The sequence below is a fragment of the Populus trichocarpa genome, chromosome 7 (genome assembly GCF_000002775.5).
Source record: "Populus trichocarpa isolate Nisqually-1 chromosome 7, P.trichocarpa_v4.1, whole genome shotgun sequence".
Lineage (NCBI taxonomy): Eukaryota > Viridiplantae > Streptophyta > Magnoliopsida > Malpighiales > Salicaceae > Populus > Populus trichocarpa.
Genome location: NC_037291.2, coordinates 1,468,632 through 1,587,401, shown reverse-complemented (window position 1 = coordinate 1,587,401; position 118,770 = coordinate 1,468,632). Strand labels below are relative to the sequence as shown.

Here is a 118,770-nt window from a genome sequence, read left to right as displayed (position 1 = left end):
TTCTTAGGGAAAGAGGACCAAATTAAAGGTCAAGTTCTTTTTCTCTTGTCCGAAACACACACACACACACACACCGTTCTAGTGCTATCACCATGGCAGCTTTTGCTCTAGAATATGCTAAGATGCTGCCTTCGACAACCTCTTTACTGTCATGGTATGTATCCTTCTCCACATTCATAGTGCTACTAAGAAACACCAAAATTGTGCCGGAGTGGATTCAGTGTTGAAAATAAACTAGGTTTCTGATTTATTTAAGAAACAGAGAAATCAGTTGGTCAGTTAATTTTTTATTTGTTTAGGATTTTAAATCTATAAATAAAATTAAAATTAGAAGCATAATACAAGAGGGAAGGGAATAGAAGAGAAAAACACTTAATAACCAATATCTTCCTCTCAAATTCCATCATTACTGTCTATAACATGCTACTGCATTAATTTTCTTCCAGCATTCAACCATATATAGTCTCAATAATATATATTTTTTCTCGTAAGAAACATGATCCATCCTATGTAACTTTGATCATTGATGACTACTCAATGGGATAGCTTTGGTGACAATGAACTTGTCAAAGCTGTGGAATATTACCTTTCCTCCAGAATTGGGCCGGAAGACAGAGTAGTTATAGTGGCCAAGTTTGATTAAGATGAAGGTTTAGTAGCCGACAGCCAGATCTTTGACGTATTTGAAGACAGAGGTTAATGGAAATATGTCTGTTCTAAAAAACGGACGGTGAAACCATCGGCTATTGCAACAGTTATTATGAATTGAAGTTTGAGGATACATGGAAATAATTTTGTACAAGTATTTGTTAGAATTGGTTTTATAAAACATGAAATAGGTTTTTTAAGGTGAAATTAAATGTGAGGTGAAGATAAAATCATGTTAGGCTTTACATTCTAACATGAGTATTTTATATATATATATATATATATCAAGAAAATTCATATTTATTTCTACCAAAACATCTATTTATAAGATTTAAGAGCTAAAACATTAATTTTTCATAATTCATGAATCTTTATAATTCATTAATGTTTATTAAATTTGATGAATATTTATAATTCATGGATGTTCATAGTTCATAAATTATTTATAATTTATGAATATTCATTAATATATTTATTTCTATCACATAATTATTGTATTGATTAATATATTAATATATTTTAAAGATTATTGATCAATCAGTGACTGATAGAAAATATTTTTTATTAATAAAATTCAAGCACAAACTTATGAGCCCGTAAATCTTATCCAAATATTCTTTGATATTAATTTTTTATTCAATTTTAGTTGGTTTTTAAAAACACATTTATACTTTATATTAAAGTACTCGTATCGGATTAGAAAGTCCAGCATAATTTTATCTCCAAATACGAGAGGATCTCACATTTAATTTAGTTCAAGAAAAGCAAAGGTTTTTATGCTTAGAGACGTTGGCAGGGCTTGGGAGCCTACCCTCCATGAACTCAGAAATCAAGCTTAATTATAAGTTATGGTGACACTTCTGGGCTTTTCAAGAACTAGAATACAATTCTAAACTGTCGACACTGTTTTATTTGATTTGTTCTGAAATTTAATAATTCATAAATCCTGACTTGAAAAAAAAAACCAGCCGTTTATATACCTAGCCTATATATAACTAAAAAAATAATTAAAATCCAAAAATAATTGGGAAAATAATTAAAAATGCTAAAACATCATCTTTTAAATTTAATTTAAAAACCTTCTCAACTTTGACTAGTCATAACTAGCCCACCTTTATAGAACTGTGGGCTGTAAAATCTATTAACTGAATTTAAACCTGTTCCAGCACTCATATTTAAAGTTAGGATTGCTTTTTTCAAACTAGTTGTTTATCACATCATGTTAATTCCCTTTTTTTTTTTTTTTTACGTGGTGATCGGGCTAACTTGTGTGTAACTCGACTAATTTCACAGGTTCTAAAGTTAACGACCATGTAAGCTTCCAGTGACCATCATATTAACAACCACATGGCTCGAATCTGAAACCATAAGAAAAGCAAATTTCTTGATCATAAACTTTTACTATTGGGTCTACTAGATAGTTGCCTTTTCTATTTAATCTATAAATATACGGGACATTCCACATCCCATGAACAATTTCTTAGGTTTGATATAAATTATTTGTGACTTGAAAGCCTAAATTCTGACAGCGATCTAAAAGATGCATTATTGTATACAGATGATAGGAACCATGATTGTCAGTGAGGACATCGATTGCAATTCAGAGGATCATAGCGATCAAATTCAAAACCCAAAAACTCCTTTCAGATTTCTGTAGTTGACCACATTTATTTTAAGTTATACATATAGTCTCGGATCAACTCAATAAAATAATAAAAATAAAAAATGATTATATTTAAGATTTTAATATTTTATTTAGAAAAGTTTCAATAAAATAAAATAAAATAAATTATATTTAAGATTTTAATATTCTATTTAGAAAAGTTTTTAAATAATATATGTGTATATAGGCTATAAAGAAAAATATGAGGTATTAAATATAATATAGTTATTTCATATTAAAAAGTTAAAAACAACTCATGTTTATATACATTATAAAAAAAAGAATAAAGTATAGCATAGTTATCCCACATCTAAAACTTAAAAAACAATTATGTAGGCTATATATGGTTATCCTACAACAAAAAGTTAAGAAACAATTAATATGGAAGTATACTATATATATACTTATCCCACATAAAAAAAAAATTAAGAAACAATCTGTATGGATGTGAGCTATAAAAATAAAATGTGAGGCATGGAGTATAATATAGTTATCTCATATTGAAATGTTGAATGAGTGGATATATATATATATAAAATCAGGTCTCATCCCGGGTTACACTAGATCACTCGGGCTTTGGAGTGACTCGGCAGATCACCCAAGTTTGACCGGGTCAATTGCACCTTCAGGTCTTTGTGATTTGAGATCTAACCAAGGTCCTAGGTCGTCTGGATTATGAGTCAACCTAGTAGGTCAGGCTAAGCTGGGTTTCATAACTATGCCTATTGCTCAGTCCCTATAACATGGTTTATGGATTCACTAGTTATGTGATACGTTCTCTATCGCGGGTCAGATATTTTTATTTCCTATAAAAAAAATTATATATGCAGGTTTTTTCAACGTCTTTTTGCAATTTAAAAAATCTAAGTTCAAATAAATTTTTTTTTTGCATACATGTGACAAAATAAATTAAGAACTATGTGTACAAATACATAAATAAAAAGTCATTAATGATACCTAGAAATAAAACTTGAAAAATCAAGAGATGAGTATAGATCAAGATATTAAATCTCAAAAGATGAGACATTCACCCTGTTGTATTTGCTAAATTTTTTTATTAAAATAATTTTTTTATTAAGAAAATGATAATAAAAATAGAGACACAAATTAAATTGATCGAATAAAATAAAAGGGAAAAAAACAGCATACAAGGTTGCATATATTAAAAATATTATCTGAAAATAATTTTTTTCATTTTCAAAAATAAAGTTCATCCATACAAAAGATAAAAAAAAATGTAGATGAATCAGAAAAACTTTTCAAATTTAAATGTATAACTATGAAAATAATCATCATTTAAAAGAGGCTCTTCAAACAAAATAAAAGAGAGAAGGGGTACTAATTTAAATATAAATTAAAAAATAGAGAAAAAAACCATAAAAAAATAATCATTAATTTTAAAAAGAATTAGAAAATAAAGAAGCAAAAGCTGGGTGTTGATGGGCCTGACCCATCTTGTCAAGACCCGCGTGATTGGGCCCTTAATTATTATTTTTTGCAACATGTCGTCCACCCCAAAATTTGTTTGGAAAAAAAAATCCAGACGATATTGCGTCGTCTGATTTGCCCAGATTTTAACTATTATGGTAGCTGAAAAATCGAGGCTTAAGTTTTTTTTACCAAAAAACATGTTTTCAATCCTTTTTTTTTTTTACTCAAAACATCTTTAAAACATCGTAAGAACCATGATAAATCTATCTATGACCAAAAAAACAAAACCGCCCCAAAAAACAAAATCAACCCGAATTCAAAAATTAACTCGAGCTCAGATTTATTTTTTTACAAACTTTAAAGATAAAAAAAAAAACCTAATATAAATTGTCCTCATCAAATAGAACCATTTGACACAAATATCATCCGTTTTGGTGATCTAAATCGATCTCAACGACTTTTTTTTCTCTTTACTGCTGGAATCTGGCGACTTCTCTCTCTTTTCTCTCAACTAGGGATTAAAAAATAACAAAAATAAACTTTTGTACCAAATTGAATTGGAAAAATATTGAGGTACTAAAATTGTATAATTTGTATAATTTTTAAAGTTCAAGGACCAAAGTGTATCTTTTGCAAGACTTATAGCATGACATCCATGTTTGACGCCTTTTTCATTTCAATCTCTCTTCTTTCAATCCCTCCTTTTTATAAAAAATCGAAATTAATTTGTCTTCAATTAAGACTAAATCACTAGGAAAACAAGTTTAAGAATCAAATTGAAAAAACACAAAATTTTGCACAACTCATCCAGAGTAATGTATAAAAGGATGAATAGTGGAGTCTTTCACGGTGAAAAAACCCACACCTTTTAGAGTAATAATTAATAATTCTAGTTTATCAAATTAAATCTTTGCATTTCTGTTGCCTGTTTTCATTATGTTCTATTCATGTTCTAATAATTGGAGGGCATGGTTTCAGATCTTGAACAATTTTAACTATTAATTAGTGCACGCTGGCTTGACTTTTTATTCAACTTTTTTTACAGTTCACACTCTGCTCTCTACTTTTCTTTTTTTCAGTTCACACTCTCCTCTCTACTTGCATTGACGGATTGTGGACGAGTTATGGACAGGAACGAATAATAGTTTTCACCACCAATCGAAAAGAAGTACTTAATCCTGGAACAAATCCTCACCCTGCTACAACCAACATCTTGAACAAATAATATTTTATTATAAATATCATGCTATCTTCACTTAATAAATCAAGATATAAAAATTATTAAAAACATAACTCATCCTTACCCTGCTACAACCAACATCTTGAACCTATCTTTGACTGTAATGTTACCGAGTGCCGGTAATCAACACACAGTTGCCAACAAGCCCTTTGGTCCTATGCAACTCCGCCATTTCTACCTCCCACCAAAACTGCATCCACAGCTCATTGATTCCTAGATAATTGGACCCAATATATTTAGCCATTGAGTTCCAAAGACAATACCACATCCTTCCACAGGTAAAAGAAAAAAGTCCACGTGGAACTAAACCTTTTGCACTGAAAAATAAAGATCTTCACACAATCCTTTGCTCTTCATTTTGTTGCATCTAAATTAATTCACCCTTTTTGTGGGATAAAATCCCATTTTTGTAGCTAAATTCGAATTCAAAAGGTTATGGGTAGCACCGGAATCCACCAATATTATAACCACAAAATCCTCGCATCCTCCTTTCGTGTAACTCGACCGAGCTCAACCTCTTGATGATGGAGGTACGGGCTCAGGCAAAAGATGTAGTTGAGGGTAAGGGTGGTTGTCTCGTGATTGATGGGGCTTTCCGAGGTTCCACCCACCCTCCCCTACGTTCGTTATGTATATCAGACTCATAGAGTCGTGCAATAACAAATGTGTTAGACAAGGAATTTGGATTATATGTTTGGACGTCAGCTAGTATTGTGTCCTTTAACCCACTCACGAAGCACACAACTTGTTCTTTAGATAAATGGCCACCTCGATGTAATCATGGATGCTCTATGGTTGTTTAAGATTTGTGAGATCCCCAAAAAAACATTTGGTATCTCGAAGGCCCGTAACTCGTACGTGAAAACTTCTTAATTGACACCCTCCCGACGATGTTTGAGATGTTGATATCATAATTGGACATCACCATCCAAGTTCTAACTGGCCATGGGAAGTTTCTCCGTCTCTTTCGCGCGTTGGAACTCGAAAAATTACTCCACCTAACAAATCCACCTGGTTTGATCTTCCATGCCATCATAGCGTGGAAAGTTCATTGTCTCGATGATGAAATTGAAGGGCTAGTGGAGACTGGAGAGTACTAACGTAAGCAGAGGAACTAATGGCAAGTGAAAATACTGATGTTGACCTTGAAGGACTTGTTAACTTCCTTAAGCGGAAGCATAATGAAGCTAATGAAGTTAAGAGTGAAGAGAATGGTAAAGTTGAAGATGGAGAAGCAAAGAAACTGAAAGCTGATGATGATGAAAAGAAAATAGTTAATAAGTTTATTAATAGGAATAGAATTCTTAGAGCAACAAGAGGTGCAAAAAGAAGTAATCGTGGGCGAAGAATGATTCCCGCAAAAATGTTCGTTGTATCAACCTTTTCTGTTTGTTGAAAATTTTTCTTCTTGTAACAATGTTCTGAAATTGATTAATTAGCCCCTTTGAAAATATTTATCCTCTTAATTTCCCCTTCAAAGGGTACTATTACTATCCATAGCAGTTGAAATGAAATCCTTGATTTGGGTCTTCAATCTCCATAATTCCTCTATTGTCCATAAAATGGCGAAGTGGAATCATTAACAATGCTTAATATGATTTATAATATTGAGGAAGAGGAAGCCCTCCTTATCGTTTATATGTGCAGTTCTTTATGAAATGTCTAGTTTACGGGCTATTAAATATTGGGTTTCTCGAAACACATACACATGAAAAAAATAATAAATTTAAATTTTTTTAGAGAGTTTTAAGATCCTCTTAGATAAATATAGAGTTTGTTAAGGTTTATACAAAGATTATCTAAAGATGAAATGTTTTTTTCAGCTTTGAATAATTGTTTCAAAACTGAGTTGTCGCAAACCACAAGTAGTTGATAAGTGCAAAATATACATATGTTTTTTTTTCTTTTACACTAATATTTTTAATGTATTTTGAGCTTATTTGAGTTTATTGGAAGTTATTTTTATGAGTTTGGCATGCCTAAAAGACCTTGTGAATTAATCGCTAAAGATAAGAAATTCTGTATTTTATGCTTTGGACCTGGCTTCTTGCGACAAGTTTTTTTCCAAGTTAGAGTTCCCAAATGAGAACATGGGCTTAATCTAAGTTGAAGTACACATGTCAAGGTTTCTAGGAAGGTATTATGGACAAAAATATGATCTCATTTGGATCTCTAATCAGATCTACAAACTCGGGTCAGAATCCTACTAGCAGTAGGATTCTCTGCTTTCACACTAGATATTCAAATGGAAATATCTTAAGCTTTAGATATTGAAATCATGCAATTTAAAAGCTCAAATTCATCTAAATACAACTTTCATGAAGGACTCCAAGTCAGATAAAGTCTTTTTGAAAGCCAAACTCCGGACACAATCTGAAGGGTGAGATGGGTCTCCTAATCTAATAAAGAAACTAATGATATCAAGCATTCCACTACGACTGAGAGTTTAACATAAAAACGATTGGTCTTAGGACCCAAAAAAGTTGCAAATCGAACCTTTAACATGCCATGAATGAATTAATACAGCTGTGATGGTCGGATATTGCAAGAAACCAAGTCAGTAACAAAGTCTAATTTGCAGCAAAGTTGGAATTACAACAAAGTGTGATAGCATGAGAGTAAGTTTTCAACACAAATTATGAGATATTTATCTAACCTTAAGGACCAGATAAAGAAGGAAAAAATTATGTATCATGAAGACTTATAATTTTCCTAATAATCTTGAAGAAATTCTGTAGCCAAGGGAGAGGATAAATAGAGCAGAACATAACTGAAACATGGTCGAAATCTTCTCTGTTTTTGTCAATTTTCTAGTAACTATGAACTAAACTCCTGAATTCGATTTAAGAGGGATATACACCATCTTCATTAGCACGTTGTGAGAAGTAACGTTATCATTTTAATTCTTTCAGATTCAAGTATTTATTTTTTCTTGTTCAGAATTATATTATTGATTGACATTTAAATTTATTGAATTGTTTTGAGATAACATGTATAATTTCTAGTTTCTTTTAATATATAATTATTGTTAGAGATTAGAATAAAAAGAAAAAAAATTAATTTGATTGCTATATCTCTTGATTTATTAGTGTAAGTTTAAGGGAGAGCAACAGTTACAACCACCATTAAAGTGAAATAACTAATTGGCCTTGCCAAGTTCATCTTCATCCTCGCCTCTTTTTTTTTAAAAAAATAATTATTCATTTACCAATGCACTGATATCAATGTAAATTTCACAGGTGCACGTTTGACTCACCGCCCTTGCCTTTCGTTACACTTATAGTTTCTTTATCTAACCCTGTTTTCTTCTTATCGCTCTCCCTCCCTGTGTTTTGTTGTTTTGTGTTTGTTATCTTTCCTTTTCAGGTCATCCTGTTTCTCATCAGTTCACAATGGCTGGGCCTGCACATAACTATTACTTTCCTGGGGCTGAGGACGATCTCGCAAGGCAGTTGGCTGAGACCCTGGAGCCCTTGCGCTCCAGTTACTTTCCCATTGATGGGTGGACACAGCAGTCATTGTTGGATTCTTTCCTCTCCGTCAAGAGCTTCATCAGTTGTGTGAAGATCGTCTGCGCCATTACTGAACAAGCTGCTAGGGATGATATCTTCGCCCTTGGGGTTAGACGCTTCTTCTGGAATCAGAATTATAATTGCACCTTGGTTCAGCTCTTCAAGTTCTGTGGCTGGCTGAGGACCCCGGAGGGGGCAGAGCAGCTCGGAACCATTCAGAAGCAGGCAACTCTGAGGAAGAGGGCTAGGCCCGGGCAGGAAGTTGGGACTGTCGCTCTGGTCCACATTCTCAGTCAACAACTTTCTGATTTTTTGGAGGAGAAGAAAGGAAGGAGGTTTGAGTTAGAGGATTAGATAACAGAGTTGAGGCTTCAGATCGCCATGAAGCAGGCGGAGTTGGCGCGTGACATCAGTAGGCTTGATACTGAGTTCAGGCCTGCATCAGAGTATAAGCAGATGGATGAACAGGACCTTACCAGATTGTGTTTCGAGAAGTATGAGGAAGAGTGCCGGCGGGATGAGAAGGAGGCCGCCCCCCTGTCCGAGTCATTACTGGAGATGGTGCGTACCAGGTACGCCAACGAAGTGAGGGAATCCCACATGTATGAGTTTTGCCGAGTAGATGGCCGTAAGGAGCTCCTCCTTGATTATGCTCATCAGAAGATAGCCTTCGCGGTTCAGGTGGCTGAGCCGAGGGTGGGGAATTCCTTTCGTCGCTACTTGGCAGCGGCAGGTGGAGAAATGGTTGTTGAAGTTCGAGAGGAGGTTGAGGTCCGACCTCCTATCCCTCGTGCTGGTAGGGGTCGAGGCAGAGCAGGTCGGGGGGCCGGCCAATACGCCGCTGGCGTCATTACTCGACACCGAGCGCGTACTGGTCAAGCAAGTGGTGGGGAGGAAGCCGCCCCAACCACTCAGGCAGAAGGTCGAAATGATGGCCAGGAACGTGGGATTGCTATTCGGGAACCTGAGGCTGGAGTTCTGAGGCCGGTCAGGGAGCAGCCGGGGGGGTCGATCCCCCACGCCCGTAGTAAGTTTGAGGCCAAGACGCGGCGGGTGATCGGGGGGAGAGATGGCTAGCTGGTCCTTGGATAGTATTAAGTATAGGGGCGGTGGAAATTTTTCAGATGCAATAAGATTGCTTGCGGATGCTTCAGAAAAGCCGCCTGGAAGCCTTTTGAGGAGGCAATTCACCGTTCCTACAGCTAGAGAGGCTCCCCTACTACCCGCCGGTCTGAGGAGCCATTTCACCGTTCCTATATGAAGAATTTTAATAATGATGCTACAGCTGGCCCAGTCCTCCGGGCTTTTGGTATCAGGAGGAAGATGGGTCTGAAAGGGGCCATCGAAGATTATGTATGGAGGTGCAATGACTCAGCGGGCAACGGCGTCCCTCCGGAGGAGGTTCTTCACCACTGCGAGAGTTGGGTATCGGACCAAGCTCCTTCCCCCTTGATGAGGCATGGGAGAAACTGACCTCTGAGAAGCCTCTCGGGAGATACGTGATGATGCTGGATGCCTACGAGCAGGCTTTCTCCTCTCCACTCTACAACATTCTCTCCCACCATACTAATGAGCAGCGGCATGATGAGAGATCTGGCTTCCGGAATACAATTGTTAGGGCCTCCTCAGATTGGGGGAAAGCTTTGGGAGGAGGTGAAGAGGGCAAAGTGTGTAGTTGAGTTGAATTGGAAGAAATTTGACAGGGAGAGGCCAGCAGAGGACATCAACTTTATCTGCCAAGTGATCATTTCCTGCTTCACTCCATCGAATGAAAGGGAAGAAAGGTTGTTGAGGACTTACGGGATCATGCTGAGAAGAGCACTCATTGAGAGACTGTTCATCACTTGATCATTATGGAATTCTTTAAGAGGATGGGAGACCGAAATGTCTCGGTGAAATGAGAATTTGTTTTCTTGTTTAGTATTAATTATTTTAGTGTTATTTTAATTATTAAAATAAAAATATATTTTATAGTATGAATATTTTTATGAATTTTATCAAGTTAATTTATGGTGAGCATAGTTATAAAACCTGGTCCGGTAGTTAACCTTGTAAAATGACCGGGTCATGGGTTTAGTGGGTCAACTCGGGTCAAGAACCAAGACACACATTAATATAGTTGTTTTGACATAAAATATCACATTAACATATATGCTAGCATAATTAATTAGCATTAATAGATTAAAATGTGTATTTATCTTCAAATAAACAAGCATTTAATATAATTTAAAAATATTAAAAATAAAAATAATAAAATAACTAGCTGTTCTAAAAATAAATAATTTAACATGATATATCATGTGACAACATCAAACTCTGAATGAGAATCCATAAAACAAATTAAAACCTTGGTGATGGGTGAGATATTCATTCCTTGCTGTGAATAAGTGTACTTATCACAATAATATATCAACCAGCATCCATTTCTTAATGCTTTTTTTATTTGAAAATAATAGACATCTTTAGATGGGTTGTTAGATGAATAATGTTTTTGAAAAGAGAAGGTAGTTCCAAGCACAAAGTGACCTTCCACATTTTCTCCATGTAGCTGCATCAAATCTCCCATTCACAGAACAAAAAACAGAGAGTTCTCTCTCATTTATTTCACTACTATCTTCACACATGAAGAGGACAATCAATTCGTCTAGCTTTCTCATTTTCGGTCAAACAATAAATGCCCATTCCTCCTCATCCCATACATATGGTTTCTCTCCATCTCAGTTCCACCATCAACACCACTCGCACAAGGCCATCTTTTACACCAACACCTACCATCAACAGCCCCCGTCCATCGATATTCCCAGCAACACCGTTTCATCTCCTCATCAACAATAGCCGTTGATTACTCCTCCACCGACAACTCTCAAGCTCAGCAAAGAAAGAAATTAGGGCAGAAACTTTTAACTTTACTTTTGTTGTTATTGTTAGTAAAGTTAATATATATATATATATATATATATATATATATATATATATATATATATCGGGTCTCACCCGGGTTTGCCCGGGTCGACCCGCCGGGTTGATCGGGTTTTGCCGGGTTTTTGCATTGACCGTTCTTTTGCCTAACCGGACCGGTCTAGCTACCGGGTCCCTAGTCGACCCGCCGGGTCGATCTGGGTTTACTAACTATGATAATGAGTTATGTTTTTATATATAAATTTAAAAGAAACTGTTATTTCATTTAATTTAGTAATGGTGTGAAACAGTTATAATTGTTTATACCTAACCTGCTAACCAACATCCTAGAAGCGTAGTTATTTACAATATATATAGTCTATATTCACATGAATTATTTCTTAATTTTTTCATATTAAATATTAAAATTTCAAATGTATTTTTTTAATTTTTTCGAGTTAACTTAGATTGACTCATGTCAAGGTGCGCGCAAATTAGCCCAGGCATCCACTTTAATAAATAAATAAATAAGTTCGATAACTATTTCCATAAATAAACAAAGATGGGATGCGATCATACATCGCCATTTCAGCATTGACCAATAAAAAAAAAAAGACTTTTATTATTATTTCAGATGCCGCAAACATTAGCACGCAGCCCCTTTTCTCTTTTTGTTTTTTTTTTTTCTTACCAACCTTTTCTTTTGACATTAAAGATTAAACATTAAAGAAGCCTGTAGGTATATTTATTGAACTGAGATTTGGGATTCAATTTGGTACAAGACCGGGTCAAATGTTACGAATCAATTAAAAAACAATTAAAAAGAAAAAATATATATAAATTTTAACAAAATCAATCAAATCATGAATTAATCAAATCAACTCTAAATTAATATTTTAAGCATTACTAGTATTTTAGGCATTACCTACCCACTGGATCGTGCTTGTAAGCTGTAAAAGAAAGAACAAGAAGAAGAAGAAGAAGCTAAAAGGGATTTTGATATGATTATTGAACTGAGTATATTACAAAGCAACCAAAATATGATTATTAAGCACGTCAACTTCATTAGTGGAGTTTCACATACGCTCTAAACTCTTTCCACATATAAAATATATTGATATAGACTTTATTTAATTCGATTTTTCGATACCACCAAACGTTTTTGTCTGCTATGGTGCTCGAATTCATCTCTTGTCTCCCTTCTCTCTGTGAGCTTGTGAGGTGGTATCCCTAGTTTTCTTTCACCTTCACGTGCGACTATTTAGAATTACAGTAGCGGTTATGATTTAAAATGTTTTTTTTGTTTAGAAATAAATTAAAATAATATTTTTTTTATTTTTAAAAAATTATTTTTAAGATCAGCACATCAAAACAATCCAAAAATATAAAAAAATTATTTTTTAATAAATAAAAAAATTTAAATTTTAAGAGAACGCGATTTCAACAGCATTCCCAAATATTTTTTTTTATCAATAAAATAAAGGATCGTGCGATAGAGAGAGAGGGGGGAAACTCCATGATCAGACCCTCAAATATAATCAAGGTTTCAACTCTATACTCCACATATAAAAAAGTCTCAAAATCACGTAATTAAGCACATCCAATGCAATTTAAGGCTTTTGTACACTATAATCAAAATTTTCCATCAAATAACCTCCAAAAAGTTTAATTAACACACAATCTAGATGTACATCAAGAAAGAAGCATAAGAAAAGGAAATTCAAGATACTACTATTGAAAATCATAGATTATTTGACTAAGGCTACACTAATGACATCCTTTCAAGCTAAAAATCACTTGAGTTGTTTCTTTTTGTTTTTGAATACCCGTAAAGTGAAGCAGTAAGAGAATGACACTGAATTGAATGGTTAGTTTGACAAATTATTTTGAGAAAATGTAAAACATACATGAAATTCTGAAAATTTTTATAAAAAAGATTATCAATAAGTATGCGCATATTTATTGAAAATAACTTTTATTGATAGATGAAGGATGATAAAATTTCCATAAATTTAAAAGATCTATACCAATAGAGGAATTTAATGGGAAAAAAAGAACTACTAATGAAAAGAAAAGATATTATTCCAATAAGATTTAAATTCAATCAGACTTAACCAATTAATAATATCATTTAAGATTGTAATAACTTTATTGATTGAGAGGAGTGCTATTATTATCCACTTAAGATCAAATCCCACCAAGTGGATTAATTGAAATCTAAGTCGGGTCGAGTTTTTAAAAAAATAAAAAAAAATTAATCTAATATGACTTAAAAAAAACTTAGGTTCACCTATTATCCATTCAGCTTGGAAAAAAAAAACTTCGCTTAAGCCTATTGATTTTTTTTCTTTTTATTTTTTTTATTTTTTTATAAAATAAAGAATATTGGATTGATAAATTCACATAACTCGTGATTCAAGGCAATATCATTTTCCATAGATGAAAAGTTAAGATTGGATGTATCATTATAACTTAATAGTTGCCCTAGACTTTTTGTAGATGAATGACCTAATTGTAACCTCAATGATAGTTAAAGAGTGTATATGTAGTTTGGCCAAACATTTGGCATCCCTATCCATCTAAACTTACCATGAGGACTAATCCCTCTTAACACCTCTCATTTCATTGAATATTTGCTGTCCTAATTATGCAAGACTCTGCCTTTAATGGGTAAGCTAGCTGATCACATGCTCCTATTAGCAACCGGCTCACATTTCCTTGCTGAAGAAGGATACGAAGAATAGACCATCACGATAGCTTCCTTCACTAGCCTATAAATTCGTACTCCAAGGCTCATATATCTCACCAACCAGACACCATTAGCCCTCTCTGAATCTCAAAAAGGTCCCCTAGTTTCACGATCTTTGCAACCATCACCATGTTTTCTCCAACGAACATGCCTCAATCAGTATCCACATTATTCTCTGCTTATGCCGCTTTTGCAGGATCAGTGATGCTTATCCGTTCCATGGCAAACGAACTAATCCCTTATGAGCTTCGCTCTTATTTATCCACTGCTATTCGCTACCTCTTCACTCCTCTCTCCCCTAACATCACCCTTGTCATTGATGAGCATTGTGGCATGTCTCGCAACCAAGTTTATGATGCAGCAGAAATCTATCTCAAAACCAAAATTAGCCCATCAACAGAGAGACTCAAAATCGGCAAGACACCAAGACAAAGGACCTTCTCTGTCGCAATCGAAAAAGGTGAGGTAGTTACAGATGTGTACGAGAATATCAAGTTGAAGTGGGCTTTTGTGTGTACAGAACCACAAAACAACAGTCACTCCGGAGAAAAAAAGCGTTTTGAATTGTCCTTTAACAAGAAGTACAAAGAGAAAGTTATGGATCGTTACTTGCCTCATGTTTTGAAGAGGGGTAAAGAGATAAAAGATGAAGAGAAGGTTGTTAAGCTTTATAATCGTGAGTGTCCTTTCAATGATGAGGATGGGGGTGATCATGGTGGCATGTGGGGGTCCATAAATCTTGAACATCCCTCTACTTTTGATACTTTAGCTTTGGATCCAGAGTTGAAGAAGATGATAGTTGATGATTTGAAGAGGTTTTTGGGAAGAAAAGACTTTTATAAGAAAGTGGGCAAGGCTTGGAAACGTGGGTACCTGCTGTATGGACCACCTGGGACTGGAAAATCAAGCTTGATTGCTGCCATGGCTAACTATCTCAAGTTCGATATCTATGATTTGGAGCTAACTAGTATATATTCTAATTCCGATCTGAGGAGGGTTCTTCTGTCCACCACGAATCGGTCAATCTTGGTGATTGAGGATATCGACTGTAATATGGAAATGCGGGATCGGCAACAAGGAGAGGATCAGTATGATGGTTCTAACTCCAGGGTTAGTAATCATTTCCCTTCAAGCTTAAAATTTTATAATCTGCAATTTATATTGTTTGTTCACAAAATGGCCTGATTTGTTAATTTGATTCTGTTCTTGTGTCTTTTTTGCAGTTGACACTATCTGGATTGCTGAATTTCATTGACGGATTGTGGTCAAGTTGCGGTGATGAGCGAATCATTGTGTTCACTACCAATCATAAGGACAGGCTAGACTCTGCTCTGCTGCGTCCTGGTAGAATGGATGTGCATATTAACATGTCTTACTGCACACCTCAAGCATTCAGTATTCTGGCTTCTAATTACCTTGGCATTCGCGACAAGAACCATTATCTCTATGACGAAATTGAAGGGCTAATGGAGAGTACTAACGTAACCCCAGCAGAGGTAGCAGAGGAACTAATGGCAAGTGAAAATGCTGATGTTGCCCTTGAAGGACTTGTTAACTTCCTTAAGCGGAAGTATAGTGAAGCTAATGAAGTTAAGAGTGAAGAGAATGGCAAAGTTGGAGATGAAGAAGCAAAGAAACTGAAAACTGATGTTGATGAAAAGAAAATAGTTAATAAGTTTATTAATAGGAATAGAATTCTTCGAGCTGCAAGAGGTGTAAGAAGAAGAAATTGTGGGCGAAGAATGGTTCCCCAAAATTTTTTCGGTATCTGAACCTTTTCTGGATGTTGAAAATTTTGCTTCTTGTAAAAATGTTCTGAGATTGATTAATTAGCCCCTTTGAAAATCTTCATCCTCTTAATTGCCCCTTTAAAAGTACTATTACTATCCATGGCAGTTGAAATTGAAATCCTTGATTTGGGTCTTCAATCTCCATAATTCCTCTATTATTCATAAAATGGCGAAGTGGAATCGTTAACAAAGGCTAATATGATTTATAATGAGGAGGCTTTCCTCATCTTTATATGTGCAATTCTTTATGAAATGTCTAGTTTGCTAGCTACTAGATGAAATGCTCTCTCCTGTCATTGAGTGTAGAAAAATGAGAAATTTCTCTAGCAGCAATAATGCAAAGGAAATTTGGTTGTCAGAGGAAAACAACAAGAAATAGCATTGAACCTGGCTTGGATGGAAATGGAAACCTTTTGTGTTCTTGCATAACCGCGTGGAAATATAACCCACAAATGGTCTAGAATTTTGCGAAAACTTGGTCATGGAAACTGTTAATGGAGTAACAAAAAAGTTCAAAGCAATTGCATAGAGTAGATGCTTGTTAAGTTTAGCTAAAAGGCCTTTCACTTTGGCGTTGACATCATATATCACTTTAGTACCATTTTCTTGTGTGCTTATCATATAATAGAGGATGCTTCAGTGCATTAGTTTTTTTGCATCTTTGCCTTCTCCACTTATTTAACTCTGGATTTCCAGATTCCTACGAAAAGAGTTGTTCCTGCTTCCCATTGTAAGTCCAATCTTTTGGGAATTTTTATTCTTGTCTCTTTCAACCTGTTAAAATAATAGGTTCCTTGCCTTCAATTTGATTCGAATTTTGTGCTGCAGGACAAGTGATTTGTTTCAGAAACATCATCTGGTCATCTGTTGTATAGGGGAGAGTGTTAACAGTGAGCAAAGTCAACTACAAGTGTCAGGTTCCTGACTCAAAAGACTTGTTATTTATTATTATTTTTTCTTTTATTGAGGAATGAACTTGTTCTCCGTTTGGTTTGTGTCTGCTTTCTTGCTTCCTGCCATAGTGTAGCTCTCTTTCTTGTTTCTAGTTTGAATACGATAGTTACTAGGATCGGAAAAGTGGGTTTGCAGCCAATATTGTTGGCATTGTTTCTTTCTGTTTGTATGCGTGGGTTCTGGGTTGCAATTATAATGTGGATGCTGATTAATGCCAGTGTTTCTGTTTGGTAAATTATCAGCCCCAGAGAGTATCTGGGCTTGACATAAATGGCTCAATTCAACAAAGCCAAATTGCATTTTAGCTCATAATATTAAAAAAATGAGCTGTTGAGGAGTTAACTTTCTCTATATAACAGCTAAACGAGTACTCTTTTCTGTTCAGAATCATGATGGGTTTATGCAGAAGTTCTGAAATTGAAGGCAGTACTTGATTGTTTATGCAACAGACACCAGTTCCTATGTTCTTAGCGAATGCATCATTACTTGATAGTTCAAGTAGAAGTCCTGTTTTGTCCCTAAAATTGCATTTTTAGCTCATCCTGATGGCAAACTTGATAAAAGCTACATGAGCTCTGTCTCCAGTTTTATCCAGGTAAGTTAAATACTACCTGGATCAATCCCATTTCACTTCATGTGCTAAGATATCTCTCGATATCTTCTGGAAATCTTGCTATGACGCATGAAACCCTTATTAGAGAGAACAACAGTGTGTGGAAAATTGAGCGATTGATGATGGAATCTCTCTCAGATTTAGAAATGGAGTGGAAAATGGTGCAATAATTGATGCCATCTACGAAAATTGTAAATGCAAGTTGGGGTCCGAATTTGGTGTCTTTCCCGGTGGAAGATGGTTGGTTTAGAGGGGTGTTCGGACACAGGGAGAATACAGGAGATAATGTAAAACCAATGTAGCTGTAAGTCTCCTATTTTGCTTTTGTTTCTTGCCTGTGACAGGTATGCTATCAGCTATCAACGAGAGTACTGCTGTGATTTTTTGCACTGCACTTACAGATTTTCAGCTATTAATTCCTGCTATTTGTTTAGATTCTTGGACTATCTTATCTCTACATTTTTTGTACTGGACTATTGTTTTGGTTCCTATCTCTCATCTGTTTCGTTGATTCTCAAGCTACTATTTCAATGTTGCCATTCATAGTAAATAGGATTTCAATCTCGCTCGCAGCTTTCTGCTACTCTTGCTAATGTCCTCACAGGTCTCGGGAATTGCTGGATTATGCTTTTGGCTGCCTGTACAATCATGTTTTTTTCTCCCATTTCCCCTCCACTGTGTACTTGGTGTAAATTTGTTTTTCAATTGAAAATGCTTTAAAACAATGTTTTTTAGTTATGTTTTTTTTTTAATTTCTGACATTATCACATCAAAACTGTTAAAAAACATAGTTTGATGTTTTGTTTATGCAGAAAACAATTTTAAAAGCAAGTTTAATCACGAAAATAAACACTCCCTGTAATTGTGTTGTCATTTCAGCTAACCGTATCCTGGTATTGTTGCACAATCTCTGCCGGTGAGAGTTTTTTTGTGTTGGTGTTGTGGTACTTTGTGTGGGAGGTTTTCCAGCTCAGGAATTGGCTTACACACTCAGACTGCTGTAAAAACTGACGTGCTTATTCTTGTTTCAATTCAAGTATTGTTTCGGCCTATACCCCTGTTAGGTTGCTGATTGAGGCCAAGCACTTGGCTGCCATTGTATCTTCTCCTGCCTTTTAGGCATCTCCAGAGGGATTAGCCAAAACAAAAGTCAAAAAATCTTCCTGTTAATTTAGCATATTATGTTCTGTTTTAGCAGCTCTATCAGGGTAGCCAAAACAAAAACCAGAAGCATGGAGGAAGAAGATTATAGTCGTGGGCTAACAAAAATTTGTCTTTTTCATCTTGTCTCTCGCTTTCCTTTTCTAAAATCGAATAATAACACCAAGCTTTCACTTCAATTGTCATATTTAAATGAGTTGTTAAAATATTTTTTTTAAGTTGAAAAACACAAAAAAATAAATTATATTTGCACTATTTAAATAACTATATTAATAATTTGGTTATTTTAAATGACTTTTGTCATTAAAAATACTCTTAGCTTTTTTGGCTCCTTATATTCCTGTATTCTAGATTGTTCAAAGAATTCATTCTCGTCCTTGAAGAGTGAAATTACGACTCCTATTTGTTTGTTGGAAAGTAGTTTTTTTTAGAAAATATTTTTTTTAAATAAATTCCTAAAAAGTAAATTATTTTTCGATATTTGATAGTATCATAGAAAATAAGTTGAAAAACACTTTCCAGTGTTTGGCTGTGTCATGGAAAATGAGTTGTAAAATAAATTATTAATATTTTTTCAAGTTTATTAAAATAATAAGGAACAAATTTTACAAATTAAAAAGTTGAATGAGAAAAAAATTTTAAAAAAAATCTAATTTTATAAATTATCTCAAATAAAATAAATAACAATCAAAATAATAGAAATCAAATCTAACAGATAAAAAAGTTGAAAGATGATGAAATTAAAAAAAAATCATAATTTCATAAATTATTTTAAATAATTAAAATAAATAACAATCAAAAGAATGAGGATCAAATTTGATACATAAAAAAATTCAATTAAGAAAATAATAAGAGAAAAGCAAATAACAATTATAAAAATAAAGATCAAAATTGATATAAAAATCAAATTAAATCAAATTCTAAAAGATAAAATTGAAAAAAAAAAGATTCAAAACAAAATATATAGCAATTAAAAGTTTAAGGACCAAATTGATATAATCAGCAAATAACATGACATTTTAAAAATTTTCATAACTTCTAAAAAGTGTTTTTCGTCTAAAATAAAAGGAAAATACTTTTCTAGAAACCAAATCAAATTTATTTTTGACTAGAAAGTTTTTTTATTGACAAATATTTTTAATAATAAATAAATATAAAAAATATAAAAAATTATTTTTCATGAAGCAAAGGGATTATGTGATCTCTGCTAGGCCTAACTTCTTCAAAGACTGGCGCCTTATTAATGTCTAAGTCGTCAATGTACTCCAACACTTGGCAACATGAAACTACATCAATATGTCATTGACAATATCATCGTTAGCTATATTTGGAAGTCTCAATGATGAATTTCTTAATTCTAGCATAATGATTAAATTATTTTTAATTAATTTGAAATTAAATTTATTTCAAATTAAATCATATAATAAATAAATCCAATCTCATGGATTAACTATGCGAGTTGTTGATCTATTCATAACCCAAATCAAATTTTAAATGATATTAAATGAAAATTAACTTGATAAAATCAAATCAACTCGATAGATCAACTCATGATCTAATAAACCGAGTCAAGACCCTATCAAATCTACTTCACATAGCAACTGACCTGCCGGTAACTTAACTCATGAGAAAAGCAAAAAGATAGCAATTAAACGATGTCTCACGCACTCAAAACTAACTATGGGATGGTGCTAATGACATGTCCCTTGCTTTTGTGGGTGAGTTAATTAAAATAGCCCCAGCATTGCACCAGCCCCCTTCACCGCCCTTAATTTTCTTCCTCTTTCATTGTTTCAGATCGAACTTTGCTAAGGTTCCAATTCCAACGTGTAATACTACTGTAAAAAAATCTAAAGATTATTTATAAAACTATGACGACGTGAATTTTTTCATAAATACATATGATTTTTTTATATGAAATTTTCATGTGGATCAGTTTAGTGTACATGTCATATAATAAGCACCCACATATTAGTTTCAGGTATTTTTTATACCTTAATTTATAAGAACAATTGCTTCATTTCTTAAAAGGAAAAATATAATATGCATCAGTCTCAATAACTCTAATTAATATCCAGTCTTAATAGAGCATTGACGAGGAAACATTTAGAAACAATGTTTTATTACAATAAAATTTCATAATTATAACGACTTTATAATTACATCAGCAAAATATTGTTTTTCAAAGATTTTATTTTTACACAAGATTCATTAATCAAATATTAAATTCATCAATTAAATATTTAATATTTATTAAAAATAAATATATTTATATGAACAAAATAAATACAACATGTAACCGTCCAATTAGCTATAGGATATATACATTAACACTAGATGCAATGTTCTTTTTGATCATTGAGTGTAGAAAAATGAGAAATTTCTCTAGTAGCAATAATGCAAAGGAAACTTGGTAGTCAAAGGAAAGCATCAAGAAAAAGCATTGACCCTGACTTGGATGGAAACCGCGTGGAAATAAAACCCAAAAATGGTCTAGAATTTGTGAAAAGTTGGTCATGGAAATTGTTGATGGGGGTAACAAGAAAGTTCAAAGCAATTGCATGGAGTAGAATTTTGCTTATGCTTGTAAAGTTTAATTGCAAAAGGCTTTCACATTGGTGTTGACATCATATATTATTTTACTACCTTTATCTTGTGCTTTATCAAAAAATTAAATTTTTAACACTAACTAAATATAAAAATATATCATTTTAATATTTTATATTATTAAAAAATGTTGGTATATTAAATAAAAAAAACACATTAATTATTTATGTCTTTTTTATTTGAAAATAGTAAAAAAAACCTATGAAAAAACACATTAATTATTTATGTCTTTTTTATTTGAAAATAGTAAAAAAAACCTATGAAAAAACTCTTTTATATATATATATACATTCACTTTTATCAACAATGTTTTGATTTAATCATTATAGCATGAAATGTATCTACTCTATTAAATCATGTTTGTCCTCAACACCATAGTCATTAAATCTTTAAATAAGATTTAAAACTCTTTTCGAATATCATTGCATCTTGTGCAAGGATTTACTATCAATACTATTTGAAAACATATAGAACACTTTCTATAATTCATTTAGAGTGATAAGTTCTCTATTGATTACTCAAATAACTTTATGTAATTCATGCTATACCAAATATGTGTCCATTTATTACACTTGATTAAGACAACGTGTAACAAGATCAAAGCATAACATTCTCTATATAAGATAACTTAGTGATATCAAATCTAAAGATCACTTGTACAATTGTCACGTAAACTTTTCCATAAACACATGTGATCTTTTCATATGGAATTCTCATGTGGATCAGTTTAGTGTACATGTCATCTAACAAGCACCTACATATTAGTTCTAGGTACCCCTCATACCTCAGTTTATGAAATTAGTTGTTTCCTTTCATAAAAAGAATATTATAATATGTATCAGTCTCAACAACTTTAATTAATGTTCAGTCTTAATTTACGAACAATATTTTGATACAATATGAATCTCATAATTATAACGACTTTATAATTTTATTTGTAAAATATTTTTGTTCTAAAGACTTTATATTTACTCTAAGTTCAATAATAAAACATTTAATGAATATTATAGATAAATAAAACTTTCATTAAAAATAAATATATTTACATGAATAAAATAAATACAATATTTAATCAATCAACCAATTAGCTATATGATATATACTCTAACACTACAATGTACTTTCTAATAATTGAGAGTAGAAAAATAAGAAATTTCCCTATTAGCAATAATGCAAAGGGAACTTGATTGTCAAAAGAAAACATCAAAAAGGAGTAAGAAGAAAGTTCAAAGCAATTGCAGAGTAGAATTTTGCTTATTCTTGTAAAGTTTAACTGCAAAAGGTTTTCACATTCACATTGACGACATTGACATCATATATTACTTTATTACCCTTATCTTTTGCTTTATTAAAAAAATTAAATTTCTAACACTAATTAAATATAAAAACATATAATTTTAATATTTTACATTATTAAAAAATAGATTGAGAACTATGTAAGAGATTGAGAAGCATCCGAGGTTACCCCAAAATAACATTACAAAACAACGACACGCACTGCAACTTAAATGGAATCTCCTTGCTTTTATGAACTGTAAATAACAAATACACACACCATCATCCTTCGAGAGAGGGATATCTCACACTCATCCGTAGAAGTGAACCAGATTGGATGCGATCTATTAAACTATTGTCAGATGTTCCGAATCTATTAAAAAAAAGAGAGAAAATTAATATTGTTTTGAAGTTTTCATTTTCTAAAAAGAAATTAATTAGATTTAATGAAATATATCGAAACACGGGTTAATCGAATCTAATCAAACCAATTCTAAATTAATTATTTTTTTAGACTTGACTGACCCACTGGGCCGTACATTGCTTGTAAGTTGTAAAACAAAAAAGATTAAAGGTGAAAAGGTAATGAGTATAACATAAAGCAACCAAAGTGTCATTATTGAGCATGCTAAATTCATTAGAGGAGCTTAATTAAATCCAATTTAAGGCTTTTGTACACTATATAATCAAATTTTTCCATAAAATGGCCACGTATCAGTAACCTCCAAAAAGTTTAATTAACACAATCTAATAGATGTATATTAAGAAAAAAGCATAAAAAAGGCAAAATAAAAAAAATAATTCTTTAATTGATACTATTATTGAAAATCATAGATTATTTGACTAAGGCTATGCTAATGACATCCTTTCAAGCTAAAATCACTTGAGTTGTTTCTTTTTGTTTTTCAATACCCATAAAGTGAAGCTGTAAAAGAATGACACATAAATTGAATGGTTATTTTGACAAATTATTATGAGAAAATGTAAAATATACATGAAATTTTGAAAAAAATATAACTATAAGTATTATTTTTTTAAATATTATTTTTTCCATTGCATATTGAAATAATATAAAATATATAAAAAATTAAGTTCAAATAAAAAAAATATTTAAAAAATCATAAACCGGGTTGCGGTACAGCCCCAAAAAAAAAAAAGACCACCACGATAGCTTCCATGGCTCGTCTATAAATTAGACCTCAATGGCTCATATTTCTCACCAGTCACAAACAATTAGCCCTCTCAGAATCTTTGCAACCATAGGTCCATAACCATGTTTTCTCCAACGAACATGCCTCGATCAGTATCCACATTATTCTCTGCTTATGCCTCTTTTGCAGGATCAATCATGCTTATCCGTTCCATGGAAAAGGAACTAATCCCTGATGAGCTTCGCTCTTATTTATCCACTGCCATTCCCTACCTCTTCACTCCTCTCTCCCCTAACATCACCCTTGTCATTGATGAGCATTTTGGCGTGTCTCGCAACCAAGTTTATGATGCAGCAGAAATCTATCTCAAAACTAAAATTAGCCCATCAACAGAGAGACTCAAAATCGGCAAGACACCAAGACAAAGGACCTTCTCTGTCGCAATCGAAAAAGGTGAGGTAGTTACAGATGTGTACGAGAATATCATGTTGAAGTGGGCTTATGTCTGTACAGAGCAACAAAACGACGGTTACTCCGAAGAAAAAAGGAGTTTTGAATTGTCCTTTAACAAGAAGTACAAAGAGAAAGTTATGGATTGTTACTTGCCTCATGTTTTGAAGAGGGGTAAAGAGATAGAAGATGAAGAGAAGGTTGTTAAGCTTTATAATCGTCAGGGGTCCATAAATCTTGAACATCCTTCTACTTTTGATACTTTAGCTTTGGATCCAGAGTTGAAGAAGATGATAGTTGATGATTTGAAGAGATTTTTGGGAAGAAAAGAATTTTATAAGAAAGTGGGCAAGGCTTGGAAACGTGGGTACCTGCTGTATGGACCACCTGGGACTGGAAAATCAAGCTTGATTGCTGCCATGGCTAACTATCTCAAGTTCGATATCTATGATTTGGAGCTAACTAGTTTGTCTTCTAATTCCGATCTGAGGAGGGTTCTTCTGTCCACCACGAGTCGGTCAATCTTGGTGATTGAGGATATCGATTGTAGTGTGCAAACGCGGGATCGGCAACAAGGAGGGGATCAGTATGATGGTTCTAACTCCACGGTTAGTACTCATTTCCCTTCAAGCTTAAAATTTCCTAATCTGCAACTTATATTGTTTGTGCACAAGATGGCCTAATTTGTTAATTTGATTCTGTTCGTGTCTTTTTTGCAGTTGACACTATCTGGATTGCTGAATTTCATTGACGGATTGTGGTCAAGTTGCGGTGATGAGCGAATCATTGTGTTCACGACCAATCATAAGGACAGGCTAGACCCTGCTCTGCTGCGTCCTGGTAGAATGGATGTGCATATTAACATGCCCTACTGCACACCTCAAGCATTCAGTATTCTGGCTTCTAATTACCTTGACATTCGCGACAAGAACCATTATCTCTATGACGAAATTGAAGGGCTAATGGAGAGTACTAACGTAACCCCAGCAGAGGTAGCAGAGGAACTCATGGCAAGTGAAAATGCTGATGTTGCCCTTGAAGGACTTGTTAACTTCCTTAAGCGGAAGCATAGTGAAGCTAATGAAGTTAAGAGTGAAGAGAATGGCAAAGTTGAAGAAGCAAAGATTCTGAACTGATGATGATGAAAAGAAGAGAAAATAGTTAATAAGTTCAGTAATAGGAATAGAATTCTTCGACCTGCAAGAGGTAATCGTGGGCGAAGAATGATAAAAAATGTTCGTTGTCTGAACCTTTTCTGTATGTTGAAAATTCTTCTTGTAAAAAGGTTCTGAAATCGATTAATTAGCCCCTTTGAAAATCTTCATCCTCTTAGTTGCCCCTTTAAAAGAAAAAAAAATTTAATTCTTTACTTGATACTATTATTGAAAATCATAGATCATTTGACTAAGGCTATACTAATGACATCCTTTCAAGCTAAAATCACTTGAGTTGTTTCTTTTTGTTTTTTAATACCCATAAAGTAAAGCAGTAAAAGAATGACACATAAATTGAATGGTTAGGTTCGCAAATTATTTAGAGAAAATGTAAAATATACGTTAAGGAAAAAAAATTTATAAGTAATTACTATTATAAAATCTATAATTATATATATTAAATGAATTTCATGACTTTTTGGTTTAGTCTTTTAGTTTTACATGACACTTAGGTTTTCTAGTGTTCTTTAATGTTTTTTTTTTTTATGAATAAACTACTTGTCTTGTATTTTTTGGAAAAAAAAATATATAAAAAAAATGTATGAATTTTTCTTTTATGTTTTATTCTAAATATATATGTTTTTACTTGTTCTTTGTTTTTTAACATATTATCAACACGATCACTCTAATTAATTTATATTGAAATTTTGGCATGCATGAACTCCTATGTTATGTGGCTTATATCAATTTTTAATATTATTTTTCTTTTCATTATTGTTCATACTTTATGGAATGTATGTGGTTCTGTAACTTTTTTGACAAATTTTATTTTCTTTTTATTCATCAAGATTTAAAATTTATGAAGAACTAGTATTGACACGATCCAAATCCCGGGTCCATTACCAGCAACGTAGGAGCGGTGCCAGCGAGACACCATACCTACACTAAGCCTCAGAACAGACATATCAAAAGAACAAGTTATTTAAAAATATACAGCATTTTATAATCTTCTAAAATATTATATTATTCAAAACTAATAAAACCAATAAGCATAATTTTTAACCAATCGTTAGATCAAGCTGAAAGTTTGCTAGAAATTTTCAAAGATCTTTTTTTATCTTGGTGTAAAATTTCAGGACGATATATCGGATCAAGTTGTCCAAATCTTGCTATGTATTTCCTGAGATTTATAGTTGTTTGCCATTGATAAAGGGTGCACTGAACAATAGTATAGTAAAGTATAGACATGATATCTCTAGACTTGATGATATTCTTAATTAGTTGCATAGATCTTGTGTGTTTAGTAAGATTGACTTGAAAAATAGTTATCATCAAATTAAGATGAAAGTAGGGAATGAAAGGGAAAATAACTTTAAGATTAAATGTGAATTGTCTGAATGGTTAGTCATGTTGTTTAATCTTACCATTGCATATAGTAATTTAATGAGATTGATGAATCATATATTGTGTGATTCATAAGTAGCTTTGTTGTTGATTACTTTGATGATATTCATGGTAAGCATATTAAGCATTTATAATTTTTGTTTAATATGTTATAAAAGAAATTGTTATGTGCTAAACTATTAGATTGGAAAAAATATTCACCATTTAAAATAGTATATGGTTTAACTTTTCTAGATTTGATTTCTTTATTTATTGATGAAAGAATTAGATTTGATGACAATAGAAAAGCACAAGTGATGAAAGCATTGCTTAAGAAGGTATACCAATATTTTGAGAAAAAGAATGAGAAGTACGCATTTCAAGCAAACAAAAGATGAAAAAGGGTTATCTTTGAACTAGAAAATTGGGTTTGGGTGTATATGCGTAAAGAGAGATTTCTTGGACATAAAAAATCAAAGTTGATGCTTAAAAGAGATGAAAAAGAATGAAAAGTATGCATTTCAAGCAAACAAAAGATGAAAAAGGGTTATCTTTGAACTAGAAGATTGGGTTTGGGTGTATATGCGTAGAGAAAGATTTCTTTGACATAAAAAATCAAAATTGATGCTTAAAAGAGATGGTTCATTCAGATTCCTTGAAGGATATGCCCACAAAGTGGATTTATAAGGTGAATATAATGTTAGTGATATATTCAAAGTTTTTGATCTATCTTTGTTTGATATAAGTTATGATTCGAGATCGAATCCTTTTGAAGAAAAAGATGATGAGGTGATCCAGGCTATGACATCAAAGGATCCATTAGGAGTATCCAATAGGTCTATTCTAAGATCTAAAACGAAGTGGATGCAAGAGAAGTTCAATTGGCTAAGTCAAGATGCTTGGGTTAAAAAGGTTCAATATGTTAATCAAGACCTTTGTCTACTTTCCGGGTCATATTTGAAGTTATAGAAGAAGTTTGGATGCGATTCCAATTAGGTTGAAAACTAGACTTTTGTACCTTTCCAACTATTATGGTAAATCCGCTAATTCATCCGAACAATAGAGAACGACATATTTGAAGTTGGGTCTAGAATCTTCCAGCAAAGTGCAAAAACAAAAAAGACATGGTTTCATTAAGAGTTATGGATTTCATTCACTATAAGGAGTCCTTAATGTTATTAGGAACTTGTGTGGCAGTCTTTGACTTACTTATTTTACAATAATTCCATATCAAACAAAAAAAATTAATTGGCCAAAAATTAATTCTTATTTTTACAATGCATCAGTCTTTTGTTCACCAAGGATTTTTCAACCATTATTTCTCTTGGGTATTTTTCACTGTCATATGCAGCAAATGCTGAAAAATAATCTTAGACTATTGTTTTATTTATTTATTTATGTTATTTTAAATCTTATTTTAATTAATTTGGGTTTTATTTCAATCGAGTACATGTCTAACCCATTAGTTTTAGGATTTACATATAAATACTCTTATATAAATATTTTTTTTTAGTTTTGACAATAATAACAAAATTGCTGCATGTTATGTGTGCTCTGTGTGTGGTGAGTGATTCTCATACTTTAGTTCTTGATTGAACTACTCAAACTTATCGAATGACTGACTAATCTTCATGGGGATTTCTATACTTCTCGTTCGTGTCTCGATATAGGCGTAGGGTAAGGTGGTCTTCTTTAGAGTTTTGGTTCTTCAGGAAAAGATTCCTACTGGGTCAAGCTCAAATTCAAACCAGATCTTTGCCTTCTTGAGAGGAAATCAATTTGTTTGTAGATTTACGGATCCTTGTATCCATAGTGAGTAAAGTCAATTGTGAGTGTCAAATTCCTGATTCAAAAGACTTGTTATTTATTATTCTTTTCTTTTATTGAGGAATGGACATGTTCTTAGTTTGGTTTGTGTCTGCTTTCCTATTTTATGCGATGGTTGTAGTGTAGCTCTCTTTCATGCTTCTAGTTTGAATATGATAGTTACCAGGATAGGAAAAGAGGGTTTGCAGCCAATATTGTTGCCATTGTTTCTTTATGTTTGCATGTATGGGTTCTGGGTTGCAATTATAGTATTGATGCTGATTAATGCTAGTGTTTCTGTTTGGTAAATCATCAGCCCTAGAGAGTATATGTTTCGTTGATTCTCAAGCTATTGAGATTTTCTCCTTGCGGTGGAATTTCAATGTTGCCATTCATAGTAAATAGGATTTCAATCTTGCCCGCAGCTTTCTGTTACTATTGATAATGTCTTCACAAGTCTTGGGAATTGCTGGATTATGCTTTTGGCTACCTGTACAATCATGTTTTTCTCTCATTTCCCCTCCACTGCTTCGTGTGTATTTGGTAATGTAGTGCAATTGTTTTTTAATTGAAAATGCAACAAAACAATTTTTTTTTCATATTTAATATTAGCACATCATGTCACGATATTAAATATGCAAGTCTATTTTCTTTTTCGATCACACTCATGTCGTGAATGGAGGGTTAGCCAAGTTAACTCGGGTTAGCTCAGATTTTTTTCCTTGATTTTTTATGAGTTTTGTTTTTCAATTTCATCATTTTGCATCAGATTATTTATCCTTGAGCTTTGTCATTTTTTACTTATCTTTCTGTTTGGTTATTCCAAGAGCGGGTTGGAAAAATTAACTTGGATTAGTTTAGGTTTTTTTTTACATTTTTTTTAATGAACTTGTGTTTTTTTGCTAGGTCCTTCTTTTGAAATTCTTTTTTGTATCTCGATATCATATCACGGGTTGTAAGTTCGTCAAGTTAGCTCGAGTTTACTCGGGTTTTCTTCTTTGGTGTTATATTTTTTTTTTCATCTTTGACATTAGGCTATTAGGTTTTGAACTTTACGATTTATTTTCGCTTTTCTTTATGCGTGTTGTTTTGATCTTATATTTCAAGTCATGTTTTAATAAATTTAACCCGATTTGTCTCAGATTATCGTCGCCTAAATATTTTTTTTTAGCGTTGAAAAGATTTTACACGGCCCGTGGCATAGCACGGGCTACCCATCTAGTTAATGTCTAGTCACCAATATACTCCAACACTTCTACATCAATATGTCATTAACAACATCCTTATTAGCTATATTTGAAAGTCTTAATCATTAATTTCTTAATTCTAACGGTATGAGTAGTCTATTAACTTTGTTATAATTCAAATTTTGATCTATTTGCTTTTAATTTAATTTCAGAGAGGATAAAAATTAGATATAAGATTAGGGATTGATTTCAGTTGAAGGTGTGATTTATCAACTTGTAGAAAATCAGAGACTATAATGTGGTTTTTCCCCTTTTCCCCTGATTTTCAGTTTGAAAAACATCATCAGAATATTTTCAGTTCTTTTGATTTTTAAATTTTAAACAAATTTTGAAAAAAAGATAGAGTTTGTGTTTGTTTGGGACTTCAAAACTTTTGTACAATAAATACAACCCTAAGCCACAGATAACATAGGGCATTATAAGAAACAAAAAAAACACACACACACACACAACAAAACCTAACCCTATTTTTTCAGCTACTGTGCCGTCGTCCCCCTATCTTCACCAATCTATTTATACGCATTGATCTTTCTCTTTGTTGCCAAAGCTTGACCCTTATTTTCTCCATCACAACCTCAATCTTAACTTATAGTTTACATCCCTTCCTCTCTTCACTACTAGTCCACCAAACCCAACCAGCACAACAACTTCCCCTCACTTCTCTCTTCCTTGTGGTAGCATCACCCACAGCAGCAACAACAACACTCATTGTTATTAAACCTGGACCGACCTGACAAGTCGACCCGGGACCCTGTCCGGGAAAGACAAAAATCGACCAGTGCAACAACCTGGCAAAACTCGGTTGACCCATGACCCAGGCGACCCCGATGAACCCGGACGAGACCCGATATTTTTTTTCAAATGTGGTTTTTCACCTATACCCCTCTTTTTTTATATATATTTTTAGTTGGTTATTAACACTTTTTAAAGTTCACTATATAAATACTAGAAAATTGTTTTATTTTTTCAATGTGGGATTTGAAACCCTTTAGTATATAGTATATATACTCTATGTTTCCAAGAAAAAAGTTATTTTTTCAATGTGAAATTTGAAATCCTTTTAGTATATATAGTATATATATACTTTATATTCACAAGAAAAAAGTTAAGTATTTTCAATGTGTGATAAAAAAAATTTTTGGTTTAAATATTTCAACTTAAAAGGATAACATAATATCTTTTCAATATGGGATTTAAAGGTCTTTCATATATATACTCTATGTTCATAAGAAAGAAGTTATTTTTTCAATGTGGGATTTGAAGCCCTTTAATATATATATACTTTATGTTCACAAGAAAGAAGTTATTTTTTCAATGTGGGATTTGAAACCCTTTAATACATATATTCTATGTTCATAAGAAAAAAATTGTGTTTTTTCAATGTGGAATAAATTTTGGTTTAAACACTTCAACTTAAAAGGATAATATAGTATCTTTTCAATGTAGGATAAAAAACTTTTTAAAATATTCTTTTAAACTTCATTATTTACAATATATATAGCCTATATTCATATGGATTGTTTCTTAATTTTTTTCATATAAAATATTAAAACTTCAAATATTTTTTTAATTTTTTCGGGTTAACCCAAGTTGACTTATGAAACCTGGGACCCGGCCCCTCACTCCCGATTCGAATTTGATAACTATGACAACACTAGCCTCATTTTATCCCTTAACCGTCAGTCACCACTCGTCCAATAAAAATTAAAAAGAGAGAAAAGTAATAACCATCATCTCCTCCCAAAAGCAGCCCATCTCTAGCCACAAAGCCCAGCACCGTTGATTTCTTCCCCTTCACCTCCTTCCAGCAACTGATTCTTTCACTTGTGATAGCAACAACATCCACATCGAAACCAATGTCGTCGCTACCCAACAACCAGATTAGTCACCTAAAGAAGAAGAAAAGAAAGATAAAACCGAGAGGAAGAAAGAATCACATCTAAAAAAACAGAAATAAAATTAAAATCAACTATTTGTCTGTGTCTTTTCTTTTTCAGGTGACAGTGATTCATTGCTGGCAGAGGAGATCTGAAAGAGAGAGCAAGTTGAACCTTAAGGCGGCCGGATCTCCTTCCTCGAGTAGTGGTGGGTGTCACCACCAGTGTGAGAGTGAAGAGGATACCGCGGGGCTTCACATCCAACAACCTATACGCTCCTCTAGTAGGAGTGGAACATGAATCTATGAGCCAGCAGTGGTGGTGGCCTGTGGTACACGGGCCACCACTGCTCCTTCATGTCCAGCGCATCCATACAACTTTTGACTTTTTCTGAATCTTGTTAGGAAGATGTTCTGCAAATTTTGGTTGATTTTGTGTGTTTTTATTACATGTACTATGTGTAATTGTAATTGTGTGGGAGTGAATTAGTGAAATATTTGTGTTGTATTTTATTTTATTTTATTTTTTTTGCTTTTGTTAAAACAAATAGCATAAACAATAAAAATCCCATAAATTTTGTTTTTTTAAAAAAAAAATTGCATATGGCTAGGCTAAAAAAAAAACATCTCTTTGCATAATTTAGCATACAAAATACCATGATTAGCCTAAAAAATAAAAAATAAAAATATCATTTTGTGTTTTAGCATAAAAAAATGTTTTTTTTTTCATGCATTTTTAGGCTTGATAACAAGTTTATCAAGCTTATTAAAAGCTTGGCCCAAATATAATGACTCATTGGATCTATATATAATACCAAAAACTCATCTATTTAAAAGGGTCCAAAAACCACTTCTCTCATTCTCGCATGTCAAATGACCATTGTAAAAATTCAATCCAAAAGTGTTTGAGGTAAGTAGATTCACGACAAGTATCAATCCTAGTATTCACAAACGCCAAAGTAAAAAATATCAACTCTGATATTTATTGACATTAGAATAAAAAATATCAACCCTAATATTTACTGACATCAAAGTCAAGAATATCATACCTTTTCTTCACGTAATATTTATGAACGCCAGAGTTGAAAGTATTTGTAGTTGAATATTTATTGGTGCCAAAGTTAGGAATATTATAGGCATACCATCAAAAGCTTAATACAACAAATACTTAGCAATTTAAGACAAAATCAGCAATGCAACCTATCTCAGATACAATGTTTAAAGGGTGATAGTATCTTTCATTTTGCATAATTAGTCTCATACCATAGAATCTCTATTGACCAGTTAGGGTTCATAGTGACCATAATACTAGGTGACGACTCCTTAAACCAGACATTTTTCTTTTTAAGAACAAGATGTCAAATATCTATTTTTTTTTTAATCTTAAAAGCCGTCGCAATGTCAAGTGTGACAAACTTGATTTGAAATTAGATTTATTTCAAGTTAAATCGTATAACAATTAAATCCAACCTAACAGATTAACTTTGTAATTTGTTGACTTGTTTATAACTCAAATTAAATTTTAAATTAAATTAATTAAGAGTTACTCCATATAATCAAGTCATGATAAATCACTCGGGATCTAATTAATTTACTAAAAACCCTATCAAAGGTCCGGTTTATTTTTTTTAATGGTAATAATAAATAAATAATGCAAACTCCAAAGTTTCAGGTATAAACATGGTACTTCACGTAGCAAACGAACTGCCGGTAACTTAACTCATGAAAAATGCAAAAAGGCAGCACCTAAACGTCGTCTCACACACTCAAAACTAACTAGTGGTGGTGCAAACGACATGTCCCTCGATTTTGTGGGTGGGTTAATTAAAGGAAACCCATCATGGCACCACTCCCCTCCATTGCCCTTAATTTTCTTCCTCTTTCACTGTTTCAGATCGAACTTTGCTAAGGTTCCAATTCTAGATCTGCTTCACTTTCTCTTTTTGATATTTTAATTTTCTTTTTTAAGACACTAATCTTAATTGTGTTATGATTCGTTTTTTTGCAGACAGGAAAATGGATCCTGATGCAGTTAAATCAACATTGTCAAATTTGGCATTTGGCAATGTAATAGCAGCAGCTGCTCGTGATTATAAGAAGGTTTGGTCTTTAAAGTTGTCTTCTTTTTTTTATTTTCTCAAATGGGTTTTTGTCGAAACCGTCGCATATGTCTTTGCTTACTGTTGGGTCTTTGTTTATTTGAAGGAATTTGATGTAAAGCTTGCTTTATTTTTTTTGGATTTCTTTCAACTTTAAGCCTTCAATGAAGGAAACCCACTTTGCATCCCTTAATGTTTTGTGGTTTATCAGGTTTGTTGTGTGGCTTTGAAATTTATTGGAGAAGAAATTTATTGCTTTATGAGAATGTTGATGGAAGAAAGAGGGAAGCTTTCTTGCTTCTGCTTCATAGAAAAGATTGAATTTTGGGCAAATTGATGCCTAAATAGTGTGTTGGTGATTAAAGTGGAAATTTTGAAGAACTTTTGCCAAATTAAGAAGTGATTGTAGAAATCCAGGTTTCCTGTGTGTACGTGCCCATTGGGAGATCAGTTTACTGGATCAATAGTAATTAGGGGCAAATATATGGTCCAATGATAGTTAACAGTTTGCAACAGAGATGGGGATGCATTTCAGGTTGTGTGCGAGCACATACCTTTTTTATGTACTCCTATTGCTTTTGTTGTGCTTGTTGAATTGCTAAAATATATTATGGTGTTCTCAGAGTTCTTAACTGGAAGGCTTTTGCTTCCAACAATTATAAAATACTGATTTTGATTGGGGAAACGGGTGGTCAAACTTAATTCCTGGCTGTACATATTAGCCTTTTCCATTCATGGTTGGTAAAGATATATGTGATTGAATTGATCTGACGGACTGAATACTCAAATAAAAAGGTGGCGTTGAATTTGTTATCTTTGATTTTTTTTACAGTTATTATTGACATTACATGCTTATGTTACAGGAAATTCTTGCTCAAGAGAAGTTAAAGTCGTCGAGTTCTTTCAATGAAGAAGTTGACCTTGATGAGTTGATGGATGTAAGTTTGATGTTTCATTAATATTGGTACTTGCATTTTCCATGATCTCATTTATTGAAAGTTGCTTGCATTTGTTCTGTAGGATCCAGAGCTGGAAAAATTGCATGCAGACAGGATTGCAGCTCTCAAGGTAATAAGTTCATATTCCTTATTTTACCACATGTATGTTTAGAAATGATTAAGCTTTCTGAAACTGCTAAAATTCACCATAGGATTTGTTTGAATAGAAAGAAGCCGAGAAACGAGAAGCCCTACAGAGGAAAGGCCATGGGGAATACAGGGAGATAAGCGAGGGGGATTTCCTGGGTGAAGTCACTGGGACTGAGAAAGTAATTTGCCATTTCTACCATAAGGAGTTCTATCGATGCAAGTAAAGCACTTAAATCCTCTCTTGCACGCACACGCACACGCACACATGCACGCATGCACTTGCTACTGGAATTGACACATTCTATGTGCTTTATGATCTATGATGTGTGATCATGTTAATCAACTACCCTAGGATAATGGATAAGCATTTGAAGTCTCTTGCACCAAGGCATGTTGATACCAAATTCATCAAGCTGGATGCAGAGGTCTGTACTTGAATTTTTGTTGTTTGCTTAGGCAGCTAAATTGAAATCACAGTTTTGTTTATTGCAAATGTCTGCTCTAGTGTGTAAAATGAGTTGACGTACATTGTACTTATTTCCAAATCAAATGCAGAATGCACCCTTCTTTGTTGCCAAACTTGGAGTGAAAACATTGCCTTGTGTCATGCTTTTCAGGTGAGGCCACATTCGTTGCATTTTGTTTTATTTATGCTCATCTTGAACGATAGTTTCTTGAAGTCGAGAGAAGAACATAGACATTGTATTTTGGCTTTGCTTTCATGATTCTATTTACTTGTAAACTAAGTGGTAATGGCAGACATGTAGTTGGGGGGAGAATGATTTCAACCAATCAATGCTAATGATTACTGAATGATTAGCCAAAGTGTGCTATTGTTATGCTTCAAGCTATACATATCCATCTTCTCTTCTGTGACCTTAATATTTGAGTTTTGCATCAGATATTGAAATGCAGAAGTTACATTTTTGTTTATCAGGTATTATACTAAGATATGTACTGTTCACTTTTTCAGTAAAGGGATTGCAATAGATAGACTGGTTGGCTTTCAAGATATAGGAGGAAAAGATGATTTTGCCACTAGGACTCTTGAGATTATACTGATAAAAAAAGGTAACTGTCCAACTTGCTGTGCATTTGATAGCTCCCGGCCAAGTCTCTAAACCATTGTCTTACAGGTATAATTAGTGAGAAGAAAGATAACGAAGATGATGAAGATGATGATTACCATGAAAACAGTCAAAGGACAGTAAGATCGTCTACCAATCCTGATTCCGATTCAGATTAAAAAACCGGAAACTGCAACTTTGGGCTTCAGTTATCTGTTTCTTTTGAAATTTGAGCATGTATTATTATTCTTGCTTGTTATTTCTATCAATTATACCTGTAGTTTCATTCTCCTCATTGGAAATTACTCAGGAACATTTTTTATTCTCTGAGAACTGAATTGCTGTCTGATCCTGATGGGAAATGTGGAGTTAAATGAATAGCACTTTTGTTGCAACAGCTCCGTATTTCAAACATACAGCTAGTGGCAAGTGATATCCAGTAGCAAGTGATACGAGCTTGTTTTTAAAAACCTGACTTATTCTACTCACTGAAGACATTTGATCTTTTGGTTTAGAGATTTCATCATAAAGTTAAGAGATAATTATACTTTCTTGCACAACAAACTTAAACCGGTGTCAAAATTTTCCAGCTGATAGTTACAGTTCTGCATGGCAGCTTGATGGAAATGTGACTAACCAATTGATGAGCATGACAGCTGCTCCTCAAGGGCTGGTGGTATTCCTATTAATATTCTGCAGTTTTCAAGTCGTCATTGAAATGTAAAAGCATTAAAGATGAAGATGAATATCAGGTGTCAAAAGGATTTCTAGCTCTAATTGTAAGATGGGTTAACTCAAATCGTTCTGTCCTAAAGTTTTTCGCCTGAGTGCTTCTTTAACTTCATTTTGATTTATCTGGTATTCCCTGTAATATTATGGTGTTGTTTGGCTTGCTGGCTTGCGTTCTAATTATATTTTTGAAAAGTCTTGAATATTTTTTTCTTAATTTTAAATTAATTGTGTTTTTGAATATCAAAAATATATTTTCAAAAATAAAAAATATATTTTCAAAAAAATAAAATAAAAAACAACTCTTACAGCTCTTCCCCAACAGTCACTATTACAGCTTTTATATCGAAAGGCAAAGGATGCCTCGAAGTTTCCCTAGTTGTTATAAGGGAGATCATCATTACCCAGAATATAGCAAGGCCAAATTGTGATTCAGAGAAATTTGACATGAAACATCGCGCCGTTAACATTAGGGTAAATTTCTCTGATCCAAGGACAAGAAATAGGATCAACTCAGGAGTTTGTTTATTGCCACGTAGCATAGAGACAAGTGTCGCTTAAGCTGTCTGTTCAGAAGTAGAACAATGTTTTTTTAAGGGAAATGTGACAGATAGATTGCTGTTTGGAAACCATTTTCAATTTTTCTGTCAAGGAAACAAAGTGGTGGCCTTCCACTCTCTCCCCCCATTAATCTCCCTGTCTTAGCAAAGTACACCTAGCTTAAAAAAAACAACCCACTCACTATCTATGGCTTATGAGAATTGGTCAAGAATAACAACATTAACAAGAAGAAGAAGAAGAAGATCAGCATTTATCATTAAAAATAAACATAAGAAAAAAATTGCCGATATACTTGTCTACCCTTCCCGCGTCGTGTGCGCCTCACTGTCCCTCTCCGCAAAAATCTCCACAAATTATTTGTTTTTTCTTTCTATTTGTAGCCCTTCCTCACATTTTCACTCACTCTTTGCGAAGGTACCCTCTCGCTCTCTCTCTTTCTTTCAATCTTCATTTTTTTCGTTTTGTTGAAGGAAGAAAATTGCTTGCTTGTTTGTTTTGTGTTTGTGTTTTTGTAATTTGTTTTTCTCTTTTTGGTGTTATAATGGTGAAATGCAGGCATTTGGCTAAGGCTTTTGGTTGGTTGTGGCATCGTTTTTTATGTAAAGAGCACATTTCTCACACCAATGGCAACAGCAGTTTGTGTACCTTTGTCTCCCAACCCAGGTTAGCTACCTAATTCAATCTTGCATTTCAATGTGTTTTTATCAACTAGTCACATTGAAAAGGCTATCATTTATTCATCAAGGTCACTTCTTTTCTAATTTAACAACTTCTGTTTCTTGTACATTTAGTAGTGTTAGTCATCATGTATTTTCTGATTGAGCAAATTCCTTTATGTTTGGATTTTGAGTTTATATCTCATCTTCTAGGATATATGGCTAAGGTGGATATTTTGTACGAGTTTAGGCCAATTTTATGCTTTCATATTCTGATGCGTCTTGTTAATCTTTAGTCGTGCTTGCTCTGTGTTTGCAGTGCCAGAGATGGAACATTCTGGGGATGAGAGGAAGAAAAGAATTGAATCACTGAAAAAGAAGGCCATTAGTGCCTCCAACAAATTCAGGCATTCATTAACAAGAAAGGGTCGCAGAAGCAGCAAAGTCATGTCCGTTGAAATTGAGGATGTGCACGATGTAGAGGAGCTAAAGGTTGTCGATGCTTTCCGTCAAGTGCTTATATTGGAGGAATTGCTTCCTTCAAAGCATGATGATTATCATATGATGCTCAGGTTTATTCTTCTTCTGGTTTCATGCTCAATGGTTTGATTGAATTTGTTTTTCCAGATTTGATTCTCATCCATTTTGAAATACATAAATAATCTTAAATAATCTGTATGTATACTTTATTAATCTTTAGATTTATCCTCTGATAATGTAGATTCTTGAAGGCCAGGAAATTCGATATCGAGAAAACAAAGCAAATGTGGTCTGATATGCTTCAGTGGAGGAAGGAATTTGGTGCTGACACAGTCTTGGAGGTATTGATCATACAAATGGCTTTATTAAAATATCTTTTATTATCTTGATTTAGTCCATAATCCACCTAGACAACCCCACTGAGCATTGACTGAGTCTCATGAGGTTCTTTTCCTGCTATTTTCCTATTTTTCAGGAGTTCGAATTCCAGGAACTCAGTGAAGTCTTGGAACATTATCCCCAAGGGCATCATGGAGTAGATAAAGAAGGAAGACCTGTTTACATTGAGCAATTAGGCAAAGCAGATCCTGCCAAGTTACTGCAAGTCACATCCATGGACCGCTATGTCAAATACCATGTACGAGAGTTTGAGAGAACTTTTGATGCCAAGTTTCCAGCTTGTTCACTAGCAGCAAAGAGGCACATTGATCAAAGTACAACCATCTTGGATGTGCAAGGAGTGGTATGTTTGAACCATAATGATTGATGTGGGTAAATAAAACAATTGTCATCATGTGTATTAATGTGATTTAAGATTTAGATTATCATGAATCCTTCATGTGGCTTTCAAAGGTTCAGCACAGTCAGTAGAAGGGATAGTAGTGGGGTTCTAGACGAATGTTAGGGTGACCTTCAAACATGTGTTCCTTTTCTTTCCCTTATTCTATAGACCATAATACAAATTATAATTACCTCAGAAGTAGTTATTCACTCTCACAATTAATAATTACAGGGCCTCAAAAGCTTAACTAAAGCTGCAAGGGATCTCATCTCTCGCCTTCAGAAGATTGATGGTGACAATTATCCTGAGGTACGAACCTGTGTGTTTTGTCTTAGATTCGCAAAAGCAATAACTTTTCCTTGGCAATGACATAATAATTGTGATTTGGTGTGAATTGTTGGCTTCTTGGCAGACCTTGAACCGCATGTTCATCATCAATGCGGGTTCTGGATTCAGGATGCTGTGGAATACCATTAAATCTTTCCTTGACCCTAAAACCACAGCAAAGATCCATGTAAGTGTACACATTTCAATTCTGAATTGCTAGTTTGATGTAGGAAATTATCTAATTACAATATATCATTCACCAGGTTCTTGGCAATAAGTATCAGAGCAAATTGCTTGAGATAATTGATGCCAGGTAAGTTCATAAATGGCTGTTTACACAACCATCTTTCTCGTCTCAGTTTCTAGTCTTCACAATTGTATTCACTCTTTTCTCCAAGTTATACGCTGTGTAATCACCTGTCCCCATATGCTTATATTTTCTGTTCACAAATCATGTGGCCTTTTTTTCCTAGCCTCTTTTTATTTCCTTTCTCCCTTTTGATCGCAACGGATGGCTTTTGTATCAGTGAGTTGCCAGAGTTTCTTGGAGGTACTTGCACCTGTGCTGACAAAGGAGGCTGTATGCGTTCTGATAAAGGCCCTTGGAATGACCCAGAGATTATGAAGGTGATCTGCAATTCTTAGAGCAACTTCTTCTGCTTACTACAGCTGAACTGACCATCTTATCTAGTTTCTTGTAGAATTCGATTTCTTATTCGATTCAGTGACTTGCAGATGGTTCAAGATGGCGATCACAAATGTGCAAAGAAATGCGGAACTCATTATCCTGATGAAAAAACAATCTGTGAGGATGACCTAAGCAACTCAAAGGTTTAATATTGAATATTCACTTCTCATTCTATTTCCCCTTTTGGCATATCTGAGCAGCCAAATTATTTCTTTGCTCCGAGTAGTTTGCTTTCTTCATGACGTGAGTTTTGAGCTACTCTTACTTCCTATTCGATTGACAGCTGCATGAGGCTCCTAAGGTGGAGTCAGCTCCACAGCTTCCACAGCCCTCCTTTGTTCCTGAGAAGGTACAAGTCTAACAAAGTTTCTCTGACTTTATGTTTGTCATTGCAGCACAACCGTGTTTCTGAAATTTTTTTAATTTTTTAGCTTTAAATTTTTTGGAGTGTTTTTTATTGTTTTAATATGCTGATCTCAAAAATAAAATAAAAAATATTATTTTAATATTTTCTTTATTCCCCTTTGCCTGACAGTTCAAATGCCTTTTCCTTTTACCTTTTTACTGGAAAATTCAACCTGCAGGCTTACAAGCTAGAGGACTATCAGCTTATGGTTGATAAATCTGTGGATATGAGCTGGAAAAAAGTGGTAAACAATGGTAAGTTTGCTCTTTCCAAAGGCACATTACTTGCTAATATGATTAAATTAAGTATATTACTGTGATTTCTGACTGAATTTTAATTGAACCTACAAATAGTATGAAAAATAAAAGAATGAATTATTGGTATATTTTTTTTTACTATAATTATAAGATATGATTCAAGGTCGACTCAGTAACAATGCCGTGATAGGCCACCTCCTTGGACGGTATCTTATAACTAGGTTTTTTACTATATCTTTATAAAATCTTGCCATTTAATTTAATCGTTGGAAAAAAAAAGGCACAGAAATGGATTGACAGTTCGACACTGTTACTGATGACATTTAAACAGAGAAATGGGAAAATAATTAAAAAAAAATTGGATATGCTTTCTTTTTTAAGCAATTTGCTTATCATGCTAAGATTATTTGGACGGAAGTTGGTTTGAAGAATATAGATAGTGACAGGACAATAAAAAATTCATCTGCAAAAATTTTCTTCATTTAGGAGTCTTCAAATTTCCATCTCCTGGCCATGAGCACATGTATACATGGACGGTCCGACCTTTTTAATATATAGTTTTTTTTTAATAAAGCATGAGTTTTTTTAACATATGTAGTTAAAGTAATTTCCTTATAATTGTCATATAATTTCTGTTCAAAGTAGTGATTACAATTATAAGAACTGATCATGCAGTGTAATATTTATTATTTTTGAAGTGCTTATTGTAGCTGTAGAGAAAGTTTTTCTTCAACAACAATGCATGTATAATATTGTGATTTAGCATATTATTTAGATTTAAGATATCATCTTTAATTTGGATTTTTTTTTTTGCAATCTTTTATCTTCTTTTTTTCCTAATAATATCTTGAATATTTTCGTGATATGATGATGTCATAGTTTTTGAAATTGATCCAAGGGTTTTTTTTATGTTTTGAAATTGTGATATGAGGATGTTTTATTTCTGGGTTGATGATTTAATGTATATTTTGTTTTCGATATTTTTTAGCATTGGTTTTGTACAAAGTGTTTTTGAAATTGATTTTAGATATTGTTTTATATTTCTGTGTGGTTTTCCTTCATGAAAAAAAAAATCTTTTTTTTTTATAAGATAATATTAGTTTCTCCTGAAAAGCACTATTTTCCTTCTTAAGAAATCATGACATGCAGATTATTCCAAGTTTTAATTATCATTATGTTGGTGACAAAACGATATGAGAAATTTGTCTTGCGTGAGTGAAATTCAGGGCATATATCCAGCTATGTTCAAGATGTTGATCAAAGTTTCTATAATTTTCAAAAGCAGATTGCTATACTCAGTATGATGCTTGCAAGGCTCCCCAGGCAATCAACTCACCACTCTTCACTGGTGTCATGGCTTTGGTTACGGGCATTGTCACCATGATTAAAGTGACACGCAATGTTCCCAGGAAGCTGACCGATGCCACCATCTACTCCAATCCTGACTATTGCGATGACACATCGGTGAAAGGCCGGGAACAACAGTCACCTGCCACCTCTAGTGCAGATTACATGACTGTCTTGAAGCGCATGGCTGAATTGGAAGATAAAGTGAGTGTTTTGAGTTCTAAGCCTGTTTCCATGCCACCCGAAAAGGAGGAAATGTTGAATGCTGCTATAAGCCGTGTTGAGGCCTTGGAGCAAGAGCTTATGGCAACCAAGAAGGTATTTCAACATGGAAATGAATGCGTGGTAGTGAATACAGAGTTAATAAAAACAGAAACTATAAATTAGAATTCTCATTTGTATCAATTACTCCTTGCTTATTCAGGCTCTCGAGGACTCACTTGCTCAACAAGCAGAGCTTGTCGCTTATCTTGAGAAGAAGAAGAAGAAGAAGAAGATGGTACAGTACTAATATACATCATAAGTTTGCTCAGCTTTGGAATTTTAATGGCTATATCATGTTTAATATTGTTTGGCCTGTGATGCAGTTGTTCTGGTAAAGGAAGAGAAGCTGGATGCTGAAAGGTGCTTAAAGAACTGCTGTTGTGATTTTCTGTTTTGAAGTATACTCCATTGCGTGCTCTCTTGTTCAAATTCGTGTATATAGCAATTAAAGGTTTTGTGAAGATCCAATTTGCGTTTCTAACACACATGTATCTTCAATAAATCCTGGTGTCTTACAACTCTATATAATATATATCTTGTAAAAACATCTGAACACCTATTACTTGTCTACCGAGAGTGATCAAAGGGAGAATAATATCTCTCAGTTTATACTGTACAAGTACTCTTAAATATCCTTTAAGCATTTACCCTGCTATGAAGAGCAGTCTCGTGACTCAAAAGTTAGGCAAGCATGACCTCTGAGACGTATCAGTTCCTTGAAGAATGACTTCAGATGTTCATAGATTCATCTGTCCTTAACTCACAGACAATATGAAACCAAGGCAGGCTTCCAAATAATCCCTTTCGCCTTGTTAATCTGTGGTTGTGGCCAACAGAAGAAAATGTCTTCTAATTGACTGTTATTCTGCACTAGTAAAGAAACTACTTTCTACAATTTGATGTTTGAAAGGGATGTGAATTTATGAGGTACAAACTGATAAAAGAAAGACTTGTTTATTCCAAGAATCAATTGTTGCATTACTAAAACTAAACATTTCACATAGAAAACCTATCTTTATTACAGCCTTGAGCTCATCATGAAATCTTCGAACTTCTTTCTCATATGCTATCTTCAATTCTTTCCTTGCGGATCTTTAGATGTCGCCATTGCATGTGTTGAAGAATGATACACAAGATAGAGGCACAAGGCATAACCCTCTACTTCTGAGATCTGTCTTTTGTTGTCCCTTCCCATCTTCTTCATTTGAACTCTGTTAACAATACATTGATGATCACATTAAAGAAATTAACTGAATGAAAATAAGTACAATGGTTCTCAAACTTCCCTTGGAAACAAATATATATATATATATATATATATATATATATATATATATGTAACTATGTATGTATGTATTTTTGGTACAACGGATGATCTAATGAGATACTTGTAACTATGAGGAAACTTCCCTAGAAGAATTTCTTACCACTTGCGTTGTTCTAGCTGGCTGGATGTTTGATGACTTCATATACGGCACGCTCAGTGTCTGTCAGCAACAAGGACTAAATAAAGTTAGTAAGAAGAACAAAATCCACCAGTTTATCAAGTTAAGAGTGAAGTATGTTAGTTTGATAGTATTACTATGGACAGAAAAATGGAGAGGGATAAATCACCTGCACTTGGTCATGAAGAAATTGTATATATCCAATTGCTTCTGTCAACACAGAGGCAGTGTCTGTCTGCAAGTTACAATGGACAAAAAACTAAAAATATAAGCATGGTCAAATTAATATTTTAATGCATTTCTTTAAGACATTCCTAATCAGGAGAATAATGTGCAGATTTAATTATCACCTTGCCATAAGGTGCCACCAACCTCTGAAGAGCTGCAATCCTGTCCCCTAGTTTCTCCTTCCTGACCTAGTTAGAACCCAACTCCACATTTAAACAAGAATCTATGGTATAAATTCTGACTTAATGAAGATTAAACTAATACTGCTTTAAATCATCACCTTCAAAGGGGGGCACAAGGATCGTGGTGTGGACCTGTTCTTCTTAGCTTCTGTGAGAAAGTTCTTGGACTGAAAATTACTGCTAGGTCTCTTTTTTCTCCCAGATCCATCTTCAATGGTTGATGTCTTCAAAATCAAAAGGCGCACTTTCAGTTTACAGCTTTATAAATGAGGTGTACATCATCAGAAATGCAATCGATCCAAGGTGTATAAATAGAGGCACAATTAGAATAACTATACTGAAATTAAAAGATTAAGAAACCCACTTTGCTGCAGCTTTTTGAAGGGCTATCTTTATGTTCTCGCGTGAAATGATCGAGAGTGTTTTCTGAAGACTGGCTAAAACTTGCGGCACCATCATAAGTACTAGTTGATAAAAGATCCACAGCTTGTAAGTTCAAGTCCAAAGAACTTGAAACTAATGAAGAACACAAATCTGATGTTGAAATACTGATACTTGGTAAAATATGGCTAAAATTATATCTGTTACAACCAGATAGATTCTGCAGACTTGCCGTTTTTTGAGCATTAGAGTCTGAAATATGGTGAAGAGAAGATAAGCTGTTGAGAGGCCATTGATTTTCACCTAGATCATGAGAATATTGGTGCTTGTATTTAGATGACAGAAAATATGACCCCTCGACATTAGAGCCAGTGTGCATCATTTCACCTGGCTTGAAGAAAGGATCTGGCAACTCTTCTTTGGTCTTTGCCAATAGAAATTCATTGGCCGTAGATGGTTGGTTGAAATCACTTGCATGGCAGAAACTCAACCCTGGAGTCAAGGAAGCAGGTGGCCAAGACACCCTTGAATTTGGGATGCAATCAGTTTGATAGTTGTTGTTGGTATTACTGTTAATATTCCTGCATGATCATAAATAAGAGAAACAAATGATCACGATACGAAATTTTTTAGTAACATCCACTAAAATCCTAGGTTCTGACTACTTGCGTGCTCACAGACCCTAGAAAAATAACTATAATATTAGAGAAAACGCCTTTCGAAGATTAAGTACATGAACCATTTGGCAAATAAAGTTAAGCTTGCCTAAATTACAGTGAAATAATAAAGAACTTCTTCCTTTTCCAGTCCCTATTCCAGCAACCAAAAGCTGCAGCATGGAACCTAGGAGAAAGCATTAAGTTTATATATAGAGGAAGTAGCCATGCTTTAAAAATGAATCCATCAGAAGCACTACTATATATACAGTGCACTTAAATCCTTGAACATGTATAAGCTTATATACCCGTGTTTCGTAGAGCTTCAAACCAGAAAAGACAAAGTAGAATTCTACTAAGAGAGGAGAAATACTTACAAAATGAAGCCTGTTCCTGGGTTCAAGTCACCGGTGCTGGAAACCTTATTGTAATCAGCAGATTGTGATAATAAAGAAGAATAATAACCTGTAAACTGTTCTTGAAACTGATGCTGGAGGTGGAGATTTCCAGGTTCCATCATATAATTTTTTAGACTTGAAATCCCTAGATTAGCCTAAGAAATTAACTGGGATGTTATCAGAACCTTTCACTCTCTACTGAAAGAATCACCCACAGGAACCTCTTTGTTTGCCTTTAGCGCGTTACTTTCCTCACTTATATTCTCTTTTCACCTCCTTGTCTCAGCTTTAAAGTAGCATGCATGAAAAAGAAAGCAAGATCAAAAACCATGTCCTTCTTCCCTCTCCCAGTGTCACTAGCTTGATCATCACCTTAAAGAAGAAACTTTTTTGCAGATTCACTTTGCTCTAAAACTGTGTTTGGATGGATTTTTTTGCACTCTCTGGATATATATCACTCATGAAAGACGGAACTATTGCTAGCTTGACCATATAATCGAGCCCTTGTTTTGCCTTAAGGCAAGCAAAGGTCCTAAAGGTAGAGGGAAATAATGGCAAACTTGAAACTTGAAATATTTAAACACTTGTGTAATAGCAAAACTTAGGCAAAATGGTGTATAACCTAGGGGGGAAAAACGACTTAACTAAGATTCTATAGGTTTAGCTAGTGCATGGTCTTTTGATAATTAACCTTTGTGTTAACCTAATCAATCTTTTCTTGTGTATTATGGAAGGGAACATTTATATTTATATAAAAGTTGATGAGTATGAAACCCTAATGTTCATTAATTTTATACCCTAATCATGTAGGGGGGGGGGGAGATAATTAAAGTTATAGTGCTGCTAAATATAATAATGTTTTTTAATTAACAAATAATAAGAGGCCCTTCATCAAAAAGAGGAGGTAATACAATAATCCAAGAGCATAAGAAAAGCGAGGCTCAGGGAAAAGGTGACAGGGAATGTGTGAGATTTACATTATGGGCAAGTTTGTCGCTGCCTTCCCTTCATTTCCTACACTCTTCCAGCCTGCTCCTGTCCAACCTTTTTATTCTATTTCTTTCGATCTAGTCCTCATATGTTCAAGTACAAGTTGGTGTCTCCAAAGGTTCGCCTTCTTTTCTTTTCTTTTCTTTTTTTTTGAAATAATTAATTTGGATGAGCCTTGAACATGATTTATGTATATTAGTGGCACTAGTTTTTGGTAAAGGGTTTATTCGGGTTCAAATTCCACTGCTTTCCAACCTAACCAAGAAGGGAAATCCTTGAAAAGAAAAAACCCTAGAGGGAATGATCATTTGAATCAACACATGGATTCTTTTTGTAAAGAAATAGCATAAAAATGACATTATGCAAATTCCTTCCCAATAATTGCAAGCCCATTGGGATTCCAAGATGCCTATAGTACGCTCTAAGTCAGCTGGAATTTTAAAATCTAATTGAGAGAACCTAGTCTGTCTAATCCACTTTCATATATACATAGGCAGGCACCCAATTGGAATCCACGTTGGATGCATTATGCTTTGACATTATACTAAAAAAAAGGTTCTTACACACACATAAACATACCAATTCTATGAAGGAGAAAGGAAAATGGGGGAACATCAAATATTTCTGCCATGATCTCCTAAACCTTTTTCAGCTATTGCCAGTCAACCATTCCCGAGAATTTGTTTCAACATTAGCACCATTTTGCTTTCACTTCTGCTGAATTGCCTCACCTCAGAAGGAAGGATTACTCGATTACACATATATGAGTGTATGATATTCGACAACCCTTCTCCTCTAGCTCGCTATATATGCATGGATTTCTGTATCCATACGAACGGATGTCCATAACATTTTTCAGCTAAATATTAAACTTAATTTTAGATTTCTATCTAAGCAATAACTTCAAAGAGAATAATGCATGTGATGTTGCTCAACTCCACACAAGTGAAGAAGCATATAATATATGGGAAGAAACCTGCTACTTTACTGTAAAATATTAATATTTGATTTAACCTTGCAAGGAAAAATAAAGTTAAACCAGGGAGTAACATACCGTGTAGAAGCAAAGGCCTGAAAAGGGGGCCTAAAAAAAGTCGATAGGGTTAAAGATGTTTGAGAAGAAGACAAGCCATTGGAGCCAAAGAATATATGCTTCCCTTTTTCTTCTTCTTTTTTTCCTTAGCATAGAGAAGGGAAATTAACTCGTGTAGTATTGTGGACCATAATCTTTCTGCTCCCGTGCCAAATACCATTCTTTATGTTTCTTCATTATATATCTTCCATTAGATTTCATCAGTCTTTACACAAAAGCATACCCTCACCTTGTCTGGCTTTTTAGTTCACAATAATTGGTGGTTCTGCGCTCCAAACATTGCCCATACAATACCATATACGAGCTTGTAGCTTGCATTTCATAATATTTGGTAATATTATTCACATATAAATCTATATCAACAGCATGCATAGCTTAGCTAGCACCAAGTGTAGTAGGGTTTTGACACCTTGGTGCAGTGTAATTAATTAATATATGTAGTAGCTAGCAAGTTCTGAAGCTCCACCATCTGCATCACAAAATCAAACCAATTCCTGAGCTACCACCGTCCAAATCATCAAATAAGACAAATCTACTAGCAAGGATTCATTATCCGAAGCCACCTCCTTCATAATCTAATTGTGCCTATTGAAACAATTATGATATTAGATATAAATAGGTCGATGAAGTTATATCTGATATGATCATTTAAATTTGTGAAATAATTATGATATTAATTAAGTTAAAAAGTTGTTTAAATATCCTAAAGAAAAGAGATTTTGGCTTACAACATCAACATTTATTTTATGTGTTCATCAACTTTCTTTAATATTTAAAAAAATAAAGAAAGAAATATGGGAGTGGACATGTTTAGATGAAAACTTGTTGGTTAAGTGTAGAAAAAAGCTTGCATCTTTTTTTTTTATTTTAGAGAAAGGAAATTAGAAAGAAAATCAAATTATGGGTAATTTTTTTTTACTAAATAATGGTTTCAAATAATAAAGGGCACTTTTATCAATGGTAGTACGCTATAATATTTTTACTGGTTAAACTTTCACAGTAAAGTGGCTGTAGTTTAGTGGTAAGAATTCCACGTTGTGGCCGTGGAGACCTGGGCTCGAATCCCAGCAGCCACATTTTTATTTTCTCGACTTGTTTTTGGCTGGGCTCAGACGACAATTGTACAGCCCACAATCTATGTCCCATTCCCTTAATATTCTTGCAGATCCCACACTTTAAACAATCTCTCAACTTGTTGTGTTTAGTACTGCGGTAGCTATTATCATTATGATTTGAAAAAAAATATTTTATAAAAAATATTTTTAGTTAAGGTTAGTTTAAAAAAATAGATATTTAATTAAAACTGTGGTTGAAATTAAGGTGGAAGAAAAGGAAGTTTAATATATTTGGTTAAGAATGTTTTTGAAATTGAGATTATAAAATAATATTAAAATATATATATTAATATTGATGGTTTTAAATTTAAATATTGTAAAATTAATTAATCCTATTACATCATGAAATAAAAAATACTTTATATAAAATATTTTTTATTATTTCATTAAATTATTTATAATTCCATTACGTACAAAATTCATCCGATAAGAACTACAGTTTTCATAATTTTTTAAGCGTAGATAAAATATTATCAGGTATAAAATTGATATTATAATGCCAGTGAATTTAATTCACTATATACTAGTTTTTCTAGAAAAAAAATATTATTTACATCACAGTGCGAGTGAATTTAATTCACTTTAAACTAGCATTTTTTAAAAAAAAAATGTTAAAAAATTTAACACACTGAATGAAGAAAAAAAAACCATGAACAGTGCAAGTGAATTGCACTGTTCATGCTAATTGCAGTGTTCAGTGAACAGTGCAATTAGCATGCACAGTGACGAAAAGCATGAATTCGCTGCTTTTCATTACCTGCGTTCCGAACGTAAGAAACATGTGGGATCCATAAACAGTAACTCACTTTTTTTTCATTACCAAACGGCTGCAAACTGCGTTTTAATTAAAACGCAGCCGCAGCCGCATAACCAAACGGATTCTCAAACCAAAAGAAAACCTCAATTAGGTTGTAAAATGAGTCCTGAAACAAGTTATTTCATCAATTAGGTCCCCATATTTCAAGAGAATTTTCAATTATATTCTCTATCAAATTCTTTTTTTCCCATTAAATTCCTATTATTTCATTAAATATGCACATTATATAGAGAAAAAATTAACCTACATTGATTAAAGGGTACAATTAATAAATGTCTGAAAAATTAGGTACCTGATTTATAAAATTATTTGTCTATGAACATTTTATTTTTTTGTTTTCATGGCAAAGAATATTCTAAGAATCAGCTTACACAACAACTGATATTAGCCCATGATATTGTAGCTTTTTAGAATATATATATATATATATATATTTTGCAATTTAGGATTTTTTATTTTATTTTTTCTATTTACTATTATTATTCTTTTCTAGTTTTTCTATTTTGAGGGAATAGTTTTTTATTTTTGTATTCATATTTTCTAGTATTTCATGTATAAATACTTTAAAAATAATAGAGATATATTTCCAAACACCGACGTTTAGACATTAGACACCCACCCCACCCCACCGACGGCCGCCACTTACGGAACTAAACTCTGGCTTATGATTTAGGAAGTTGTCATGTTTTTCATTTTCCCTTCCTATGAGAGCAGCCTATACTTGACAGCACTTGAGGCTATATATAGCACTACCAACCCAAAGACAGGACTCTATTTTCCCACGAAATCACAAGAGAGAGAGAAGAAAAACTATTGAATCGTTTACTATCTCATGTATTGCATCAAATATTAATAATAATAAAAAAAAACTTAGTCTATCTTGATCATATTAATAGTTATTTAAATTCAATATATTCGAGTTGATTTGGTGAATTGTCGGTGAATTGTCCAGGCTATAAGTTACCTGAATTAATAAAAAAATAATATTTTTATAAAATCAAACCCAATATTTTTTTACACTGGGTTTAAGTTACGAAGGAGATCAACTGTATTCTGGATTAACATGTGGGAACATGTCAGGTAGAACAGAGTTTAATATCAATTACAAAATGCCATTTAATGATTCTACAAATTTATAATTCGATTTGAAAACATGATACTTCCATAACTGCAAATCAACTATGTAATTATCCGGTTAAAAAAATTGGCCGGAACCGGACCCATGTTGGGAAGATGGCCCATAGGATACGCCACAAAAAGTTTGTAACAGTGATTTTGAACCCAATGAATCCAAGGCGTTAGATCGGAAGGAGGAGGGTATGCTATCGGCAAATTAAGGAAATCCAGCCAGCTCCAATAATCCTATGGCTGCTTTCCTCTTGGTGTCTAGCGACGTTTACTCGTCATGCACACACAAGATTGACTGAACTATTAGTTTCAATGGATTAAAAGCGAAGGCGAATATTATCAAACGCGTTAAAAGCATATCCTCCCCGTTCAACAAGAACATGCAAGCAGATGGAAGCCCTTTTAGCCATAAGCTATATGTTGGATTTAAGCTTGGGTTGACCTCATACTTTGTTATTTTCCACCAATTGCCTTTATCTGTTTGTGGTGCTTCTTAAATATTTCAAGTATCATTTTCAAAACGTGCTACATATTTAACTTTGACGAGTTTGAGAGTTTAATGTTGAACAATTCAAAATAATATTTAGATAATAAAGAGATGAGAATTTCAGATGAATATTTTAGATCGTTGATGAAACATTCTTAGATCTTAGCGTAAAGTTTTGATTTTTTTTTATAAAAAACCATTGCTGTAAATATATTTCTAAATTTAATAAAGAACGAACATTATCCTTCTTTATAAATGAAAATTATGCCTCGGATTCAAAACTTAAGACAAATACCACTTGAACTAAGTCTCTATTAGAAACCTTGTTTCCAATTACTTTGATAGTATGAATATTTTGTTAAGATGAAATATTGTCACACTGAAGGAAAATTATTTAGATGACACCTAAAAAATATTGATAATTGGGATATTTTGTCAAATGGAAATAAATTTAGCCGTTCCCCGTTAGGCAAAGGCACCAACCTTGTTCTTTCCGAGATGTAGTAGGAAAGACTTGAGGGAACCAAAGCCAAGCTAAACGAAAGCCCAAACTGACAAGCAAATATATATATATATGCATATTTGTTTGTGCATGAAGAGAGGTGAAGTTTCCTAAAACCCCAAGCAAATTACGTAATAGCTGTTCTTTTGTGTCACAATTTGCTGTGTTGCCTTCACGTCTTTAACCACTGCCCCCTCACCTCGCCCTCCCCTTGTTCTAATAGAGTATCCAACAAAAACCCTGTTAGACCAGATCTTTTTTTATCACTTTCACTGTATAGATAAGATCTCCGGCTCCAATTCCACTGAATTGTGGAAAGATTCTGCTTTTATTTATAGGCTTCTTATTTGAAGGCAAAATGGTTTCTGGGTTTTGAGAGTCTTGCAATTTGGCTGCGTGTAGAGGGAAAAAGAAATGATTTTTGGGCTTTGCTTAGATTGTGATGATGTGATTCTTGGCTTGAGTTGGAGGAGAATTTGGTGGGGTTTGTTTATTTGAGGGATTGAGCAAGAATTGGAGGTGAAAGTTCAGGACTTTGTTGCTTTTTGGACTTGCTTTCTTTGGTTTAGAGGAATCTGTCGAAAGTGGGAGTTCTGTTTTTCTGTGATTAAATTATTAGCAAGAAAAGCTACAGACACAGAGAATAACATTGCAAGCAAGAAGGTGATCTCAAAAGATCAAAGATTGCGGCAAGTAAGTATCAATTCCACACCTTTTCTTTATTCTTCGTATATATATTTACCATAGCTTGTTGAATCATCATCATTCATCGTGTGTGTGTGAGTTTTTTCAAAGTTGTTTACTTGATTAGATGTCATCCTTTAATTGGTGAGTAAGTGAATTGGGTTTCCTTTTATGTGAATGTTGATGAGATTTTGTAAAGCTTTAATTCTTCTCGCTCACAATTTGCAGGGAAATGGCAACTTTAGTGGAGCCTCCAAATGGAATTAGGCCAAGAGGGAAGCAATATTACTCAATGTGGGAAACTGTGTTTGAGGTTGATTCGAAGTATGTTCCGATTAAGCCTATAGGTAGAGGGGCCTATGGTGTTGTTTGCTCTTCGATTAATAGGGAAACAAACGAGAAAGTCGCCATCAAGAAAATCAATAATGTGCTTGAGAACAAGATTGATGCTTTGAGGACTCTCAGAGAGTTGAAGCTTCTTAGACATATCCGGCATGAGAATGTGATTGCTTTGAAGGATGTTATGATGCCTATTCATAGGAGAAGTTTCAAGGATGTGTATTTGGTTTATGAGCTTATGGATACAGATTTGCATCAGATTATCAAGTCCTCGCAACCACTTTCCAATGATCATTGCAAGTATTTTATATTTCAGGTAAATTTTCTCTCACTCGAGTGGTAGTAGTATAAAATATTGTTATTCTTTCTGCTTGTCTTGTGATGTCAATTTCATGCTAATGTGCATAATCTATCTGCAGAATGTGTTTTCACTAGGAACCACAGCTGCGTTTTTTTGCCTCTCTAATTATATGTTTTAAAGTCATGTTCTTCCAGGAGATGCTGGTTTATATTGTAATGATAACAGCATTAGATGGTTTACAAAGTGAAATTTAAATAAGCTTGATAGCTGTGCTTTAACATAGCATAACCAGTGATACTAATCTTGAATAATGATTAAATGTGAATCCATGCATAGCACTAGTTGCTTTTCAATCGATTTGTTTTCTTCTCAATATTGTTCTGCTAGCATCTAATCTTCATACAATATTTTAGTTGCTGCGCGGGCTGAATTATCTCCACTCTGCAAACATTCTTCATCGGGACTTGAAGCCTGGAAATCTCCTTGTCAATGCCAACTGCGATCTGAAGATATGTGATTTTGGGCTGGCACGAACTAGCAGAGGTGATGAACAGTTCATGACTGAGTATGTTGTCACCCGCTGGTATCGTGCACCTGAGCTGCTACTCTGCTGTGACAACTATGGAACCTCCATTGATGTCTGGTCTGTCGGATGTATCTTTGCTGAGATTCTTGGCCGCAGACCTATCTTCCCTGGAACAGAGTGTCTTAACCAGCTGAAGCTAATTATCAGTGTCCTTGGGAGCCAGAATGATACTGAGCTTGAGTTCATTGATAACCCAAAAGCCAGAAGGTACATCAAAACACTTCCTTATGCAAGGAGAATCCATTTTTCACATCTATACCCTCAAGCTGATCCTTTGGCCATAGACTTGTTGCTAAGGATGCTGGTGTTTGATCCTACTAAGAGAATTAGTGTGACAGAAGCACTTCTACACCCTTACATGTCAGGGCTGCACGATCCAAGACACGACCCACCAGCACGGGTTCCTATCAATCTTGACATAGATGAGAATCTTGGGGAACATATGATTAGGGAGATGATATGGGATGAGATGCTTCATTACCACCCAGAAGTTGTTTTCGCAAATAGATAGATATGTTAAGAAATATATGGTTATTTTGTTTTATTTATTAAGGGTAGAATAGTATTTTTATTTTCTTTTTAGTTTAGCCTATATATAATCTCTTTGTATTTAGGTTAAAACTATTCATTTAGATTAATGTGATCACATCATGCAATATCAATGAAACTCCGGCATCTTTATCTTTTAGTTTTGTATTTCTCTTCTTTTATTTTTTAGTGATTGTATAATTTCGATAATATATTTGTTTAGTTTCTGCAATCTGGTATTTCGTTTTCTTTTCTTTTGCACTCGGGTTCTTTGTTTGGTGATTGTGGCTATTGAAAGAAATGATTCGCTTCAGTCTGTAAGTATGAGGTTGAATGGAAAGAATTATTCATATTGGAGTTATGTGATGAGAAATTTTTTTAAGGGTAAAAAAATGTGGGGATATGTTAGTGGAACTTGCATGATACCTAGGAATATTGATGAGGGTTATGTTGCTTTAATAGATGCTTGAGAAGCAAACAATGCAAAGATCATTACTTAAATAAACGATTTTGTTGAGCATTCCATAAGTATGCAGTTGGCAAAGTATGAGACAACAAAAGAGGTTTGAAGTCATCTGTAAAGGTTATTCACACAATTAAATTTTGCAAAGCGGTATCAATTAGAGAATGACATACGAGCTATTTACCAGCAAATATGAGTATTTAGGAGTTTTATTATGTTATGAAAGATATTTGAGATCAATTGGCTCTTATATAATTAACATAATTAAAGGCATGTAGTGCCTATATTGCCCATAGAGAGCAGCAATGATTGTTACAGTTTTTAACAGCACTTCGCAGTGGTTTTGAAGGACTTCAAGGTTTAATTTTGCATTGTTCTTTACTGCCTTCTGTTGACTCAGTTGTCAGTGAGTTATTAACTGAAGAAATACGTATTTAATCTTATTCTGAAAATGAAATTATTTCTACTTCTAATTCTTTTGTGCTAACAGTACCTTCTAAGTCATTATCTAATAATCAGAATAAGCCTTACACAAACATTGCCTTCGACGAGTGCAATTTTTTTAAGCAGAAAGGTCATTGAAAAGTTTAATGTCTCAAGTTGTGACAGTGGAATCAAACTTAGAAGCCTAGCAGCTAGTCATAATCTAATATTCATAGACTACCTCAAGGCTACAAACCACCACACCACAATATTGTAGTAGTAGTTTCATCAGGTCCTTCACCAATTAATCTTATTGCTCAGGTTAAGCAATTTAAGAAGTTTCTCTCCTTACAGCTATAAGTTATGCCCGTTTCTTCTTCTGTAAGTTAGTTGCCTCATAGTTCCTCAAGTATGTCATATTCTGAATGGGTCTTGGATTTTAATGTTTCACATCATATGTCTCTAGATTCTTTATCTTTTGCTTATGTGTCCCCTTCGCCTTCTATTCCTGTCATGACTGCTAATAACACTCTCATGCCCTTAACAGGTGTTGATTTTATTGTCACACCTCACTTATCTCTCCCTAATATTTATATTATTATGAAACTCACATTGAATCTTGCTTCTATTGGTCAATTATGTAATTTTAGTGATTATTTAGACAGTTTGAAATGAAGAATTTAGGTTCTCTATGATATTTCTTGGATATTGAGATAGCCTATTGGTCAGATATTCTTGAGCGGGCTAGACTTACTAATAATAAGACTGTAGATATTCTCTTTGAGGTTAACGTAAAGTATTCTTTTTCTGATGGTTTACCTTTGTCAAATCCTAATTTATATCGCACTATTGTTGGGAGCTTGATATATCTCCATATTACTCATCTAAATATTGCATATGTTATTCATGTTGTTAGTCAGTTTGTTGCTTCTCCTACTACCATTCATTAGACAATTATTCTTTGTATTTTACGATATCTTTGAGGTACAGTCTTTCAGAGTCTTTTACTTTCATCTACCTCTTCATTGGAGCTGTATGCATACTCTGATGTTGATCATGATAATGATCTCACAAATCGCAAGTCTATTACTAGTTTCTATATCTTTTTAGGTGATTTTTTTCTTTCTTAAAAGAGCAAGAAATAATCTATTGTTTCTCAATCTTCAATCAAAGCAAAATATCGTGCTATAGCATCTACTACCAAAGAGATTGTTTGGCTATGTTGGTACTTGCAGATATAAAAGTTTTCATTTTCTCATCCTACTCATATGTATTGTGACAACCAGAGTTCTATTCAGATTGCTCACAACTCGGTTTTTCATGAACGAACTAAGCACATTGAGATCAATTGTCATCTTACTTGTCATCATTTCAAGCATGACACCATTACTTTGCCTTTTGTTTCTTCTTCTTTGTAGATTGCAAATTTCTTTACCAAGTTGCATTCTATTTCTCGTTTTTATTTTCTAGTTGGCAAACTCTCGATACTTATAATTGCCGCATCGTGAGTTTGAGAGAAAATATTAAGAAATATAGGCTTATTTTATTTTATTTATTAAGGGTAGAATGATATATTTTTTTTTTAGTTTAGCTTATATATAATGTCTTTGTATTTAGGTTAAAAGTATTTCTTTAGATTATTATGATCACATCATATAGTATCAATGAAACCTAGCCTTTTCATTTTTTATTTTTATATTTTTCTTTATTTTTTTATTGTTTAACAAGATAATGTTCCAAAATCTTTTTTTCTAGTATGAGACCAGTTCTATATTTCTACTTGGAAGCACGGTGCTGAAAACATGTGCTGTAATTTTTACCGAGATTTTGTTTCAACATTTTGTTTTAGTTTGAGTTTCTTAGCAGGACCTGAGTTTCTTAGCCGGACTAAGGCATCCTGCAAAATTGTAAATAGGTATGCCACCATTTATTGTGGTCTGTAAAATATATCTGGCCTTGTAGCCATCTTCCCCTGAAGTATTGTGCCAAAGCTGATGCATCATCAATATTTAGAATCAGTGATGAGGACCATGAGGTTTCATATTTTTCACCTTTTGACTTGTAGTAATCCTTCATTTTTCCTTCACCTTCATCTTCTTCCCTGCCCCGAAACAGATCCCTTCAGTGCCTAATTTGATAGTCTGCAGGTGAGAATGAAAACCAGCCACTTGCAGCACTGGAAGCCACTCATCTAGCAGGCAAACCATGTATCTCACCGCATGTTTATGAAACAATGGGATTGCTCGAGGGTTTGAAAATGCTAAAGTGATGGGACACCAGGGCAGAGAGATAACTGTTAAGGCACGCTATTAAACTCAGATTTAGATCTTGCAGTTTTGGGAAATGTGCTTCAGTCTCAGCAGAAGCAATCAATTCTGAAATGAAGAAATTCTGGTAATAAAAGGCAATCTGGTAGTGGTGATAGAGATATCTGCCTCCTTTTTAGACATTAGTCAGTTCTAGTGCTTAAGAAAACATCAAACGTAACGATTTGGTTCGCATTTTATATCAGAGTGGGTAGCATCATGATGGTTGAAAGGCTGAAATGAAGAAATTCTGGTAATAAAATTGCACTCTGGTTTTCTACCTTGCAACAAACTGTCTCGTGGTTTGGTATTCGGCAGTTTGAAGCTTGAACTTTGAAGTGACGTGCGGACTAACATATAGAGAGAGGCTTGGACATATTTTGCTGGGGCCTTGTGCCACTGGTCTCGCTTAAGCTCGGCCTGGCAAAACTAGGCCTAGATAAAGCTACCCAGGCATGGCCCTTAATTAGAAATATTGGGTCCGCGCCTGAAAGCATCTCTTGGATTTGGATAGATTTCTTTTTAATATAAAGAAATTGTCAAAGTGTTGATTACTGTTTTTTAATAATAAAAAATTAATCATGAACTATAAATATAATGCATATTGAACAGTATTTTTTAAAAATATTATTATGGTGATATATTAGATAATATTTTAAAAAAATATATTAAAACTTTAATATATTAGATTGTCTATTGACTCTATAATTATGATCTGAAATCATAATAATCTTTTAAAAAATAAGTTAAAATAAATTATGAAGATTAACCAATATATATATATATATATATATATAACCTCCTTCACTAACTGTCCCACAAATAGTGGCATCCAGCTAAAGGTTAGGGTTAACACAAGGATGCAAAAACAGTAAAGCCAGTTGGCACACATCTCTTCAAAAAAAAATTATCATCGACAACATGATCTCCTTCATGAATATATATAGATCATGTTGTCGATATAATTTTTTATAGAAATGTGTGCCGTGTTTATACATATATATATATATATAAAAGTTGGGAAAATAATTTGGTAATGGATACTTTCTAAAATATTTTAATGTTAAAAATATATTAAAATAATATTTTTTTAATTTATTTTTAACATTAAAATGTTTAAAAATATATTAAAAAAAATTAAATCACAAAAGCAAAGGGAACATAAAAGGATACGTGTTTAATTCCAAGATAAATATGTTTTATATGAAAAATAATGTCAGAAATGGAGAGCCACAGGAAGCTTCCAGCCGTCCACTGACTTCCGAAGAACAGATTAGTGAACTTGAAATGGATTTTTAATTGTAAAAGACCAGGTGCAGGTAATCTTGATATTATTAAAAATTAATTTCTATAGTTCATGATTAAAAAAAAAAAAAGATGAATAGTTGAGAGATATGGCCAGATTTGAATGCTTCTTGTAGGTCCTCGTCCATATTGTTTTTGTTTTTCCTTGGGGGGCTAACGTCCAAAAACTGCAGCAAATCACACAACGCAGCATTATTTTTTTCTCAGTTTTAACCATTCGAGATTTCCCGATCTTGTTTTCGTGCGAGTTTAGAATTTCATTTTAAATGGTGTTTTAAAAAAATTAAAAAAAATTATTTAAAATCATTTTTTATATATTTTTTAATTGTTTTATTATGCTGGTATCAAAAATATTTTTTAAAAAATAATAAAAAATATTATTTTAATGTATTTTCAAACTTAAAAAACAACTTAAAATATATTCAAACACCTCTTAATCACTTCCTTCTATTATATTATATCTAAACTAATGTACTTATTAAACTTGATTTGCAGTTAAATTAGTGTAAAGTCGAGGTCATGAAGGAGACAGGTAAATATGAGATGATCAAATTTATTTAAAAAAGAAATTAAAAATACGTTGTTTAATATAAAGTTAAATTAAGTCTTAAGTGAGTGAATTGGATTCTAACTTGACGAGTGTGATTGTTTTGTTGTAAAAAAAAATGTTTTTGAATTTTTTTTATTTTAATTAATTTTTTATGAGTGTAGATTGTTTTAATACATTAATATTATAAATAAATGTTTTTAAAAAAAACATTTTAATATATTTTTAAATAATAAATACTTCAAAAAAATCACCAACCACCCGAATCTCCGTCATTACTGCACTAACTATTACATTAACTCCTTTTCAGGCACGTACCGGAATTTATTGCATTCTCAACGCATGTGACAGTCAAAAAAATCCTCAATCACTGCTCTGGAAGTCCTCGTGTCTGGAGCTCAAATGTATGGACCTATTAATAAATAGATAAAAAAAAAAAAAAAAAAAAACTAGATCAGGTGGACAAAGCTGTCAAGGTCTTATAAATTGCTTTCAAAAAATTATTTTAAATTAACTTTATTATAATTTTAAATTATATTAATGTTAAAAATAATTTTTTAAAAAAAATTAACATATATTATTTTAATATATTTAAAAACAAAAAAAAATTTAAAAAAAACGGATAATAAAAATCTCATATTGCCTTAACTACCTAAAATATGTGATATAGGGAATGCATCAAATTTCTTGCTGGCTATGGTGTCTCCTCATACTGGCTAGGTAAAGTTTTTTTTTTAAAAAAAATTAAAATAATAATTATGTTATTCAAATTGACTCAGCTAAGCTTTTTAAGATGAGCCATATTCACCCACGTTTGGCTTCCAAGTCAAAGTCACAATCCATGTTCATCCCATACATCATGCAGTGTTTGTCTTTTGTCTTCTAAAAATCGAGGGAATTGAAAGAAAAAGAAGGAGAATTCGTAGAAAATATTGTCTTTTATTGTGAGTTTTTTATATGAAATTCAATGTATTTTTAATGTATTATATATGTATATACATTTTCTAATATTAATGCAAATATAAAAATACATATAAAACAAGAAAAGTATAATTATGATAGTAATTAAAAAAGTATAGAATTCATAGACATCTACTCCAAGGTGGCAACAAATGATTGCTTTAGTACTTGAATTATGAACTACTCCACGAGAAAATTGATTTTGTGCAATTATTTTCAATTTGTGTGGTTAAGCATGATAGTAAGGGAAACCTCAAATTAGTCTTCCACCTATTCGCAAGTTCTCAATTGGATCCCTAATCTAAAAACTTCCACAATTGAATCCCTAAAGTTGTCATGTTATTAATATCTAGGCATTGTTAGGGAATGCGACCCAAACAGTGTTTCATGAAAATCTATTTTTTTTGTTTAAAATTAATATTTTTTATATTTTTAGATTGTTTTGATGTGCTGTTGTTAAAATTAAATTTTTAAAAATAAAATAATAATAATAATATTTTAATATATTTTCAAGCAAAAAACACTTTAAAAAGCGACTACCATCACAATACTAAACACTATCTTAATGTTATTTCTATTTTAACTTGAATTTGATGTTCTTCATTAAAATCTGGTAATGATTTGGATATACATTAGGCATGAAATTAATAAAACTAATTGTTCTTGGATTGAAATTGAAAATCAAGTATAAAAAATGAGTTTTCAATGATAAGTTGATAACATGAAACCTTGACGAGAGAACAAATTTTATAGGCAGCCTATATCTAGTTGTTTTGATATCTTAAGAGATTTCATATGCCCACTCGGGTTGTGTTTGTACCGAAGTTTCAATAAATTTTGAATGTTTTTTGCTTCAAATTATTATTTTTATATTTCTAGATCGTTTTAACGTGCTAGTGTCAAAAATAAATTTTGAAAAATAAAAATAAATTATTTTAATACATTTTCAAGTAAAAAATACTTTGAAAATCAATCTCAACCACTCTCCAAAAGAGCCCGAAAAGGGATTGTTATGGAAGCAACCTAGCTATTAAAAATCTAGCTAGAAAAACTATAAGATCAATAAAGTTAATTGGACTGCACCTAGTGGTATGTATACATAGACAAGGAAAAAGGGTGCACCACTTGCCTTTTTAGTGGCTAATAAACAGCATGTGAAAATCATTTCTCCAAATCAACACACAAAAATCAAATCAAATCAAAAGAAAAACAAAACAATCAATTAAAAGATTGAAAAATTTGAGGGACCATCTTTGACTCCTCACTCACTCCTCAGCCCACCGGCAGCAGTCCCTCACCTTCTTCCTTTTTTTTACTTTGCCCTTTAACTATAGGGAGGCCCCGGCTCCTACTGTATAAAGTAATGATATTAAGTATAAAAAGTTAAATTCCCATCCTGGCTGCTTCAAAGAGTCAAAGACACCATCTTTGAGGAAACCTAGCCAAGCCCCACCCAATCCTCGCCCTAGCCTCCATGATAAAAAGGAGTAAGAAATAAAGAGGCAATTTAATTATTTCACGCAAGTATAATTCAAAGTTGATGACTGGCTTGGCACTGTCCAGTGTTCAGCAGCCACATAAGGAAACTTATCTAGGTAAATTCAGGCAATCTGCTTGCACGCTCATGGTTACGAGCATTTTGAAAGTGTGATTTTTAAAAATATATTAAAATAATATATTTTTTATTTTTTAAAATTATTTTAAATATTAATTCATTAAAATAATATAAAAATATTAAAAAAATATTAATTTGAAAGAAAAAAAATTTAAAATTCTTTCAAAAACGTTTTTAATTAAAACGCAAAAATAAATATGGTCTAAGAGTTCTTCGGGTTGTTTGATATTTTAAATATAGGAAATTTGGTTTTTTAGTTATTTAAAAATGGAGCATTCATGAATCTATAAAATATACATATAATTTAACTAGCAATATATGAAGCTTTAGTGCTTCCAAGACGGTCAAAGATAGTTAAAAGTCGTCGTGGTAATTATCCGAATCTGGATTCCAAATCCTTCATTTAATCATGAATGAGAAATTTTGTAAAGTGATTGGATTAAAAAGTTTGAAACCTAGAGTTTTCTAATTATTTCACCATTTAATTAACAACGACTTAACTCTTAATTAGGAATTAATAGCTAAACACGAGCATAAAAATCTATATTATATTCATTTATAATGTTTTACATAAATCTATAGTATAAAAATCTATATTATAAAAATCTATAACAGATTTGAAGCTTTCTTAAGCTAGTAATATAGGATGAGGCACTATTCACTAATGTATTTTGATGCTTCAAAATCTGTAGGGATCGACTTCTAACCCTTTTACACCTTAGGTGATGAAAAGAACAGTAATGCCTGGAAGATGAAGCACAAGCAACTTGATTTAGCAGAGGATTCCCTCATTATTCTACTAAATCTTTGAAGGAAAGCAAAAGATCCTTAAGCCAATTACTTAGCATAAGCATGGTGGGCGAAGAATATGCTTAGAATATGTTTGCTTTTTTGTTAGCTTTCACTAATTATATTAGTGGTGAATTAAGCACATCAACATGTTTGGTATATATTAAAGAGAATTGAGTTTTATGACGTGGAACGACTGAAAAATTGAGTTTAAAACTCAAATTTTATACGGTAGTTTTTAATGTTTTTTTAACTAAGTATAAATATTATTTATTGATTTTTTTTATTGTTTGTAAAAAAAACCAAAACATTTTATTCAAACATTTTATATATGTATTTTACTATACATAAATTTCAACCACAGTTTTTACTAAATACATATCTAAATCCAACTAAGTACAACTAAAACTATTTTTTCTAAACTTATTTTTTAAAAATTATAATTATTTTAAAAACAAAGACACCCTTAATAAAACAAACATTGGAGGACCATTGTATTAGCCTTGCAAAGCCTTGGTGGAAAAATCAGCATCGAGGGCGACATGAAATGGAAAATCTAGCTAGTATTATCGTTTATAGCCATGGTAGAAATTCAAATGCAAAAGTCCAGACAACTTGCATCAAGTAGGAGTCGTTTTCTTGAGAGAGTCATGAGGTGGGGTGGGGGCGGTTTGCTTGTTAATTAGAGCTGGGAATTAGTCCAGTATCATTTTAATTAAAATTGTTTTAGTAATTGTAACTTGTGTATAAGTTCCTGGTTTTGTGAAAGTGAGTTCTTGTCTTTGTTCTGAAATTACTAGTTTAAGGCATCGTTTTTCCTTTGTGATTCGGTGTATTTTTAAAATATGTTTGACTTGAAAAAAATATAATATATATATTTTTTAATGATTTTTTATGGTTTTAATATGCTAGTATTAAAAATATAAAGAGTAATATAACAAAATTATTTTAATATATTTTTTAAACAAAAATAATTTTAAAAAATAACATTACACTACATTATCAAACATATTAATCATTTCTCTAGAAGATTTGAACACAAAAAAAGAGTTGTTGCATAAGAAGATTTCAGTAACTCCTTGCTTTTAGTACAACTATAGCCTGTTTATTTTTGTGTTTCAAAAACGCTTTTGAAAAAATTTAAAAATTTTTTATTTTTTTTTGCTTTAAATTAATTTTTTTTTGACGTTTTTATATCATTTTGATGTGTTGATGTCAAAAATATTTTTTTTAAAATAAAAAATTATTATTTTGATGCATTTTTGAGTAAAAATTACTTTGAAAAACAACCGTTACCACAATCTCAAACACTCCCACCTACCGATGTTGATTCTTATATGGTCGAGTGTAGCTTGTTTTTTTAATTTATTTTTACTTAAATCATTTTTTTTCATTTCATATTTTTTTCTAATTTCTTTTCTTTAATAAATAATAATAATAATAATAATAATAAAAAGTTGATAATATGAAAAGATTAATGAGAAAAGAGAGATTTGTTTTTTTTTTAAAAATCTATTAAATTAAACACAAACAACATTGGTCAAAAGAATATTTAATTTTTTTATACTATAAAAAGTAATTAATTTGTTTTAACAAAATTAAAAAAAACTTATAATTATATCAACTTTTTCTTTAATTCCATTCTTTTTAACCCTTTTCAATAAACTTCATCTCGTCAATTTGAAATTGAAAGTGTGTTTTCTGTGAAAAAGCATTAAATTAATATCTTATTTTAGTATTTTATTTATTTATTTTGATGTGTTGATGTTAAAAATAAAAAAAACTGATGTATTTTTAAATAAAAATATTTTTAAAAATATCCTCTATTATAATACAAAACAGACTAATCTTCAAAATAATATAATGTACATAAAGATTTCTGCGTTATAATCAAGAGATGCAATTCTTTATATATTTATATATATCGACTGTGGAGTGATCACATAGCGTTATTAAAATTATTATAATGATAATCATTGAATTATAATCTATAAATAGCAGGTTGAAGGATTATTAGAGTTAATCATCAAAATATTTTATTGATATTTCTTGAAAATATGTAAATGAGTTGTAATATTGTTAACCATCAATCTATTTCTTTTGTTGACCTTTAGGCTAACTTTCCTCCCTATATATATATACAACCCTTTGATCTCCTTTTCTTCTCATGCACAGTTCTATTTGTTTTGAAAGGTAAGTGAGGATCAAGTTTTCCTCTTTCGTTCCATTGTTTATTGTATTCTTTTTCTTTTTTTAGCTATCACTCGGTGCATGGGCTCTAAGGTTTCGGAGTGTAGTTTTTTTTAGCTAGCACTCGGTTGCCGAATTAACTTGTTGGACCGGTTCAGGTTTAATAATTATTATTTATTGTATTTTTATTATTTTTTTAGCTAGCACTCGGTGCATGGGTTCTTAGGTTTCAGAGTGTGTGTGTACATATATTTCTCATATTTATTAATCTGCAGGAAGTATAGAAGTCTATCAAGTGTTTATTTATATTTTTGTAAGGATATTATATGCTTTAATATTTGTCTTATTTTCTCTTCGATAGGATTTGTAACAAAGAGAAACGATCTTTTGCTATTAATGAGATTTTGTTTTAGCAGGATGATTTCTCGAATGCTTCTATATTTCAAAAGGCATGTTTTAATGTTAAACCTTAAGAAATAATTTATAATGTTGTTTTTTTTAAATAAAAAAGGAACTTTCTAAGGTTTTTTTTATATAGAAAAGGTAAAAAGTTATTTAGCCCGTTGGGTGGATCAAGCAACTATCTAAAAGCTGATCAAGTACCAACTTCTAACTATATTTATAAAAACATGACTCGAGACAACACTCGAGTTACATATTAAAATGATAAATTTTAATTTTAAAATAATAATAATAATTAAATTCATGATGTTTTCATTAAAATTGTTTAAATAAATTAATAAGTTTTGATCAAGTTTTATTTAGATCAACTAAATAACATATCAAATTTGGGCTTTTATCAAATCAAACCGAGTCAATTTCTTCCTCTATTTTCTCTTAAATCTATACCAATATAGGTTTTGAATCAGTTGTATTCTAGATGAACTCTCAAACCCCATTTGGGTGTTAAAGCTGCTCGTCTACCAGTTTCTGCCAGATTTTTCATTCCTTTTTGTCTGGTTCTTTTTAAAGAACAAACATGTTTCCGAATTGAACCAGCCACTTGGGCTCGGGTCCAGTAACCATGATTGCATCTCAAATTTGATGCAAGTTCATGCAAGTTGAAAAAACAAAGTCCGTGAGCGAGCTAGCTAGCTAGCTAGTGTCCCCCACAGCTGGTAGGAAGCCACTCCAAAGTTTTCTTCTTTAAGGCCACCACCAGCACTCATGAATCTGGCACCATGCATGTGCCATTTGTACGGCTACAAGATTGCACATTATACAGTATAGTACCTAGCAGATCACTACTCTTTTTCCAAGAAAATAATGAAATGTTGTCAGGTTAGCCATGGCACTTACATTTATGGTCCATTAAAAAATATCACTAACAAATTAATCAAAATTAAAACCAAAACAAAAACAACCGTTATAAAGAATGAAACTAACATGATTAAGATGTAAAGCCATGAGGATTGATCTAGCTCTTTTATTTAAAAAATTAAAACATAATATTGTTTTTTTTAAAAAAAAACTAATAATTTTTTTATTAGTTTTAATCAGATTAACCAAGTCATTGATTAACTTATAATTTTTTATCTGATTATACTAAATCAACTCCATTTTTCATAAATAATGTGATGAACATCACTGAGAATAATCGTAGTAGCAAGCTTTAATTGAAATATTTTAATTGAAATATTTACTCCACATGAACATGCAAGAACAAGAGCTTTATGATATTTGCACTTTTTTCCTTTTTCAATCTTTTTTTTTTCCTCCAATATTTTAATTGAAATAATTTCTTCCGGTGTGCAATTCAGTCTATAAATTCCATTACCAATACCCACAGAAACCTCTTCTCCTTCTTATCCTCATCTTCCCAGTAGAAAGATTCTCAGCCTTCATTTGCTTCTTCTCTACCTATACATCATCCTTTATAGATAAGCCTGATAAGGTTATAGTTACAAATATTTTCTTTGCTCATACAAATACACAACCCAGTTCTCAAAATCCGTGTCTGCCTTCATCATTTCTTCTATTTCTCTCTTGTTTTATGTACTGTTTTTCTTATGCTGAACACATCTTTTTCTTGATGTTTGAGAATAGCAAGTGTTCATGACTCCTGTACTCTGTGAAATCCTCCTTTCTGGTTTCACGATAAACTCAACTCTTAGGCGCGGGACTCACCTTGTTCAATCCTTCTCTGTTGTCTTCCTCTACTGGTTCTATGTTTTCTCATGATCTCGATTAGCCCCTCTGAAACCCCATAGAGCCATCATCTTTAATTACCATCTTAATCATATCTTGAAATAATCATTTTCTTGGTCCCGTGCGTTCTCTTTTATTAAGCATAGTCCAGGGTTAATTACAGCTTGAGTTTATTTTTGTTCTTGTTCATATATTTTTGTTGTTGTCAGTACTATATTTATTTGTTAAGGGAAAAATATTATGGCCTCTTCTAGTGGGGCATCTTCAGGGTCAACAACCATGTTGAGGAACTCAAGTTCTGAAGAGGATCTGCAGCAAGTTATGGACCTAAGGAAGCGTAAGAGGATGCTGTCTAATAGAGAATCTGCAAGAAGATCCAGAGTGAAGAAACAGAAACACCTGGATGATCTCATGGGACAGCTTGGTCAACTCAGCAAAGAAAATAACGAGATTCTGAAAAGGATGAATGTTACCTCTCAGCTTTACATGAATATCGAAGCTGAGAACTCTATCCTCAGAGCCCAAATGGCTGAGCTGAGCCACAGATTGAATTCTCTCAATGAAATCATTGAATACGTCCACTTTTGCAGTGGCACTTTTGAACGTCGTGAGGATGCTGCTGCCCCCACTACTGGTGCTTTTGGTCATCAGCTCGGTGATGATTTTTTCATGAATCCGTGGAATAATGCTGATTTCCATTTGAATCAACCTATCATGGACATGATCATGTACTAAAATTATTATGTGTGGGAATTTGGTTGTAATTGATGCTGTTGGTGGTGTCTCCTGTTGTTTTGATCCTCTTTTTTTTTTCGGTGTGTTTGTGTTGGTTATGATGAATAAAAAAATGTACAGCTTCTAGCAGGGTATAATTTTGAAGATTGTGACTGATTATGGTGAATTAATTATGTAATGAGCAGTAAAATAACTTTATATTGGTTGTTCTCTGTAAATGGCATAGCCATTTGTGATTGATAATCCTTTTTAAGTGATTTTTAATTGAAAATATAATTAAATATTTTTTATAATTTTAATATTAGTACATTAAAATTATTAAAAAAACATTTAATAAATATTAATTTGATAATTCTTCAGACTAAATACTCTTTAAAATATTAATTTGATATCTTAATTTGTGTTTTGGGCAAATGAATGTTGGACAACCTCAAATTCATAGCCCTTGTTCATCCCAACAATAATTTGACGTTGTCTTTAACAATGGAAGCCAAAAAAAAGCTATATATGTTCCATGGAAATTAATGATGACCTTCACCAATCTACTGTCATCTTTTTAATATGGTAATTAATTTAAAAACCTGTCATCTTTTTAATATGGTAATTAAGTTCATCTTTGGATCGAAACTCTGCACATTGGTAGCCATAAAAAAGGCATAGACAGTATTCACATGTCGTGCTCCAAAACAAAATGCTTCGGTTTTAAAAATATAAGATAGATTCCTTCTCAAATGATCAATCAGAAGCATAGATTTATAATGTACAGACTGTTTTTTGTCCCTATGAATCTTATGGTGTTTCAAGAGCTAGGATCGGAGGCGCTGAGGGTCTTGGCCTGGCGGTGGGAGGGGCTTGTCTCCTTCCACTGCTCCTGGGTTCGAGTCCTCATGCGCACGCTTGTCACCTCCACGGTGTCTTACATGCCCACTGGGTTTGCAGGGTGTTTAGTGGGCCGTGGGATTAGTCGTGGTGCGCGCAAGCTGGCCCGAACACCCACGTAAATAAAAAAAAAAAAAAAAAAAAGAGCTAGGATCGGAGGCTTGGGCAATTCATTGATTCAAGTCACTTTTTTCTTCCCACATGCATGATCCATAGAACAACTTCATGCATGTGTTATTATTCTATCAAGTAAACTGGAAAATAGTTAATCACGATCAATTAGGCGTGCAGCTGGTATTAGCAGAAGTAATCTTTATTTAATTAAGGGGTGTCCACTAGGGCATGCCTTAACAAAATTAAGGCATTTGCTCCCATGTAAAAAATATTACCCAAAGTCACGGTCTGTTTGGAAAAGATTTGCCTTTTTTTTTTTTTTTTTTGTCATGGTTGTGGCGTTTAAAGAGTTATAAATTGTAAATTTTTTTAAATAAAATATAAAAGAGACAGTGATAATAATTTTTAAAATACCATCAAAATACACTTAAAAATCACAGCTAAGCTATGTGGTTGCGGTGAACTTTGATTATTATAAGAGCTAAGACTAAAGTACTGTCTAGATTATCAACTAATTAGCTCATTAAGTTGAACAGTATCGATGACCCACGATGCCACCATTCAGAGGCATTAAAGATATGCTCAATTAAGTGCTCTTTTCTAATCTGTATTAAGTCTCGGCATTTAATTTAAATTAATAGTATTGCACTTAATTTAAGTAAATTAATTCTTCTAATTAAGCATATATATGTAGTACGTAATTACAGATGAGGTTTAATTAGTAAATTAATGCTCATTAATTAGCTATGTTCGTAATATACTTCTAACTATATTCGTCTTTTTTTTCCGTAACTAAATATTACTCGATAATTATATATTATAGTCATTTTAACTTAAATATTTATCTTCTTTTTCTTTGCAAACACGATAAATAATATTGCTGTGCAAAGTAATCATCAATCTTGTAGCATATATGCACTATAGAGATTTGGAGGATGTCACATGTATGGTCTTGGAAAAATAATCTAAAGCTCGACGTACGTACGTATTAATTATTTCAATAATAATACGTTTTTTGCATTACTTGCACGGGGAAGCCACTATAAACAATAAGTTCATGTAGGTTTAAACAATACAGGCAGACCACCCAACCTCGCCCACTACATTTTGTATATCCAAAATGAAGTGGGCAAGTTAGGCTAACAATCAATACTTTAAAGTATTTTTTGCATGAAAATATATAAAAATAATATTTTTTAGTTTTATATTTTAAAAATTTATTTTTAATATCATTACATTAAAACGATCTAAAATTTTTATATATATATAAACTAATTTGAAAAAAAAGAAGATAAAAAACTGTCGAAGACATTTTTTGAAAACAAAAATATACATAGAGTACTGCTAGCATATATACAAGAAGATAGTGCCACCAGACTTCCTGCAACATAAATGGGTCACTGTATATTTTGGCATAGTTGCATGTATAGAAAAGAGTTTGGATTTTTTTTTTGAAACTATATGATTTCTTTTCAGGTTTCATTACGGTTGGTTGTTTTAAAAGTATTTTTTTGCTCGAAAATATATTAAAATAATATTTTTTTTATTTTAAAAAATTATTTTTAATATTAACACATTAAAATAATTTAAAAAGATAAAAAAAAATTGTGCTACTGCTGTACAGAAGTTAAGGAAGGAAAGAATGGTTGACTCGTTGAGTATATGTGAGCTCTATCATGTTCAAATTAATTCGTTACTGGTTTAAAAAACAGATGACGTATTACCTGTAATTAGTTCTAACCATATAAGAATATTTTTAATTTCTTACTTCAATAATAGATGCATAGAAGATCCATGCATCGTGGACGAAAGACTTCACCACACCATTTATGCGAAATATGAGAAGGTGAAGGAAAGAAGGCGGCGTCCACCATTGATGTTTTTGAAGATCTAGCCAGTGTTCTTGCATCTGAGTCAAATACAATCTCCTTGGTTCATATGATGACGAAAGAATGTGGCCAGCAAATTTGGACAGAATAATTTAGGCCCACATTTTCTAATAAAGTGGCCAGGCTGAGGCTGATGTCTAGCTAGTTAGGTTAAATGGAGTTTTAAATTTTCAAGTGGGTATCATATATATTGAAGAAGAAGGTGGAAGCGACTTTAGCTAAGAACAGATTAATTAGTTCTTAATATGTTGTATTAATTTAGTCAATGTCTTGTGATGGACAGTATAAATACAAAAAAAGATAGAAATATATTTAATTGAAGAAATTGTGTGTATATAAAATAAATCTATTTCTAAAATAAAAAATACAAGAAGATGATATATATATATATATATATATATATATATATATATATATATATATATATATATATATATATCCTTGCTTTATCCATAGCTAAACACTATTCGGATGAATTTATAGGATTAGCCATTAATACATATATAATTACTAGAAATTTAATAATTTAAACGATGATCATGTGGAAACCACTAAAATATATTCAAAGTTGTTTAATTAATTATATATATGTTGTGTTCGAAATAATGTAATGCTAGAATAAAGCGGTATTAATTAATTACCATGTCACTATGCAGGATTCCCTTTGACTATTGGGTCATAATATTTATTTTTTAATCACCATTCATGCTCTTAATTAATAATTAACTACAAGAACTCCACAAAATTATAGCTTTCTCATGGAGGAAATTAAACTTTTTTTATTTTTTTCTTCATGGCTTGGAGTAGTAATTGGCTCTGCATACATGGAATTGCATAAAATCTTCATCTCCATTGTGATGCCATTACTATATATTATATCAATAAATGTCCACATCAATTTTGGTGGTTGCGTCTAGTTTTCTGATTAATTATGCAATTGCAACTCGATTATGTATTTTATTGTTGAAAATGGAACAAAAATCCAAAATGACTTCCCAATAAATAAATAAAAAAATTCCACAATATATTTATCATGTTGTTCTTGAAAGCATCACCATGCACCTAGAATCAAAAACTAAAGAAAGCATCTAGTAGAATATAGAGATGCCATGGATGTACACATAACCCACCAAAGGATTAAAAAAGCTTAGCATTTTGTTTATTTTTTATTTTTAAAAAAAGTTACTTTCTCTTCTAAGATGATTGCACACCTACACAACACAATTTCTTCAACTATCGTAGCCAAGACTTTTTGTACAATATTATATTTTGCCAAGCTTTTTTTAAAAAAAAATTAAAAAAATAGAGCATTTCAAATCATTCAAGCATTGAGTGTGCAATAGTTAAGATCCACTCTGTTGTACTTTAGCCTATCCACCTTTCCATTTTTATTATATATATAAACATTTCAAAGACAATTCTTAAAAGATTTCCATATATCATGGTGCATATATTTTTTAAAAATATTTTTTGTTTAAAAATGTATTAAAATAGTTTTTGTTGTTTTTATTTTTATTTTTGATATTATTATATCAAAATTATATAAAAAATACTAAATAAAAACATCAATTTAATATTTTTTTAAAAGAATATAATTTTAAAAAACACCTAAAAGTAAAAGCTCTCGCACTCCAAAACTAGGATTGAGAGATTCCATTTTGTTTTTAGGATAGGTAATTTTTTATTTATTTGAGAGAAAAATAGTAAATTAATTATTTTAAAATTTAACTGTTTGTTTGTATCAAAGCTCACAACTTTTTACTTTAAAAAAAAAACAAAAGCGTTAATTACAAATTATAATAATATAATTTCATAAAAAAAATATAATGAGATGAGTTACTGGGTCATTTAAACTTCAAGCACTTTACTATTGCTGTATCAAAGACAATTTTTCTTTTTAATTTAATAATCAAGAATATTTTTTAAAATTATATTTTCCGCTGAGTTTTTTATTTTGTTTTTTTTATTTTGTTTATTTTGTTTTTACTTATTTATTATACCTTTTTGTTTTTTTTTTGCTTTTTTTTGTGTTTTTTTAACGAATTTTTTTTGTTTAATTTAGTTTGTTAATATTAATTTTTTTATTTAGTTATCAGACTTTCATGACACAGATCCCGGGTTTGACAGGTTAACCTAGTTTGACGAGTTAACCCGAAATTTTTGTTTTGTTTTTTTCTTTTTAATTAATATTTTTCATTTAGTTTAGTTTAGTTTGTTAATGTTAAATTGCTTTCTATTTAATTATCAGACTTTTATGACACGTATCTCGGTTTGACGGGTTAACCCAATTAATTCTGGGTTAACCCGTCAATTTTTTTTTTCTATTTAGTTATCAAACTTTCATGACGCGAATCCTAGATTTGACGGGTTAACCTGGTTTGAAGGGTTAATCCAGTTAATTCAGATTATTTTTTTTGTTTTTCTTCATGTTGGTTTTTTTTTTTTTGTTTTTTTCATTTTAATTAATCTATTTAATTATCACACTTTTATGACACGATCTTGCAGCCAGACCCACATCCAAGGCTCTTGGGTCCGATGTTGCAGCCAGACTCACTTAAACTTGAGTCATGTAAGTTTAATATTATTATTAATCTTATAAATATTACTTTTAGGTCAAGTGTTGCAACCAGACCAAAGACTCTTGAGCATATCTTTGCAGAAAGACCTAACACTCTTAGATCTTAGCTTTTTTTTGATATTTTTTATGCAAGAAAAAAAAATTAACTTGTGGTGTATGCCTTTGTTTTTTTTTTTTTCTCTTTTCCTTTTTAAACCTTTTACTGTGGACTGCACAGTGCAGTTCACAGTGAAAAAGCCAATGCCTTTAGTTTATTTTTTTGTCTTTTTTAATTAATCTTTTTTAATTTAGTTTTTTAATATTAAATTTTTTCTATTTAATTATCAGACTTTTATGACACGAATCTCAGGTTTGACGGGCTAACCTAGTTGATTCAAATTGTTTTTTTTTCTTCATTAGTTTTTTTTTCTTCCTATAGGTTTTTTTTCTCTTTATTTTTTCCTTTTTAATTAATCTTTTTTTAATTTATTTCATTAATATTAATCTTTTTTCTATTTAGTTATCACACTTTCATGACACGAATCCCAGGTTTGACGGGTTAATCCAGTTGATTTAGATTTTTTTTCCTCATTAGTTTTGTTCTTCCGATTTTATCTTTTAATATTGTACGTAGTCCACAGTAAAAAGGTTGATGCCTTTAATTTTTTTTTTTTTTGCTTTTTGCTTTTTATTTTATGCATTTTACTGTGGACTGCAAAGTGCAATCCACGATAAAAAGGCTGATGCTTTTTTTTTAATTAATTTTTTTTATTTAGTTTGTTGATATTAATTTTTTTTTCTATTTAGTTATCAGATTTTCATGACACGGATCTCAGATTTGACAGGTTAACCCAATTAATTTAGATTTTTTTTCTTTTTCTTCATTAGTTTTTTTCTTCTTATAAAATTTTTTTCTTTTATTTTTTCTTTTTATTTAATATTTTTTTATTTAATTTAGTTCATCAATATTAAATTTTTTCCTATTTAGTTATCGACTGATGCCTTTAGTTTTTCTTTTTTTTTTCTTTTTTCTTTTTTGTTGTTTGCATGCATTTGACTATGGACAATGCAGTCCATAGTGAAAAGGCTCATGTCTTTTTTTTTTCTTTTTAATTAATTATTTTGTTTAATTTAGTTTGTTAATGTTCAAATTTTTTTCTATTTAGTTATCAAACTTTCATGACACGGATCCCGGGTTTAACGGGTTAGCCTAGTTAATTTTGTGTTAACCCGTCAATTTTTTTTTCTATTTAGTTATCAAACTTTCACGACACGAATCTAATATTTGATGGGTTAACCTGGTTTGATGGGTTAACCCAGTTAATTCAGATTTTTTTTCTTTTTCTTCATTAGTTTTTTTCTTCCTTTTGGTTTTTTTTTCTTTGTTTTTTTCTTTTTAATTAATCTATTTAATTATCACATTGCAGTCAGACCCACATCCAAGACTATTGGGTCTGGTATTGCAGCCATACCCACTTAAACTTGAGTCATGCAAGTTTAATGTTATTATTAATATTATAAATATTACTCTTGGATCAGGTGTTGCAGCCACACCCAAGACTCTTGGGTATAACTTTGCAAAAAAACTAACACTTTTAAATCTTGGTTTTTTTTATACTTTTTATGCAAAAAAATTGACTCGCGGCATCACGCGGGTCATGTAACTAGTATTTTCTAAATTCGAACGGAGACAATTCAATAGGATTAGATCCTAACCCTTCACTATATATATAATTTTTTAAAATATTTATTGATAAACTATGTATATATTTGAAAATAATTAAAATTAATAAAATAAAAAAAGTAAAATTTTTGTTAATCCCTGGATGGAAGGACCTTACTAACAAATGATGAAACATCAAGGGGTCAATTGAAGTGAACAAAGTTTTTAAAAGAAATGGTGCCATGAAATTGACCCTTAAAACTCTCCGTTTAATTTTAAGCAAACACATGCCCTTCACTGTAACATAAACAAAATTCAAAAACCCTAATGTCTCTCAAAAACCCTAAAAAATGGAGATTCACATGGGAAACCCAATCCCAATCACCAAATCTAAAGCTCTTTCTCTTCAATTCACAATCAAAACCTTCAGTTCACCACCTTCAAGCTCAATTAAACCTCTCAAAATCCCACCTTTTAGTTACCTTCACCGAGAATGAAGAAACCAGTGAAGTTTCAATTAGGGTTCCGATTCCTAGGGTTTTAATTGACCCTGAATCTCCAGTAAATGCTAAAGCTTCTGATGATCATATTGAAGTTAAGCTTGTTTTGCTTCTTCCTGTTGATCACCCTTTAGTTTCTACCTTTGATTTGTTGAATTTGAGTGATGAAAGTGAGAGGAACGAGGATTTGGATCTGTTAAAGCCACTCATTATGGATTCTGGTAATTTACAATAATTTTTTTTCGAGTTGTTTGGGTTAAGTATTCTGTTGGGTTTGATTTAAAAGTTCAGTTAAAGTTATAATTTTGATTGAAGAGAACAGGTGAAAGGTTTTAACTTACAATTATTGATTTTGGCTTAATGTGATTGTCTGTGTTATGATTTAGAGCTGTGCATTAGTCGTGCTGGACTTGGTTTTTGATTCTGATGTGTTTTAATTGTTTGGTTCAGATTTAAAGAGCTTATCCTCAATGGAAGGAGTTCATTTTTATTGCAGAAGTTGCTCGAATAGACTGACTAGAAGTCCTTTAAAGTAAGATTGTTATTGCTCGTTCTAGTTAATTCCTTTTGATTTTGCTTGAATATGCATATTTTATGAGTATGGTTGATTTATTGGAATTCATCCATAAGTTTTCAATACCTCACTATACCATTTATAGGTTTACCAAATGAAAATTGGGATATGTAGGCTGTAGAAACGGGAGCTTTTATATAGGCTGCTTTGAGTTGTTAATTTGCACTTAGGTTAATGGTATCACTTTAATAATTTTCTGTTTAGTCTTAGCTTTCCTCAGAATTTCTATTCATATGTAGGCAATTTGTGGAAATGCCATCGGTTAATTGGCCAGAGATGGCTGACAACTGGTTTGGAGGTTGCTGTTGTTCATTTGGAGGTGCCAGTGAGAAGTTGGTGAATAGGTATGCACATGCATATGCATGTCCAATGGGTGTGTGCATGTTGAATTCTACAGCTGTTACACTTTGCAGTGATGATCTTGCTGGATGTAAATTTTCTGAAAAATATAGAATCCAAACGTGCAAGCCTGAACAGGAGTCTGGCGATGAAGGTTTAAGTGAAGAAGCTATGCGAGATTTTGAAACAGAATCTGGAAGAGTTACAAGGTGTGACAGTCAATGCAGAGTGATCCATGGTGTTAATGGAAAATCAGGGTCTTCATGTTCCAAATTGGAAAACCATGGCGAGAATGTCAAATTTAAAGTTGCAGAGGAAAAAACTAATAGTAGTATATTATTGTCTGCACTACCAGCATCAGATCTCTCTGAAAAAGTGGCTCCAGGACCAGGTTGTTGTGATTCAGTACATCATACTCAAGATTATACTGATGAAGGTGGCATCCATGATGTGTGTGGACCTTCTTTGGAAGACCAGAAAACCACAAAAGATATGGAACTCAGGATAAATCAGAGATCTTTCCTCAATGGCTTTCTTGGAGATGCTTTCACTGCTAGATCCTATAATCTATCTACCGATATTGAATGGAAGCAATTTGTTTGCCCACAGTGCTCATCTCTTATTGGTGCTTATCCATGTGCAAATGGGGACATGCCTGTAGATGATGGAGTTAGACTTTTTAAATGCTACATTTCCACTTCTCTGCCAGTTGGTGAACAAGCTGACCTTTTCAGGTACATGGTTGCTGTACTTTCTTAATATTTTTCCACCACTTTTGTATTGCTAGCTAATTAGAAAACATGAAAAATTATGTAGTGAATCTAAAGGTTTATATATGGGATATAGCAGCCTTGAGCTTCACAAAAAAAATTAAATTCATCATCATGAACAGGAAATATACCCTGGAGAGAATGTTCACAAGTCAGCTAGTGGAAAGTGCAAAAGATGAATTATCATTCAGGACCGTGGTCAGGGATTTGAGAACAAAATCTCCCATGCTTCAGATTGTCCTTGTAAATCCAAATTCATGGTGCTGTAGTGGTGATTGTTTGGACACAAAGAGCAATACTGATTCAGTTTTGAAGTTAGATCTACACCCTGTTATCAAGGTTCTGTTTTCAGATTGTAGCAGCAATACAGAATCTCAACTGAGGTTGGTCTCCTAATTAATATCTTTGGTTGTTTGCTTGACAGTCTTTTCTAGTAACCGAAGAATGCATGCGTGTATTCTTGATGGTGGTGATTCAAAATAAACAACCAAATCTCGATAAGACTCCTGCTAGAGTCTTGAATATGTGTTGGATTATACACCCCCAAAGTGCACGCCCACACAAATAAGAAGAAAAAAAAGTTGACTTGACAAAAATTTTAATAATTTTGGTAGCCAGTCTGGTAGAGGTCCATACCATGGCAGTGAAAATATCGCCTTAAAAGAGTGAGGAAGGCGCTAGTCATGTCGCACTTTCTTTTCTGTTAATGATTCACTTAGAAAACATCTGTTCCTTTTCTTCAAGTTGTAGTTAAAGATTGAGATTTGTGCAGGGTGTTGGAAGATTGGGTGACAAAAAATCAAGCAGATGAAGTTTTCATGTTGGCGCATCTAATAAAAGAGTTGATTGAAACCATAGCATCTGCTAAAGTTGAATTTCCGCCATCATGCACTTTCCTTCAGGGTTTATCCTTTTCGTCCATGCCAAGGTAATATGATCTCATTTTTGGAAGCTAGGAGTTAGGAATTCAAGCGAATTCAACTGGAAAATTAGAATGCAATCTGTATTTAAAATGGCAGGCAGGAAATGGTCCTGCTTGATTCAAGAAGAAAATCATTTCATCTTCCGTGTCATTATCCTCCTCTGCTGATTCTTCCTCCATATTCAGAAACTCGATGAGACTTTCAATAGCACCTTGCGTTTTGTTACATTTCTTAAGTTGCTGTGATACTTCTGCTGGGGTAACTGATATCCTCTGAATTAGATCTTCAATGCACTTGAAAAATCCATGGTCTTCAATTCCTAGATATGTCAATGCAAGCAATGCTGGGTCTAGTCTCTCTCTGTAGTTGTTTGTGAAGATGTTGATTCTTTCTTCCCCAAAGCTTGACAACATGTCATCGATGCAGTTCAACAAGCCTAATGGTGTTTACCTACGGTGTTTCAGGGAATTTTTTTTTTTTTTTAAAAAAAGAGAAGATGTAAATGGTTCAAAATTCGGATGATGGATGTATAAAAACTACAGAAGTAGCAATGGTTATCAAGTTATTCATATTTTTGGTTCTTATTTAGGGGTTAAACACTAATACAACTAGATTATAGCCTTCTCATTCCTAATCCTCTCCCTTATTGGGAGAAAACAAGATTTGATTTTAAATCCTTGGGACGAGAACTATGGATTTTACCAAGCTATCAATTAAGAACAGTACTTGTTATATAAGCAAGTCGGGCAGTCCAATGCTTGAAAGGAAAATAACAGCACTATTGCAGACCCGATTATTTATGAAGTCTAACCAACGGATTTCGAAGAGGTAATTTGCCTACAAGCAAACCAGAAAGACAGAAAAGGGAAAGAAATAAACGTTGGGAGAAAGTTACTTGGCGTCTTATCAAGAAATTGATGCAAGAGATTTTGGTGAAATGCAATTTACATTAACAACTATAAATTTCAATTTAATAGCTACATCAGTTTTATAATAATAAATATAATTTTTAATCTGATTATTAAATCGAACTAAAAATTTATTAATTAGATTATAGAAGCTCTAATTTTTATAAGATTAATTTTTTTAATTACTTAAGGTGTCGTAAGATACCCAAATTAGATCCAAAAGTTAATGTTAGAGGTAATATTTTCCTAGTTAATTTATAATTTTTTTACTACTAGTTTAGAATTATTTCATTATTTTTTATGTATTTTTTGTTATATAATATAGATTTTTTTATTATAGGAAATACAATTTAAAGTGTTTTTCTAGAGTTGAATACACCAGGGTTTCTCAAGTTTTTTCCGTATATGTTAACCTTTCAACCTTAATTTATTGGAGTTCACAGAAGAGGACGTGTTCATGGTAGGAGAATATAAATTTTATTCTCAGTTTTCATAAGCTACTTAAATAATGAAAAAAAATAATCCTAAATAGAACATGAAAAATAACAAAAGAAATATAAATCAAATATAAAACTTGTCTCACCAGAATCTAGAAAAATCCCCATAAACATTTATTTTGACCACACATAATTCAAAGATTAGCTTAATCATCAAATAAGAGATTATTTTTTACAATTTTATTATAATCAATAACTATTAGTGTGATGGCTTTAATTACTCTTAAACTTGAACTAAAAGAATTTCAATTATGATTTGGCCATAAATATAGTTTATTAATTTTATTATATTAAACTTTATGTTTTGCACAACTAAAGCATTTTTCTATTTATTTTCTCTTATGAGAATGATAATATTAAAAGATGATACCAACTAAATTCATTATAGAGTTTGACAACATCTATTTCTTTCTTTATTCCAAACCATTCATAAAAGGATTCAAGATGAATAATTAAAAATTATATTCTACTAGAGACATAAATAGTCATAAATAATTATGTGATAATATCCCTCTGACAAAATAAAGCCCAAACTCCTATAAAAGACTATAGTGGGGAATTTTTCACAATAGATGCAAAACCCTATATTTCTTCTAGCAAATCTTCTAATTGTTCCAAAACAACTAAAAATAGATTCTTTAACCATAAAAAAAATGGAGAGGAATCGAACCTCCATGCTTTTTAGCCATCAAGGCATCTTTAAGGCGAATCATCCATGAATATAATATTTATCTAGTGTGATGCATGAAATAAATGACAAAGGTGGAGCTTTGAAGTATTTTTATTAATCTTCATGTCATATATGGATTGATTAGAAATCTTATTGAAATTCAATACAACACCTATAAATACTCTAATCAGTCTCGAAACGAAGTCCTATATAATTTCTTTTTATCAATACTTTTCTAACATTCAAAGTATTAATTTTGAGAAATCTAATGTATAAAAATAAGAAGTATAATTGTAATTGAAAGGGCAAGATTGATGATATGTTTTTGAGGAAGGAGTGCTTATTGATGAACATATTTTAAAAAACTTCAAGGGGTCCATTGAGAATATAAAGAAAGTCACATCATCGGTTTTGTTAGCTGAATAAATGGAGATAGATTGAAAGGAAAAGGGAAAGAAATTAAGTATAAACATAATTCAAAAAACAAGATTGTTAGCAAGTTTGAGGAATGGGTGCTTGATTGAATTTTCTTATAACTTTAAGGGGTCAATTGTAACATAAACAATGTGAAATCACCACTAGCTTTGCTTGATGGACGGAGTCCATCGAATGGAAACCTCAAAAGAAAGTTCAGGGTAGAAATTATACATGCAAAAATCTAGAAGTGAAATTGAGAAACTATCCAGACTTTAGAGGGTAAATTAAATTAAAATTTACCAGAGAAAATGCTAGTATATTAATCAACTGAATTATTTTATTAAATTTAACATTAAAAACAATAGTTATTAAACTTAGTCGACCCTAACCAGATCTTGGACTAGATTATGAACGGGTCGGGTTTATTACTATGTTAAAAACCCTTTTATCACTGAACGCGTTTCACAATGCAACAAGAGCTATCTCACAAAGGAAAATCCAACAAGTAGGGACTAGGACATTACTTGATAGAAGCCAACAATCCATTATGCTAGGTCAGGTAAATGGATGTTGTTAGAATCTTGGATTGTTTCACATCCTGTTTCATGCTTCCAGTTCTACACTTCACAACCTCTTCTTTTATGACCTCTTCTTCATCCTCCTTTTTAGCCCCATTATCCATCATTTCAGTAGTCTCCTTCAGATTTATAAACTCAATTAGACTTTGAAGTGCAACCTGAGGATTGTCACATTTCATAAGATGCTGTGCAACTTCTGCTGGGGTAATAACTCTACTCTGAATGAGATCTTCAACGCATTTGAAAAGGACATGCTCTTTAATCCCAAGATATGTAGAGGCAAGCTTCTTGAAAGCTGCAGGAGTACAATGTCCCATGTAAATATGAACATCCATTCGTCCTGGGCGCAACAATGCTGGGTCCAACTTCTCTTTGTAATTTGTGGTGAAAATGATTATTCTTTCATCCCCACAGCTTGACCATAGTCCATCAATGAAGTTCAGCAAACCAGATAAAGTCACCTGTGAGAAGATTTAAAGAAAAGTATGGTTTAGTCAATATGGAAATGGAAAACTTGGAGGCAATATGGCATCAATGTGATTAATGAATCTTTTTTCCAATATATTCTAGTTAATTTCATCTAATCTGATTAATCATTTTTGGCATAAAGTTATTTGTGAAGTCTAATTAGTAAAGGGTTATAATTAAGTTAATTCCTAATAAGATAAACTTGGGAGATCAATTCTTTCAAAACTCACTTACCCCAGGATCAAAAGAAATCTTCTTATCAAGTTGATCATCATCATCGCCATCATCTTCCTCACCATCTTCCTTTGGATTCCTAGTTTGATTGCGGGAACGTGAATATTTTGTACTGCAATCAATGTCCTCAATAAGAAGAATTGAACGATTGGTTGTGGAGGTGAGTATCGTCCTGAGTTGAGAGTCATTTCTTACAGCTTGGAGCTGGAGATCATAGATGTTGAATCTTAGATAGTTTGCAATGGCAGCAACGAGGGTGGATTTTCCAGTCCCTGGTGGACCATGAAGAAGGTACCCTCTTTTCCAAGCTCTACCAACACTCCGAAAGTATTCCTTTCTTTGCACAAACAAGTCAAGATCTTCAGTTATGAACTTCTTCAGGTCAGGGTCCATTGCTAGAGTCTCAAAAGTAGCTGGATGCTTAAACACTGTAGATTCCCACATAGAATCTTCGTTATCATAAGTATAGATGTTGAGAGTCTCCCTCTTGTTCAAGATTGAAGCTGCAGTCTTGCTAATGTGTGGCAGGTAGCTTTGCATCACATGTTCTCTGTAGTTCTTTTTGCAATTCAACTGGAAGTATCTTTTCTGGCGATAGGAGTACTTTTTCGCTTCTTTCTCACAGAGTTTCCATTCAAAATGCATACCTTGAAAAACATCAATTACTTTAGCATCAATAGGAATCCCTGGTTTAGGTGGGGCAGTGATGTTGTTCGTGTCACTGGTGCCTAAAAGAAGGCTTTTGGTGGAAGGGCCGATTTTGGTTGGAAGATAGACCTCAACAGCTCGAAAGGTTTCATTCTCCACAGCTTGCCATCGGTCTTCAATGATGAAGGTGAACTCTGAGGAGAAGTAGGCGGCAAAGAAATCTGAGAACTTAGTAGCTATGTAGTCACGCATACCCCTTGGAATCATTTCATTCAAGATGGTGCGGATAAGCATGGATAAACCGGATAGGGATGCGTACACAGAGAGAATTGTAGTCATGGAGGGCAATTCCTTCAAGAGAGACGCCATTTTCGATTGTGAAGAGCAAGCAAAGAACGATAGAAGACCGATCACTTGGATGAAAAGAAAAGAGCAAGGGAACTTATAACCAAATAAAGAATAACAATTATTGAGTGGAATTGTCCTGGATAATTAATGGAGAGCGAGAATCTCTTGGTTTGAATACGTGTCATAAGATAGGTGCTTCTTCTTGGCTTCTTGTTTTCTACTGTGACTTTATCTAGTAGAGAGACTGGGTTTGGAAGAGACTGATAATATATTTTAAAGGGAACCATCTGTTGTGCTATGTTCGGAGAAACCTCATAGAACATGCTAGGAAAAGAACAAGGGAGAAAAGACACCTCGGAAAAAGACAATTAAACACAAGGAAAAGCAATGTTGACATCTTATGGTCAATTCATTCACACTCGAATTACGAGAAGAACACGAAATGGGCAAGAATCTTCCTCTCTAGACACGAGGGTCTAAGCAGTTGCAGTATTTTAAGTTCTTCGGTAACAGTGCGGGAAGATGCTACTGTTTAGGAGTGAGTTTAGATACGTCTTATAAAAATGTTTGCCATCTTTTAAAAGCTATGGTATTCTGTCGAATCTAGCTTTTGTTTTGCTTTCATTTCTTAAGATTCTCACCCACGCATGAATTAACCTTGGTCTTCATTACAATTAAATATCATAATTCCAGAAGAGCAAAATAAATAAATAAACAGGAAACCAAACCTCATCTGCCATCTCACAAAATTGAAAAAGCTACGAGACTACCACTACTGCCCAAGCAGATGCCACTCATTCTCGTATAAATACACCAGCTCTCTCTACAGTCTACTTAAATACACATGCTTGCCATGTGAGGACCGATGTCTTTCACCTTCCAAATCAATCTTAGCTCATAACAAGGCCCATGTGGCTTTTGCTGTAGCTCGTAAATTTTACAAGGAACATAGCTCTTTTACCTTCTTGATCAATGAAGCCAGCGGTGATTTCAGCTTGCTGTGGTTCCAAATCTTCTAGCAACCTCGGCCTCAGACAATGTATCCCATAGCTGCGAGATTTCAGTGACATAAATTAGGATAAATTATACAAACTTCCTCATAGATACGCACTCCAATAAATATAAGATAGGGTTTTTAAACTCACTTCCAATGTCCCCTTGGAGCCTCCAATAGCGAGCAGAAAAGGGTTGTCCTCTGAGAAGGAAACAGAAAAGATAGCTCCCTGAAAACATTCAGAACAGTGTGATGACTCATGCTAACATCTAAAAACATGTTTAAACTTTTTTTATTGCGTGAGATCCGAGGAAAGTTATGGTCACATACTGCTTTAGGATTCTTGGATACTAAACATGAGGGTTGGTTGTTGGACAGATCCCAGAGTTTTACCTGTAGAAATATTCAGCAGAAAATGGAATTATATGAACCATCGATAACTTCTGCTTTGGAGGACCAAAAAAAAAAAGAGTAATGACTTTACCATTTTATCTGTTGATCCAGTAGCAAGAAGCTGTCAAACATGGCAAGGAAAGTTTAGTGAAGTTGATAATCTAAACATCTAACTAGAACTGAGGATTAATATATGAAAATGAAGATAGTACATTAGGTGCTAAAGGATTATAAGAGATTGTGCAAACAGCTTTGTCATGTGCATGGAGGGTAAAACTTGGCTTAAGGTCAGAAGATGATCCAGACTTGGCAGCACGGATGTCAAAACCTTGAACTGTACCATCTTCAAGACTCACCTACAAGGATATCTCAGCATTTTAGAGCATATTTCAGTGCCTCGCAAATCAAACACTATATACACCTATCATGTATTTAAAACATAGAAACAATGTTCCCCTCTGTTTCTTTGTCAAGAAGAAATAGAAGGAATTCAAAAACAGGTTATAGGAAAACCATAAATAGAAGGATGAAGCACACACCACAAATAAATGCTTATCATGCGGATCCCAGGCCAAGCTTTCAACGTCAGCTGTGACCGACCACTTGAAACCAGGATCTGAAGGCAACCTTCCATCCTTCTGCAAAGCATAAGGATAATGACATCAAGACTAAGAAAGCTCTTAATTACCATGACTACTGAAAGGAAACTTTCACATGGCAGTGATCTTAGAAAGAAAAGCCTTGCACTGTGAGGTATAGTGACAATCCAAATCTATAGACATCAGACTAAGCAAGCGCTGTATTACCATGACTACTGAACGATCAAAGGATCCACTGAGAAGAACTTGTGGCTCATGATGATTCCATGCAACTGCTTGAACCTGTCAGCATTTGTATGAAAAGAAGAATGTAACCCATATCAATAAGCTAATAACACAAGTACCCATAATTTTTGCATCCAGTAAATTTAAATAGAACCATAAGACACAACATAGTAAAGGGTGTTCATTACATTGGCTAGCACAAACAACTGCTGTGACTTAGGCTGAAAATATTCCAAAAACCCTGCTCTTATAATTCCAAAAAATCTTGGAAGACTAAATTGTTTTATGAAGACAGGCAACTGGCACATTGTATGATAGTTGGATAAAAAGAAGGAACTCAACTTTCATTTGTTTTCTTTTTCATTATTAGAATTTCCTTGAACAAATGTTTAGCTTTATGACAAAGGAATATTGACAAGTTATTCAATCACTAGCACATTGATCTTTGAATGGTTCAACAGCATGTCTTGCAGCATACATGTGCATACAATGTGCCTGGTCATCCTTGGGTTGAGGACACTGATAGGTCAGCACCGATGCATGAACAGTTGTAATATCCCAATGAATGCATACCCAAGTAACAAATGAATCTGGCTTGGTTCACTGTCCAAATTATATGAAAGAATAATGGGAGGCTATATTCTTGCCTTGTCTGTATGATGCTCCATGGTAATGTCACATTTTCCAGCATCCACATCCCAAATTTTGACTTGTTTGTCGGCACTAGCACTGGCAAGGATGTTCCTGTATTTATTTCAATACTTATTAGCTATCGGAGCAATCCATCAATGTTAGCAGATAGAACAGAACTAGATCGTAAGAGATTCCCCAGACCTGAAATGCTTGTTCCAAGCAAGACCAAGGACAGAATCAGTGTGACTGCCTTCTTTGTATTTAATTGACACCTGACAAAAGAAGTTGCAGGACTGGTGAGAAAAAACAAGAAAAAAAAAATACTGTCTCAAGCCATATCACATTATGCCTGGGTTTTGAAATGATGATACTGCTCAAGGTGGAATGGTAACATAAAGGAACAGCGCAAATCAAAACAACCCCATAACAGTTATCCATGATACTGTAGTCATCAATCATAGAAACAAAATGCAAAAGCAAGGTACACGAACCACCATTAAGTTGTCCATTTCCAAGATGTTTCAGGTTGGATTCTAATGATAAAAGATGTGAGTGGAGGACCTAGCAAGGTGCAGGCCATCCAGCATATTGATGTATATTTTTTTTAAAAAAAAGAAGGTGAAAAAAGAAAAAAGGAATATTTTTCCTTTGCCAGGGCTGGTTCACACATGCAGCATGCATATCTAACACCTGCCAATTATAGACACCACTATAAAGGTGTCAATGCTTTTCCGAAGCTACCTTATTTCTGAATCTCCCTCAGATAAGATAAGCATGAAGAAAAACCCATGAACTCCGCTTCAACATTCATGCCCGCTTGAGCAGAAAATTGTGAAGAAAATTCATGGATCTCAATCACACAAAGATGTGACCTTAAATGGATGCCAATGAACAACAAAGTTTTAACTTCATTCCTTCTCCTCATTCATAGCCGCCTTTTGAACACATAAACAATAAAAGGTGCAAAGAACGTTAAAGGAACTCTAGAATACACCTTTTTCCCTTTTTTCTTCTTTTTCTCTTCAATGCCACCTAATACCACAGCTGGTTGCACTTCATCAATCTGAGAACAGCAGAAAATGTAAGAGATTCTAAAACAATCTCTGCCTAAAAAAGTCAATGTATTTGTAATTTTATGTGATGTTCCACATACAATGTCAAGGTCCCATATTTCAATGGCAGGTTCCATTGACCCAACAGCTATAAAATTCCCTGCAAAAACACAAATCTCAAAAGAGGTAGTAAGGCATAAGCTTCTGCGAGAAAACCAACCCTCATGCACCACTTTTTAATTTCAATGCTACATTAAAACCAGATGTCTCAAAAAATGGAAGTGAGCCTAGAAAATGGGAATATACTGGAGAAGCTGGAATCTGCAAGAAAAACAAGTTCTGAGCAGAGCGTATAAGCTATCATACCTTTTTCTCCCCCTTTAAGTGGACAATCAAGCCATGCTGTGCAAAGGGGAAATGCTGAAAGGGGAACCTCATGGTGAACGTATATGTTTGAATCACCATCACTTGTTTCATCCAATATCCAAACCTGCATGCACAATTGGCGCTTCGTGTTAGGAGAGAGAGAGAGAGAATTGCAGAGCTTCCCAACTAACAATTGCATGCCTCGAGGTTACTAAATTCATCCTTGTTGCATGCACAAACAATGACTGCATCCTTTGGTTTGATAGCCATGTCTTCAAGATCTTCAGAATCATCATCCTAAAAGAGTCGGTGAAAAAATAAGTAACCAAATACCAAGAGAAGCCAGCTACAGCATAACAAAGTAGTCAAACTTACATCTCCATCCTTGATGTACGGGTCCATGCTATTACTTGGGTAGTAAAGGTCCCCGAGTCCTGTGCTGAACAGCTCAATACCTGCGTGACCAGATGCATCTTTAGTTGCACATCCAATGTGAATTAATTCAAGGCATGTGACCAGAAAATGATGTGAATCAAAAGGGAAAAAAAGAGCTGAAAAAGTATTTATGCAAGTGATTGTTATTCACTGGTTTAATAATTCCCTCAATGATTCAAATATTCAAGAATGCTCTTATCAAGAGAGATCGGTATTTAAACAATCCATCCTAACCTCCCAAACTAAACCAGCATGGTGACCAATGAGTCAATGACCCTCTTATTTTCTACAAAATGTATCAGATAAAAAAAAGTACATAAAAGAAAAGGAAAAAGAAAAATGGATTCTTTATATGCATATGTACCATCCTCCTCATCATCATATTTGTCCATATCAAGTTCCTGCAGACCATCTGCTATGTCATCAAATTTGGTCTCTGACTTGTTAACTTTGGAACTTCTGCCAAGTGCATTTGCTACAGCTAATGCTTGGCTTACTTCACCGGTCTGCTTGGCAGCATCAACATCCATTTCCTGGTCATCTTCCTCGCTGCCACTATCTTCTCCACTGGACAAACCAAGAACATAAAAAACAATCACACTAATAAACAACCCAGAAATTTGACAGTATAACTAGAACACGATGGTTGACACAACAGTCATGTTAAACTCGGGTTCATAAAATAAAAGCAATAATCACAAAATCCAGAACCAGAGATTGATAGCTTCATCACACAAAAACATGTAAAACCAAATATCAATTTGCATAACTTGAAGACTGATACAACCCAATACGATACCAAAACTCCACCAAGTTCACATAACCCATATATCCATTAACCCTTCGTAACAAAGATTTAAATTTTGTTTTTTCATCAAATGGTACTCAAAAACTCAAATCTAATCACACTTTACTATAAAATCAACACCTCCAAATTAACCTCCTGATTTAAAACTCAGCTATTTTAGCACTCAGATAATCAACATTACAATGCTCCATTAAGCCTAGTTCTCCCATTCAATTATTAACAGCATTGAAAATACACAAAAAGTGAATCAGCCAACAAACTGTATAGCAAAAAAACCGTACGTTCAACAACTAATAGCCATTGAAACACAAAAAGAAGTAAACTTTTTTGAAAGAGAAAGGGAGAAAATAGTAGCTTACCTTCTCTCTAAATCACTAGCTTTGATCAGCTCTTCAATTTCCTCTTTTGAAGGTGGGTCTGCTACACTTGGTACAGACTTTGCAACCCCTTTGGGTACCCACGAAACTGCTGCTATCATTATTCCTCTTCAAAGCTCAAATTGTTTTTCCTTTTCTTATCAACACACAACAGAATAAATAATATAAAAGAACAAATTTTGAATTCAGGGGAAAATCATATGAGAATGGAAGTTGATTGATTAATAAGAATGAGTGAAAGAAATTTGCTTGTGCGTTTTATGCTGGATGCTCTGTTTCAAGTAGGGGTGATAATTTTCGGTTCGGTTCGGTTTTTACCTATAAAAACCAACCAAACCGAATTATTTTTTTAAACAAAAACAACCGAAACCGAGTCTAACCGACATCTTTCGGTTCGGTTCGGTTTTTAATGTAAAAAAACCGAGAAAACCTATAATATATTTTGGGCTGTTTGTAATGGGTTTTTAATAGGCTTTCTGATGGGCTTTTAATTAAATTTATGATGGGCTTGTAATTAATGATAATATTGTCTACTTTTCTTATAAGATTCTTAACCAAATCAATTCTTTTTTTGGGTTGTTTTTTGCAACTGAATATTCATTTGTTGCCTTCCTAATAATTTTTCATTTGTTTTGTTTGAGTGAGCAGGACTACTGCAGCAGATAAGTTTAAATAACACTCACCAATAAGTTAAAATACAAATTACAAAGCATTGCCTTCAAATGGCTTAACAAAAACAACAAATAACATTATCATAAAACACTCCAATTCTTGCCATCAAAACCTGAAATTAAAAATATAAAATTATAACTTGATAAATTAAATTAGAAGATATAAAAATAAAAGTATTCCACATCAGATTTGGGCAATTTTCAAGAGAAATTCTAAGCAATAGAATGAAAATAGAAAGCTGAACAGGGAAACAAAAATCCAAATAGAAGCAGAAACAATTTTTCATATAATGAATAAAATCAATATGATTTTCCACCAACAAGTACACTGAAGATCAAAATACAGATAAGGAATCTCTCATTTCCTTAATTATCAACGAAAATAAAGCACAAACATGGATTTTCAATTCTGCATACTTGGTTTGGAAAACAGTTTTACATATTCTGCACTTCCTCATATTTTTGTTGTCAATCTGACTAATTTGAAGAAACAGAAAATAATTAATTTACAATTCTGACTAATTAATTTGCAATGCCGCAAGCACTAGATCAAGATATATACATTCCTTTCAGTGCTCAAACATGGGTTTTCAATTATCAATGAAAATAAAGCACAAACGGGTTTTCAATTCTGCATACTTGGTTTGGAAAACAGTTTTACATATTCTGCACTTCCTCATATTGTTGTTGTCAATCTGACTAATTTGAAGAAACAGAAAATAATTAATTTACAATTCTGACTAATTAATTTGCAATGCCGCAAGCACTAGAACAAGACATATACATTCCTTTCAGTGCTCAAACATGGGTTTTCAATTATCAATGAAAATAAAGCACAAACATGGGTTTTCAATTCTGCATACTTGGTTTGGAAAACAGTTTTACATATTCTGCACTTCCTCATATTGTTGTTGTCAATCTGACTAATTTGAAGAAACAGAAAATAATTAATTTACAATTCTGACTAATTAATTTGCAATGCCGCAAGCACTAGATCAAGATATATACATTCCTTTCAGTGCTCAAACATGAGTTTTCAATTATCAACGAAAATAAAGCACAAACATGGGTTTTCAATTCTGCCTACTTGGTTTGGAAAACAGTTTTACATATTCTGCACTTCATCCTATTGTTGTTGTCAATCTATCTAATTTGAAGAAACAGAAAATAATTAATTTACAATTCTGACTAATTAATTTGCAATGCCGCAAGCACTAGATCAAGACATATACATTCCTTTCAGTGCTCAAACATGGGTTTTCAATTATCAATGAAAATAAAGCACAAACATGGGTTTTCAATTCTGCATACTTGGTTTGGAAAACAGTTTTACATATTCTGCACTTCCTCATATTGTTGTTGTCAATCTGACTAATTTGAAGAAACAGAAAATAATTAATTTACGATTCTGACTAATTAATTTGCAATGCCGCAAGCACTAGATCAAGATATATACATTCTTTTCAGTGCTCAAACATGAGTTTTCAATTATCAACGAAAATAAAGCACAAACATGGGTTTTCAATTCTGCATACTTGGTTTGGAAAACAGTTTTACATATTCTGCACTTCATCTTATTGTTGTTGTCAATCTATCTAATTTGAAGAAACAGAAAATAATTAATTTGCAATGTCGCAAGCACTAGATCAAGATATATACATTCCTTTCAGTGCTCAAACATGGGTTTTCAATTATCAATGAAAATAAAGCACAAACATGGGTTTTCAATTCTGCATACTTGGTTTGGAAAACAGTTTTACATATTCTGCACTTCCTCATATTGTTGTTGTCAATCTGACTAATTTGAAGAAACAGAAAATAATTAATTTACGATTCTGACTAATTAATTTGCAATGCCGCAAGCACTAGATCAAGATATATACATTCCTTTCAGTGCTCAAACATGCGTTTTCAATTATCAACGAAAATAAAGCACAAACATGGGTTTTCAATTCTGCCTACTTGGTTTGGAAAACAGTTTTACATATTCTGCACTTCATCCTATTGTTGTTGTCAATCTATCTAATTTGAAGAAACAGAAAATAATTAATTTGCAATTCTGACTAAGTAATTTGCAATGCCGCAAGCACTAGATCAAGATATATACATTCCTTTCATTGCTCAAGAATAAAACCCAATTAAAACAATCACAAACATTTACGCAAGCAATACAGTAAAATAAAAACCCAATAAAAAACTACAAATGGTTACCTTAGATATGGATTTTTGAGCATTCAAAACAACAACTGTGTCTCTGACCTCTGCATTGAAAAGAAAATACAATAAATATAATAGAGGATAGACTAATTAATTAATTTAATTAAAAAGGAAAAAACATAATTAAAACTTACTGCTATAGAATCGAACTTTCTTCTCAAATCTACAGGAGTACAGTCCGTTTTAGACCCAACGTCTTGTCTGCAACCATAAAATAAAAAAAAAATTGCCAGAAGAAATTCAGCGAGGTCATTAATCAATTATGATCTTGTTGTAGAAGGGGCTGAAAAAAATGACAATGAGAGAATGTTGACAGGATGCATATGTGTTTGAGAGTCTAAGACTCTAAGGAGAGGGGGCGGCCGCGGGTGCTAGTGTTAGGATTTCAACTGATGCTTGGCGTGTCTCTGGTGTTTGAGAGTCCAGGGAGAGGCGGCGGTCGTGGGAGCTAGGGTTAGGATTTCAGCCGAGCGTGTCTCGGAAGAGAAAATCTCAATTTAGAAGGTGTTTAAGAGTAAATTAGAAATTGTTTTTTAATGTATTTTTCTAAAGCTGCTAAACGAGGACTGCCACACCTGTATTTGCCTTGTGTATGATTCTTAAATAGGTCTGGGCTAATTCATCATTCACGGCTGCTAATGAGATGCCATAAAGCGGCGAGGGTACTCCGGTACTCTATACAGCGACAGGAGCTCGAGGGCACACAAATATCAGCGACAAATTAATACTAACTTTAAGATTTGACATCGTTTAAACCCCCCTAAAAAAATTAAAGAATGTCAACTCCCCTACAATTCCCCAGCTTCGAAACTTTAAGGCTCAACCCAAAAAATTCGAATGCGTCTCTCTAAAAGACGAAGAAAATAGAACATATACTCAATCACTTATGCTTCTGGTTTTTACTAAGCATGTACAGATAGCTTGGACATAAATATCAACATAGGAGAGATAAAGCACCTGGAGAAGTAGCACCAGCTGGACACCGATTTCTTCAATTTAGCTAATAGATCTCTTGGCTGTTCAAAGGAAGAAGCTAATACATCTTTTGGTTCAAAGAAAGAAATTAGGTCACAGACTTTAACTTTCCTTTTGATGTTAGGTGCAGTGTTAAATGAAATTAATATATATATAAGCCGGGTCTCACCCGGGTTCGACCTGGTCAGCCGGATCACGGGTCAACCCATTGGGTCGACCGGGTTTGACCGGTTTTTGACTTTCACTGGTTTTTTATCTTACCCGGACCGGTTCAGCCGCCAGTTCAACCGGTTTCCGGGTCAATTTGCCGAACCGGTCCGGGTTTAATAACTATGATTTATTATATTCTTTTTCTTTTTTTAGCTAGCACTCGGTGCATGGGATCTTAGGTGCCATGAAATTGACCCTTAAAACTCCCCGTTTAATTTTAAGCAAACACATGCCCTTCACTGTAACATAAACAAAATTCAAAAACCCTAATGTCTCTCAAAAACCCTAAAAAATGGAGATTCACATGGGAAACCCAATCCCAATCACCAAATCTAAAGCTCTTTCTCTTCAATTCACAATCAAAACCTTCAGTTCACCACCTGCAAGCTCAATTAAACCTCTCAAAATCCCACCTTTTAGTTACCTTCACGGAGAATGAAGAAACCAGTGAAGTTTCAATTAGGGTTCCGATTCCTAGGGTTTTAATTGACCCTGAATCTCCAGTAAATGCTAAAGCTTCTGATGATCATATTGAAGTTAAGCTTGTTTTGCTTCTTCCTGTTGATCACCATTTAGTTTCTACCTTTGATTTGTTGAATTTGAGTGATGATGAAAGTGAGAGGAACGAGGATTTGGATTTGTTAAACCCATTCATTATGGATTCTGGTAATTTACAATAATTTTTTTTTGGAGTTGTCTGGGTTAAGTATTCTGTTGGGTTTGATTTAAAAGTTCAGTTAAAGTTATAATTTTGATTGAAGAGAACACGTGAAAGGTTTTAACTTATAATTCTTTATTTTGGCTTAATGTGATTGTCTGTGTTATGATTTAGAGCTGTGCATTAGTCGTGCTGGACTTGGTTTTTGATTCTGATGTGTTTTAATTGTTTGGTTCAGATTTAAAGAGCTTATCCTCAATGGAAGGAGTTCATTTTTATTGCAGAAGTTGCTCGAATAGACTGACTAGAAGTCCTTTAAAGTAAGATTGTTGATTGCTCGTTCTAGTTAATTCCTTTTGATTTTGCTTGAATATGCATATTTTACGAGTATGGTTCATTTATTGGAATTCATCCATAAGTTTTCAATACCTCACTATACCATTTATAGGTTTACCAAATGAAAATTGGGATATGTAGGCTGTAGAAACGGGAGCTTTTATATAGGCTGCTTTGAGTTGTTAATTTGCACTTACGTTTATGGCATCACTTTAATAATTTTCTTTCTAGTCTTAGCTTTCCTCAGAATTTCTATTCATATGTAGGCAATTTGTGGAAATGCCATCGGTTAATTGGCCAGAGATGGCTGACAACTGGTTTGGAGGTTGCTGTTGTTCATTTGGAGGTGCCAGTGAGAAGTTGGTGAATAGGTATGCACATGCATATGCATGTCCAATGGGTGTGTGCATGTTGAATTCTACAGCTGTTACACTTTGCAGTGATGATCTTGCTGGATGTAAATTTTCTGAAAAATATAGAATCCAAACGTGCAAGCCTGAACAGGAGTCTGGCGATGAAGGTTTAAGTGAAGAAGCTATGCGAGATTTTGAAACAGAATCTGGAAGAGCTACAAGGTGTGACAGTCAATGCGGAGTGATCCATGGTGTTAATGGAAAATCAGGGTCTTCATGTTCCAAATTGGAAAACCATGGCGAGAATGTCAAATTTAAAGTTGCAGAGGAAAAAACTAATAGTAGTATATTATTGTCTGCACTACCAGCATCAGATCTCTCTGAAAAAGTGGCTCCAGGACCAGGTTGTTGTGATTCAGTACATCATACTCAAGATTATACTGATGAAGGTGGCATCCATGATGTGTGTGGACCTTCTTTGGAAGACCAGAAAACCACAAAAGATATGGAACTCAGGATAAATCAGAGATCTTTCCTCAATGGCTTTCTTGGAGATGCTTTCACTGCTAGATCCTATAATCTATCTACCGATATTGAATGGAAGCAATTTGTTTGCCCACAGTGCTCATCTCTTATTGGTGCTTATCCATGTGCAAATGGGGACATGCCTGTAGATGATGGAGTTAGACTTTTTAAATGCTACATTTCCACTTCTCTGCCAGTTGGTGAACAAGCTGACCTTTTCAGGTACATGGTTGCTGTACTTTCTTAATATTTTACCACTTGTGTATTGCTAGCTAATTAGAAATCACAAAAAATTATGTAGTGAATCTAAAGGTTTATATATGGGATATAGCAGCCTTGAGCTTCAAAAAAAAAATTAAATTGATCATCATGAACAGGAAATATACTCTGGAGAGAATGTTCACAAGTCAGCTAGTGGAAAGTGCAAAAGATGAATTATCATTCAGGACTGTGGTCAGGGATTTGAGAACAAAATCTCCCATGCTTCAGATTGTCCTTGTAAATCCAAATTCATGGTGCTGTAGTGGTGATTGTTTGGACACAAAGAGCAATACAGATTCAGTTTTGAAGTTAGATCTACACCCTGTTATCAAGGTTCTGTTTTCAGATTGTAGCAGCAATACAGAATCTGAACTGAGGTTGGTCTCCTAATTAATATCTTTGGTTGTTTGCTTGACAGTCTTTTCTAGTAACCGAAGAATGCATGCGTGTATTCTTGATGGTGGTGATTCAAAATAAACAACCAAATCTCGATAAGACTCCTGCTAGAGTCTTGAATATGTGTTGGATTATACACCCCCAAAGTGCACGCACACACAAATAAGAAGAAAAAAAAGTTGACTTGACAAAAATTTTAATAATTTTGGTAGCCAGTCTGGTAGAGGTCCATACCATGGCAGTGAAAATATCGCCTTAAAAGAGTGAGGAAGGCGCTAGTCATGTCGCACTTTCTTTTCTGTTAATGATTCACTTAGAAAACATCTGTTCCTTTTCTTCAAGTTGTAGTTAAAGATTGAGATTTGTGCAGGGTGTTGGAAGATTGGGTGACAAAAAATCAAGCAGATGAAGTTTTCATGTTGGCGCATCTAATAAAAGAGTTAATTGAAACCATAGCATCTGCTAAAGTTGAATTTCCGCCATCATGCACTTTCCTTCAGGGTTTATCCTTTTCGTCCATGCCAAGGTAATATGATCTCATTTTTGGAAGCTAGGAGTTAGGAATTCAAGCGAATTCAACTGGAAAATTAGAATGCAATCTGTATTTAAAATGGCAGGCAGGAAATGGTCCTGCTTGATTCAAGAAGAAAATCATTTCATCTTCCGTGTCATTATCCTCCTCTGCTGATTCTTCCTCCATATTCAGAAACTCGATGAGACTTTCAATAGCACCTTGCGTTTTGTTACATTTCTTAAGTTGCTGTGATACTTCTGCTGGGGTAACTGATATCCTCTTAATTAGATCTTCAATGCACTTGAAAAATCCATGGTCTTCAATTCCTAGATATGTCAATGCAAGCAATGCTGGGTCTAGTCTCTCTCTGTAGTTGGTTGTGAAGATATGTTGATTCTTTCTTCCCCATAGCTTGACCACATGCCATCGATGCAGTTCAACAACCTAATGGATTACCTACGGTGTTTCAGGGAATTTTTTTTTTTAAAAAAAAAGAGAAGATGTAAATGATTCAAAATTCGGATGATGGATGTATAAAAACTACAGAAGTAGTAATGGTTATCAAGTTATTCATATTTTCGGTTCTTATTTAGAGGTTAAACACTAATACAACTAGATTATAGCCTTCGCATTCCTAATCCTCTCCCTTATTGGGAGAAAACAAGATTTGATTTTAAATCCTTGGGACGAGAACTATGGATTTTACCAAGCTATCAATTAAGAACAGTACTTGTTATATAAGCAAGTCGGGCAGTCCAATGCTTGAAAGGAAAATAACAGCACTATTGCAGACCCGATTATTTATGAAGTCTATCCAATGGATTTCGAAGAGGTAATTTGCCTACAAGCAAACCAGAAAGACAGAAAAGGGAAAGAAATAAACGTTGGGAGACAATTACTTGTCCTCTTCTCAAGAAATTGATGCAGGAGATTTTGGTCGAATGCAGTTTTGCAATAACAAGAATATATCTTCAATCCCATTGTTAGATTAGTCTTATAATAATAAACATAATTTCTAATCTGATTGTCAGATCATATTAAAAATTTACCATGAAATTTTATTATAACCACTTGAAATCAGGTCGATAACGTTCATTATTTATTTTTTATGAAATATGGATTTTTTATTATAGAAAATAAAATTTAGAGTATTTTTCTAGAGTTGAATACACCAAGGATTTCTCAAGTTTGAAAAACACTTTGTAATGGTAGCAATGCAAACAGCTCCACACTGGTACAGTAATCATAACTAAAAGAGATTGAAAAACAATATATCGTATCATATTATAATATTAGCTTCTTCTTTTTCAAGCTAAAAAGTTTCTTTCATGGAAGAGGTTTGTGCCGTAACCCATAAGATAGTCCTCATTCTTTTATTATTTAGAGAAGCAATATTGGTACTTTTAGTTCAAACCCTAATTCACTATCCTTTTTTTTTTTTTTTTTTTCTCAATGTTCTTGTGCAATCTAACATCTTGCACCTAAAAACATTTCTCAATTATTTTCTATTAATCCAAAAAGTTTAAGAAAAGTGTACAAATTTTAACTTATGAGGTTATTCAAGTTTGTTTGGAAACACGGTTGCACCGATGGTGCAATTGCGTTTCTAAATAAGTATTTAGGGGTGTGATAACGAATATTTTTAAAAATATTTTTTACTCGAATATATATTAATATAAGGTTTTTATTTTTAAAAAATTATTTTCGATATCAATATATCAAAACGATTTGAAAATACCCAAAAAAATTAACTTGAAATAAAGAAAAAAAATAAAAACATTTAAAAAAAACACTTTTAATCTCCTAAACTTCAGTTTATATATGGCTTTCTCCAAAGTTGGAATCCGTCTTTCTGTCTATTTTCCTCCTTACACAAACAAAACTAATGACTTGACATGATTTATATCTAAATTGGTCTTTTGAAATTTTAAAAAAGTCTCAATCAAACACCTATCCTTTCATTGTATTACATTTCATAAAACTTGTCTCCCCAAAATCTAGAAAAATCCCCATAAACATTTATTTTGACCACACAGAATTCAAAGATTAGCTTAATCATCAAATAAGAGATCATATTTTAAAAATTTATTATGATCAATAACTATTAGTGTGATGGCTTTAATTACTCTTAAACTTCAACTAAAACAATTTCAATTATGATTTGGCCATAAATATAGTTAATTAATTTTGTTATATTAAACTTTATGTTTTGCACAACTAAAGCATTTTTCTATTTATTTTCTCTTATAAGAATGATAATATTAAAAGATAATACCAACTAAATTCATAATAGCGTCCAACAACATCTATTTCTTTCTTTATTCCAAACCATTCATAAAAGGATTCAAGATGAATAATTAAAAATTGTATTCTGCTAGAGGCATAAACAGTCATAGATAATAGATAATTATATGATGATATCCCTCCAACAAAATAAAAGAATTTCTGCCCAGACTCCTATAAAAAGCTATGGTGGGGAATTTTTCACAATAGATGCGAAACCTATATTTCTTCTAGCAAATCTTCCAATTGTTCCAAAACAACTAGAAATAAATTCTTTAACTATAGAAAAAAAAATTTACAATTAAAATAAATTGCTCAGCCTCCGACAATGTATAAATTTATAATTAAAATAAATTTATAATTCTTTAACAAGCCAGCGGTGATTTCAGCTTGCTGTGGTTCCAAATCTTCTAGCAACCTCGGCCTCGGACAATGTATCCCATAGCTGTGAGATTTCAGTGACATAAATTAGGATAAATTATACAAACTTCCTCATAGATACGCGCTCCAATAAATATAAGATAGGGTTTTTAAACTCACTTCCAATGTCCCCTTGGAGCCTCCAATAGCGAGCAGAAAAGGGTTGTCCTCTGAGAAGGAAACAGAAAAGATAGCTCCCTGAAAATATTCAGAACAGTGTCATGACTCATGCTAACATCTAAAAACATGTTTAAACTTTTTTTATAGCGTGAGATCTGAGGAAAGTTATGGTCACATACTGCTTTAGGATTCTTGGATACTAAACATGAGGGTTGGTTGTTGGACAGATCCCAGAGTTTTACCTGTAGAAATATTCAGCAGAAAATGGAATTATATGAACCATCGATAACTTCTGCTTTGGAGGACCAAAAAAAAAAGAAAAGAGTAATGACTTTACCATTTTATCTGTTGATCCAGTAGCAAGAAGCTGTCAAACATGGTAAGGAAAGTTTAGTGAAGTTGATAATCTAAACATCTAACTAGAAATGAGGATTAAAATATGAAAATGAAGATAGTACATTAGGTGCTAAAGGATTATAAGAGATTGTGCAAACAGCTTTGTCATGTGCATGGAGGGTAAAACTTGGCTTAAGGTCAGAAGCTGATCCAGACTTGGCAGCACGGATGTCAAAACCTTGAACTGTACCATCTTCAAGACTCACCTACAAGGATATCTCAGCATAGAGCATATTTCAGTGCCTAGCAAATCAAACACTATAGACACCTACCATGTATTTAAAACATAGAAACAATGTTCCCCTCTGTTTCTTTGTCAAGAAGAAATAGAAGGAACTCAAAAACAGGTATAGGAAAACCACAAATAGAAGGATGAAGCACACACCACAAATAAATGCTTATCATGCGGATCCCAGGCCAAGCTTTCAACGTCAGCTGTTACCGACCACTTGAAACCAGGATCTGAAGGCAACCTTCCATCCTTCTGCAAAGCATAAGGGTAATGACATCAAGACTAAGAAAGCTCTTAATTACCATGACTAATTAAAGAAAACTTTCACATGGCAGTGATCTTAGAAAGAAAAGCCTTGCACTGTGAGGTATAGTGACAATCCAAATCTATAGACATCAGACAAAGCAAGCGCTGTATTACCATGACTACTGAACGATCAAAGGATCCACTGAGAAGAACTTGTGGCTCATGATGATTCCATGCAACTGCTTGAACCTGTCAGCATTTGTATGAAAAGAAGAATGTAACCCATATCAATAAGCTAATGCTAGCACAAACAACTGCTATGACTTAGAGCTGAAAATATTCCAAAAACCCTGCTCTTATAATTCCAACAAATCTTGGAAGACTAAATTGTTTTATGAAGACAGGCAACTGGCACATTGTATGACAGTTGGATAAAAAGAAGGAACTCAACTTTCATTTGTTTTCTTTTTCATTATTAGAATTTCCTTAACAAATGTTTAGCTTTATGACAAAGGAATATTGACAAGTTATTCAATCACTAGCACGTTGATCTTTGAATGGTTCAACAGCATGTCTTGCAGCATACATGTGCATACAATGTGCCTGGTCGTCCTTGGGTTGAGGACACTGATAGGTCAGCACCGATGCATGAACAGTTGTAATATCCCAATGAATGCATACCCAAGTAACAAATGAATCTGGCTTGGTTCACTGTCCAAATTATATGAAAGAATAATGTGAGGCTATATTCTTGCCTTGTCTGTGTGATGCTCCATGGTAATGTCACATTTTCCAGCATCCACATCCCAAATTTTGACTTGTTTGTCGGCACTAGCACTGGCAAGGATGTTCCTGTATTTATTTCAATACTTATTAGCTATCGGAGCAATCCATCAATGTTAGCAGATAGAACAGAACTAGATAGTAAGAGATTCCCCAGACCTGAAATGCTTGTTCCAAGCAAGACCAAGGACAGAATCAGTGTGACTGCCTTCTTTGTATTTAATTGACACCTGACAAAAGAAGTTGCAGGACTGGTGAGAAAAAACAAGAAAAAAAAAATACTGTCTCAAGCCATATCACATTATGCCTGGGTTTTGAAATGATGATACTGCTCAAGGTGGAATGGTAACATAAAGGAACAGCACAAATCAAAACAACCCCATAACAGTTATCCATGATACTGTAGTCATCAATCATAGAAACAAAATGCAAAAGCAAGGTACAGGAACCACCATTAAGTTGGCCATTTCCAAGATGTTTCAGGTTGGATTCTAATGATAAAAGATGTGAGTGGAGGACCTAGAAAGGTGCAGGCCATCCAGCATATTGATGTATATTTTTTTAAAAAAAGAAGGTGAAAAAAAGAAAAAAGGAATATTTTTTCCTTTGCCAGGGCTGGTTCACACATGCAGCATATCTAACACCTGCCAATTATAGACACCACTATAAAGGTGTCAATGCTTTTCCGAAGCTACCTTATTTCTGAATCTCCCTGAGATAAGATAAGCATGAAGAAAAACCCATGAACTCTGCTTCAACATTCATGCCCGCTTGAGCAGAAAATTGTGAAGAAAATTCATGGATCTCAATCACACAAAGATGTGACCTTAAATGGATGCCAATGAACAACAAAGTTTTAACTTCATTCCTTCTCCTCATTCATAGCCGCCTTTTGAACACATAAACAATAAAAGGTGCAAAGAACGTTAAAGGAACTCTAGAATACACCTTTTTCCCTTTTTTCTTCTTCTTTTTCTCTTCAATGCCACCTAATACCACAGCTGGTTGCACTTCATCAATCTGAGAACAGCAGAAAATGTAAGAGATTCTAAAACAATCTCTGCCTAAAAAAGTCAATGTATTTGTAATTTTATGTGATGTTCCACATACAATGTCAAGGTCCCATATTTCAATGGCAGGTTCCATTGACCCAACGGCTATAAAATTCCCTGCAAAAACACAAATCTCAAAAGAGGTAGTAAGGCATAAGCTTCTGCGAGAAAACCAACCCTCATGCACCACTTTTTAATTTCAATGCTACATTAAAACCAGATGTCTCAAAAAATGGAGGTGAGCCTAGAAAATGGGAATATACTGGAGAAGCTGGAATCTGCAAGAAAAACAAGTTCCGAGCAGAGCGTATAAACTATCATACCTTTTTCTCCCCCTTTAAGTGGACAATCAAGCCATGCTGTGCAAAGGGGAAATGCTGAAAGGGGAACCTCATGGTGAACGTATATGTTTGAATCACCATCACTTGTTTCATCCAATATCCAAACCTGCATGCACAATTGGCGCTTCGTGTCAGGAGAGAGAGAGAGAGAGAGAGAGAGAATTGCAGAGCTTCCCAACTAACAATTGCATGCCTCGAGGTTACTAAATTCATCCTTGTTGCATGCACAAACAATGACTGCATCCTTTGGTTTGATAGCCATGTCTTCAAGATCTTCAGAATCATCATCCTAAAAGAGTCGGTGCAAAAATAAGTAACCAAATACCAAGAGAAGCCAGCTACAGCATAACAAAGTAGTCAAACTTACATCTTCATCCTTGATGTACGGGTCCATGCTATTACTTGGGTAGTAAAGGTCCCCGAGTCCTGTGCTGAACAGCTCAATACCTGTGTGACCAGATGCATCTTTAGTTGCACATCCAATGTGAATTAAAATTCAAGGCATGTGACCAGAAAATGATGTGAATCAAAAGGGAAAAAAAGAGCTGAAAAAGTATTTATGCAAGTGATTGTTATTCACTGGTTTAATAATTCCCTCAATGATTCAAATATTCAAGAATGCTCTTATCAAGAGAGATCGGTATTTAAACAATCCATCCTAACCTCCCAAACTAAACCAGCATGGCGACCAATGACCCTCTTATTTTCTACAAAATGTATCAGATAAAAAAAAGTACATAAAAGAAAAGGAAAAAGAAAAATGGATTCTTTGTAGATGCATATGTACCATCCTCCTCATCATCGTAGTTGTCCATATCAAGTTCCTTCAGACCATCTGCTATGTCATCAAATTTGGTCTCTGACTTGTTAACTTTGGAACTTCTGCCAAGTGCATTTGCTACAGCTAATGCTTGGCTTACTTCACCGGTCTGCTTGGCAGCACCAACATCCATTTCCTGGTCATCTTCCTCGCTGCCACTATCTTCTCCACTGGACAAACCAAGAACATAAAAAACAATCACACTAATCAACAACCCAGAAATTTGACAGTATAACTAGAACACGATGGTTGACACAACAGTCATGTTAAACTCGGGTTCATAAAATAAAAGCAATAATCACAAAATCCAGAACCAGAGATTGATAGTTTAATCACACAAAAACATGTACAACGAAATATCAATTTGCATAACTTGAAGACTGATACAACCCAATAAGATACCAAAACTCCACCAAGTTCACATAACCCATATATCCATTCACCCTTCGTAACAAAGATTTAAATTTTGTTTTTTCATCAAATGGGTCTCAAAAACTCAAACCCAATCACACTTTACTATAAAATCAACACCTCCTGATTTAAAACTCAGCTATTTTAGCACTCAAATAATCAACATTACAATGCTCCATTAAGCCTAGTCCTCCCATTCAATTATTAACAGCATTGAAAATACACAAAAAGTGAATCAGCCAACAAACTGTATAGCAAAAAAACCGTACGTTCAACAACTAATAGCCATTGAAACACAAAAAGAAGTAAAATTTTTTGAAAGAAAAAGGGAGAAAATAGTAGCTTACCTTCTCTCTAAATCACTAGCTTTGATCAGCTCTTCAATTTCCTCTTTTGAAGGTGGGTCTGCTACACCTGGTACAGACTTTGCAACCCCTTTGGGTACCCACGAAACTGCTGCTATCATTATTCCTCTTCAAAGCTCAAATTGTTTTTCCTTTTCTTATCAACACACAACAAAATAAATAATATAAAAGAACAAATTTTGAATTCAGGGAAAAATCATATGAGAATGGAAGTTGATTCATTAATAAGTACCTTGTTGATTATATGTTAATGAGTGAAAGAAATTTGGTTGTGGGTTTTATGCTGGATGCTCTGTTTCAAGCGTTGCTTTTTATATTATATTTATACCCTAAAACCCTAATTGCAGGATATTATTGGGTGCAGCAGGGTTTATTGAAGGTGTTAGATGTAAGGCTAATTAAGGCTGTACCTTTGACTTGGTAGGTTGATTGACTTCAGTGCCAATTCGGCTTATAAATTCGGAAGAGAAAATCCCAACATTTATGAATGCAAAATATTCCAGTAGTGTAATTTATATACTTGTAGAGCAGCAAAAATATTCCACCACTAAATGTATTTCAAATGTTTATGAATGCGAAATTGAGCATTTCTATATATCACATCGGTTTTCTTTTTACACGTGAAAAAGTTAAAATACTGTCGCTGGACTTTATATTATCGATAAAAAAAAAACCTAGATCATATCTAAACGTTGACGTTTCGATGTATTAGAGATGGATTTCGCGTTAGCCTCTAATAATTTGTATCTGGAAATCATTTTGCTTATATATATATACACTGACTGTACGTTACCTGTGAAAATTTGAGTCAGGAAAACTATTTCGACACTGAAAGAGAGGCGAGGAAACATTAGAGAAAGGGGTGAGAATTGAGATAGAAATTGGTATAATTGACAGACAACGCGGATGTTTACCTGAATGGCAACGACAAGAGAAAGCCGCCGGAGAGGAAAGAGCAGGATGGCAACGACAAGAGAAAGCCGCCGGAGAGGAAAGAGCAGGATGGCAACGACAAGAGAAAGACAGAGCGGGATGGCAGAGAAGAGAATAAAGAGTGTTAGGTTTAGAAAACCTAAATTAATAAAGAGTGTTTTGGTGATACAATTAATTTAGTTAAAATTATGTTTTTGATTAATAAAAAAATAGTTTTTGAAAAAAATAAAATAATATTATTTTAATAAAAATAATTAATTATATTGATTGGATAACTCAATCCTTTTCCAATTGAATTCCCAAGGCAGACCCGACAACTATACATAATGCTACAACACCATTTGTGCATGAGCCAAAGAATACCCCAAAGCATAGTTATAAAACCCGGCCCGGCCATTGACCCAGTAAAATGACCAGGTCATGAGTTTGGTGGGTCAACTCGGGTCAACCCGGATCTAGAACCAAGACACACGTTAACATGGTTATTTTAGCATAAAATATCACATTAACATATATACTAGCATAATTAATTAACATCAATAGATTAAAAGATCAATAGATTAAAAGGTGCATTTGTTTTCAAAATGACTTTTTAAATTCGCAACTTAATTATCGGAAAGGAAATACTTATGAACAAACACAAAATCAGCTCAAGATTTTGTGGAAAGGACGTAGAGCATGAATTGATAATACTAATGTTTGCAAAGGTAAAAAAAAGACTGAAAACAGATTCAAAGATTGTCTGATTAAAATAAATAAATGCATGAACAAGTTCTCTACAAAAAAGATCCAAGAAATGGTAAAGTCAGAGCCTTAAAATGCAAAGTAACAGCACCTTTTGATAGGAATTTATCTTCTTTATGCTCGGAAAAACAAAAAAGACCACATAACTGTGATGTTTCAATGGTTAGATTCAAAAGTTACGGTTTCTAACATCAAAGTGCAATTATAGAAAGAAATTCGATTCTAGTTAACATTATTCAGTTCCCAAACCGAAACAGAATAATATGAACTTCCCAAAGCTTTTAGCAGTACATCTTTGATATACTTCCTATTCTAGAAGTGAATCCCCAAGATATATGCAAACAGCTACCTCTTCCACAACAGGGTTCAGACAAAATACATTGATGCTATAACAAAAAAACAAAGAAAAAGGTAAAAACCCAGAAACCATTACCAATAGTAACTCCATAATCACTACAATATTAAAAGGGATTTCAATCATCTTCCTTGTTTTTTCTTTATGTTTAAATGAACTGAGTTTGATTTACTTGTAAGTTGTAACAACTCTTCCAGTGTTGCATCGTGCCCACAGGCAATCAACTATGGACCCAAAACAAACTAGTGGTATCTAAAGGATGGTTGTCAAATGAATACTTTTTTCAATTATTTGTTTCAATCCGAAGACGAGCTTAAAAGGCATGGAAAAAAGAGGGAATCATTCAAAATCTACAGCAATTGTATGCAATAAGAAATCTCAACAAAGAAAAAAACATAAAAAAGTAAGTAGTGTAAGGAAGATAGAGCACCTGTGATTATAACTCTCTGTTGGTTGTTATTGTTCTGCAAAAGATAACAAAAGATAACAGAGAAGGAGATGAGGGGCGGGTTGCTCTTCTCAGGAAATTAGGGCAGGGACTAATTAATTATTTCTTCAACTTTCGTTTTGCTGCCAGCGACTCAAAGAAAAGTTAATATATATATATATATGCCGGGTCTCTCCCGGATTCGACCGGGTCGCCCGGGTCACGGGCCGGCCCGGGTTTAATAACTATGCCCCAAAGGCCTCACATCTCAAGACAAGTCGTTCAACCACGCAGAACAGGAGAGAAGAGAAGCAAAATTAAGGAGGAAGGCCATGCTTGTAATGTAAACAATTTTTAGAAGAGATGATGCAGAGTCAACGACACCCTTTTGTAGAATCTTTACCCTGTTCATGCATAATAATAATAGTAACTGGTATGGTTCTTTTCTAATCACTAAAATATAATCATTAGATCCACTGCTGTTTTCGCATTTCATTTTTTCTTTGTTGTCGTTTCGATTTCAATTTTGTTTCAGCTGTCGTAACACAAGTGCTTGTTGGCGTTGCATCGGTTGCTGTTCCGAGCTCTAACTGTTACGCTCTCGATAATTCTAGTCGAATTGTTGATTTTGTATCCTACATTCACGTCGTTATAAATTACGTTAGAAAGAAAGCTTGTTGTTTTCTCGGATTTTTGTTGATTTTCCTTAAGATGTTAATTTTTTTAGAGCAGTTGGATTGGGCATTTTTTTGAGTATGAAGGGAAGGTAATTTCGTTTTTCAATTGAGAATCTGAAGATTTTTATTTTTATTTTTATTTTTTTTGGCTATAAATTTGTATTGTGACGCAGGAAACGGACGTAGTGATTCGGTTTTGCAAAGACGTGGAGGCTAGATCCCAAACGGTAGTAGTCTATAACACCAATTTTTTTTTTTTTATAAAAAAAATTGCTATAAAGATTTAGTACAAGTAATGATTTAAGTAAACTACTGGTGGCGTAAAAGATTGGATGATGTATAGGGAAGAATTGCATTTTGCATTAAGAAACTGTGTCAAGTGATCTTTATTTTTACTCTGACTAATTGCACAACTTGCGAAGCTTAACCAATTATGCTACTGAAGAACAAATTTTAAACTGCACATGCAATTTAGTTTGTAATATAATGTTTCTGTGATGCAATTGTGGTTTTATATTCTAGTGTATTTTGCTTGCATACTGTGCAGGGATATGTGGACTTTGGCCGATTTAATAATTTCAACCACTTTGTTGCTGGCTCAGGACGTGTTGATTTTGTTCAAGTAAGGTCTTTGCTTGTAAATTATGTTGTTCTGAACTTTGTTGATGATGACATTATGCTCTATCTCTAGCCTGCTCCTTTTCCTTAATAGGCTACATCAAATTTATCAGATAAGAAGTACTTTAGGGGGGGGGGGGGGGGGCGGAGAAGATGATGATACAATGCAAGAGAATGATTTTTGGCAGTCCTTTCAAATGAAAAATGATAATTCAATACAAGAGAATGATTCTTGGCAATCCATCTTTCTGAATTAAATTTTTTGTTTCATGTATGGAGTTGAAAAGTCGCTTCTAGAATCCCTTCATCTCACTATCACATTTTCTCCCTGAAGGATTTCAAAAGTTTGGTTTTTGCTGATTGATGATGCTGAACGAAATAAACATTTTTTAATGGTTGGCTGACTAATTTCTATTTATCAATGCTATTTTCAACTTAGTGCTGTTATGGTGTTGCTGATTTCTGGAATTCAAAATCCAGTTGTCTGAATCATCTAAATCTTTTTCTTTAGGGGTATTACAATGGTGACTTGCTGAATTGTGAGCAAAGTTATGACAAACTGGGACGTACAGCTCAGGTCAGTTGTGATGATGTTTCTTTTCTTATTTCATAGCACGGCACCCCCACCAAAAATAAGAAATATGAAGTTAAATAAACATCGTGTAAATCTCATGTTTGTAACATGTATTTGTAAAATTGTTTATTTGTTGTAGCTTTGCATTCAATAGTGCTATTTTATTCATATTATCTTAATAAATGTCTCTCTTTTCCAATCTCAGGTGAATATTATATGTGGAAGTTGTTTAAATGGACAGTGTAAAGGTTTGTGAATGTTTCAACATCCAGTTGCTTCATGGCCATCTTGGAACTGTAAAGTGTTGGTTTTGTTCATCATTTCTTTATTTTGTTGCAAGGAAGCTGAAATCATTAGTATTCCAATGAATTGAATGAACAATAAAAAACCTAGAAATTCTGTGGAAATTAAAGACTAATAATGGCAGTCATAATTCTAGAAAATGTTTGTTTAAAGAAGGTTAATGCACCCTTAGAGTTGGTTTTGTAAATTCACAAAGTGTTTAATGGATGATTTGATTTGACATTGTTAGTTGCTGTTGCACATATCGTGGAGCTGAATGTGTATCCTATACACCACAATATGCCTTTTATTTCTTTCTTATGCTTTCCTTGATGGATTCCTTTTTGGGACACCCTATATGACTGAAAATAATATAAAGATTAAACTCGCAATTGCTTATTTGTTTCCAGACTATATTTCCTTGGGACAACTCTTTTTTAATGGTTGGCTGATTTTGGAGTGCATTGTTTTTGTTGTTCTTTCTACTTATCTTTGTGGTTTTTGTGTTTCCGAGTCTCTGTTGCATTGCTCGACATTCGAATACACTGTGCCATTAATTAGAGACTGGTTTCATCACCTTTTTTTTTTTTGTCTCATTTCAGGTGAACTTGGATGCATATGCAATGTTACTCAGGAGTCAAGTTGCAGGTCTCTTCCAACAATACTTTGAGTTTCATTTTATTCTGCATAAATCCTTTTTTTTACTGTACCCTAGAGTTAGTTTCTAGTTTACGATCCTGTTAACGGCCACATTTTGATATGGTTACATCAATTATTGTGAAATTAATTTCCTGAAGAGGCGTGGAATTGAACTATAAGAGCCTTGATATTGAACTTTGAGGGTTCCAGGTGCAGAATTGTGAGTGGTCATGTGGGTAAAAAATTGTTTGGTAGGATGTTTTGACTTATTTCACTGAGTGGGAGTAGAGATTTTCTCTGCTTATTTTGATTGATAAAATTCATGTAAATGGTAAGTAGGAGAACTACCCAGTATTCAGAGAGGTGGGAAACTACCTTGTTTACAGTCTCTGTATCTGGGTTACAGATGCCCATTCCCAGGTTCCCACTATGAAATTCAAGAAGTAAACACAAAAAAGTACGAGAATTTCATTTCAATAGTTCTGTCTGTCTGTAATTCTATATTATTACATCTTCACTTGCTGGTGGAGTAAGTTTCAACCAAAGCATATGTTTGTACATGGAAACTTTCCAAGTAATATCAATTATTTTATTTCAAGGCAATAATAATGTCATATCAGAAAGGTTTAGGTACAAGGCTGTCTTTGGCCATGAGATGTGTAATATAAGCAGACAATAATTGTTTTTTTCATTTTTGTGGTGATTGAACGTTTAGGTTTTCTCCCATTTTAGGGGAAGTCAAATGCACAACTTCCTTAAAGGGGGAGTGTTTCTACCAATTGAGCTATAGAGCTCGATTGGTTAGCAGGTAGTATTTGTTGACATAATTGAACAGTTTCAAAGTGTCAGATACTGAATTTTTACCATAAATGTCAGATTTTCAAGATAGAAAGAAGAATTGCAAATTCTTCACGAGAAGACCTTTAGATAGCTGTCAAAATCTGGAGATGGAGAGTTTTAAATCATGAGTGATTGACTGGTTTTTTTAGAGAAGTGTCAAGTAAATCATTGGCTGTGTTGTCAGTAAATAATACATAATCAAGGATCAAGATCTTCCTTCCATTTCTCATTTGGCCTTCTACGAACTTTTGAAGAGAGGGGGGTGAAATCTTTCAAGTCTCCTTGCTAAACTTCTTGAAGAAATTGCATGGTGCCCCTGTGCTCCACCACATCAAAAGGGACATGGAAGCTATATCTTTGTGCACTAAAAGTTATTTGGAAAACTGCTTATTGCTTAATGATTATTACTTTAGGAAAAACTTGGTGGAAAGGGAATGATTGGGTATGAAATGTTCAAATTGCTTGTGGTGTCTGGAATTGCAATTATGTTGTAAATAAACTAGCTTTAGAGATTCCCTTTTCTTTTTCTAATTTTCCAAGTCCTTAGTTCAACTGTCGAGTCACTTCTCTAAATGTGTGGCTATTTTTCCCACTATCAGAATTTTTGTTGAACTTGCAATTCCATGCGAGAAACCTGGTCCTCGGGTATTTGAAGGCTTCACCGTTGGATTTCATCCACGATCATGGGAAATTGTAAGAAGCCATGCTTTTACTGCTGATGAATGCAACAGAAGAGAACATTTGTGGAAGTTTCACTTCTTTCTTAAAATTGTAGGTTTACAATGGATTGACTCAACTAGGCTATGAAAAGTCTCACCATGATTTTAGGTAAAAGATCTGTCAATTGAATGGTGTAGCAAAAGCTTTTGCTCCATTTACTGAAAAAACACTCTCATTATCCTGACCAATGATGTGCTTTCTCATTTTCAGCTTCACAACTGAACAAACTCAAGTAACCCTTTATATGACTGCAATTGCTTCCCTTTCCACTTTGGTGCGGAAGCCTATGATTAAGGTACTACTTGTCAGTTCCATGGATTAAAAACTGATATTTGTAGTTGTATGATGTATCCACTTATGTGTCTGATATTTTTATGTTGATTACCCTCTCAGATTCTTCCAGAGAAAGGCCTGGAGGTGAGGTTGTCAGGTTCAGGGGCGACTGGAAGTCCTCCTACAACCTTGACACCTACATTGTTAAATGTTGAATGGACATGTATGTTTACCACTCTTTTTGATGTTTCATTGATATCTCTTTTATTTGATAATCTTCTAACATTAGAATTGTAAGTTTTGAAGGTCAGGAGGCTCGTGATACTCCATATGAAGTTAATGTCACAATACCAATAGAGGGTTATGAGCCCATTCAGTTTTTCCTTGCCAAAAGTTGTGGTAAGCTCATTTGTTGTTGGAGCAAACCAAGCTTTCCTGAAATGTATGGTTTTCTTAATGTCTCTACAATGTACCATTTGAATGATCCCATAGATGATGCCTTACACTTTTCTAAACCTATTTGGTCGTGTCAGAGCTTGTATCATTCTCTGATGACAGTAACAAATCTTCAGAGGCATTTTTTGAGTGATGCCAAACATCAACAAGTTTCTGTGCCAATACCCACTAAAAATGTGCTGGTGTTTGACTTTAGTTTCAATGCCTGCTTGCTTCCTGTATAACAACCTGGTTGTTTGTTCAAATTTTGCAGAACATAGGCAGGATCAAAGAGAAGACTCTACAAGAGGATGGGCTATCTTTGGAATCATATCTTGCATGTATGACAATTCAATGATTTCTCCATCTTGAGTGTTAAGAGCACATTTCAAGTAGATTTTGTATGGGCTATATTTGGAATCTATCTTGCTTAAGTCGATTTAACACTCTTCATCTCCTTCAGTGTCTGATAAGGAAAGAAATTTTATGTTCTCATTGGCATGTTACTGGTTCTAATGGGTGTTTCTTTATCCATTCTGAATTTTGATGACTGAACACGTTGGCATGGAACAGATTCATTGTTGCATCAACTCTGTTTTGTGTTGGAGGGTTCATTTACAAAACCCGGGTGGAACGCCTGGTAGGCTTCTTTGCTTTCCTTTTCAGCATTTGATAGTCTCTAGCTTCTGATTTTCTTCACAATAGCTGTGAAATAATATACATCTATATTTACTCGTTGATTTATTGTTTGAATTCAGCATGGGATCGATGCTTTGCCAGGCATGACATATTTGTCTGCGTGTTTAGAAACTGTAAGTCCTCATAACTTTTCTGGCAAATTATGTTATTTGATTTTTACTTTTAAATGATGGTCTATAATGAGCGGAGTTGATAAGAATTTCACGTAAGCGGTAAGGGGTCTGTGAACAGGCCCGTTGGCTGAAGTTCATCAAGTGGATGAAAAATCTGTACGGTTATTGCATATGTATAGACTTCCTAGCAGCTAATTTGCTTTTGTGAAAAACAGGCAAGTGGAGTAGGCTATGGCTATTCACGACCAGAAGAGAATGGCAGTGGCTATGCTAGTGAAGCTTCCTGGGAACGGCCATCAGCTTCAGCTCAGGGAACAAAGAAGCAAAGTACACGAAACTACGGTTCCATTTAAGGCTTGCGGGCCTCAGCTTCAGTCAAGGAATATGGAGACCTAGCAATAGAAAGTATTTTTGAGTTATAGGTAATTGTATCCCTTTTTTAACCATTACTTTCAGGCAATTATCTGCAAATTTTTTGTGCATCAACATAAAGATAATAGAGAATTTTATACATTGTATCACAAGAGGTGCTTGTTGAGGGTTCAAATTAACAATAAGCATTTCTCATGATTTTCAAGTCAAGGCTTCCAGTTTGTTTTATCTCATTCTTGATCTTAGAATCACCTCATCATGCTTCCAAGATTTGCCTCTCTGATAGCACGTTACTGATCTGGAATAAAACATCTGCTAATTGCTGTGGAAATTCACCTTTACGTAAGATCCTGGTTACAATATATGGGTGGCATCAAGCCACCAGCTGCGTGGATGGTGGATGATGTGCCAGACAGAACAAGCATATGCATTAAAGAATGTTAGCTAGAGAGTAAATAATTAATTAGGAATTGTTCTGCGGGACATTCTGGGATTTAACATTCGTTGAGTTTCAAATTAAACTGGCATTTAGCCAAATCCGATGACTTGTTCAACTTGATTAAAACTTGTTTGATTAAAAAAAAAAAAATTCTAAACAACACTGTTTTAATTTTTTTTGAACAAGATTTTGTAACAATACTGTTTTCGATTAGAACGAGTTAATTTAAGCTAATTTCCTTAACTCAGGATTGAGTCAAGTCCCACAATCAAGGAAAAGCGTGTTTACAGGGATTCACATTCGAAGCACATTTTGACTCGGCGGTTTAGAGCTTGGTTTATAAAATCATGGATTTTATATTTCCTTCCGCACAATATTAATTAACTTTAACCAAAGAAAGACTGATGCCGATTTTTTTATTTTTTTTACCTTTATTTTTTTTTTTTAATTTAGTTCATTAATATTAAATTTTTTTTTATTTAGTTATCACATTCTCATTAAACGGATCTTAGATTTGACGGGTTAGTCTAATTTAACGGGTTAACTCAGTTAATTCAGATTTATTTTTAATTAGTTTTTTCTTTTCATTTTATTTTTTAATATTAATTGAATTAAAAATTAAATTTTATAATTTATTTTATTTATTTTTTATTAGATTACAGCAGATTTTATTATAGCCCTCCTTCTCGCAGATCACTATTAATTTTCATGCTAAACAAATTGGCCCGCGGCGTCCTTGGGATAATCATCAATAATTCTTCCTATCCAAATGAGATTAGAGAGCCAGCGTGCCTTTCAATTTATTGGCAATTACCTCATTCATTCTCTTACACAGTGAAGTCCCCGTAGCAATGGGCCTCGGTCTAGCGGGCCACGGCCACCTAACTATTTATTACTAAATGGTCCACTTTTTCCAGTTGCTGTGTGTACGGTCAACTCAGATTTCTAAAGAAAGGATTATTGATTGACTCGGCTGAATTTCCCTGGTGCAAGAGTTGTTAGGTTTAGGAATAGTCTATGCTCGAAAAGGACAAACCAATATTCTCTCCCGTTGGAGATCTTGTTTTATGTTTTGGTGGAACTCGTGTGTTTTATCTAGATTTAAATGTTTTTATGTTTTAATTTTTTTAAAAATACTTTTAGATTGTTTTGATTTATTGATATTAAAAATAAATTTTAAAAAATAAAAAAACATCTTAAAATACATTATTTTTCACATTCTTAATTACAGTCAAATAAGCCAAAGAAGGTTGCTTGCTTTCCAAGAATTACCAACTTTTTGGAGTGGTTGCCCAACCCTAGCAGTTCTCTCACATTATTGGTCTGGTGATATTCTCACGCTGTATTTTAGAATATTTGCATGTCAATACACACACACACATCACAGAAAAGAGACAGGTGCAGGTGCTATATATATATATATATATAGATTTTACGAGTCAAAGAAAGAGATCATACCAATAATTAAGAACACATAGAACCTTCAATAGGGTTTGATTTATTCCATCCAATCTCTTATTAACATTCTATTTACAAGCAAAGTAACAATAAGAGAAGCTAGCAGCATGCTTGTTATGGATACAGCTTTGATCGAATCAGTATGAATGTTTCAACCCCATGCGATGTTTACAGCTAGCTGCTGTATTGCTTTCTAGGGGTCACGGACATTTGATACTATCTTTAATGTTTGAGATCATCCATTTTGTCAATAGAGCAGGTGAATCTACTTCTCTTTCCGCGGCGTTTCTCTCGCCAATGCTTGTCTTCACAGTACCGGGGCTCAAAATTATAAAAAACTATATCATTTGACCGCCTCTAAATCTCCAAACTCGAGTCATGAACAAGGCTTCTAGACAAAATTATGCAAGGAAGATGATAATTAGCCCGATCATTTGTGATACTGAAAACATCCTTTGAAATCTGTGTTTTTTGTGCTTTGTTTTCTGCACATCCCATCAGTTTAGAAAAATGAGGTTCGGTTACATGCTCGCTCTGGTTTTTTCCACAACAAAGATTGGAGTTCAAGTTACCAAGGACTGGTTTAGATAGGATGTCTAGATCACCACACACAATGTCGTACAGCCATGGTAGTACATGTTTTACAGAAAACCCATTACAGTTAATTACTTAACTTAATCAATTTAGGAACTGCTTAGTTGTTTTCATACAACTTTTGTATTAATGTGGCTAATATGTCTGTGTTTGGAAGTGTGGTTGTGATTGTTTTTTAAAGTATTTTTTCACTCGGAAATACATCAAAATAATAATTTTTTATTTTTTTAATTATTTTTTATACCAGTATTGATATAAAAATATTAAAAAAATACTAATTTTAAAATAAAAAATTTAAAATAACACGGTTTGCATCGTATTCCCAAACACTTTCTAAATAGAATGAATCGGTAACCACTCTATTTTTTTTATTTTGCCTTTTCCATTGACGAAAAGCTAGTTAGTTACCAACTCCAACCTTTTGTTTCCTTCCCTCCTTCTCCCCCCCCTATTTCTCAAGGCTTTTCATAAGGTTCCTTCTATAAATACCGTGAGACCATCTAAAGTTCTCTCATCACAGCAACTTCTGAAACTTGATTCTTCTTCATATTCCTCAGCATTCCTGTGAAGAAGTCTTGGTTTTGGAAGTGATAGTCTAAAAAGATTGAAGCAGTAATGGCTCAGTCTATTAGCATTGTCTTAGTTCTTGCTCTTGCTCTCCTTGCCTTTGCCCCTCTTTGCTTTTGTGGCAAGACAAGTGGTGGCTACCTCTACCCACAGTTTTACGATAGGTCATGCCCGAAAGCTCAAGAAATAGTAAACTCCATTGTAGCCAAGGCAGTTGCTAAAGAAGCTCGCATGGCAGCCTCATTACTTAGGCTCCATTTTCATGACTGTTTTGTCAAGGTCTATAACTGATTACTTACTATATGTAACTCTGCTCATCACTAGCTCTTCTACCATCATGACTACTATAATTTAAACTGTTGTTAAAATTGCAGGGCTGCGATGCATCAATATTGCTAGACAGCAGTGGAAGCATAATAACTGAGAAGAGTTCAAATCCAAACAGAAACTCAGTTCGAGGATTTGAAGTGATCGACGAGATTAAATCTGCACTAGAAAAGGAGTGTCCTAAAACTGTTTCCTGTGCTGATATCATGGCTTTGGCTGCAAGAGATTCTACTGTTATTGTAAGTGTTACATAAGAATTAGTCTTGTAATACTTTTTGTTAACGAAAACTCCAGAGCTAACCACAATTTGTTAATGCACACACAGGCTGGAGGTCCTAGCTGGGAAGTTCCATTGGGAAGAAGGGACTCTAGAGGTGCAAGTTTGAGTGGTTCTAACAACAATATTCCTGCTCCAAACAACACATTTCAAACAATTCTTACCAAGTTCAAGTTACAAGGCCTTGATGTTGTTGATCTTGTAGCACTATCTGGTAAATTAACTCAACCAATGCCCTTCTTTGAGCTTCAGCAAACTATTAATAAGGTCCTTAAGTTTCGAAAAAATTTGTTCAGGGAGCCACACAATTGGAAATGCTCGGTGCACCAGCTTCAGGCAGAGGCTGTACAACCAGTCAGGAAATGGGCAGCCTGATTCCACTCTTCAACAATCATTTGCTGCCCAGTTGCGCACTAGGTGCCCCAGATCAGGAGGTGACCAGAACCTGTTTTTCTTGGACTTTGTAAGTCCAAGAAAGTTCGACAACAGCTACTTCAACAACATATTGGCTTCAAAGGGACTGCTGAGCTCTGACCAAGTTCTCCTGACAAAGAATGAAGCATCGATGGAATTGGTCAAGAAATATGCCGAGAACAATGAGCTTTTCTTTGAGCAATTTGCCAAGTCCATGGTTAAGATGGGAAATATCTCTCCGTTGACAGGTTCCAGGGGAGAGATTAGAAAGAGTTGCAGGAAGATTAATGCTTGAATCGCAGTGCCTAGTTAGATCTATGCTTTAAATATCTTGTGTTAAAATTCATCGTGTCTGTTTCCTGTTCTACGGTCTCGTCTTTCTTTAGTTCTTTCAAACATAAATTTCATGTTTCCACTTTGTTTTGGCTGCTTAAAGTATACTTTCATGAATAACAATCACTTAAAACCCATCTGCTTACTTTTATTTTTAGCTGATGACATTTAGAGGGAGGGGTCCTCCCTTCACCAATTTGCTCTCAATGGTTCATCTTCATCAGAAATAACAGAATTGGCATGTAAAAGTTCTTGCAATCTTTTGTCAATGGGCTGCAGTCTTCAAAACTTATACATAAAATGCATAAATTCTAATCCCAGAAAAGGATCAGTAAACAACGAAGCTGTCCATTTCTGTGACAGTCAAGGCCATCATACATGCTATTGTTATTCTGTTGCTCAACTTGTAACATTAGGAACAGCAAGATTATAAGGATCTCAGGCTTCTAGAGGGGTGTTTTAAGACCCTGCCTTATGCCCTCCGCAATCTCAAGAAATAGAAATACAAAGAGGCAAAAACAATACTGCTGATCAAGCAGTTGTCCAAGCAACAATCTTGATTTGCTGTTTCAAAATGCTAACTCCATGCTTCATATTTTTTTTTTTTAATAAATGGAACATGTGGATGATTTCCATTGCATCTCAAGCCCTTGTACTTTCATCTCTTCTACCCAATCAAGCCAAACAGCACAGCATATGCCAGCTATAATTCAAAAAACACATTGACATTACAAGTAAAGTGCATCTAAACTTTTCAGCGATGAGAATATGCAAGACCATACGATATAGTTAACCAAAAGAACAGGGCATCGCAGTTTGTTTGCCTGAACGCTTCATTGTATCGATAAAATGAACGAAACCAAAATAGCAAGACTTCAAATTTGTCACAAGATGATTTGAACTGAATGACTTTTTTTGTTATACTATAGTTCAAATTATAGAGATGGTGTAAACTCAGAGGAGCTCATTTAATGTTGAATGTTGTATAGTATATCACTTTTGCCTTTGCATTTGAGATCGTTTCTTTTATCCTTTCAGCTGCATGCAGTTCCTTCTTTGTTAAATTCACGTTTTCTTGAAGCATTGCCAGTTTTTCTTGATACACTGCCATCCTTACTTGAAGTACCACCATAAGAGCTTCATATTCTTCCAGCTTTCTCTTCTTCTCATTGATAACTTGATTAGTTCTATCCCTTGCCTCCTTCAAGGACGTAGGTTGTTTAATCACTTCCCTCGTCTGCAACCAACCTTTGCTTGAGCCAATCAACTTTCAGACCTGCTCTTTCAAAATCAGTGACAAGGGCCCCTGCGTTTTCAATTTCGAACTGTGTAATCTCACCAAATTGCAAAACCCGTTTCTCCTCTTTTAAAACCCGTTATCGTGAGCCTTTCTTTGAGCAATTTGCCAAGTCTATGGGCAGTAAGTAGTCAAATCCACAAATTTTATGCACGTAACTCATAATAGCAATAGTAGAAAAGGTTCAACAAACAAGTGTGAGATCTTCTGTGATTTTTCATTTGCCTATTGCGAATAGTCAATGCCAATAAAGATGCAAAATATAGTGGAAATGCTCAACTTGATCGACGAGGAATGGAAATATGATGGTGCTCTCAGGCATCTAGCAGGGTTTTCAAGACCCTGCCTCGTGTCCAGTGATCATAGCTCCAGAACTTCCTGGAAATTTCAGCTGCAGTTTGAAGAAATTTCCTTTTACTTTTCATGTCTTCTTCCCATCAAGCTAAATAGCAAGAACATATAACACAAGCATATGCCAACTAAAATTTGAAACAGTAATTCACATTACATGAGTGCTTTCACTTTTTTAAGCCTACTTGAATATTCACATTTAATTTATTAATAATAGTGTTTGGGATCACTAGGCCTTTATTCAGACATTAGTTATCGGCTTGGGGTCTAGCTTATCAGAACTTGAGCTGTGGGTTCACAAGGTGAATTAAAAACGACGACGCCTTTCTAGTAATTTTTTTTTAATCAAAATAATATTATTTTGAATAAACTCTTTGGAGCTTTAAATTCATATTCTCCTCCCATATGGATTTCCCAAAACAATGGTTACTGTAAAGAATCTCCCTCCTCTCTAGGTTCTTCTTCAACAGAATAGATAATAATTAGAAAAAAATAAATAATCTAGAACTCATTTCTGCAATGTCGATGAAACCTATCTGAGGCCATGCTAACACAAAATTTAATTTTATATTTCCTCTATCGAAATTAAACTAATCATAGTGACAAGAGTTACCTCATGGTTAGGAGCTCTAGATATGGAGGAGGTCTCTGCGTCCATTAGCTTCTGTTGCAGCCTGGTACTTCGCCTCCTATTTCCCATTTCAGCATGGCTTCTCCTTTTTTCTTGTCTTGCCATTTTTAGAGCTTATGAACAAGAAGAAACAGGAACATCGTATGACAATGTGTTCAAGTTTCTTGAGCGCTGGATGTGTTTCAGAACATTAACTACTCTACTGTCTACGTTCCATGCAATTTCAAAAGTGATGACCG

General features: G+C 33.5%; 12 protein-coding genes and 1 non-coding gene across 31 annotated transcripts; 9 read left to right on the top strand and 4 right to left on the bottom strand.

The window, feature by feature from the left end:
• The first annotated feature begins 14,047 nt into the window (after positions 1 to 14,047).
• On the top strand, positions 14,048 to 25,460 carry LOC7495499 (AAA-ATPase At2g18193). Of its 4 annotated transcripts, none has more exons than XM_052454336.1 (3): positions 14,048 to 14,956; positions 24,456 to 24,750; positions 24,862 to 25,460. In XM_052454336.1, exons 1-3 carry the CDS (start codon positions 14,271 to 14,273, stop codon positions 25,276 to 25,278), a joined length of 1,398 nt encoding a protein of 465 aa, XP_052310296.1. In that variant the 5' UTR covers positions 14,048 to 14,270; the 3' UTR covers positions 25,279 to 25,460. The 4 variants fall into 4 exon arrangements, with proteins under 4 accessions (XP_052310296.1, XP_052310297.1, XP_052310298.1 ...); XM_052454338.1 differs by lacking the exon at positions 24,456 to 24,750 and adding an exon at positions 15,365 to 15,637 and having other exon boundaries at positions 14,050 to 15,251; positions 25,135 to 25,460; XM_052454337.1 differs by lacking the exon at positions 24,456 to 24,750 and having other exon boundaries at positions 14,048 to 15,251.
• Positions 20,422 to 36,259, top strand: LOC7495501 (thioredoxin domain-containing protein PLP3B). Of its 2 annotated transcripts, none has more exons than XM_052454340.1 (9): positions 20,422 to 20,472; positions 33,617 to 33,708; positions 34,571 to 34,645; positions 34,728 to 34,775; positions 34,873 to 35,015; positions 35,148 to 35,220; positions 35,351 to 35,412; positions 35,769 to 35,866; positions 35,932 to 36,259. In XM_052454340.1, exons 2-9 carry the CDS (start codon positions 33,625 to 33,627, stop codon positions 36,039 to 36,041), a joined length of 693 nt encoding a protein of 230 aa, XP_052310300.1. In that variant the 5' UTR covers positions 20,422 to 20,472; positions 33,617 to 33,624; the 3' UTR covers positions 36,042 to 36,259. The 2 variants fall into 2 exon arrangements, with proteins under 2 accessions (XP_052310300.1, XP_002310266.1); XM_002310230.4 differs by lacking the exon at positions 20,422 to 20,472 and adding an exon at positions 33,362 to 33,518.
• A 1,126-nt stretch (positions 36,260 to 37,385) lies between these two features.
• Positions 37,386 to 42,977, top strand: LOC7495502 (phosphatidylinositol/phosphatidylcholine transfer protein SFH12). Of its 2 annotated transcripts, none has more exons than XM_024605837.2 (15): positions 37,386 to 37,566; positions 37,708 to 37,815; positions 38,128 to 38,380; positions 38,530 to 38,629; positions 38,764 to 39,030; positions 39,301 to 39,378; positions 39,482 to 39,583; positions 39,660 to 39,709; positions 39,924 to 40,023; positions 40,132 to 40,227; positions 40,368 to 40,433; positions 40,669 to 40,744; positions 42,030 to 42,412; positions 42,519 to 42,593; positions 42,682 to 42,977. In XM_024605837.2, exons 2-15 carry the CDS (start codon positions 37,776 to 37,778, stop codon positions 42,691 to 42,693), a joined length of 1,698 nt encoding a protein of 565 aa, XP_024461605.1. In that variant the 5' UTR covers positions 37,386 to 37,566; positions 37,708 to 37,775; the 3' UTR covers positions 42,694 to 42,977. The 2 variants fall into 2 exon arrangements, with proteins under 2 accessions (XP_024461605.1, XP_024461606.1); XM_024605838.2 differs by having other exon boundaries at positions 37,389 to 37,566; positions 42,033 to 42,412.
• A 316-nt stretch (positions 42,978 to 43,293) lies between these two features.
• LOC18101221 (transcription factor bHLH110) lies at positions 43,294 to 46,366 on the bottom strand. Of its 2 annotated transcripts, XM_024605839.2 has the most exons (7): positions 45,628 to 46,362; positions 44,578 to 45,175; positions 44,312 to 44,437; positions 44,154 to 44,219; positions 43,973 to 44,038; positions 43,786 to 43,845; positions 43,294 to 43,569 (listed from the first exon to the last, which is right to left on the bottom strand). In XM_024605839.2, the coding sequence occupies exons 1-7, from the start codon at positions 45,768 to 45,770 to the stop codon at positions 43,453 to 43,455; spliced, it is 1,176 nt and encodes a 391-aa protein (XP_024461607.1). In that variant the 5' UTR covers positions 45,771 to 46,362; the 3' UTR covers positions 43,294 to 43,452. The 2 variants fall into 2 exon arrangements, with proteins under 2 accessions (XP_024461607.1, XP_024461608.1); XM_024605840.2 differs by lacking the exon at positions 43,294 to 43,569 and having other exon boundaries at positions 43,833 to 43,845; positions 44,154 to 44,214; positions 45,628 to 46,366.
• A 2,369-nt stretch (positions 46,367 to 48,735) lies between these two features.
• TRNAH-GUG (transfer RNA histidin (anticodon GUG)) lies at positions 48,736 to 48,807 on the top strand. Its single transcript has one exon. It is a non-coding gene; the product is annotated as a tRNA-His (tRNA).
• Positions 48,808 to 51,578: 2,771 nt separating this feature from the next.
• Positions 51,579 to 54,378, top strand: LOC7480142 (mitogen-activated protein kinase 7). 3 transcript variants are annotated; one of them, XM_024604915.2, is made up of 3 exons: positions 51,579 to 52,469; positions 52,693 to 53,119; positions 53,518 to 54,378. In XM_024604915.2, exons 2-3 carry the CDS (start codon positions 52,697 to 52,699, stop codon positions 54,199 to 54,201), a joined length of 1,107 nt encoding a protein of 368 aa, XP_024460683.1. In that variant the 5' UTR covers positions 51,579 to 52,469; positions 52,693 to 52,696; the 3' UTR covers positions 54,202 to 54,378. The 3 variants fall into 3 exon arrangements, with proteins under 3 accessions (XP_024460683.1, XP_002310268.1, XP_024460682.1); XM_002310232.4 differs by having other exon boundaries at positions 51,581 to 52,473; XM_024604914.2 differs by lacking the exon at positions 51,579 to 52,469 and adding an exon at positions 52,493 to 52,608.
• Positions 54,379 to 66,588: 12,210 nt separating this feature from the next.
• LOC7495504 (bZIP transcription factor 11) lies at positions 66,589 to 67,865 on the top strand. Its single transcript, XM_002310233.4, has one exon. The coding sequence runs from the start codon at positions 67,205 to 67,207 to the stop codon at positions 67,697 to 67,699; it is 495 nt and encodes a 164-aa protein (XP_002310269.3). The 5' UTR covers positions 66,589 to 67,204; the 3' UTR covers positions 67,700 to 67,865.
• Positions 67,866 to 75,128: 7,263 nt separating this feature from the next.
• On the top strand, positions 75,129 to 96,248 carry LOC7480145 (uncharacterized). 6 transcript variants are annotated; one of them, XM_052454474.1, is made up of 6 exons: positions 75,129 to 75,283; positions 93,055 to 93,167; positions 93,527 to 93,608; positions 93,891 to 94,724; positions 94,880 to 95,140; positions 95,530 to 96,248. In XM_052454474.1, exons 1-6 carry the CDS (start codon positions 75,129 to 75,131, stop codon positions 95,687 to 95,689), a joined length of 1,605 nt encoding a protein of 534 aa, XP_052310434.1. In that variant the 3' UTR covers positions 95,690 to 96,248. The 6 variants fall into 6 exon arrangements, with proteins under 6 accessions (XP_052310434.1, XP_052310430.1, XP_052310431.1 ...); XM_052454470.1 differs by having other exon boundaries at positions 93,055 to 93,296; XM_052454471.1 differs by lacking the exon at positions 93,055 to 93,167 and adding an exon at positions 93,214 to 93,296 and having other exon boundaries at positions 75,129 to 75,442.
• On the bottom strand, positions 80,719 to 82,927 carry LOC18109812 (AAA-ATPase At1g43910). The gene is made up of 2 exons (XM_024605389.2): positions 81,680 to 82,927; positions 80,719 to 81,438 (listed from the first exon to the last, which is right to left on the bottom strand). The coding sequence occupies exons 1-2, from the start codon at positions 82,694 to 82,696 to the stop codon at positions 80,950 to 80,952; spliced, it is 1,506 nt and encodes a 501-aa protein (XP_024461157.2). The 5' UTR covers positions 82,697 to 82,927; the 3' UTR covers positions 80,719 to 80,949.
• Positions 83,324 to 105,742, bottom strand: LOC18109816 (uncharacterized). Of its 4 annotated transcripts, XM_052454480.1 has the most exons (20): positions 92,403 to 92,547; positions 91,580 to 91,646; positions 91,440 to 91,489; positions 89,241 to 89,341; positions 88,540 to 88,688; positions 87,737 to 87,939; positions 87,313 to 87,392; positions 87,139 to 87,234; positions 86,938 to 87,061; positions 86,673 to 86,731; positions 86,514 to 86,582; positions 85,721 to 85,791; positions 85,534 to 85,630; positions 84,869 to 84,943; positions 84,602 to 84,700; positions 84,275 to 84,418; positions 84,154 to 84,183; positions 84,000 to 84,062; positions 83,821 to 83,898; positions 83,324 to 83,725 (listed from the first exon to the last, which is right to left on the bottom strand). In XM_052454480.1, exons 5-20 carry the CDS (start codon positions 88,656 to 88,658, stop codon positions 83,666 to 83,668), a joined length of 1,467 nt encoding a protein of 488 aa, XP_052310440.1. In that variant the 5' UTR covers positions 88,659 to 88,688; positions 89,241 to 89,341; positions 91,440 to 91,489; positions 91,580 to 91,646; positions 92,403 to 92,547; the 3' UTR covers positions 83,324 to 83,665. The 4 variants fall into 4 exon arrangements, with proteins under 4 accessions (XP_052310440.1, XP_052310439.1, XP_052310438.1 ...); XM_052454479.1 differs by lacking the exon at positions 89,241 to 89,341 and having other exon boundaries at positions 88,540 to 88,693; XM_052454478.1 differs by lacking the exon at positions 89,241 to 89,341.
• On the bottom strand, positions 98,053 to 105,750 carry LOC127905550 (uncharacterized). 3 transcript variants are annotated; one of them, XM_052454476.1, is made up of 18 exons: positions 105,605 to 105,719; positions 103,936 to 103,970; positions 103,125 to 103,273; positions 102,334 to 102,536; positions 101,914 to 101,993; positions 101,740 to 101,835; positions 101,529 to 101,652; positions 101,264 to 101,322; positions 101,102 to 101,173; positions 100,313 to 100,383; positions 100,126 to 100,222; positions 99,545 to 99,619; positions 99,278 to 99,376; positions 98,955 to 99,098; positions 98,834 to 98,863; positions 98,676 to 98,738; positions 98,497 to 98,574; positions 98,053 to 98,401 (listed from the first exon to the last, which is right to left on the bottom strand). In XM_052454476.1, the coding sequence occupies exons 3-18, from the start codon at positions 103,241 to 103,243 to the stop codon at positions 98,342 to 98,344; spliced, it is 1,470 nt and encodes a 489-aa protein (XP_052310436.1). In that variant the 5' UTR covers positions 103,244 to 103,273; positions 103,936 to 103,970; positions 105,605 to 105,719; the 3' UTR covers positions 98,053 to 98,341. The 3 variants fall into 3 exon arrangements, with proteins under 3 accessions (XP_052310436.1, XP_052310435.1, XP_052310437.1); XM_052454475.1 differs by lacking the exon at positions 103,936 to 103,970 and having other exon boundaries at positions 105,605 to 105,750; XM_052454477.1 differs by lacking the exon at positions 103,936 to 103,970 and having other exon boundaries at positions 103,125 to 103,278; positions 105,605 to 105,745.
• A 111-nt stretch (positions 105,751 to 105,861) lies between these two features.
• LOC7480146 (uncharacterized) lies at positions 105,862 to 112,071 on the top strand. Its single transcript, XM_024604875.2, has 17 exons — positions 105,862 to 106,034; positions 106,137 to 106,231; positions 106,329 to 106,367; positions 106,452 to 106,505; positions 106,826 to 106,900; positions 107,408 to 107,473; positions 107,676 to 107,718; positions 108,355 to 108,400; positions 109,831 to 109,924; positions 110,007 to 110,059; positions 110,162 to 110,246; positions 110,345 to 110,447; positions 110,531 to 110,623; positions 110,934 to 111,000; positions 111,233 to 111,299; positions 111,418 to 111,471; positions 111,687 to 112,071. The coding sequence occupies exons 1-17, from the start codon at positions 105,965 to 105,967 to the stop codon at positions 111,822 to 111,824; spliced, it is 1,242 nt and encodes a 413-aa protein (XP_024460643.1). The 5' UTR covers positions 105,862 to 105,964; the 3' UTR covers positions 111,825 to 112,071.
• A 2,758-nt stretch (positions 112,072 to 114,829) lies between these two features.
• Positions 114,830 to 116,389, top strand: LOC7495509 (peroxidase 72). Its single transcript, XM_002310238.4, has 4 exons — positions 114,830 to 115,180; positions 115,276 to 115,467; positions 115,554 to 115,719; positions 115,802 to 116,389. Exons 1-4 carry the CDS (start codon positions 114,950 to 114,952, stop codon positions 116,212 to 116,214), a joined length of 1,002 nt encoding a protein of 333 aa, XP_002310274.1. The 5' UTR covers positions 114,830 to 114,949; the 3' UTR covers positions 116,215 to 116,389.
• The last annotated feature ends 2,381 nt before the right edge of the window (positions 116,390 to 118,770 follow it).

Coding starts and splice junctions, on each gene's coding strand:
- LOC7495499 (XM_002310228.4), top strand. CDS start 14,271: ATGTTTTCTCCAACGAACATGCCTCAATCAGTATCCACATTATTCTCT. Junction 15,252..15,364: donor ATGATGGTTCTAACTCCAGG/GTTAGTAATCAT, acceptor TCTTTTTTGCAG/TTGACACTATCTGGATTGCT.
- LOC127905550 (XM_052454475.1), bottom strand. CDS start 103,243: ATGATAGCAGCAGTTTCGTGGGTACCCAAAGGGGTTGCAAAGTCTGTA. Junction 100,223..100,312: donor GCTTGGAACAAGCATTTCAG/GTCTGGGGAATC, acceptor AAATAAATACAG/GAACATCCTTGCCAGTGCTA. Junction 99,377..99,544: donor TTGATCGTTCAGTAGTCATG/GTAATACAGCGC, acceptor TATGCTTTGCAG/AAGGATGGAAGGTTGCCTTC.
- LOC7480146 (XM_024604875.2), top strand. CDS start 105,965: ATGATGCAGAGTCAACGACACCCTTTTGTAGAATCTTTACCCTGTTCA. Junction 106,901..107,407: donor GACGTGTTGATTTTGTTCAA/GTAAGGTCTTTG, acceptor CTTTTTCTTTAG/GGGTATTACAATGGTGACTT. Junction 109,925..110,006: donor ATCCACGATCATGGGAAATT/GTAAGAAGCCAT, acceptor TTAAAATTGTAG/GTTTACAATGGATTGACTCA.
- LOC7480145 (XM_052454470.1), top strand. CDS start 75,129: ATGTCTCTCAAAAACCCTAAAAAATGGAGATTCACATGGGAAACCCAA. Junction 93,609..93,890: donor CTGACTAGAAGTCCTTTAAA/GTAAGATTGTTG, acceptor ATTCATATGTAG/GCAATTTGTGGAAATGCCAT. Junction 95,141..95,529: donor AATACAGAATCTGAACTGAG/GTTGGTCTCCTA, acceptor AGATTTGTGCAG/GGTGTTGGAAGATTGGGTGA.
- LOC7495502 (XM_024605837.2), top strand. CDS start 37,776: ATGGCAACAGCAGTTTGTGTACCTTTGTCTCCCAACCCAG. Junction 39,710..39,923: donor CTTGAGATAATTGATGCCAG/GTAAGTTCATAA, acceptor CTTTTGTATCAG/TGAGTTGCCAGAGTTTCTTG. Junction 40,434..40,668: donor CCTCCTTTGTTCCTGAGAAG/GTACAAGTCTAA, acceptor TTCAACCTGCAG/GCTTACAAGCTAGAGGACTA.
- LOC7495501 (XM_052454340.1), top strand. CDS start 33,625: ATGGATCCTGATGCAGTTAAATCAACATTGTCAAATTTGGCATTTGGC. Junction 34,776..34,872: donor ACAGGATTGCAGCTCTCAAG/GTAATAAGTTCA, acceptor TTGTTTGAATAG/AAAGAAGCCGAGAAACGAGA. Junction 35,016..35,147: donor AAGGAGTTCTATCGATGCAA/GTAAAGCACTTA, acceptor CAACTACCCTAG/GATAATGGATAAGCATTTGA.
- LOC7495504 (XM_002310233.4), top strand. CDS start 67,205: ATGGCCTCTTCTAGTGGGGCATCTTCAGGGTCAACAACCATGTTGAGG.
- LOC18109812 (XM_024605389.2), bottom strand. CDS start 82,696: ATGGCGTCTCTCTTGAAGGAATTGCCCTCCATGACTACAATTCTCTCT. Junction 81,439..81,679: donor AGATTTCTTTTGATCCTGGG/GTAAGTGAGTTT, acceptor ATCTTCTCACAG/GTGACTTTATCTGGTTTGCT.
- LOC18101221 (XM_024605839.2), bottom strand. CDS start 45,770: ATGATGGAACCTGGAAATCTCCACCTCCAGCATCAGTTTCAAGAACAG. Junction 44,039..44,153: donor TGGTGGCACCTTATGGCAAG/GTGATAATTAAA, acceptor TGTAACTTGCAG/ACAGACACTGCCTCTGTGTT. Junction 43,846..43,972: donor TTCTTCATGACCAAGTGCAG/GTGATTTATCCC, acceptor TGTTGCTGACAG/ACACTGAGCGTGCCGTATAT.
- LOC18109816 (XM_052454481.1), bottom strand. CDS start 88,658: ATGATAGCAGCAGTTTCGTGGGTACCCAAAGGGGTTGCAAAGTCTGTA. Junction 84,419..84,601: donor ATGATAAGCATTTATTTGTG/GTGTGTGCTTCA, acceptor ATATCCTTGTAG/GTGAGTCTTGAAGATGGTAC. Junction 83,726..83,820: donor GCTCCAAGGGGACATTGGAA/GTGAGTTTAAAA, acceptor GAAATCTCGCAG/CTATGGGATACATTGTCTGA.
- LOC7480142 (XM_024604914.2), top strand. Junction 53,120..53,517: donor GCAAGTATTTTATATTTCAG/GTAAATTTTCTC, acceptor ACAATATTTTAG/TTGCTGCGCGGGCTGAATTA.
- LOC7495509 (XM_002310238.4), top strand. CDS start 114,950: ATGGCTCAGTCTATTAGCATTGTCTTAGTTCTTGCTCTTGCTCTCCTT. Junction 115,468..115,553: donor CAAGAGATTCTACTGTTATT/GTAAGTGTTACA, acceptor ATGCACACACAG/GCTGGAGGTCCTAGCTGGGA. Junction 115,720..115,801: donor TGATCTTGTAGCACTATCTG/GTAAATTAACTC, acceptor AAATTTGTTCAG/GGAGCCACACAATTGGAAAT.